The sequence below is a fragment of the Clytia hemisphaerica genome, unplaced genomic scaffold (genome assembly GCF_902728285.1).
Source record: "Clytia hemisphaerica strain Z4C2 unplaced genomic scaffold, Clytia hemisphaerica genome assembly, whole genome shotgun sequence".
NCBI classification, from domain to species: Eukaryota; Metazoa; Cnidaria; class Hydrozoa; order Leptothecata; family Clytiidae; genus Clytia; species Clytia hemisphaerica.
In genome coordinates, this window is record NW_027103262.1 from 1,924,412 (window position 1) to 2,068,590 (window position 144,179).

Consider the following 144,179-nt stretch of genomic DNA (forward strand, 5'->3'; position numbering starts at 1 on the left):
GCATAGAGCTTACCAAATCAAAAGAAAAGAGATTCATGAATTCTTATGTTGTCATCTTACCTTTTTACCACTGAGAATTGCCTTTTTTGCATCATTATAGCAACCATCATTTGTACGTGATATTGCTTTCTTTGACTCGTTATATGGATACACATGAACATTGTTCAAATGTTCCCCTTCTATAAGGCATTTATTGCATCCAAAATATCCATTATGTTGGTTCATGTTCAAAATAGGAGCTTTAGCAATGAGATCTAATGAGCCAAGCAGTGTATACATCTTGATTGTTTGTTTATTTTCCAATGTTAAGCCTGAGATAAATGAATGAATGAAGCTATTTATCTGACCCCTTTTATCAATATGTCGCTTACTGTAGTAAATTATACCATAACGAGTATGTACTGTGAACTAGATGATAAATTTGAAAACTCGCTCAGTGAGAGAAAAAAAGTCTTTACCTTCTTGACATAAGTTCACTAATTCTTGAGTGAATGGTTTTAAGAATGGGTAGACCGGAGGTTTTCCTTTTCCTTGCCAGAGTCCCCAAAGAGCCACGTTTTTGCACTGAAACCTGGAAAGAACAAAAAGAACGAAATAGAGAAGAATCACATAGTCGCAATATATGTTTAATGATAAAAATGAGATTGCAATCATCAATTGGCTCTGCAGTGACACTACAAACTGTTAGAAGCTTTTACAGAAAATAAGTACAATCCAAAGTTGCGCTTTTTATGACTTATTCTTTACAAAAATTGACTGCAATTTTAAGTTCTTCTTTCATTAACGCATCATTTTATTATCATTTACAGGAGTACTCTTCAATCATCAGCCAGAACTAAAAGCTCTTGGGGCCAAAAAGTCAAAAACTACTGTCAATTTAAAGCTGACTGATAAATTGAAGTCTTTCCGCAAAGAAGAGGATAATTCTTGATTTTATTTATTAATTAATTTTATATTTTTTTTATATTTTTTTTATTTTCAAGTGTAAATAGTAGCATGTATACATATTTTAGTGGAGAATTATATTTCTCATATTGACGAATGATTTTGCCTTTTTTAATTTCTAATATCCCCTATTATATAAAACTTTGTGATTGTATCTAAGGCTTATATTTTACAACGAAGCTCAAAATTATCAAAATTGAGCCGATTAAGCTGGAAGCTTGTTAGCTGTTGCTTATTTGAATTGGTTACCATAATGTGTTGCTTCATTTCATTGCTAAACTACTTAACCTATGTCATAATGATATAAAACATACTAATTTTGAATTACAATGTATTTCAATACCCCTGTAACCATTGAAACTGATTGTTTTAAGCAAAGCATTCTAAATTCTTTTTCTTTTTTTCAGTGTTAAATAATAATTAAAAAATGGAAATGTAAAGATTTTGTATATATGGTATAAAGATGGTAACAACTATTTCCTCAAATGAAGAAGCAATTCAACAACTAAGTTTTAATTAAGCAAATAACAAGCTGTAAAAGGTTTGTTTATTAATTTTTGTTTGTCGGCATTCTAGAACTTCAGTTTTTCAAAAGATTATCTTTATCCAATCTTCATCTTTGAATCATTTTTTGGAAAGTAGATTTTTTTACACAAAAAGTTTTCTCATAATATCATCTTAATATAAGCACTTTTTATAATAGAATTTGATATTCTTAACACACAATGCTTATAAATAAAATAAAACAAACTGGCTTTTCCTAGTTAAACCTAGTTTTTTGCTTCTAATGCCCTGCCTTTTTCCTAGGTTCTTTGTCTATTTATCCTCTGCAGCAAATCCTAGGAATTTCCAGCTTTTCCTAGGATTTTTGTTCATAATATTCTTAAAACCCAAAGCCAGGATTTCCTGGCTTTTCCTAGGATAGTAATCTGCCTTTTCCTAGGAAATTTACTCCCTGGCTTTTGCTTCAAATCCTGGGAAATGTTCCTGCCTTTTTCCTAGAAAATTCCTAGGTTTTTCCAAGTTTTTTTTTCCAGGGTAAATATAGCAACGAGACATTCTTAGTCCCGATTTTCCTTATTTCAAAATTTCTAAAGAAGGCGAAATACTATATTGGAACAAAAAATACATTTTTGAATGTTTCTTTAAAGAAGACGGAATACACTACTATGGACTTCCCTAACATAGTATTCCACCTTCTTTAAAAAATACCCTTTCAAATGTTTCTAAAGAAGGCGGAATACACTTCTTTGGACTTACTGCACTGCCCTAAGATAGTATTCCGCCTTCTTTAAAAAGAATAGGCTATCAAATGTTTCTAAAGAAAGCAGAATACACTACCTGGCCTTATTGCCGACCCAAAAAAATATCAGCGTTTTGATTGGTCGAGAGCATCGAGATATTTGCGAAATTTCATATTTCTTTAGTCTGGAAATATGACCGCGTTGACTTTTGGGGGACTGGGTAAGCGGCGGGAGAAAAATCAAAACAAAACAGCCGAAAAGAACTGACTTTCGGAGAAACTGGCTTGGGAATCAAAGGGAAAAACGCAACAAAAATATGTTCAGATTAACTTTTACTTTGGAGTTCTTCCATGACACTAAAATCAAATCTGATAAACTAAGAAATTGTAAAACTACTTGACACGACCCAAATATTTTCAGCTTTTGGTATAAAATTTGTCCGTATGTAACCAAACAGTTTTTTATCAATGCATACAAAAAACTTGAGATTCTTGAATGTTTGCCAGTAAGATTTCTCATAACATAGCAAGGGAAGTGGTGATTTTTGAAAAAGTTCTCTCCTAATTCTCCTTCTTGACGAGGTACGTCCTTGAATTGTAAACTCAACAATCATTTATACATCTTCCTTCTAAAATTCGAAACAATTAAAGCTTGACGATAATCAAGAAAGTATCCAAATTGTTTTGCTCTTGAAAAAAATGTTGCTCTTTAACCATTATTACAAGCATACATTTCCATCATGGAAATCCTTTCCTCTGCTATTCTTTTCCATGCATCAAAGCAAAAACATAGAAAAAGACTGAATGTTATCAATCTGATTAATCCAACGATGAAGGGTTCCTTCTCTATCGAAACAATACTCTACACCATCTGCATTTTGAATTATCAATCTAGAAACTTTCAAATACATCTCTGAAAAATCTGCAGCTCTTCAAAACAAAACTTCTCAATCGTAAAATGATCGAAAATGCTCCTCTGTTTTGTTTTTGTGTGAATATTGTCGGCGGGAACATATCGAATGTTTTATTGTTCGAATCTAACGTTCGAATTAGATTTTCGAATAAAAACATTCGAAACTACACAGAAGAAAGAATCAAGGCGGAAGTAAGTTTTAAAACAAAAACAAAAAGAAATTTATATCAGGACAATTTTTTTGAGTCGACAATAAATTAGTTATCACATGACTTCTCGTGCAATACTCGATATTTTACTCGTTCCGAGATTTTTCCGTAATATTTTTCCGAGCCTTTAGGCGTAAAATATTCGTAAAATATTTCTCGTATTGCACTCGAAGTCATGCGATAACTAGTACATATTTTAGAAAAATTTAGAAATTTCAGGAGGGGCAGCGTCCGATGACCGGACGCTAAAAGGACATGAAAAATGGCCAGACTACTATGGAAAAATACGTTTTCGAGTGTTTCTAAAGAAGGCGGAATACACTATAGTACTTTTCCGGGCGTGTTACAATGGCGATGAAATTGGTTTCCAGCAAATTAGAATGGACTTATTTTAAAGGGACATAACAATACTTGCGAAATTTGTAAACAAACTGTATGCAGCGGATACAAAATCAAAACAAATGTCACATGTTAAAATAAAAAATCAAACCAAGTATGGCTAATTTTGATTGTTCAATTGTTTTACAAGTTTGTTTCGGACACGTGATTTTAATTGTTCTCTTTAAAAATGACACGTGGTTTGCGCAATGTTTACATTTTACTACTTTTATGTCCCTTTTTAAACGCATAGTGACGGAGAGAAGAGGAAGAGAATCGATTCCAAAGAAAACCCAAAAAGGTATAGACATGAATGATTTATGGTTAAGTATAAAATTGACGAAAATCCTTTGTCTGAAAAGTCGAATCCCACTCGGGACTCAAGTCCAATTAGGCCGCTTGTTTGAGTTTTTTTCTTGGTGCTTTCTATAGCGCAATTAATTTCAAATTTTACATCATTTATAGCTTCATATTATTGTCATCCGTCCATTTGTATATTCTTTCAAGACTTTTGACTTCTTTTGTAATTGTAGCACGAATGTCATCAGCGAAAAACTTAACAAAGCTGTGCACCACTTCCTTGTCAATATCCCCAATTAGCACGAGGAAAATCAGAGGCCCCAACACACACTACCTTGAGGGACTCATGAAACAACATGCTGTGATTCAGAAGTCAGAATCAATATTATCGACCGTATATATACTGTACAGAGGTTTTTCCAAGCACTGAGCAATGCCCCCGTTTGGAGTGCCAAATTGAGTTTCCAATTAAAGGCGTAAGCGGATATATCTAGCCAAAGGCTGGAAATTTGAGGCTCAAAGTCATCAAGGGGGCGCCTTAAATCTCCCCCCAGTATTTCAAACAGCTTTCTTAGAAGTTTATCTATTTTACAGTAAAAACAAATTTAAAACAAGACCAGATATGTTGAGAATTAGACATGGTATGACAGCATCACACAAAGTTTTCTTATCGATAAAAATTGATTATCAATGAGTAATCCATAATAACGGATACACCGCAAAGTTGATGTCAATCGAACTGTTTGATTATCGAACTAATCAAACCTAATTGGACAGTAATCGAACGATGGGTGTTTGATTACAGAACCAAATCAATCAAGAACAACAATCTAACCAAGAAATTTCAGTTAAAGTTTGATGACTGTTGATCTGTTACCTTTGATTGCGATTTGATTATAGTTCGATAGGTTCACTTGTAGTTTGATAGGTTTGATCTTACTGTAGTTAGACATTCATTCAATAAGTGTCTGGTTTTTTTCTGGGCCATTTTCGCAACAGTATACCCAAGAAAAATAGAGGAATGATTCCGGAAAAGTACCAAGATACTACTCAATCAAACACTCGTTGAACAGCAACTCAAACATACTGTTAGTTGGTCGACATCCCTCTTCTGATTTTGACATCCTTCTTTAGAGACAATAGGAAAGTCGATATCACTGATGGACTCCTCAACTTATAATTGCCAAGCAAAGAAAATAAGTTCCAATCAGCTATTTTAAATCAGCTATTAGTGTAAATTGAACAACACCAAACTGAGTTTTAATTAAACTAATCAAGACACCGTGTAATTTTTTAACGATGCGTAGTTTTGTTCTTGGGCTTCCTCTTATGCACCAGTTGAATCCTTTATTGTTATTGTTTTTATTGAGTTTCTTCGCTTGTTTGTGCATCTCCTTGATCTTTCTCCGTTCGTTGATTGTGAAATCTTCCGTTATACTTGTAACTTGAAAGAAACAAGTTTCTTTTAGCATGTGTAAATTCTTCATGACATGATAAGATCTTTATCATGTTGACTTTGCAGGGTGACTTTCAGAGGACGGCCATTCCTTGTTTTTCTGTCTCCTAATCTGTGGTGTGTAACATTTATTTCTGGAACATTGATGTCATCTAGGAGTTCTCAGAACCGAAATATGTCATATGTTTTCCCATTTTCTTCTTCTTCCTTTTCTGGGCCTGAATATTTGAGAAACCCGTGAACGATCATATTCAGTAGGTATCCTTTCCATTATATAAGTTCGATTGAGTTGGATCGATGGTTCAATTAAGAAAATGGGTTTGATTTCAATAGGGTTTGATTTCGATAGGATTTGGTTGACATCATCCCCTGGACCTTAGCTACCTTAATTCCAAGTTGAATTGAAATTACATCATCCGGGGTTCCAATTTATACCGTTAAGACAAGTTGCATCAGTGGAGGGAAACTTGCATAGCCGTCAAATGACTGAACTATCCTCTGTTCGACCGCATTCAAAAAACCTCTCATACCTTTCCCTTTCCCCATCCCCCCTATGATTTGTAGCTAATATAGCATCCATTGAAACATTTTGTAAATAAAATTATCACAAATTGAGATGCTTCTTTTAACTAATTTTGCTGTAAAGTTACTTATCCATTTCATTTGAAAGTTTTTCTACATTATACATTCTTTTTCTACTTTAGAATGTAAAGATCTGTCTTCATCTTTTTTTTCCATCTCATTAAAAAGCATTAGATATTAGCTATTCAGAAGTTTATAAATCCATTTGGCTGACTGTACTGTGTCAATCAGAGGTTCTTGTATCTTACCTGCATCTTTTGATTTGTTTTTTGATCCATTTCAAGACTAATTTCCTGTTGTGTTGATCCATTTCTAAGACTAATTTCCTGTTTATTTATTGTCATGTTTGTGTCTCTGTAGCACTGAAAATGCGAAAATGGAAGCATTGTGCTATAAGATCTCTCTCCAGCTTTTTGAAAACTTGTGACTTTCCTGGGGTTCGAACTCACACTTGTAAAAACAGTAATAAGCTTGTGCTAACTCTATATCCCCTGTGCCACCGACGCTGCAAACGATACGTAATTCGATAAGATTTATAATTCAATCTGCCGTGGACCTAACCTCGTCTATATAGATGTGGTTACGTCCACGGCAGTCTAAAAATAATCTGCCGTGGTAGTAGTCACTTCGTTTTTGAAATCAATGTTTACATTTTTAAGATGACGTAATGCTAGCCAATTGGATTGAAGTATTTCTGCAATGTCAGCGAATTTTTTTTTCAAACTGATGTAACCTTTTCGAAATCTCCAGAAGGATAAAGATGGCGAGGAAGTGGCGCAGTCACATGAAATGAAAACTTACAAAACTTAACCAGTTAACCATCTTCAAAGGGGCCATGCAAGCGAATTGATTGGTAGGTATGACTCTCTATCAGAACTTTTCCCTGTAATATAGACAAAAATTTTGGGCTAGCTGCTGTTAGTTTTGTTTTATCTAGCTTTTACACATTTTTTTTACTTTTTATTCAGTTAGCCACACTAGCGTCCCGCCAAAATGCCTATCAAAGATTAATGCAGCGAAAGCGCTATATCGTTTACTTGACTCTCAAGCAAAAAAATGCGCCGCATAACTTCTAAAGGGATTCATGAAAAAAAAACCCGGCGCTTTTTAATGAAATTAACATTTTTAAAAACTTTGAGAAATTACCTAAAATTTGTGCCATAGATGAAAAAATTTGAGCCAAGCCAACCTTGAAAACTAATTTGAAGATCAACTTCCCAAGAAAAAGATCTACGGGGGAGGCGGAACCCACCTAGATCCGCGCACTGCCGGATAGGCTATCTCCCGGAAATTTCGCCGGACCTCAAACAATGACCCATTTACATGTGCGTAATTGTTTTACTTTAGCGTATAAACAAGGCCTTAAAAATCGAAGCGCTGTCTCGGGAATTGAATGACAAATTTTAGTTGGTTGATTTTGGCTGCTGCACGTTTTATTTTGTTTCCAACTTTTAGTTTTAATTATTATTGTCTTGCGAACTTGATTCAGGTAACTCTCATCCATGTTGTTGAAATGTATCCTGTAGATGACTCATGCTGTTTTTTCTGAAAGCTAGATTTCCTAGTGTGACTAACTGTTATTCATGTCCATCATACCGTGAGATCGGGTAACTTGCATCAGTGGAGGCAAACATGCATAGCCCTCAAATGAAACCCATGTCTGGTCATTAAAATACAAAGTTAAATCAAAACAAAAATGGTAGAGTAGAGCTGCGAGAGGAGCTGCGTAGTTCCTTTGTTTTGAAATTTTGCTGCTTTGATTGGGCGGCAATCACAAATATCTTCGTTTCGCGTCACCCGACCGACTCTCAAAAATTGAGTACAATTGAGAAGGAGCAGTTTTTGCCTTTACTAACAGTTAGTCACACTAGGAAATCTAGCTTTCAGAAAAAAAAACATCAGTCATCTACAGGATACATTTCAACAACAAGGATGAGAGTTACCTGAATCAAGTTCGCAAGACAATATTAATTAAAACTTGAAAGTTGGAAACAAAATAAAACGTGCAGCAGCCAAAATCAACCAACCAAAATTTGTCATTCAATTCCCGAGACAGCGCTTCGATTTTTAAGGCCTTGTTTATACGCTAAAGTAAAAACAATTACGCACATGTAAATGGGTCATTGTTTGAGGTCCGGCAAAATTTCCGGGAGATAGCCTATCCGGTAGTGTGCGGATCTAGGTGGGTTCCGCCTCCCCCGTAGATCTTTTTCTTGGTAAGTTGATCTTCAAATTAGTTTTCAAGGTTGGTTTGGCTCAAATTTTTTCATCTATGGCTCAAATTTTAGGCAATTTCTCAAAGTTTTTGAAAATGTTAATTTCATTAAAAAGCGCCGGGTTATTTTTTCATGAATCCCTTTAGAAGTTTTGCGGTGCATTTTTTTGCTTGAGAGTCAAGTAAACGATATAGCGCTTCCGCAGCATTAATCTTTGATACGTATTTTGGCGGGACGCTAAGTGTGGCTAACTGACTAAGGAAAGTTTTTTACTATTTTTTACTACTTTAAACCCATTAGGAAAGGTGAAAGCTTCTTCGTAAAGACGAAAGACATGTATCTATTTTTCGGATCCGGTATGCGGGAATAGTGTCAGGACCTGCAGGCGACCTGGTAGGGTTGGGTTTGGGTGTGGTTTGGGTGTGGTTACGTATCAGATTAGCTAGGAATTGGGTTATTATCAGTTAGGGTTAGGGTTGGAGCTCGAAAAAAGCACTCTTTTGTGATTTTCTCTTAATACAGTCTGGTCTGCAGTTTGTACAATATAAATAGCCATCAGAAACGCTATCTCGGCATGAATCCGTGGCACAGTGGACTGAGTGGATAAGGTATTGGGTTTCAAAACATCGGAACTTTGCATTTAGTGGGTTCGAATCTCACCGGTGACGATCTGTCGGTAAGTCATTCAGTAAGTTAGAAAACATAGTAAATAACTCACACAGAACCAGGAAGTCAGAAAAACTACGATCAAGAGACTGGAAAGTACGAAATAAGTCCAGATCTGTCTTTCGTCTTTACGAAGAAGCCACGACCATTAGGAAAGTAAAACTATTTTCATAAATTTTGTAAAAAGTACAAAAAGTTGCATGTTCCACAAGTGTTACGCGTAAGCCAAATCGCGTATTACGAACAACCTCTAAATTGCCGAGTACAGGAGAAAAAAAATCGAAATTCAAAATGGCGGCCAAGGCCACGATGATAACTATCAAAAATCTTCGTTTTTCATTCAGCTATTGCAGCTCAATAGATCAATGAAATAATTGGAAATAAAAAGTAAACAAACCTTGAACCTTTCATGAATCCAAATAAATAAAAGTATTCATCTAAAGTGAAGATCAGTTAGGAACATTTGGCGAGTTCCTGTACGTGACCGCGATCTAAAAAATCATAACAACACTCATTAAAAAATGACGTTCGTGTCTTTTCGCACTTTTTTTAGCCTAGACGATGTAGCAAACATAGTAAATATAAGCACACTGTGCTTTTAATTGGCTGAAATTTTTTTTTGCGTCGGAAAAACTTTTTCAAACTTTCAGCAATGATTGACCAAACTGTTACAATGAAATTTATCCAGCGCATTTTTTATCTTCTTATCTTCTTAATCTTCAATGAAGCATTCAAAGTTTACTGAATTTAAGCACATAAGATGTTCTTATAATTATTGATATTTACTAAAACACCATTGGTTGTGCGCTACGGTGGAGTGTATGATGTAACTCGCGCGGTAACTAACTCGCGCGGTAACTAACTCGCGCGGTAACTAACTCGCCTTTTGTTGGAAGATCATATTGGGCGTTTTGGCGTTACCACCCTCGAAACTAGCGGGCGCCCCTGTCTTTCCGCAACTCTTTCCACCATTTTAGATGGCCATAACAATAGATCCAAAAGGGCGCCATAATCTTGGAAGATAATTTGTTTTGGTCTCCAGCTTTGGGAAGTAGCATTGTTTTTGGTTGTTTTTGATGGAAAATAGTAAGAAACTTAATTTTACAAGTGGCATTTAGTTTTTGCTGGCTTATAGGATGGCAGGATCCTGGATGGTTTCCCTAACTGAAGATTACATTTCAAAATAAAACGATTTCCAAACCAACCTAAAGTCAGTCTCTGCCAACTAAAAACTTCTCTGCGGGGTCACTGACAAGGAGTTACAACTTCAGACTTTAGATTCCAATTCTTGTATAGGCTGCAACTACACTGCCAAATGATATGTATTACAAAGACTTCCAATTGGGTCCATAAGTTAAGAAAATGAGATTATCTTATACCACGGGGTTTCTGTTTTTAAAAACAAACCTCAAAATAAAATTGTTAATGAGCTTGTTACTTAACATATCACTTACTTACATAATTCATTTATGGTATAACACCCCTTTCTTAAATAAATGGCCTTAAAGTCTTTTATGTTTGCCGCAAGAAGGAAGAAAAATTTAATTTGACCCCCGGTTTTTTCTCTCGTTTTCTAGCCATTTCGCGCGTGTTAGTGTAGACACAACTTTAATCCGGGGAAATGAAGCGTTTTCATTGGTCTAAAATCACAGATGGTCACGTGACCAAAATTTTTATCCAGGGAAATGCCGTGGCCGCAATGTTTTGCTTTAGTGAGATTGACCATTTTGTTGTTTAGATTTGAGCTGGCGAAATTTCTGTACAAACCAAAATATGGCTTCGTTGGAATACCGGTTGAAACACTTGTGGTTCTCACAACAGCATACCATCAATTGCTCTAACTTGGGACTAATCTGACAAAACATGGGACAGCAATTCGTCCACCATTTCACCGAACATCCAGTCATTTGATTTGAGTTAATGAACGGCGTATTTAAAATGATACACGATTTCTTTTTCGCACTGAGTAGGCTTTTAAATCGAAACATGAAAGAAATTCCGAAACTGAGTGCCAAAAAATTGTGGAATTTAGCAGGGGAGTCTTGTTACTGAAAGAGATGTCAAAGGCCGGTGTAAAATGAGAATCTTTTTACCACCGGACAATCTCTACACCGGAATTATAGGAAGTCTGATGTCCGGCAGTCAGGCACATCCTGGCAAATGAACGGGGTGAGCATTTGCATGGGGTATTCGTCACCCAGTGTAAATGAGATAGGACGTCTCAGGCTGAAAGCGTGAAAATGAATAAAAATGAACTTCAAACTGAAAAAGGGAAAAAAGGAAGAAAACTGGGAACTTTATTTTTTCGTTAAAAGTTTCTTCAATCTTCGAAGACAAAATTGACCCATGGAAAAAAAATTTCATCTATGCAGTTCTTTGAAATGAAGCAAAATATTTCCAACCCGGTTCAATTAAACTGGGTATTCGGCGCTATTACGTCACTTTCGTTTTCGACCCCTTTCATTTGCCAATGGTCGCAAGTGAAAAATACCCCGTTCATTTGCCAGGATGTGCCTGACTGTCCGGTGTCGGAGAAGGATATTTTTTTCCACCGGACAATCAAAACACCGGACATGACCAGTCCAGTGCGTCCGGTGTTGCTTAATTTTTTGTCAATGTTTACTTCAGGTTTACGGCATATAAAATGAACAGTTTTATTTTATAGACCTTTTCGCCTTTCCATACGCCATCTTGAATAGTATGCAAAAATACAGGAACGAAAAAGCCGTGGTTGGATTTAGTTGGAAAATATGCAAAACATATGCAAGTTTACACAAAGATTAAAAAGACAACAAAGCATCTTATAAATAAATTTTATAATCATTAGAACAATAAAAGATGGAATTTCTTAATCCAAAAAGAAATATTTACAGAACAACAAAAGCCTTTTAGAAATTTGTTCTTAAAGACATAGCATATTTTGTTTTCATGCCATTAAAAAATTCCACGAAGACGGAGTACACACATCAACTTTCAAAACACGCAAACTGAAAGCAGTAATTATGACGTCACGCATTCAGCAGGTTCAGATCGATGTTTTGATTTGATCGTTTGGCGGTTCTATTCCCAGGAGAATAATTTACCGTCAGCCGAATAAGGATTATTTTTGTACCTTCGCGGGTGATTTTTCAGCTTGAGTTTATGTTTAATGTTATGGTTTTTTGAAGTGCTTGTTCTAAGAGATGGGCGAATTTGACTATTTCTAGTTTTCAAAAGAAGCAAATTTAATCTTTCTTCTACAAGATTACACTTTAATATAATGCCAATTATGCATGTAAGTTTTATATTAATACTTTCTTTTTGCATATGTTTTGCATACTTTCTATAAGGGAATTTCACCACGGCAATTCGGCCACCATAATTTTTGCATACAATTCAATATGGCGGTTGGAAAGACGAAAAGGTCTATTGAAACAAGAGAAAAAGAGAAACTTTGCTATCTTTTGAACCTGTCCAAAACACATTCAATTTTATCATACATCTTTGCTATAATAAAATCTATATACTTTAATGGGATAAACTTTCACGGGGATAAGATTTCACAGATTTCACGGATTTGGGGGTCTTCCACGAAATTCTGTGAATTTAAGTGTCAAATAAATATTATTTGTGAATGAATACTTGCCTCAAAGAAGGGCAAATAATGTGTGATCGTGAAAATATTGCCACCCAATAGTGCCACCCGGGAAATCAAGTCCCCGCAAAATTTGATAGGCCCAACCGTGAAATTTAATCCCCGCAAAAATTTATCCCATTAAAGTATTATAAAGATTGAGCACGCAAATTTTCTTTAATCAAAATTAAATGTGATTTTTCTTCTCCATATCCAAATTATTACTATAAATTCTACGCCATATCGGCCAACAAAGCCAAAATTGTAGTAGTTCCTGATTGTTAAATAATTTTGTAGAATTTAAACACTTTTTGGACTTTTGAAGGTGAATTAAAAGAATTTCAAGTATTCAGAAATACAGAAAATTTTAAAATAACACCCAGTTGACAATGAAAAATGAGGGAAATGAGTAAATGTACATTTATGCACACTTTAAGGCAAATAGACTTTAAATTCCAATATTGTCCATAAGAGAAGAAGGAAAGTAAAGAGAAGATAATTTGTAGTTCTTAGTTGGATAGACTGCTGAGTTTTTTTCATTTTATTCTTCATTCTATTTTAATGCACAAGCAATATGAAAGAAAAGTCAATATTTCTCTTGGGATTGCTCAAGATTACCAGGTTTCATCAGAAATCATTCTGCGTGTATAGTCCTTCCCATTCAACATGCCTTTCCCGAAATATTCTCGGACATTGGAAGGAGATAATGATTGAGAAGGGTATTGAGTCTCCTGAGGTGTCAATCAAGGAGATCAACAAATATGTCCAGAAGTTTGACTGTAATCTTCAAGAACAAACAAAATTATTTGAAAAACTTTGTAAACAACGAATAGAAAGAACTCCACTCCAATATATCATAGGAGAATGGGATTTTCGTTATTTGAACTTACAAATGAAACCACCTGTTTTCATACCTAGACCTGAAACTGAGAGTTTGATTGAATACATTAATGAATACTTAATGAGACCAAATAATATATCAAATTTCATTGAAATTGGATGTGGCTCTGGTGCTATATCATTGTCTCTATTACACGAAAATCCCCAATTGTCTGCAGTAGCTATTGATAAATTGAAGGATGCAGTTGACTTGACTCAAACCAACGCCAAAAGGTTTGAGCTAAAAGATAGAATAAATGTCCAGTATACGGACATAAAAAACTTCAAACTTAACAATAAAGATATTGGAAAGTTTGATATGCTTGTCTCCAATCCACCTTATATCCCAACAAACGAAATTAAAACTTTACATTCTGAAGTAAAAGACCATGAAAGTATGTTTGCTCTAGATGGGGGTCAAGATGGACTGGACACTTTCCGTGAAATTCTTCACCATAGTCGATTCATTATGAACAATAATAGTAGTCTATGGTTTGAGTTGTCTGAACAACATCCAAAACAAATTCCAGATGTGTTAAAGGATTTTCCAATGTATAAGTTGATGGGAATTTATAAAGATTGTTATTATGTTGATCGTTTTGTTAATTTACGTTTTGTTCCAGAATAAAATTTTTGATTTATTTGCTAGCTTTTGATATCTGTCTGTTTCTGGGAATATGTTGTATATTCTGGAGCAGTCTTGATTGACCCATATTATACTAAAGTCTATTCCAAAAAAATTTGCAGTTTTGATACTTGAAAAGGTAAAAAAGAAAAGATGTAATTCAAAGTATTACCTCGTTGAAAAGATGATCCTAAGCGGATGCTTTTAGAATTTCAAAATCTTTTTAATTAAATTTTGAATATGAAGATGAAAAAATTGTAAAGATTTTTTCTACTTGATTGAAAATTTTGAATTTATACTTTTCTGAAACAAATTAAACTTTACTTATTTCATAATATGTTTTTATATTTTTTACATCTTTTTTGGATCAAAAATTAAAGCCCTTCAAATTAGGCTAAAATGGCCAAGAATGGGCATAATGGACCGACTTTGGAGGGCTGTAACTTTTGATCCAAGAAAGATATGAAAAATCTGAAAGCATGTTTGAAATAAGCGAAGCTCAAAGTTTCAGAAAGTGATAAATTGAAAATTTTCAATCAAGACGAAAAAATCTTCTTTTTTTCATCTTCATTTTTGAAATTTTTGAAAGATTTTGACATCCTAATGTAAAATTATCTGCCTAGGATTATCTTTTCAATTAGGTATCTCCGAGAGCAATGCATCAAAACGTACGGACTGCTAATTTTTTTGAAGCAGTCTTAACTTTGTAAAGGTTGAATGAAGCAAAATCAGAAAGAGGTGAAAGTTCTTAAGAATATGATGGGCATGTTTTTTGTTACGCCTACTGATCTGTAACTACCTTACTGGCCTGGGCTTCCCGTATAAAAGGAAGCGTGTCCAATTTTTCATCTGACTAGTCCACCATGATGTTTTCAATTTTTGTCTTCAACAGGGTGATTCGAATGTTATGAAATTTGAACGTTTGATTGAAATTCTAAGGTAAATTAGAAAACAACATGGTGGACTTCAAAACTGGACACTAAACACTAGCCTATATATATCTAATGTAGGAAATAATGTCTAGTGTATAAAGGAATATCATAACTGTGTTTATAGATAAAAAGATAATTATTGTTGAAATTCTCTCTTCAATTTAAAACATTTTCTTATAGCTTAGTAAACTAGAAATTAAAAAAATGCCACGAGGAAGTCGATCAAGTGGGGGACGATCATCTGGCTTTTCAAGGCCAGCTCCTGCCGCCCGGGCGCCACCACCACGGCCTGCACCAAGCAAAAATGTACCAGCTGCTGCTCCAGCCAGTTCGGTTGCACCACCCATGCAACAACCTAAACAACCAGGACTTATGGCAAATATGGCGTCCACGGCCGCTGGTGTCGCTATTGGATCCACTGTCGTAAGTTTGATAGATTACTTGGTGTGTACCTGTGGATTACTTTTCGCTTGGACTTTTTTCGTGAGTCGATAATCTAAAATTTTCTCGGGGACAAATATCGTGAATTGGCCTCTATTTACCCAATTTACTAAATTTTCTAGGGGTTTTCGCCAAAACTCGGATTTTAAATTTCTTACGAAGATTTTGAATCGTGTTGAATAGTAATTATCAATGGATCTTGTGCCCGATTTCTTTCTTTAGGGGCATACTTTGGGACATGCATTGACTGGAGCATTTTCTGGGGGAAACAGCGCCTCATCGGAGCAACAAGCTGTTGCTCAGCAACAACAACCAGAACGTAACCCACAAAACCCATGTGAAATGGAAATGAATCAATTCTTGGAATGTGCAAACCAACAATCTGACATCACGCTTTGTCAAGGATTCAATGAAGCTTTGAAACAGTGCAAAATGTATTACCAAGCAACCAGTAAGTACTGTGATGGAGATATTATACCTTGAAGGAACTAATTTTTGCAGAAATTTATTTTTTTTCGGTTCTAGGTGCCTATCGCAAAGCTAGGTTTTCAAATTACAACTTTTATCAAAAATCTTTAAAAATCCTTTGGAAAATGAAAGAATTTCGAAAAAAACACGAAAATTAGTTTTCTTAAGGTAAACAATAAGATAAAATACTTTCACTCTCAATAATTCCCCATGTAGACATTTTTGTGTCAGAAATTTCACGAGTATCTTCCCAACTTATACAAAACCTTCTTTCAACCTTCATAACTGTATTTGACCGTTATTTTTCCTGAACTTCAGAATTTGGTACGTCGGAAAAGATTTCTACATCATCAGGTTGTTATATATCTACTTGGACGCCTGTCCGTTACTTTTTTCATACTTTCACTTATTTTCCCTTTTTCCTTTTCTAGGCCAACAACCTCAACAACCGAAATTTTTATAATATTTTTTATGTCAAGACGTTCAAATTATAAAATGACCAGATTGTCAAATGTATTTTTATGTATTTAATATCACCCTCAAACAGATGAAAGAATATTAATATTGTGCAATTTTTGATAAATTTCATTTAAATTATATATTTTTTTGGTTTCCTTTACTTTTTGTTGATTTACTCCGTTCCTGTCTTGGTAGCCAACTTTTGACTATCAGTCAATTCTAGAATCATCCTTTATTTGAAGGGCTATATACACTACGCATCCATTACCAGTTGTTTACTTCGTGCATTTCGGTCCGCAAACCATATTGTCGAATATTGTTCGTAAATTAGCCCTTAAGCATTTTTTCTACCACCAGACTTATTTAGGGATGTGAAATTATCCCTACAAGAAGTTTGGAGCTGAAAAGGTTAGAGTTGGTACCTTAAGTGTATTCATTTTTGCGTGTACTTAATTTGGCGGATGGCAGAATTTGTAAAATTTGGTGGGGATTTAATTTGGCGAAGTGGGAAAATTTTAGGAACTTGTAAATAATACTTGGTATTTTAATTCAAAATTGCAGATTTTAGAATTTCTATCCTAAAAAGATTTTGTTAAATTTGGCGGACGATCATTGTTACTAGTAGATTTTGGCGGGTATTTAATTTGGCGGATTAATTACATCAGAGAAATGAGATGGAATAGAAAACCAGCTTCTCTGAAAATATTCTGATCGTTTCTATTGAAAAAGCTTTCGTTTTAGCTTCAATTAGCTTTGATTAGGTCGTTAGAAAAAGTTCAAGAATAGTCTGAATTGCAGACCTCTACAAAACCCCAGGTAGTATTCGTATATAAGGAGTAAGGAGCAAGAATCACAATCCAGCAGCATAGTTCAAGAAGAGATGATTCGTCCTAAAAATTAGCTGGTTTCTATATAAGTTATGATGATTATAAAAGCTGTAAGAAGATTAAATTTCGTGCATTCGGGCTTTATAGGTATCTTTTGTTCTGAGCGAGGTGTGATTAAAATAAAAGCCCCTAAAGTTTACGCATAATTAGATTCAGAACAAAAGAATTTCGTCAATCATTTTTTATCTTTATCAACAAAAAAATAAATCCATCAACCGAAACAAACTCCCTTGAGGACTTGGTAAATGACGAGCCGTATTTCTGTTCTTTTCAAGAAGCTGTTTTTCTCTTTACACTACTCTGATTACACCGATTTTGAGTGCGAAATATAACAATTGAATCGTCTCATTATCGACAGATTTCGACGTACAAAATCCGCCAAAATTTATTTTTCCACCATCCGCCGAGTTAAATTTCCATCAGCATTACAAATTTAAACCATACTTTCTTCGTGCCATATTTCAGGCCTTAAAGACATTACTTTTGCCTATTTGTATTTAATAACGTATCCTGGCCAATAATATTCTGGAACCGTAAAATAAAGTTTTCATCAAATTTATCCCTTCGAATCATTACCCAAATTAAATCTTCACTGAGAAAATTCATCGACCATTAGCCAAGTTTCTAGGTTGATTTCAGTTACTGAAAGGATTTTGAAGTACCAAAAAAAAACAAAATACCTAAAACGGCCGATTTCCGAATCACGCTCCCCACTTGCAGCAGAGCCTAAAGATGTTCTTAACATGTTCTTATTTTCACCATTTTGTGAGTATTTTTTGTCCATTTTACTAAGAAATTGGGTGTTTTAGGCTCCGCAAAGCCGTTAAATGTTCTTAACTTTAACGTTTTGGCCAACGAAGACTCATGTTCTTATATATTTTGTTCTTTAAAAAAAACAAACGTTTGAATAAAATTTGAATTCGATTGTGCTTGTCGAAAGGATATTCAAGAGTGGAAAATTATCAACAAAAAAAAATCCGTAGATAATCTTTTAGTTCTAGGCTTGAAAACGGTTAGAAAAAATCATTTTCTGGATTTATGATCACGTTACCAAATACTTCTCTCGCTTTTTTATAAGAATATAAGGGTGAAAATTGGCCAAATCGTAAGAATACCCTAAGAATACCCTCTAGGGTAAGCTTCACAGATTTCGATAAGAATACAGTCATTTTGTATTTGGTTAACAGAAAAACTGGGTTTTTTCGTTATAAAAGGTCATATCTAAAAAAAATTAAGAATACGTTAAGAATGTTTCGCTCACTATTTTGGCAGTTTCTGAAGATTACTTTGACCCTCGTCCAAAGTACACTATTCTTATAAAAAAGCGTGTGTCTAATCATACAAACAACTAGTCAGCAAATAAACCATTTAATATGCAAGTACGAAGTGTCAAAAATAGAAAGCAATAGAATACTTCCACACCATAGATTTTTATACGGTACTCTTAGATTCCAAATAAACGGGAGGGAAAACCCCAAAATAATCAGGATATTTAGAGCAAAATAAGGGACTTAAAAAAGTCTGTAATGAAAAAAATATGGGTACTCCTTTCGCAAATTGGTGCTATAATCGAGTCAAAAGAATAGTCGAGAGACAATTTTCTCCTGTAGTGCTATTTTACTACTTATTTACCAAGTAAATATATAAAGGGAAAAATTACAAGCTGATAACATGATGTGCTTACAATTAATAGCTAATTTTCGCTAAGTAATAAACAGAATTGTGTAGAAAAGTTGACAAAACGGAAGATTTACAGCTATTTCAGTTACTAATATAGTTAATCTGTAATATTTTGAGGTGCCTGCGATCATTGTTATTTTAAACTTCAAAATTTAACATTTTTATAATTTGATCACATATTACTAAGCTAGTGAAAACATAAGCTGCAAAATATCTACAGCAAAACCGATAAAATATGTACTGTACCAAAAACGTAAAAAGTAACAAAATTTGATGAAAAAAAATTCATAGAGCCACAAATTACAATTTTATATAGAAAGAAAAAAGCAAAATTTTAATCAAAAATTTTTATTGTACAAGGGCTACAGCATCCAATCTGTAAAATATGTTACAAAGTTTGTAACTATTTATTTCAAATTTTATCAATTTCAAATTATAAAAAAAACGTAAAAAAATATCAATAAATAAAAACCTTTTTAGACCGTGATTTCTTTATTTTCTCCAAAATCTTGCGTAAAAATGTCGGTTGATTAACCTACTAATTCAGATTAAACATCAATGACCCCGAGAAGTGCAGCAATCCTACAAAAATACTAAGAGCGAAAGTTGTGCTAGCTTGTTAGAATTTTTAAAATTTGATAAATTTAAACATTGTATTGCAGAATTTACTTCACATTTTCATTGGAATTGCCATCCCAGATCCTATAGGTCCCTGTTACATCCTTTGCTGCAACAGCCTGATCCACTATTTGTTGCTACCTTATCGGGGAAAAAATGTCGGAGTTTTATTCAATCGGGTTTTTTTCGTCGGGGAAAATTTCGTCACCTAGAGGCATTTTCGTCACTTTTCCCCGACCAAAATTTCAAATTCGTCACTTTAACCCGACTAAATTATCCAAAAGAAATGGTTTCCTTCACTAGCTCGAAAATGGATCTTGCAATTCGATGTTTAAAGCACTAATTTCGGCAAATAAAAAAATTAGATTTGAATTTTGGGTAAATGTTTTGGTCAAGGATAAAAAAATCGGGTACAAGTTTTGGTCGGGTGATAAAATGTCGGGGAAATATTTTCCCCCGATAAGGTATAACATAGGTCTCGGGAGTTAGCATAAAGTAGTGAACCCAGATTTAGTTTATTTTTATCTTGGACAAATTATATAAAACGCGTGTCAGATTTTCTTGAAACAAAAGCTGATTCTAGTGTAGATCGTGTAGTATAGTTCATATTTTCAGCTAAAAGAGGTGTTCATTTTTTCTTTATACCAGTAGATGTAATTATTTTGTTGATTCTGATGGAGTTTTTTCGCCAAGCAGCGCCAAGATCTTGTGCACCCTTCGTTTTGGTTTCTACTGCACATTTTTGTTTTGTTTTGTTTTTATCGAGTCTTCAAAAGTTCATATCTGTAATCAAATTGAGAGAAGTAAACATGACCAAATCACGAGAAAACTGGGCGAGAAAAATGGCTTGATTCTGTCAATCCACCTGCCAACCCTCAAAGCGTGAGAAGATGGATGATGTCAAAATGAAATTGATTCTCTATAACATATTCATGCATTTTTACGTGATTCTTTCTTTAATAAACTCTGCACAAGTCTCATCACGCATTAAGGGTTGAAACCATAATTATCTTACATAATACTCTGGTTGGAACTTCTTTGTTCCTAGCCGAAGCAAAATAATCCGCTATCTTTAATAGACCACACTATGGTACCGGCTATTTTATCGATTTAGTCCATTCTCTCGCCCCTCGCTTCGCACCATTCAGGTTTTTTTGTTTGATTGAACAAATTGCCGGTACCGAACTGGTCTATTACTATGGTCTACTCAGCAAAGATGGTGCATTAATTTTGCTTCAACTGCCGTGACTTGGGAAATACTGAGTAGCTTTATATAGTGTTTGTGTTTTACATAAGATATGTGGTTGAAACGTGCATTCACTTCAAATTTCGACTAAATATATTTAGTCGAGGCCGTTTTAAGATCGTGATCGTGACCAATCTTATGCTATAAACTTGAAAATGCAACCTAGACTGAACTGGTTTGATGATAAAAACGTGATAAAATCTAACAGCAGTAGATGAAAACTTACATTCACATAAGTACAAAAGCGAAGATCACGGGACTTCATCGTTATTGACCTGAACATGATAAGAGAGAATTTTTTAAAATCCATTTTCAATAAATTTTAATAAACCTTAATGGAAATAATATTTTAAGCGATGTTTGAGAGAAAAACATTTGAAAGTGTAACTCCCAGCAAGGATCCGAGAACTCAAATCAAATTTGTTTATCATTTTCACTCCGTGGTTCCAAAAAATATTTTAACAGATAAACGACGCCAGTAAACAAAGGCGTGGTAGAGTGGTTATCATCCTTGACTCCCGCCTGGGAGGCCCGAGTTCGATACCCACCGTGTCTCTACGATTCACTTGGCAAGTGAATATACCTTTGCCCGGGACAACCCATGCCATGTGAGGGGAATTGTGTACCATTACTCTGATACAAGAGTGTGGGTAGATTAGACAGACATTGTGACGTGCCGTGGCACTCATAAGGTTCGGCCTCGCGTGAGCATCGCTCTCCCAGTGTCGTTCGAGTGTCATGGTATACGCCATGGCTTGACAGCTCGCGTCTGTCAAGTCGCAGTGTCTGTCAGCGCCGTGATGCCTACTCCTTCGTGGGTAGGACCCATCCTGAATGCATTCGGAGGGCTCATATCTATCTATCTATCTATCTATCTATCTAGTAAACAAAGGGTTGTAAAGTGGATTTCACTTACTGTACATTGAAGTGGCTTCATATATCAGTTCTAAGATATAAGAAAAGAATGATAAGAAGTTTTCGCATCGCACTTCCCTCGAGGAATTAGGGCAGAATATTTCACTTCTATTCTTTTGTAGGAAAGCCTGTATAATAATGCCTCTAAGAACATGTTCGCACGTGACGGCTCCGTTTCGCTCCGGAAACGGAATGAAACCATTCTACTGGTTAGAAGTGACGTAACACTTCAATGTAACCAAAAGAATGGCTTCATTTTGTTTCGGAGCAAAACGGAACCGTCACGTGCGAACACGGTCTAAATAATTGGATTGGGATGGTAGTAGTTTCCGACTTGCGATTTCATACTGAACGAAATATTCTAATCATAGATAACAAAATTACTTTCAAAAGCAAAATAAGAATATCACCTTTGAGTCTTTCTTTTGGCAAGTCATCAAGCTCTGTATCAAATGTGAACGGTTGCTCGGCAACAGGCTAAAAAGACAATATTAGAAAGTTCAAAAGGTTGAGGGGTGAATGTAGAAAAAAACATAACTGAATAATATTGATCTTTGTATATCAATTCAAACAAAATATTTGTCTGACAAGGTATTAAAGGATTTAGAGAGTAAATACGGCTAAGACAATTGCGTCAGCAATTTGACTGAATTATAATTTTCATCAGACAAGATGTCAATTTTTTTAATGATTTACGACATCATTTCTCTATATATTACCTGGGGGACCCAGACAGAGCAGTATTTTTAACTCTATTATGGCAGTAGAGTAAAAACATATCCCCTTATTTTTAAACTAAGCGGCAAACGAACTGTCAATGAAATGATTTCAATCTCAAAACCAAAACTGAAAAACCTATAATATGCAATTGTTTTTTCTCCAAAATCATAAGTTGTTCACAATGAAATACAATTTCTATGTTATTCAAGAAGCTTCTAGGAAAATTGTTTCGATGCACTATACGAACGTCAAAAGGAGTGTTAATTTTTTGGATTTTAGGTCTAAAAAAATTCTTATTCTCAATATTTGGGGAGTATTAATGAAGAACCTATACATGAAAAACCAGGAAAAACCTGTTTTTTATGAAATCTCCTAAGAATTTGCATGTTTTGGAGGCTGATAAGCCTGAAAATATTCTCTGATTTTTCTCTAATGTTTGGCCTCGAAGCAATAATCTATTGTATAATTATGTTCATATGAAAATACGTATCATAGAATTTACAGCTTTATATGAATATTTTTAACTTGAAATTAAAATGCCGTATAAATGATTTCGAGTTTTTTTTCCTTGATTTAACTCGAGAGGAAAATTGTCAATAACAGAACTGAGTTAAAAAATTCGCGTTACGGGCCTTAACTCAAAGATTTCATAACTCGATCATATAACTCGATCATATAACTCGAAGATTATGTGTCTCAATAATGAGCAGACCTGGAAAAGATCATCATGTTACAAAAAAAGAACAAACCTCATCTTGAGGGTCATAATATTGTTCCAAGTATGGATGAGCGAGAGCTTGTTCAACAGTTACTCGATGGTCTGGGTTGAATGTCAACAACTTGTCCAACAGATCCAAAGCTGAAATAGGATAAAAATGTTCCTTATTCACCACTTATCATCGTTTGGATTTAAAATATATTTTTCTCCACTAAAATTTCCACACAGTTTTAATTTTTCAACGACCACAAAATTGCTTGATTAAATTCAATTCAAACTCTTTTAGTTAAAATTTATTAATTTATAAAGATAAAATAGTGATTCAACTATTTGTAGCTTGTGAGAATTTTTTGCCTAAATCTGTGCCTATTTGAACAAATCATTCCTACCGTTTGGTGATGCATCTGGGAAAAGAGTGGGCCATTGCTTCCTTTTTTTGACTGGTAATCCCATCAAGTAACTTCTCGCCTGCAACAAAAACAATGGAGATTGTGCAATGGAAGCTAACGTTGCACTCAATTCACTATTTTCTGTAGAATGCTTTTTTAAAGGCACTTAATTCTCATTGTTTTTAATAGTGGAGTCAAAAGGTTTTCACTGAAAAGTCATTAAAACTAAAAATCCAAATGAAAATGGATGGACTATTATACAAGACAAAACTCATTTATCACCTAAGCATTTCGGGGGTCAAAATAGCATAACCTAAACCTGCCTAAACTGCATGAAATTTGCCACATCTTCACTTAAAAATATATGCAATTAAGAAATATCATTTAGCCAGTTTTGTCAAATAGTCTAATAGCAAAATCTAATTTATAGCTAATAGCTCGACTCAACTCCAGTATGTGTGTGGTTGAATAAAAGCTCAGATTCAATTGAATAAAAAATGAATATAAATAGTGATGATTGATCGCACCTTCTCATTTTTGATGAATTGAAGGGCGTTATTATCTGGGGATCCAAGAACGTCCAAAATCAGATTTAATTGATCCAAATCTAGAGAGAGAGAGAGAATAAAATGGCTTTTCATCAAAATGATGTTCTGAAATAGAATTATTTCAAATCAATTTTGAGCTTCCACAAGACAGAAACTAATAATTTAGCAGGTATTGTCAAAATGCTAAATCAAAGTGTGTCCCATAAAAAATCCTCTTCTTTAAAAGAGTAAATTCTATAGTATTGTTCTTAGCTGGACACCATGTCTAAAAAGAAAACAAATTAGCACTTACAATGTTTTCCAGGGAAAAGCGGTTTGTTCATTAGCATCTCAGCTAAAATACAGCCCACGCTCCAAATATCAATGGATTTTGTATATCCTTTAGAATTCAACATGATTTCAGGTGCCCGATACCACCTTGTGGCAACATATTCTGTAAGGATCCCTGTGTGATCATGGTCTGGATCAGCAACTCTAGCCAAACCAAAGTCACAAATCTTAAAAGAATAAGCATTTTATATAAATAAATATATTATATGAATAAAGCAATTACAAAATAGAGTTTATTATTGTTATAAAAAATATGATTTAATAATTTTGTAATACTTTCAAAATCTGTGTTTGACTTTAAAGTTATTATGAAGTCATCACCTAGGATGATATAATGTCAATAATGTCAATATGACAAGAACAAATAATTGATACTATAAAAGAATAAGTAAGTAAAGTAAGCCTGCGACCGCATTCGGAGGCGACCCGAAGGCTCCTCTTTTGATAGCTATCTACCGGAAGGTAGGGGAGGGCAGTGCTGCAAATAGGGAAATTTCAGTTGGCCGGTAATTTTTCGAGTGTAACGAGCAGGGGGTCTGGCGGAACCATCTTTGTAGTCTGTTATTACAGATTGACTTATTGCATTATTAGATTGGCTAAACACCTATTTTAATGAAGCGCTATTAAGTGTTAATCTAAGCCTCTAATCTTCAAATTTTAACAGGACAAAATGAAAAACTGAGCTTCAGAATGGCCGGTAGAAACTATGAAATGACCGTTAATTACCGGTCACCGGCCGTTATTTGCAGCACTGGGAGGGTGCCACTCTTTTCCCTGGATTTCTCCACTAGAAGAATGATCCCAATCAAAAATAGTGTGACATTTTGAAAAATGCCCAAAAACAACTTTTTGTCATAGCTGATGAAGTCTTAATCGATAAGTCGTGAAATTTTACAATGTTGTGGGAAATACTAAGACATTATGAATAAAATTTTTTTTCTTCGTTAATTGAGCTAAAAATGTGGCTTCAACTCAAAATTTGTATCTTTTTTAGAAATGTAAGCCACACAAATTAGATAAGAGATCTTAAAATGGGACTTTCTTAACTTGACAGAGAAAAGTTTGAATTTTTCAAAAAATGTTAAATGTACATACTTTCTAGCTATTAAAAATGTAGTTTTTTGTGGCTTACTTTTCGATAATTTTTAATGTGACTTTGTAAGCCACAAAATTGTTCTTACAACAAAATTTTTGTAATTTTTTACACTTACAGGTGTTATACTTTAATGATTGAGTGCCAAAAACTTAAAAAATGTGAGACATAAAATTTCACCTATATTTCAACTATTCACCTATATTCACCTATTCACCTAATTTCCCTTGTGTAAGCCACATTTTTGCCCACTTAACAAACTGTAAGCCACAAATCAGTGCAGCTAATGAAAAATGTAGCCCTTTGCTGTCAATGCTGAAAAGAAAGTATATTTCTGACTGTTTCCATTATTGAGAACTCAGCCTTCAAAATTTCTTGACTAGGGTAAGCCACATGACCAGTAAGCCACATTTTTCCCCCACACTTCATTTGCTTGTAACTCCCCTTTAAGTAAGCAACAAAAATTCGCCCTTTATGTTATGGATAGCTAATTTCCTCAGCTTAATAACCATCAAAGCAATCCTAAGTGTAAGCCATAATTTTCCCAAGTTATGGTCAACTTAGTGGCTGACAGTAAAAATGTCACAAAACAGGGGTCTATTTTTTATTGGGATCGAATAGCAGTCTAAGATACCAAAATAGTCAAATGCAAGGCAAAATTTATGGATACTATTAAGTGGGTTAATGAAAAAGAAAAAAATTACCTTTAAATCACATGTTGTGTTCAGTAATAAATTACTTGGTTTCAAATCCCTGTGTAACACGTTTGCAGAATGGATATATTTCAACCCTCGAAGAATTTGGTATAAAAAGTAGCAAATGTGGTCATTGCTTAACTTTTGAGTTTTAAGTAGTTTATACAAATCTGTTTCCATTAAAGTTTGAACAATATATCTAAAGGAGTTATGATAGGTAGTCAAGGAATAAAAACTGTAGAACATTTTCTCGAGAAATTTAGTTTCTAGTTAACGCATGTAAATTAGTGTTAGTGTTAGCATTATCTTTCAGACTGATGGATGCCTTCATGAACAGATCTACTTTGCTTTTTTAAGTAACTGAAATCTACTCATAATTGCATCTTCTTTAAATCATGCCAAACAGAGGGAATACACATTTAAACAAAGATCAGACTCATGCATGCAATAGTTGAAAAGGGGGGGGGGGACAAAACAGCTTCAGGATTTCAAATCTGAATCTCAGGAAGAATGTTGCATGAAGAATACTTATCATAAATTTTCATCAAAAGAAAAAAGGCACTCTTTGAAATTTATATAACAACAAGAATATTTCAACATGTTCAATGTTTTGAGGAAAAGATACACATCTTTCATTTCATCTATGGTTGGTGCCCTTCGGATATCCATGATGTTGATAATCTATAGGAGAATAGACAAATAAACACATTCTTATACAAGGATACTATAGAAAACTTTATGTCTTTTAAATTTTCTTTACTTTAAAGTTTTAATTATGTCCAGAGACACTGTATAATATCATAGAATATAAAAAGCTATTAGCCTTCTTTATCGACAAAAATCATAGATATTGAAATTTCTACAACTAAAAAGTCTTACATTTTCATGATTAAATCTGAAAAGAATCTTGATTTCTCGGAGAGTTCTCTGACAGTACGTTTGATGTTCGAAAGGACTTATTTTCTTTATGGCAACTTTTATTTTCAAATTGTGATCCATTGCAGAACTAAAAGTAGAAAAAGAAAAAGGAATTTTTTTATTTTTAAATGCATAGTTGAAAGACTTTAAAAGGACTGAATTTAAACTGAAAATCCCATATCCCCGGAAGAAGTTAAGTAATCTTGTTGTTGGTAAGATTTTGATTTAATAATTAAAAAAAATCAGATTTCTATCTTATATTATAGATTTTCCTCAAACTCAAGACATTAACCTATACAACTTAGGTAAACCATCATGGTCATTTGATCAGGTTATCTCCTTTCAAACTGGGAGTTGCTCGTCTAACCATTGATCTTAATTAACAGTCGTAATGCCGTAAAAGACTGCTAAAAAAGTGATAGGATGCATAACTTGATACCATATTTTCAAAGGGGCCTGAGTCTAGGTACTTCCCAATTCTAAAGGGCCTTACTCCATTTTAATGAAAACTGAGATTTTTTGCTTTCCCAAACTTCTGGCTCATTCACTCATTCAGGGGGGTCAAGCAGTTAGTACAAGACACTATGCGGGTTAGTACCGTGGTGGTGTGTGTGCCATGTGAATGGGATGAAATCACTTAGTACTCAGGGTGTACACACAAAAAAGGGTGGTCCCTTGCTAAAAAAGTTTTGGTATTAACTGTGTAAAAAAGTGATTTTAGTTACAACTTGAAATATTTTTGCTCAACAGAGTTTTACACTTGGTCGGCAATCATAAATATATTCATTTTGCGTCCTTGTTGGGTCTAAAAAGTGAGTCGGTCGATCAGTCGGTCGATCAGTTGGTTGTAAAAATGAATGAATTTCTTCTTCTTGGGCTGGAAATTTATTTTATTTTGACGATTCATGAAATTTTCGTACATGGAAGGGTTAAAACAGTTTGTTTACATTTAGGTAATTTTGAATGGAAAACAGAAGAACGCTAGCAGGGAATTCGCGATTCTTATGCTTGAGACAGACAATATACGAGTTTTGATTTGATTGTTTGAAGTTTTTGAAGAAAAAAAAATCCTTCTTTAAAATGGCAATAAAATTTTTTGGGTTGGCAGGTTTTAAGGTAGGGTCGGTCGGGTGATGGCAAACCAACAATTTTTTAAAGTCCAGCCTTGTCCGTCCTCCATCATCCATTTTTGGAGAATATTCTTGAAGGAAAGTGCCAGCCAGCCAGCAGCCAAAACAACCGCGTGTTATGAGTGGTTTCAAATTATGACCTTTGAACACTGTGACCTCCAACCCAAAATAGCACATGTATTGATAAACAAAGTCAAAATGCCATAGATTTCGGTGCACTTCCGGTGTTCCGGAGCACGATTTTCGGCGATTGGTCTGCATCGGAACTCCGGAACGTTTCGGTGTACTTCCGCTAACTGTGCACGCACGTATTTCTAAAAAAATCAGCCGTCTCATGGTAGTTTCGATATTTCTACCAGTGATTCTTTCGAATATAGTTAATGTGACAAATTCAATTTCATTAATGGCTGAACCATCATCCTCAATAACTGTAAGTATTTTATTTGACCAAAGTGTCGTCCATCACTTAAGGACAAATATTTTTTTGTAACCATGTTTAAACAATTTTTTAGATTTTTTAGAACGTGATAAAAATCACTTGCTCTGGAAGCATGGGAAGAGCTCCGGAACTTTCCAGAGGGAAAAATAGTGTTTTTTAGCTGCCTGGAAAACTCCGGAAGTTTCCGGAGCCGGGAGGGTCCTGGTAAAATGTATATCTCCTAATAGACCTTTTCGCCTTTCCATCCGCCATCTTGAATTGTATGCAAAAATAGAGGAACGAAAAAGCCGTGGTTGGATTTAGTTGGAAAATATGCAAAACATATGCAAGTTTACACAAAGATTAAAAAGACAAAAAAGCATATCATAAAGAAATATTATAATCATTAGAACAATAAAAGATGGAATTTCTTAATCCAAAAAGAAATATTTACAGAACAACAAAAGCCTTTTAGAAATTTGTTCTTACAGACATTGCATATTCTGTTTTCATGCCATTAAAGAATTCCACCAAGACGGAGTACACACATCAAACTTTCAAAACATGCAAACTGAAAGCAGTAATTATGAGGTCACACATTCAGTGGGTTCAAATCAATGTTTTGATTTGATTGTCTTACGGTTCTATTCCCAGGAGAATAATTTACCGTCAGCCGAATAAGGAATATTTCTGTCCTTCGCGGGTGATTTTTAAGCTTGAGTTTATGTCTAATGTTATGGTTTTTTGAAGTGCTTGTTCTAAGAGATGGGCGAATTTGATTATTTCTAGTTTTCAAAAGAAGCAAATTTAATCTTTCTTCTACAAGATTACACTTTAATATAATGCCAATTATGCATGTAAGTTTTACATTAATACTTTCTTTTTGTATATGTTTTGCATACTTTCTAAGGTAACTTCACCACGGCAATTCGGCCACCATAATTTTTGCATACAATTCAATATGGCGGATGGAAAGGCGAAAAGGTCTATCATAAGTGATGTCTTGCAACTATAGCTGAACTTTCTCGGGCCCCTTGAGGATTCTAATTGATAAAGTCCTGAACATCACTGCCCAAACCAGAGTCAGAACCGCGCGCATGTTTGGGCCAGGTTTTTGGAGAAAAAAATCTCAAGTTTTGTGGCCCAATCATAATGTTTGGACCAAAAGAATGTTTTCATTTTTTGTCCTGAACATGACCAAAAATGTTTGGGATATGTTTGGGCCATACTGTGGCATTGAGTTTCAAGCCCGAAGGGCTAGAGGTCAATCTCTAACCTTTCTCAGGCAAGAAAAATTGAAGCCTTAAAATATGCGCCGTATTTTTGATGACGGATTGAATCTAGCAATTCCTGCCTTTGTTTTTGAGTGATATATTTTTCGAAATTAAGCGGTAAATTTTAGTTTCGTCGATCTGTCATTTGTGTAAAAACCAGGCGGGTCGCTCAAGGCCGCGCAACTTTGGTAGGATTTGTTGGCTTCAAATCCTACCAAAGAGATTGACCTCTAGCCCTTCGGGCTTGAAACTCAATGTACTGTGGGTCATAAATGCCTAGCTAACCTAGCCTAGAAAGTAAAATCTTACCAAACCATTCCATAAGCCCCTTCACCAATGTAGCTTAAGTCGGTATATCTAGGTGCAACATCGAAAGCTTGACCACGAATTACAGGTGGAGCTGCCATAGTGTTTTCTTTTGTAAAGTTCTAAAGTTAAAATCACATAAAATTTATAAAAAAGTAAGAAAAGAAACAGTATCGATGTTTCTGCAGAGGATTTCTGCACCCACTTTGACGAATGTCGTAGTCCGTATTCCGCCGGGAGCAAAGAGGTGGGAACGAAGTTGATATAAAAAAATCGGATTTGTTTGCTCGCTTACTATTACCAATATAAATAATTTTCCAACGAATAAGCTGAAACATCGAGTAAAAATATTAATCCGAAGATGGATTCCGATAACAGATAACCTAGGTATCGCACTCTTTTACTCTAGAAAAAAACAAAATTAAAGCGGGAAGCTTTCAATTCGAGTCAACTCAACCACCCTCAGCCTGTCTGCCTCCTTCCTCAGTCTGTCAGGTATCAGCTCTCTGAATTTTGCTGTGGTTTGCTTCCAAGTATTCCAAGTATTATAACTGTACAATATGGTGGTATACTACAGTAGTGGTAAGATCATCATACTTTCAAATATTGATGGAATATAAATAGATTTGTTGAGATTTAGACCACAGCACTTGCTTGCTGGCAGACGACCCTGCCGGTGCACCTGACAGTCGGGTCGTGCTGGCAGCTGCTGGGTCCTGGGACCTGGCCAGTCTGGTCAGTGTGGAAACGATGAAAAGTCCACGTCAAATTGTAATTTGATTAAAGTGAGGTGCATGCCAAAAGAAGTTCAGCTTGCGGATGAAAGGCAGGCGAAATTAAGTAAGCCCCCCAACGGGTCCAGACGATCTCAATCGAACTGAATCGATGATCGAACCAGTCGAACTAAATCGAACGCAATCGACCGATTGAAATTCGATTGTCGAACGCAATCGAATCTCAATCGAATATTACCGCAATTTTCAGATTCGATTTCGATTGATATTATTATTCGATTGCGTTCGATTGATGTTCGATGCGTTCGATTGCCTTCGATCGTCAATTCATTGACCCCCGGATTGTTCATCGCATAATTTCTACGGGAAATCGAAAGTAATTTCATTCGGCTTGTGATGTTTGAGAGCTTGGATGTTGGAAAGCTGCAAGAATAAAGCCAGACGATCTCAATCGAACGGAATCGACGATCGAACCAGTCGAACAAACAATCGAACAAACAATCGAACCAATCGAATATTACCCAGAATTTTGACGTTCGATTGAGATTCGATTGCGTTCGACAATCAAATTTCAATCGGTCGATTGCGTTCGATTTGGTTCGACTGGTTCGATCGTCGATTCCATTCGTCTGGACGGGTCTAGGGCTGCTGAGCCCCGCCCCCGAAAGCCCTGAGATTTTGATATTCTCATGCCTAAAAGTTGCTCAAAATTTGTAGAAAAAGAGCTCGAATTGCTGGTACTAATAAGAAAGAAGTGTATAAAGTCAAATGAATCATGACCATGGAGCCATTTTTTAGGAATTAATGGGATTAGGGATTAATGAATTAAAAGCGCTTTATATTTTATTTACACTCTACGTCGTTATATGACGGTCAAGAGAGAGCGAGGTGGATGCGTTTAAACCTGGCGTAATGAAATGGGGCGTTAGAATGGCGCTGCTCCTTTCGTCTTGAAAAGCTTTGACTTACGCCAATATCTTACTTTATATTCACTCCTTACCTGCTTACGACCCTGGGTAACGCCCGCACATTTGCGGGGGAAATTTTGACTTAGGATTTGCATCGCCCGAACGCGCCCTGTCAACCGGGCGCAAAATAAACTCGCTGTGAAAAATAAATTACAGACTCAAAACAAAGCTCTTTCATGTGATTTTTAATGTCTATCATGTTTGAAATAAGACAAAACACAAAATAAAAAAGATTTCCAGAGTATAAAAAAACATTTTCAGGAACTCTACCGTAGGACGGCGTGAATGGGATACCCGGGGTGAATCGGATAATTTGTTTAATCGCCTCTCATACTTCACTGACGATGTCTTTTTCCATTCTGTTTTCAGATCACGTTCACTGATCGATCAAGCTATCGGAAAAATATGACTTCGAAGATTTGGAACATGTTCTTCGAAAATTGAAGAAGAAAACCTTCTGATTTTCGGACCCTTTTTTGAAATGCCGAATAAGAAATAATGAAGCGACCATGATTGGAGATTCCTTTGGCATTGTGTTCTAAGAAAGCCAGTTGTATACAATCTTTTGTTCACTAAACGAAAAACAATGTCTATTCTTCGTATTTTCATTCTAAAGTTAGGGCGGAAAATTGTTTGCGTTAAAACGCGAATCGCCCATTTGCGCCCCAAGTTGAAGGCGTTGTTAAGTGATACGGAGCCGAGAAATGGAAAGGAGTTAATTATTGAATAATTAAAAAATATCAAATACCGTCATCATGTCATTTTTAATTACTGCCACACTATCCCAAGAGGCTTGTTAGTGTTCAGAGTAGCTAGGAATAAATGTTCAAATGTTAATAGTCACTCATTGTTCATGTGAATACAATGTCTTTGTATATTTTGTATAGTGATAATTTAGGAGTTTATATGTTATTATTTTCCAGAAGAAAATAGTGGAACAGGTAAGGCTACAAACACTTTACAACAAGATAAGAACATTTATTAAAGTAACGGACGCCACGGTTTCTCGTCCTTCCTAAGAAATGTCTTTGACGAGAGGGATTATTTCTAAAGGCTTGATAATGAGACAGGGTACAGTATGAAGCAAGACATTATTTCCCGTTCGCTTATATGCTGTTCATTCTCTACAAATATTTCTGCAAACGGAAATTGGACAAAGGGGCAAGAAAGTATGACACGGTGGAGCCCCTTCCTAGTGGAACAATTGGCAATAAATAATCGGCCCGGTGAGAAAATATGCCCCAGATATTTAAGAACCTGAGAAATTTTTATTTTCTATATTCCTTACTTACTGTTCTTTTATCTTTCATTTTTCCAAAGAGTATAAAAGTTCTCACCGGGCACTGAGAGAGACAATGTTATGAAGTATTTTCTTTCGCTAAAAAAAGAATTAAAAAGTACATATTTTCCAAATAAGAGCTTAAAAAGTTTGCTGCCAACTACGAGTATACTAATGCATCTGAGCATTGACTACCATATAGAATTAATACTGTCTACCGTCTTTGTGTTCATGGCGAGTCCACGCTGGTTCTGAATTCTTTAAGTGCCACCATAATATACCCCTGTCTCAGTAACTCAGTGAAAATTTGAAATCGACCATCGCGGAGAAGTTATGAAACAAGTAAAACTTCACACACCGAGTCTGTATTTGTAATTGCCGGAGTACGGGAAAACTCACTTTTTTCCTAGAATTCACTAATATATTTTCTTCAATTTTGACTGGGTTGACCTAGTTGTGGTATAGGTGTCAAAATACCGACAGTACTCTAAAGGGCCATAACCTTTAAAGAAAATACTTTTTTTTGCTTCGTTTTTGCATTTTTAGAATCTTCCCCAAATTCTGCGTCGATCGGTAGGCAATTTGCAGGCACTTAAAGCAGAACCAAGGCCGCTGGAGCCTTTGAAATTCAAACTTTCGATGAAATTCAATGAGGTCAAAATTCTTAAAGTGGCTTGGCAGTGAACGTGTACCTGCGTGTACGTGTCAATTTGTACGTGCCGGTTTTTATCGGGACGGATCCTTGACCGGGTTACTGAAACAGGGGTGTATCGTACGTTTTCTTATCATTTTGTCAACAAATTTTAGAGGCAACCAGAGCGTTATTGATAATCTTCTCCCGTCTCTGAAGTATCTGAGATTGTTCAGTACCTGAAATAAGGAGAAAACAAAAAAATACGATGATCGGATTAATTTCTCTACTGTATTCTTTTTATCGACTCAGCTATCACACCCAGTATCGCTGCGAAAGTAGAAAAAGTTAGCTTTTCACGGGGCATTTGTAGCGGTGGAATGATACTTGAGACAGGGGTATTCAATGGACGCTAAACGTCAAAATAGTGTTCATTTAAAATGTGCATAAACAACGGGATATGAACACTGGGTTTTTTCCGAGCGCATTTTCTATTAACTTAACATGGCCTGTGAAACATGGGTGTGGGTGTGGGTGTGCTAGACTCTTCTGATCTGAGGTAAAAAAGAAATACGCACCTGCTGGGTGTGATAATTTTCTGCTTATAGATTCAACGCTATCTATCGTAACCGCGGAAAATAACGACCATATAACATGTGTTTGATGACTCTATCGATCGATGCTTCGATGAAAATTTGATATTTTCGTAAGTTGTCCAGTTTCTCTAATGCTCTTCTTTTTTAATCATTTATTTACTTCTCCCTTTTCATTTTCTACTCTGGTACGAAACGGAAGCGTTAGATAAAAGAAACAAACTTGGATTTAGCTAATGTAGTCAGACCTTTCAGAGACGTTTCATTTTCTTACATTGCACTTTCTATCGTGCATTCAACCAACGCTTTCCACAGCGCACACTAATCAAAATTTTATTATCAATGATACTAAACGTACTACCCAAATATATATCCCTTAGGTATTACATTTTTATGACGCTCCATCTAATGAATAATTATATTGTGAGAATTGCATAAATTCAAATTATAACTTCGGCAAAACGTAATTTTTGAAAAATGGTATTGCTCCACCACAAAATATAGAGAGTGTCTGTTTATGTTTCGAATGGCGCCCCGTCAAATTCTATCCACTTCACCCCGAAACGAGTGACTCGATTTTCTTGTATTCGATTGAAGATTGTTCCTCGTAGAAGAAACTTTTGAAAATGAAATTTTCTAAACTCGCGAATTAGACCCCACTCGTCAAGTTCTGCGGTATAATTGGGTGGTAGGTCTCGTCTGGAAGAGGCATTTTGCCCAAAACCTTCCAATTCTATCCGATTCACCCCGTCCTACGGTAAATATAAATTTAATGATGCAGTTTAAAATGTTTTTGGTCAGTAAAATGTTTCCTCAAGTAACTCATATCGCGCGTTCTGATTGGTCGGAGAAAACGAAAGTGGTTTTCGCGCGTTCTGATTGGTCGGAGAAAACGAAAGTGGTTTTCCTTTGTGAATTGTGCCCTTTTATTGAGTGAGATAAACTCTGTTCTAGTTTCCGACATGCTTCTAATTCTAAATTCAATGGCGGCGTATGAGGGAACATGACTTTGTGAAAGTTTAAACACGAAGGAAATATGATTAGATTTAAAGGTTAAAACTCTTCTTTTTCTCTTAGTTTGATAATCAAAAGATTCTACAATGTTTTGGGAGTCTAAATATCCAAAGGTTTTTTGTTTTCAATGGGAAAAAGTGGCAAAAAAGCAACTTTCTTTACACTTTCTTTACTCTCTCGCCCGCACACGCCCGCAAATGTGCGGGAATGTGCAAGCGTTACCCAGGGTCTTACCTGCTTACGCCAATACGCCAAAAGTAATTACTGCCTCACGCTGAATATATTCGGCGTGCTGTTCACTAGTTCCAGCCTGGCAGTCTGGAAAGGAGGGAAATTTTATACTGGAGCTGTACCAACTTAACTAGGAAATTTTGAAGGATCTGCCGCCTCAAACCTCAAATCTACGCCGGAGATATCGATATCGAGATAATAATTTTTCACGTATTGGCGTAAGGAGTGGATATTAAGATATCTGCGTAAGTAAAAGTTTTTTAATACGAGAGGGAGCACTGCTATTCTAACATCCGATTTCATTACGTCAGGTTTAAGCGCATGCATCCACCTCGCTCTCTGCCTGTCCCTTGACCGTCATATAACGACGTAGAGTGTAAATAGAATAGAAAGCTCAAGCCAGTCAGGTCCTCCTTTCACTTTATCAACATTACACGAACGGCAGTGTGCGCTAAATTACTTTGGTGTCACTTTCGATTTCAAGCAACAGGATGCGCGTACATAGCAACGGGGCTGGGTAGAAAAATCTAAACATAGAATTCAAAAAAAATACCGATCATCGTATAGAGCACTAAAAAATACCCCCTTTCTATGTTTAGTTTGTTCTACCTTGGATTATAACTGAAAATATCTTCAAATTACCTTTGTCCGCTATCAGCCCGCGCGGTAATCTTTGCCCGCTTCAATTCTTAGATACTGAATAAGAGAGGTGCGCTTAGCTAAGTCGTGCTCGCGGGCGATAAATTTATGTTCACTTATCTTGTATATTTTAGTGTATTTATCCAAAATGAAAAGGATGTTGACAAAATATGCACGGTGCTGACAAAATATACACGGCATTGATTATGACATCATTAAATATGTCAATGTCGATTCAACACCCGTTAAAGAAAATAATTTGTAAATAGTTCTTTTCATCGTGAAATTTAGAAATACGAACAAAAAAGAATCAAATTTAATATTTGTACTTCCTATCTAGATTACAGTATATTAGCGTTAGAATACGGTAAATTTTCACTTAAAATATTTCGCGATGGCGATGATACGCCCAATCGCGCCCACGGGAAAGTTCCAATTTTTAATTATCGGGAAATCGAGGAAACCGGTTCACCACGTGGATAAAAAACGTATGGAATGAAACCTGACAGAAGGTTTTCAACCAGATTTATTCAGATAAAGCTATAAGAGGTTCATTACTTGTGGATTTTGAAACCTACATAAGCAAAAACGAAAGTTGTTGGGAAGGAAAGAGTAAACGCAAGACAGAAGGTTTGGTTGTGTTGATCAGGTGTGTTTTTATTCTATCCGAACTAATGTTATAAAAGACCAAGGAGGCCCTGACTGTTTTGAGCTACTTTTAGGCGTGAGAAGTTTAAATATCCCAGGGCTTTATAGACCTAACTCTTCATACAAAAATTCCCGTACGAGAAACGCATATTTGGACTTTGTACCCTATGCTGCACGCAAGTATTTAAGCTAAAGTCCCGCAAAAGGGGGACAAAAATTAGTTTTTTTAAGTTTGCAAAAAAATTCCACATAGAAGATCTTTTAAATTCAGTATGTGAATAGAGCAGTAAAAAATACAACTTTTCTATTTTTCCTTTTTTTTGCAAAAGTTCTATAAATGAAAATAAAGCGATAATGATGATTGAATACTATTCACTAATGATCCCGACACTATCGTAAAGCTAGAATCGCTTTGCGTCTTTTCCCTTGAGAATATGATTGACAGATTAAAGTTTTTCACCCGCGTGGAGCTGGCAGGCATTTTGCGAGCGTTCTCGGCTCAATCCTCGGACCGTGTGCTAAAATGGTAGACATAGCTTTGGCAGATCATTTTGATGGAAGTTGTTGGAATGTTCTTGACAGAATATTATTTGATTGTCAATGATGACAGTGTCGTTATTAATTTTGTTAGATCTGACAAATTGATGTTTGTAGTGCACTTCATAGTTTTGATTCCCATTGAAAAACCATATTCTGGTTTTCGTGTTATTAGATGCTGTTTTAGAGCTTTAGAGCTAGCCTGCCGTTTGGAGGGCTTACTTGCCCCCCCCCCAAACCCCCATGCAAGAAAAGCTGTAAGTGGGGAAAAATGATTGTTTGCCAATCTTGGGGATTTCCAAACTCAAAGAGTTTTTCCTGTGGTATATAATATGAAGACTCCCCAGATTGGCGAACATGAAGAAATAGAAGAAAAACCAAAAATTCACCCCCTGGAGAATATTTCGATTGTTTTTTTGTTCAATTGCAAACGTTTGTGAAAGCGCCAAATATTTTATTATCCAATCACGGCGAAATTGATTGTTTTATTTTGTCCAATCAGAAAATTGCCGTACAATTGTTTAAAAAGAAGTATCCAATCAAACGAAGGTAGAGCGCTTTCATCCAATCAAAAAGGATTCTTTGAAAAAATAATGCTTGCATCAAATTCCCGCTTTAGTTTGATAACTAAAGATAAGAAAAAATTCATCAGACGCTTATAGGTACCCCCTGTGATTGATACCCCCTGTGACTTGAGTATATGTCAAGAAATGAAAAAATTGTATATTTTTGCAATTGAAAAGAATAATGATAGTTAGATAAAAGCAAGATAAAATATAGTTCCCAAGCCCCCATACCTTACTGCATAAAAGTTAGATACCCCCAGAGATCATAGGTACCCCCTGAAATTAAAAAAAAATCCAGCCCCCAGCCTTTTTCAGGAAGATTTTGGTTGTAGCCCCCCCCCCCTGCGGGCTGGGGTTCATGCCATGAACAGGTAATTCATACTCAAAATTTTGTCTATATTGTGTTGTTGCACTTTTTTTAACAAACTTATAGAGAATTATAATGTTAATGAAAAAGGCATAAAATAATGCTCTACCTCTACCTAAGGCAAGCAAAGTAATTGCTAACACCCACAAAAATTTGATTTTTTTTTGACCCACACCCTACTTTACCAAAGCACTCATTAAATTTCAATCAAAATGTGGCTAAGAAATTTATCGTAAAAAATCCTTTCTCATTTTGGCTTTTTCTCTTAGATAATATTATTTGAAAATGGCTTATAAAAGTAATTTTGGAAAGAATCCCTTTGAGGATGAAGATGAAGATAAGTTTCAAGATCTTTCTGATGATCCTGAATTGATGAATATTCGGCAACAACAAGACCTTTACAGACAAAAAATGGTGCAAAGCAGTAATAGATCAGTTCAAATGATCATTGAATCCCAAAGCACTGCAATGGAAACTTCAGAGGCATTACGTAAACAAAGAGAACAACTGGAAAGAACTTCCAAAAATCTTGACAAGATAAATGGGGATCTTGATGAAAGTGACCGCAATATAACATCTTTGAAAAGTATTTGGGGAACAATGAGTAATTGGTTCAAAAAACCTGTGAAGAAGGTTGACAATGTGACTGATCAACAGGGACCTTCGTCAGAAGAAGAAGACAAACAATTACAAGCTGAGACAAAACAGCTGCAACAAAATCTAAGAAACTTAGATAATTTTGATGTCCATTCTAGCTCATACACAGGATCAAGCAGCGGTGGTGCTAGGTATCAAACAGAAGAAGATGACATTGTGGATAAAAATCTTGATACAATGCTAGCTGGCTTGACCATGTTGAAGGGCCAAGGAATGGCACTTGGGAAAGAAATTGATGAGCATAATGATATGCTGGAGGATATTCAACGGAAAACAGACAAATCTGATGTGAGGATTGAAGATCAAAACAAGAGGATGAATAAGATTCTTAGACGATAATATTTGAAGAAAAGTTTTCTTTTCATTAAAATTTAATTTGTTGTTTTACGGGCCAAGCTACCAAAGGCAGCAAAAACTATTACATCTTTACAAAAATGCAAAATGGAAAATAAAAAGACACAAAAAGCTCAAATTCATGGATAAAATGAAAAATTGAACATAAAATTCACAAAACCTAGAGAAAACTACCAAAATTTAGGAAATTTGGCAGTCTGTAAACAATGAAGATAAAAATGTACTACCAGGATCAATTTTATTTTTATTTTGATTTTTGGAATTTTAGGGTTGGTTGGGCCTGTAAAACTATTAATCAAATTGGTCTCGTCTAACTTCACATTTTGTGCTCTTACACTGAAAAGGGAAATGTGTCTTTTTGTAATTGTTATTGAATTGTCATTAATTGAGTTGCTTTAAAAAACTTTTATCTTGTCTTTCGACTCTTTAACACCAGTATCTAAAAAATGATGACTTTTCAACTTTTCTTTTGATAACAAAAATACATAAAGTAGAAATTAATTTTAATAAATAAATAAAACGAAAAGCTTATCCTGAAAAATATTTGTTGAAATTTTTTTTGAATAATAATTAATTTTCTGGCTATTTTATTACAACAATTTTAATTCTGTCCCAAGTATTTTTTCAATTAAATTATTTTGCATTATATTTTTAGTAATCTGTCTTCAAGTTTGATTGCAGTTTTTTATTATTTTAACTCCTTTCAGCTCCTTTCAGTATTTTTTTTGTTATACTACATTGATATGTTTCAATTCACTAGTGATAAAATGTCTTTAGGTCATTTCTGAGATCTATCAAATTTTGAGCATATTCCCCACTAACAGCGCTTGAGATCTTCCATAAAATACTTACTCAGATATAAGCATCTATATAATAATATTTATAATAACAACAATATTTTTATTTCAAGTTTCATACTCTTGTTTGTTTTTTATTCAATATACCTATAAATCTGAGATTGCTAACAAGTTCTTTAAATTATGTCAAGTTTCTCCTTGGACTTAAGAGGATTCACTTCACGAACATGTACATTAGCAAAGCACAGAGGTAATAAGACAGTAGATGGAGTTTCAACTTTTCTAAAATAGAGTAAGTGAAGTGGTTTTATAGCTTTTCTAAAAGCAAAAAAGCAAAAGTCTACTGACAACAATGCAATAAAATAAAAAAGTTGCTTAGTATCTTGTGTTTGAACTTGAAAGAATTTGATCTTAATGATGAACAAAATTGTAAATCTGAAAATACTGTATTTAACTGCAATCATAAAGCCCATAGAAATTGAGAAATTCTACTGAGAAACATGTGTTGAAGAAATGAGTGTTTTTTAAATTGTCTCCATGTTTTTGGCAGCAAAGTTATTTAACTACATTATTTCTACTTTTTTTATTCAGAAATAATTACTTTAACTTATAAAAAGTACTACAGAAAGAAAAATCAACAAAATATGACGCAAGATAAAATACCTGAACATTACCTTGGGGAGAGATGTTATTTAGATGATTATAAAGGCACTATACGTTTTATTGGTCAGGTACCACCCACCAAAGGTGAGGCTAAAACACAATAAATTTTCTTAAAAAAGTGTCTATTGTCTAACTATTTAGAATTCAAGTGGAAAATATCTAAAAGCATTTTGTCAAAGTTTTTTAAATCAATCTTTGTGATGAATCTCACTTATGGTGTAAGATGGTTATCCAATAATACAGCTCACAGACTGTTAAATAAATTAATTGACAACCACTGTAAGTAAAAGCAAGCTGCACTTGTTCTGACTTTTACTTTGTTTTTATTTAAAGGTGTATGGTATGGTGTGGAATGGGATGAAGCAAGAGGGAAACATGATGGATCAATGAATGGGATCTCTTACTTCAAGTGCAAGTACACATTATATTTTTATTTTGCAACTTTCAGTTTTATTATTGCTTTAGGCAAATACTTTATTATTTATTGGTTTACAGATCCGCCGACATTATTTTTGGCAAAATAAAAAAAAATTAAAATGGAGATTTCAAAAACTTTTATTTACTTTTTCTCCTCCGACCTTCAAAAAAGAAGAAAAAAATAAAAAAACCTTTACTTAAACAGGAAAACAAAAGAAAGGAAGAGAAAGAAAGAGGGGGTTAAATGATCTAACACAGCTGTGCCCTATGCTGCCAATGTAAAGATACTTTGATCCTTCCCTTAATGTCAGGGAACTTCCCCATGGAATTGCCCTATCCACAAAAACTCCAAGGGTACATTTTTCCAGAATAGTGGTGGGGGGGGGGGTTTGGTTTGATGTTTTGGGTCAGAAATTTCCAGGTGGGATTTGGAAATTTTCAGGTTTTAGGTGGGAGAAACAAGTTAAGGTGGGGATTAATTTCTTTAGGTGGAATTTTTGGTGTTTTGATAAAAGTTAATGTTAGTTTTTTTTTATTTCCAATTTCATTATAATTTTTTCTAAATTTCATATTCTATAAATAATTCTTTTACTATACTAAACTGTTCTCCTTTTTATTTTTAAACAGTAAGAATTTTTGTTTAGTTAATCGAATTAGTATAATATTTCGTGGGGATAGCATTTTTAGCTGGGATCTGGAAGTTTGGATTGAAGGTGGGAATTTTAGGGTTAGGTGGGACCTAAATCTTTAGGTGGACCTGGAACCCCCTTGCACACTATGGGCAAACCAAAAAAATTTTAAGTCCAGCCTTGGTTTCTGGAAGATCTTTTTTTGCAATCATGTCAGTCATTACTACATTTTGTTATGTCAAAGAAGTTTAATTTTTCTTTTTAATTTAGAGATGAGCATGGCTCTTTTGTGAGGCTATCAAAAATACAATTTGGTGCAGATGCAACAAGCATGCTAAAGAAGACTTATGGAAAAGGTTATTTTGATGAAGAAACTGTTGTTATCAATGCAAAATCAAAAGCAAACGAAAAAGTCATTGAGATGGTTGGGTTTGAAAAAGTAGCTTTGCAGCAAAGGTATGATGAATTTTTTTTTTTAGTGAATCAAGATCTATCTTTGTTCAATACAAGAAGTTTGGTACAAAAAAACAACAACATGCACTTTCTTTGAATGTTTACAGTCAAATAGGGAGCAGTAACAAAGTAAACTCATTAATTAATGTACTGTTATTTTATTGTTATTGTTTCAGTGACTTGTTTTCTCTCAAGGAAGTAGATCTATCAGAAACCATGGTCAGCCATGGCGTAAAAGAACACACCATTGCTTCCCTATGCCCCAGTAAGTATTGAAGTTTTTATATGCGACACAATGAAGAAACGCCAACTTATTTAGGTTAAACAATGAAAAAATCATGTTTTTTAATAGGAATTCTGTGCAATACTTTGATAAAAGTAAGAGAAGCAATTATTGAAGTCTAAGTCATTTTTGCCATCAAAGTCTTGCATTTTTCTACTGTTTTTAAGCACTAGTTTCCATATTTCATTCCCCTCTTTACAGTTTTATTTCATTCTCTTGATAGGACTCAAGTATTTGAGTTTAAGCAAAACCTTATTATCAACCTTCAAAGATGCTTTACAAATCATTCAAGATTTGGAAAACCTACAAGTTTGGAATATAAGTGAAAACAAAATATATGATTGGAACATAGAAGAGAAAGACATTTTTGGGAAACTTCCAAACAAGCTTTGTTCTTTATACATGAACGATGTAAACATCAACTGGGAACAGGTAACACCCGTTTATTACAACCATTTAACAAATTTTGAGCCAAGGTAATTTTCGAAAACTCTGCCTTTTGCGTTGATTGATTATCGCACTCATCTCCCCTGTGTTAGTTATTAGATTAGTTATGTAAGTGTAAAAAGGTAGACCAGATAGTGCCTGTTTACATAATGGCATCACCAAATGACCCAGATTAATAAAGTATTGAAAATTGGAGATATATTGTATTGATTTTTACCATTAAAAATGCTTTCTCTTTCGTTCTTTATTTTATTTAGCTTTTAAACATCCTACAACGTCTCCCAACCATCAAAGAAGTGTATGCATGCTTCAATCCCATAGCTACTCCCTTAAGGTAAGACTTTCTATAAACCTTATAGGTGCTTAAAATTGATTATAGCTAAGTGTTAATTTGAATGCATGTTTAAACATCTTGTCAAAGCATCTAGCATCTTGATCAAGCTTGAAGTCATATCTATTTGTTTGACTTCAATATTATGCTTTGTTTCAAGATTGTTTGATATGTTTTAAAGGCAACTTAAAACAATGAAAGGGTTAAAGATAAATTCTTTTTTGATAAGCACAATATGTGATCTGAATATTTCTTCTTCAATGTTACTTTTTAAAGCCAGCATGATAGAATAAAGGAATTGGAAATTTTGAACTTGGAAGGCTGTCACATAAATTCATGGGAAAACTTGAAGAAAGTGTTTTCTGGACAATCAAAATTAGAATGGCTCATCTTGAATGATAACCAATTGGAAATGATCACTTGTGAAAAAGGTATGACGTTTGTTAATTTTATTTCATCGACCTTTATGCCCTTTAAATTTCTTTTTAAAAGGTCTACTATATTTTGTGGGTACGAGTGTTGAGTCGGTACTTGTGTGAGTCTGTGCATTTGTTATTAATTTTTTTTGTTTAAGTCCATTTGAATATTGTTGCGAACATTTATGAACTTTTGGTGTTACTCTTTATTCCATTGTATTCTACTTTCTTGTAGATGCTGACATATTTTCAAATTTGAAGTCGTTATCGCTCAATTTCAATAAAATTGAAAAGGTTCAACTTACTTTTATTTTGAACCTGTCTGATTTGTTCTTATGATTTGAATTGAATTGTACCTTTTAAGTAAAAAGTGAAAAAATGATGGTACTGGAATTCTTGGCTCACTCAAAATGAATTTTTTTTCAAACTAATTCACAATGCTTCATTTTAAAGTACATTTTTTGTTTTTCATTTTCAGTGGGATTCTATAAATGAATTGCGTAATCTGAAGAATTTGAATGAAGTCAGATTTCGAGATAATCCAGTTTCTAAAGGTGAAAAAGATAGGCTTCATAATTTACATTTTACTGAAATGAAAATTGAAAGCAAAATTAGAAAATTATGGGACATAAAACAGTACTTGCGAAATTTGTAAACAAACTGTATGCAGCGGATACAAAATCAAAACAAATGTCACATGTCAAAATAAAAAATCAAACCAAATATGGCTAATTTTGATTGTTCAATTATTTTACAAGTTTGTTTTGGGCACGTGATTTTAATTGTTCTCTTTAATGACACATGGTTTGTGCAATGTTTACATTTTACTACTTTAATGTCCCTTTAAACAAATCAGTATTTGATTATGAAATTTCCTTTCGAACCTCTCGATTTTAAAATATTTGTATCAATTTAAACTGTCCTCTTATTTCAACAATTTACCACACTTAATCGATGACACCGGGACAATATTTATTTATCAATTTATAGATTTGACAACGTTTGAATTGAGGATGGAATTAGTTGCTAGACTTGATAATGTTGACATCATCAATGGAAGTAAAGTAATTAAATTTACATTTATCATCTACAGTGTGTCAAGTAAAAAACAAATTGATGTTAAAACCTCATCTTTGGTGACATAGTTACTTGGTTTATTTCTTCTAAGTTTGTGTTATTTCAAATCGATAAAATAAATGATTTTCCTCTCAGACCTGAATGAGACAAAAAGTATTGGGTAATTTGTATCTGTTCTACTTTTATCTGGTCACTCTGAATGTTATTTCTAATAATCTTGACCAGTGTTAAACTCTTGTCTTGTTCCCTGAGTTTGGTAGATTTTCGAAAGATTTTACTGAGAAGGTAGCGAGCACAAGAATTCTAAATTATTCATGACATCTTTCAAATTTTGATTTCTATCATTGGTTTAGGTTGAGCCGGGTGAAAGACGAGTTGCAGAAGTCACATACATCAAAAAATACTCTTCCGACTTTTTCTCATCACAAACGACTGAAGAAAATAAACTTGCATTTCATGAAAAACACCCATGCTATTCAAAAATGATAGAAGGTATTTATATAAACACTCAATAATATGAACAGAGTCAACGGTCGATTGAGCTTTTGACTAGAAACTGGTAATCAAAAAGTTCAGTTCATATTTATGAATAAAATTAGTCATTTTTTTAAGATTTGTACGTTTGTTTGATTTTGGAAAAATACATGCTCTTTATGATTAGTTTTGGTGATAATTGAATCCAAATGGGTTTTTTTTACATTTTATTTTGATTGTTGTTATTATATTTCAGTTCATGGTGCACCAGTTCAAGAAAAGACTGCAAACCAAAAACTCAAAGAGAATTTACTCAGTATCCTTTGACTAAATGTATTTTTTTGTTACTGAAAATCACTGAAGAAATTATATATTATAAGTTGAAAATTCATGAAGAAGGGCTGAATTTTAATATATCTTTAGGCGAGTTTACAATAACAGAGAAGTAATTTGATGCAGTGCTCTTTAAAGCTGGATAGTCTAGAAAATATTTTTAAGTTATAGTGTGAAGCCTCTATGTCTCTATGCTTTTTTAAACCTGGGCTGCAATTGAATCTATTGAATCCTTAATTCTTTAAAATTTCAAATAGGTATAACAATAAAGTGTCCTGATTGTGATTCAAAAGCACCTTTCACCAAGAAAGTACCAGGTATATTTCTAATAAGATTTCTAAACCAAGGTTACAATTGAATCTAATAGAGACTGTTAATCTGGTGTTTTTTTTGGTCAGAACTTTGTATGACATCTGGTTATATTAACACAGATGTCTTATACTATACAACGCCTCTCTGTCTGTTGAAAAAATGGTAGTCGAAGCAAAGTAATGCGACATCTTTGCTGAGTAGACCACGACAGTATAGGATAGTACAGTTCTGTCTGTTCGGTACTGGAAACTTTTTTAATCAGAACAAACAACTAACATTGCGGGAAATGAGGAGGAAAGATAATAGTCATGATTGATTGAATTGCCATGATTGATCAAATTGCTGGGACCAAACTATGGTCTACTTATAAAGATTTGCTTCAGCTAGGGACAGAGTATCTCTATCTAGTGTTTATATAAGTTTTATCGAGAGTCAAGATGACTTTTTCCATTTTGTATCATACTTTTTAGCAAACATGAAGATCCAACAATTAAAAGGAATCATTCAAAGGGCAATGAAAGTACCCAATATCAAACAAAAGCTCTCTTATCTGGACCAAAAGGTATGATTATAATTTCTGTTGCGTGCAAAGGTGTGTATAAAGAAAGATGAGAAAGATATTTGTGAATTTGTGTTTGGATGATGCTCTTGTTGAGAGAAATTCTGTATCTCTTACCTATTTAACATTCCAGATTCAGCATGGGCCTCTTCGAATCTTTGGAATATTATTTTTAATGAATAAGTTAAAGATTTTTAATAGACCGTTTTTGTAAAAGCTTTAAAATTAGGAAAGCTTTTCTACATAATGGGACATGTCATTGACTATGTGGGTGTAAATTTTATTTACTTTAATTTTGTATTTTCAAACCTTTCTTTAGAATTCAAGAGAAATCGAACTAGATGACAACATGAAAGAACTCTCATACTATTCTATGAAAACGGATGATGTTGTTTTCGTGCGTTGGTAAGTTATTAAAAAATGGATCGATTCCTTTATATGATATCAGTAATAATTATACTTTAAACGATTTAGGCTTTGTTGAGTAAAGCGATCTTCAACATTAAAAAATAATAAAGTAATAATCAAGATTGTGTCTTTGATTAATTCCTTATCTGAGTTCGAATGTATTCAATAACAAGATGAATGGTTTATATTTGGTGAAAGAAGGAACTAGAATCACCACTAATTTTTATTTTGCCGAATAATTTTTATCATTGAGAAAGAATGAACACAAAGCGATTATTACAAAGATTTTATTATTTGAAAATTATACGAAAATTTTTATTTATTGTTTATATACTGAATTATGTAATTTTCATAGTTTTCTGAGGCTCTAGCCTCTAGCTCTGACTTAATAAAAGAAAAGTGTCAGTAAATGTTTTTCGAATGTCATTTTTATTTATCTTTTTTGACACCACTATAAATGGAAACGATTTCTTTTTTAAACGTTAAACTATACTGAAAATTTGAATCCGAATTATTATTTTCAACTTTTTAAAAGAATTTGTCTCGAGTAAAATCATTTGCGAATCGCTCTGTTGAGAAGTTTGCAAAAAAAAATATTTTTGCGAATAAGGCTCAAAAGCTTGTACACGTAAATTACATTATTGCACTAACAAATCTTACTAACCATTCACTTTCGTTTTAGAATTAATAGAAATGTAAAAAGTATGAAAAAGATTGAAATATAAAAATAATATGATTTTGCATCATGGATAGTGTGACTAAAGGTATGGAATCAATTATGTTTTCAAATAAATCACCTTTCAAGTTGAGCTGTCGAAAACGTTATTAGGTTGAAATTTTGATATTCCCTCCAAAAACTTCAAAAATTAAGAAAATTTAGTGTCTTACGGTCAGCTTTCTAACTTTGGCTCGTAAACCTACTGACTATCTTTAATTGCATTAAAAAATGAAAACGATGTCGTGAGAATCCTTCAACAAAGGATGCCTTTTTTAAAAAATTAAATTTTATGATTTCTTTTAGTTGAATTCTCCAGTGAAGAGTTATTGGAACAAAACCGTGCGCTTTCAGAAGAACTTGCTCAATGCCAGGTTTGTTTGCTTATTCCTACCCCACCACGTGTTCTTAGTCACTTTGCTGGTCGGTTTTTGGTGGTGAAGTACTCGCTAAACTATCCGTTGCATAGCCTATCCCTATCTCACTACACGTTTTTTATAAGAACAAACTATATAAGAACATAAGGCTTCAATGGCCAAAATGTTAAAAACAAGTTAAGAACATTTTAAGGCTTTGTGGACTCTAAAACGGCCAATTTCTTAACAAATGGACAAAAGTTCTCACAAAATGGTGAAAATAAGAACATGTTAAGAAAGAACATGTTAAGAACATTTTTAGGCTTAAATTTCAAAAAGTTAAGAACATCTGAAGTCTTCAAAAATTTTGCATGCTCTTATAAAAAAACGTGTAAGCGTTCTCTTTATTACTTTGTTGATTAGTTTACTTGTTTTGTGTTTTATTTAAATTAAATCAGTTCTTTAAAACAGTGCTGCAATGACTAACAAGTATTAATAAGTATTAATTAATATTTGTGAAAAGTTAAAGACGGAACGGTGTTTGAAGACACTCTACTGTGGTTGTAAAAGAGTTACTACCTTAAAAATGCTTTTTTTCTTATATCTCTTACGATATCAAGTACCACGGATGATGATAACGTATTTCCTATTTCTTTACTTTTTAGAGTGACAAAGCGTTTGTGTGGAATCTATGGAAAAGCCTTCAGGTGGAAAAGCCGGAACTTACCAGTATCGTTGATTCCGTTATTGAAAGGTATGCTTTGATGGGATAAAATTTCGCGGGCATTAAATTTCGTGGATTTCCTGGGATTTCGCGGATTCGGGTGTTATCCACAAAATTAAGTCCAAATGGAAATTTGGAATGGCCTTATCCGCGAAATATTTTTAAACAAAACTCAAAATACCAAATGAACTACTTTACTAGCATCAAAAGAAGCACTAATAATGTATCTTCAACTATCACCATACATGGTTTGGCAGTTAAAGACACACAATCGTTAGAATATTGTCTCCCAATAGCGCCTTCCGCAAAATTAAGTGAACCCAGCCGATATAGGCTTCAAGTAAGAGAAAGTAATAATGCTACTGCTACTGGTAACGTAGAGCTTCGACGCCCTTCACTTAAAAGACATCAGTTAACGTTTCTCCTACCATTTGCTTACACAGCATTTTTAAATAAAAGATAGAACGACTTCTTTTTCAATTCCCGCTATAAGCACGAGCAAAGATTATGAAAAATTCTTTTGTGTATTCTGCATTGTCAGCATAGGAGATGCTCATCCATTCTATACCATGAACATAATATCTTTAACTTTTGACCAATAGTAAGTTTGTTATTTGCTTCACTGAGTTTCCTATACTATGTGACATTTGTAATTTCTTATTTTGTCTTTAGAGAGCAAGTAAAATCAGATGCGAAAGATTTGAAAGTATTGAATGTGCTACAACAGAAAGACCAACAAATCAAAACGTTACAAGAGGTACTCTTTTAAATAAATAATCAATGGCTTATAATAATAACAATCTCCACACAGAATGCACATTTTTCTAAAAAGTGGCTGAACGCATTTTCCCATTTTTTGCACGATGATGTAAAATAGTAATGTTTAAAGTCCTCATTATCTTTGCGACACACAATTTTAAAATATGATGCATATCGATGTTACCACTTGATCTATGCGGGAGAGCATAGTGCTTGTCGCAAGCGTAGAACTGGCGAGTGTCACTGCACATCACAATGTCCACAATATCACTTTACACTCTTGCATCAGAGTTATGGCACCCATGTCCTCTCACATGGTTTGAATTGACCCAGGCGAAGGTACATTCACTTGCCAAGTGAATCGTAGTACCACAGAGGGAATCGAGCTCGGGACTTCCTGCAAGGAGTACAAAGACGATTATCACTTTACCAATACACCTCGTTTTAAATAACATCACCAGAAACTAATTGTGGTATTTCCTTTCTCCAGTAAAGAATCTTTATTAATAAAATCATTTGCTTGGAATATGAAATTTATATAATTGGCTCATTTCGGAGACAAGCCTTATCATCACTATCCTAATACTGTGAGCGGGTGATAGTTATAGTTTCATCCAGGGAAACATCGAAGGCTTTTTGAAAACCCAAATATAACTAGTTTCAGTGACAGTCCAGATTTTTAAACTTCATAGTTTGTTTTTCAAATTTTTAACCTTAGTAAAAGCTTCTCAAATTAATAAAAGCTCCTCAAAAAAAAAAAAAAAAAAAAAGAATCTCGTAAATTTCCTGAAAATTGACTATTTTACGGACCAAAACTCGAATTTCACATACAAGTTATAGATGTGAAAGTGTGCTTTGTCATAATGCATGTTTTCAGTTTCATAACATTGACAGTTATCAAAAAATTGTGGTGATTTTTGATTCTGGTCTATAAAATACACCAGTGTCCAAAAAAGATATTGGCATAAAATTCGTACCTGTATTCGTATTTTTCAAAATTATAGAACAATTGCTTTGACTCAAAAATCGTGCGATATAAAAAAATTGAACAAAATTTCCGCTAGTTATTCGTTGTTGATAAACTTTTTATTTTTTTTAGATCGCCGCTGACTTGCAGTTACAGTTGAAGGAAGCAAATAGCAGGTTAGAATTTTGTATAATCTTTTAAATATAGTAGAGTCTCTTTAACTCAAACCTCTAACATGATTATCTCCATAACTTGAACAAGTTTTATGATCCCTTCAGCTTGCCTTATAAACCTTACTCCATAACTCGAAATTTCCTTGACTTGAACAAATTTGTGTTCCCCGTGCGTGTTCGAGTTATGGATACTCAACTTTATTATCATTTTCGAACTGACAAGGTTAAAAACATTAATTCAAGTTACATGCTTGTAGGGTCACTACTAATTCATGACACTCTATAACCGTTTACACATATTTATTCGAGTTAGGAATTTCAAGTTTTGGAGTAACATTTATAAGGCATTTTTAACTGAAGGGGCGAGAAACTAGTTCGAGTTAAGGAAACATTCGAGTTATAGAGTTATGACGGGTTTATGCAGAGTTTAGAGTGGCTACAAAGGCATGCTTCTTTACACGTTTTTTTATAAAACAATTTTATAAGAACACGAGGCTGAAAATTGTCCAAAACCTCAAAACCTCAAACCTAAAAAAAACTCAGCCTTAGATCTCAAAATTACTAAAAAAGTAGTGATTTGAACAGGTTTGAACAGATTTTTAGCCCATTTTTGAGAACATCGTAAGAGCATTTTTAAAAGCTCTGAGCCAAAATTTACTGGTTCTTTTATAAAAAAAACGTGTATTCCTTATCTTTCATAGGTTGTCAGATCTTCTGGTTGAAGAGAGCGAATACAAACAGAGAGTGGATCTCTTGGAAAAAGAAAAAGATGACGTTGAAGCACAACTCAAAACTATTGAAGATCTGGTAATTATGATCCAGTGGTATTTTTATTCTTGATCTGCGTGAGTCATAGATATCATATTTTCAAACGGACCCGAAAAAAAGCTTATAATGCGTAGGTCATTTTTCTACCAGAAACACCCGAAAAAAGCCGGATTTTGCCCACCGTGTTTCTATTTTTAGAAAAGGGTCAAATCCCGGCTTTTCGGGTATTTCTGGTAGAAAAATGACTTACGCATAATATCAAGAATTGTTAAATACAAGATAAATACAAGATAAAAAACGTGGTCAATGCCACTAAGCTCTTTCTAAGAAAGGGGGTCTTCATAAAATCATGCGGGAAGGCTTTGAAATGGTACAGAGTTCTGTCAAAAATTCTTCAGCTCGATCCTAAATTTTAATCAAAGAATTAGAAAATATGTGCTTTAGTTATGGATTATTAACCGAAAAGTCGGTCTCTCTGGCAAAATATCGACCGAGTTCGCGACGTATTGGAACGAGCGAAGCGAGGTCCAATACGAGCGAACGAGGTCGATATTTTGCAAGAGAGACAGGCTTCTGAGGTTAATAATCCATTTATAGCCCTGCAAAAATAAAGTAATAAAAGTAATTGACATTTTAATGATGTCAATTTCATAACTGGTCACTATGGGGAAATATTGACCGGCCACGTGACATTAATCATCCAATCAGTTTTCTTAAAAATGATTGACAGTTGTATTGCAGGGCTATAAGTAACATTATTAAAGATTGTATAGACCAAATGAGGCCAGGGAGCAGTGGTGTCATGTATGGCATTAGATTTGTTATTAAATATTATTATCTTTTTATAAAGCTTGGCGAAAAAACAGATGAACTTGAGTTGATCATCCCTGAAAATAAAGGTAAGTTACTTCATTGTCGAGAAAGTATAAATATCTTACTTTAATACACCCTTTCGACCGTAGTCGCGTGGTCAGGCAGGTGCCACTTTATTATTTAATTACCCCTCCCCCCTAAACTCGATCCAATCCTTTTTAACACCTTTTTCTATTGTCTATCGGTGCGAAAAAAAGACTGGGACTGTTTTAGGGTGGTAAAACTGACAAAAAAAATGCCCCCGCGGCGATTGGTGGCTACGGTCGAAAAGGTGTATTCAGTGGTATCGTTTGCTTACTCATCAATTTTACAAGCCTTTTCACATTGAATTGACATGGATGTGGAGCAAGATTGATCAAAAAGAGGAAAAGAAAAACAAATTTTGTTTATTCAACACAATACAACAATATAGAGGCACTGATATGAAACATGTGTCTGATAAGAAACGGGAACATTTTTATGTAAAAATAAAACCTTTAATTGTTTGTTTTTTAGAACTGCAAAGCGTGCACAAGGATTTGATCAAAAGATATGAGCAGTTATGCCGAGATAACGATCAACAGTATACCAATTTCCAAGAGCTGGAAGAAAAAGCAGCATCGCATGAAAATGAAATTTCTAAGCTCAAGAAAAATTTATCTGATGAAAAGAAAACAGGGAAAGAACTTAATAAAGATTTGGATTCGAACTTGAAGGTAAATTTTTTAGTAAATATCTTTGATAAACACTTTAGACGTTTGTTGACTCCCCTTCACCCAATAGATTTTTGATTGATCTTAAGCTAACCTTTTTAAGTCAAGTAATTGTCAAGATAGAAGATTTTGAGGTTAAAATTCTTTTTTAGAAAAATTGAAAAAAAAAAAACACGTGAAAAATATTTTTGTTTATTAATAGGATCTCCAGCAATATGTTGAACGGTTAAAAAGAATGCGGTTATTATATTTTGATATTTTGATATTTTTATAGGATCTCCAGCAAGAACTAAACCACAAAATTAAAGAGGTAAAGAATAAGCTCTATCTAACCTTGAAAACACTTTGATTTCGTCGATTACGACGAAACACTATGTTTATGAAGGATGTAATCTATTTTATCCGTCAAAATTTTGATAAATACCTGATCAGTTAAGATATTCTCTAATTTGACGTTCTACTTATCGATTCGCTCATTATTGGATGATATTGATGTCAACAAGAAACTTTCGAAACCAAGGGGGTTTCCTCTGTCGGAGAAGGAAAATTGGATAATTTTAGTGCAGAGAAACGGAATTTAGGAAAAAGTTTTGTGGAATTTCGGAATTGGCGACAAAATTCAATATTTCACGATTCCTCCTCGAATTAAAGAGCGTGAATTGTAAATTATCTTAAACAAACCTGGTGAAAAGAATCCAGCCGTAAATAGTTATCTTCTTTCTTTCCTTAGTTCGATGAATTACAAGAGACATTGGAGGTTCGCGATGAACAAATACGGGAATATTTGACGACAATACACGACCAAAATGAACAGTTACGACAAGCCGATGTTGAGCTATCGTCCTACAGGTTATTAAAGTGACAATCAGATGGTTTTTCCTTCTATTGTCCTCAGCAAAACTTTGAATATTTTTGAGTAGTTGAGATATTCAAGTTACAAGGTTTTGTCTTTTAGTGAGATTTCAATTGAATTTCAATTTAAGAACTGTGTGTACGAACCCATTTTAGGACTTTCAAATTGTGATATCTAGACTTTGGAAAACATTTAGATTAAAAAATTTGGAGGTTTTTCTCAAGACCACCATATGATTTCCGCAGACCAAATAAAGTTCGTATCTGGAGGTCCTGTTAATTACTTGGACCGTACTTACGCACCAACATACTCTTCTGTGCTTGTGTCTTTGTAATTGATACGAGCTAATGGGGCTGCCTGACAGTTACTTGTTAATAGTCATCGACTTAAGCCCAGTCCACCTGGATAGACAAAATATCGAGTTTCTGTATCCTTTCTTTCTTGCGGCGAAGACGGTTAGTTTTTTATCTGTCCAGATCCTTCGGTCCTTTTAACTTCGATTTTGCAGTTCAAAACTACAAGTTTTTCCAAATCAAGATCGTTCAACCGTTCTCAAAAGGGTAGTTCATTAATCTCGCTTATAGATAATTTGCTGTCAAATATGTTAACGAATTTTATCGATTTCAATTTTTTAGGAAAGAGTTGGAGGAGAAAGAGAGATTGTCGAAGCACGTGCAAGAACAAGGTGAATTGATAAAGAATCTTGAAGAACTACAAGATGAAACACAAAAAGGTATGTATGCTTTTTATTGCACCTTTCCTGCTACTTTATTAAAAGTCCTTTTGTAGGATATGAAATTCCTTCAATCGCCAAATTAAATTCCCGCCAAATTTAAATCATTTCACTTTCACTTATTTAATAGCGTTTTTGGCCAAAATTATCCTTCATCCGCAAAATTTAAGTTATTTAGCCATCCACCAAATTAAATCCCCTCTGGAAGAACTTTTTCGGCCATCCGCCAAATTTAATTCCCGCATAAATTTCTTCCTGTAAGGTAACTACTCCAATAAGATTACGTAACATTAGCGACCACTAAAGACAAAAATTTAAAAGCACTAAAGAAATTGATGTAATGTTTTCAATGTTTTCGACGCTAATTTTTAGAGTCAAAATAGTATCGCGTCCTACGAAAAGTCTATACACCACCTTTTTATCGATTGAACGATTTAATATTATGGTGGTCGAGGTACGGGCTATTGTAGATACACGTTTTTTTTTTATTAGAACCAAGTTCATAAGAACATTTTAGGCTGAAAATCGACAAAATTGACTAAAAACAGCAATATTTTCAATATTTCACTTTTTGAAAAAATTGTCTAAAAACAGCAAGACTTTCAATTTCTCACTTTTTAGAACATCATTTCATAAAGTTCACAAGTACTCTAGGGGCTGAGTTAGGTCCCGTATGCGCATCGGCGTATAGTCATTTTTTCTTTTGATCATGAAAGTATAGTCCTTGAGGAGTCAGAAAACTTGTGTGGCGTTATTTGGATCAGGCACAAATTTCCATGATGGCGGATTTTTTTAACTTTTTTTTAACTTGATTAAGAAAGAGGTCAGAACCATGGTCTGAAAATTTCGTTATCAAGAGATACGAAGTACTTACGTTTTCTAAGTTTTGAAAACGAAAGTACTTCATAGCTCGAGATAGCAAAATTTTCAGACCATGGTTCTGACCTTTTTCTTAATCACCATATAATTTCTGATCGATTGGTGTATAGTATGTAGGGTTTTAAGCTCAAAAAAATATTTTTCTTAGGCCTAACTCAGCCCCTAGAGTAAAGGGAGAAATTACCAAGAAAATAAGCACATCCAGCCTCAGCTACAATTACGGTGTTCTAATAAAAAAAACGTTTACGCTTTAAATCAAGTGGGGAAGGATTTTGTAAATTGTTTTATTAGCAAAGTGATGTCGTGTAGTTTTCGATATGTGCCTGACCTGAATTTCTTTATGAAACTTTTCCTTATGGTGTTTTTCCTGAAAACCTTATATAGAACTTGGTGAAATGTACGTTTTTTACAAGAACAAACTACAAAAGAAGAACAACTTAAGAACATTTTAAGGCTTTGCGGACGATTTCTTAGGAAAATGGACAAAAATACTCGAAATTGGTGAATGTAAGAACACGTTAAGAACATTTTCAGGCTTAAAAGTCAAAATGTTAAGAACATCCGAAAGCTTCAAAATTTTTTGATGTTCTCGTAGGAAATTTTTGTACTAGACCATTAATAGGGTTATTTTGGGGGTTATTTTTAAGTTTGAATCTGCACTTGATTTCAATCAGTACAACTAATTTGACTCAAAACGAAAATTAGTTTGACAAATAAATATTTCGTCTACAAGGTCCCATCATATTTCATTTCAAGTGTCCCTAAATATCTTAACACGAAAAGAAAAACTATTTAAAATAGCCCAAGCCTCTTTTTATGTTCTAGCATATTCTTGTTAAAAATATTTATATTAAAAATACTTTTAGACTTTTGTCGTACACTAGCTTTCGCAAGGGGAGACTAAAAACAGGTGCAAGCCCTCCTTTCTTGTTAGAGAAATTAATTAAACTGATAGTGTAGGCTTTAAAGACGAGCTTTCAAATTTGGTCAGTAATTTGTCTTTTGAAAAAAAAACATAACATTTTTGGGATCAATTTCACTTTGTGTCAATTTAAGTTTCACATTTTCACATTTCTTTTTCAATTTTCAAAAAAAGAAATAACAGTCCCATTCTCTAAAGAAATGATGCAAACATAAGATTTTGCGAATCCAATTTCGTTAGAGAAAAGTGTTTTTGAATTGTTTTTAAAGCATCTTGATACGGTTGGATGTAATTGTACGACTTTTAAGTCCACCAGGTTTTGAATGAATCTCTTACCATGTAAAAACTTCGTTGGACAATCAGGTTGAATTTATACGATTGCTCAAAATTGGCTGTATAAACGTCTTGGAACCAACAACAAAATTTATCGAACTCATATTGAACTCAGAGGGATCTGTTAAAAGTGTATTCGAAAAAAAGCTTCAGAACCTCATAACGTTTATTGCATATTATTATCGTATAACACTGATATTACTCTATTATAATATATTGTCTTAAAAATGACTGAAATGAGTACTACAATTCTGTATTACATTCTGGTAGTTGTATCAATCGTACCGTTGTCACTGCATATATTCGGCTTGGTGTTATTATGGAAAGCAAGACGTTCTTATCCAAATCGTAGCCAGTTTCTTTTCTTAGTCCACTTGAGTCTGTCGGAACTAATTTTTGTTATATTGGGACTGCTTATGTTCATATGTAGTATACTGGCGTGCGACAATATTTCTTTCGTTTTCATGGTCTTGCAATACATTGGTGCAACCTTGATGTATTTTTTCGTTATGATTTTCATGACTTTGGATCGCTTTTTCGAAGTGTATTTCAACATTAAATACCCTTTATATTGGAATAGTAAAAGTTGTCAACGACTGATGTTAGCATCTTGGGTCACGTGTTTTTTGCTTGCTGTCATTGGTCTTGTTCACCCAAATTTTGATAAGACCTTATTATACCATTTATGCTATAAATACATTTTCCCATCCGTCGAGTTGGCTTTCATACTCATTGCCATATATGTGTACAGTTACGTTTTCGCTAAAATACGTTGGAAATACCCGACTTCTCTCAACAGTAGCAATGCCCAACATCCAACATCATTGATAAACCAAAACAAGAAGACCTCACGAAAACATCAACAAACAAGTCGACACCTGAATCGATTTTATTTACCAACTCTTGTCATTATAACTTTCATCTTATTCGCTATTTCACCTGATTTTATACAATTCTACGCGCACGTCACACATCGCGAACTCTCACCCGACATGGAGTGCGTCATCTATCTAATGTACCTGCTCGCAATGACTACTGACGCGCTCATTTACGTAATGTTGTCACCACCTTTACGTATGATGTTACGTCGAAAAATAAAACGTAGACGTTCTATGCGATCTTTAAGGAAATCTACCGTCAGAATTCCGTCAATTACGTCTCTTAAGACTGATAGGACGGCTTCTTTGAGAATGAGCTCAATTGATCAGAACGAAAGCCATCTACTCAGTGTTGAATGACGAATTTATTTTTGCGATAGATTCCTTACGATAGAGTTTCTTTTATGGACTACTACTTTGAAAATACTTTCAACGAGCACTTTTGGCATAGAGAAGAAGTAGAATTGTATAAAATACTTTAAAAAAATATTCATCAAAAGGATCTCTTTTGCCTTTATTAAGTGTTATAAGAGAAATCTTTGTTAAAATATTGACTTCCATCTAATAGTTGTCAAAGATCTAACCAAGAAGTGATAACTAAAATATTACAACGTATCGCCCATTTTGATCCTTTAGCTGAGACACGTTGCTTTTTCATAAAATTTATCACCAAATAAAAGTAAATCACCAATAGTCTTGCACTTTTAACCAAAAGGTTGTGGTTTCCCGGTCCCCGCCAATTCCTCGATATTCATGGCATAATGTTTTATACCGACCACTAGTTTTATAGTTTAAATTCAAAATTAGTGGTAAACGCTCGGTAATCTTTGGGTGATATCTGTATAATACATCACATCATGAAAATCTCGAAGTCAGCGAATGGGTAGCTTAGTTTGGGTATTCTGATCTAAGTGGTAATTAGTAACGAGAGGCGGTGAGTGGGTGTTGCACTTTACCTCATATAACATATCTTAGGTTTTCGCACAAAAAGGTAAGATGACAGCCTTTCTCGCTTTCAGCTCCTTCGATAACCAACATATACAGGGTCAGACTCCCAGTTGCCTGGACAAACTTACAAAACTTGAAGGCCATTTCTAAGAACAAATTATGTAACTTTTGTAAAACTATTCCAAAAAATTAGGTTAAGCCTCTTTTCAGAAGACCTTGAATTGGTTTTTAGCCAGTTAAGACATCCCATTTTTAAAAGTTTTTTTCGCCATTGTGCAGGCTCTTCTAACTAATCACAATTAACAATAACAGGGAAAATTACCCCTTTCTCTGCTCTATTATTAGGGGGAAAAGGTAGATTTTTAACCCAAAGTCAAGGAACAGTATTTCGAGAAACTGCTGGGAACCCTGACATAATTACTCTCACTCTTACTTACACTGTTAAAAGTTCTTTCGTCTCAGCGAAATTTTTAAAAGAAGCCCTTCTGTCTTAAAAGTTCCCATAAAATTCAAATTTTGACGTAGTGCGTCCTATTTGTACTATAGACTTCAAATTTTGCACAGTAAATCTTTAACATTTTCTATGTCACAATGTTATATTTTTTTCAAAAGGTTTGTGCTAAAACTCTGCTTTGACCATTGTACTTACACTATTTGCTTTTCTATCCAGTCATCACCAAACAACAAGACAACCATCAAAATGAAATTGTCTCCTTTCAAAAGGTATTTTTAATCAATATTTCCAAAAAAATAAAATTTCCCTCCTGGGTATGACTTAGAGAAAGTCAACTGTAAAACACTAAACGAGCCATTCTAGAAATACCTACAGATTCAATGGTATTTTAGCATGATTTTCTCTTTTTACGATTTTATTTTTATTTTTAAGTTGACATTACTTGCAGAACTTTCTTTAGACTTTCCATAGACTCGGTTGTGAAGCAAACTTTGCTTCTCCGTCCACCCCAAAGCTCAACACTTGGGTTCCGAGCAACCAGTGTAGGCTATGCTCGCTTACCCGAGCCGCACTGATAAGTCCTGGAAAGGACGAAATACGTATATGCGTATAGATTTTTAAGTTGGCGTAAGATTTTCGGACGATCACAAATTAAAATTTCAAGCTTTATTTGACAACTTTTAATTTCAGACGATGGTTGAAGTGAAGAAGAAAAATGAACGTTTGCAGCGTACCTGCGATAAACTCATGAGTGAAAATAAGAAACTCAACAACGTAAGTGAATTCTACACATGAATATCAAAGGAGTGAGGGCCAACCAGTAGATAGAGGCGATATTTTACGTGAGTAGCCCACTGGTATCCACTAACGGATTCGTGCTCCTTATAGAGGATGCTTAATAAGCGATACTTCCTTTGTCTAAAGATTTGCTGTCTTTAGCCGTATATCGGCGGTTTTGTAGTTTTTGTTTGTTTTTTGCTTTCAATCGTTTGCTTTCAAGGGTTCCATGGCAAACCAGTTTGGATCTGGTAATATGATATTTTGGTGTTTTTTCAGCCGTTGTGCTCCATGGCCAGTCGGCTGAACAGAACATTCGAAAGAGCGGTGATTCGGAATGGGAACACACCGACGCTTCTGATGAACTTTAGTTGAATCTCACTATTCCATTTTTAGATGATGAGCACAAAGATTGAGGACATTGAAGAACTCAGCAATCAAATTCGATATTTCAAACAACAAAGCAATATGGAAAAAGAGGTTTTTATCTTCTCTACCTTTGTACTTCTTCCTTTTTTATATTGTAGAGTCGGTACTAGTTGGTGAAATTGCTTATGCTTAAATATTTTTTTACATTGTAAACCATCATTTCCCCTAAGTTAGTCGACATGTCTTTACAGCTTGGAAAATAGGAAGGTCTGAATCGCTGATTGAAACTAGATTTCTTTGCTTAGCAGCTAGAAGGGTGTCGATATTAGATGAGGGATGTCGATATTAGATGAGGGCTGTCGATATTAGATGAGGGATGTCGATATTAGATGAGGGATGTCGATATTAGATGAGGGATGTCGGCATTCGACCAACTTACGGTACGAGAATAACCCCCTCCTCATATCAGACATTGATAGTTCTTAACGACCTGATTATCACTTTTTTTTCTTTCAAGCATTGCGACAAATGTATGGAGCTGCAAGAGGAGTTGACAAAGAGCCGTCACCAGTTCAACGAACTTTTGACAAAGTTAGAACCAGTGTCAAACGAACTTTCCGCAAAAGTTGGTATCAAATATTATCATGGAGAGAATTAGTGAAAGTTTTAAAAAATCTCAAAATTTCTAGTCATGGAACCCCCCCTCCATCTAGCTAATAGTTCTACCCTACACAGACGGAGGGCAATGCAGGCCGTGAAATTAAAATTTCTCCAAAATACTAAACCCCAAACAGAAAGAAATTGGGAACAAATGTGACACTATTGTCTCATTTCTTTTACAGTAGAGTTTCCATAACTCGAACCCGCACGGAGAATACAAATTTGTTCGACTCTAGGAAATTTCGTTTTTTGGTGTAGGGTTTATAAGGCATTGGTAACTGAAAGGGCCATAAAACTAGTTCAAATTAAGAAGACATTCTACGTTCCAGGTTCGAGTTAAAGAGACTCCGCTGTATTTGTTGTTTTTGTCTTTGTTATAGAACGAGAAAGATAATGATTGGCGAAGAAAACAAAAAGAAATCATTCATCGTCAGTATGACGTCATCCAAAGCCTGGTAATTTCAACTAAGAGAAAAATTCATAAGGAATTTTTTGTTGTTCCCCTTGGTAAATATAACATGTGGCTTGGGGGCGGGTTGTTTAATACAGTTGTTATTACAGTAACTGTCCCCCAGAATGTAGGTCAAATTTGAAATCTTCATGGTGATTTGTGAAAAATATTAAATCTAAATGTTTTGTAAAACATCTTGAGCATCTCAAAAATCTTTCCAAAGTCATTTTTCGCGAAAACCACCATTCTAAGTAGCCTAGAAATCTAAGCTAGTTTGATTCAGTCACTTGGATAAATCTGATGGTTAAGTTGTGACTGAATAACTAGCTTAGGGACAGTAAACTCGGTAGCTTATCAACTGACAACAACGACAATTCAAATTTCGCGGCGAGGGATAACGTAAACTCACATAATTTGCATAATTATTCGTAGTTTACTTAATTCGTTTCATATCAAAAATATGAAATCACACCACACACAGATACTCTAGGGGCTGAGTTAGGTCCCGTATGCGCATCGGCGTATAGTTATTTTTTCTTTTGATCATGAAAGTATAGCCCTTGAAGAGTCAGAAAACGTGTGTGGCGTTATTTGGATCAGGCTCAAATTTCCATAATGGTGGATTTTAGATTTCAACCCTTTTTAGCCATCTTGCTTGAAAAAAATTTTATTTTCGACTTTAAACATAGACATATTATATACCAATCGATCACAAATTTTATGCTGATTAAGAAAAATGTCAGAATCATGGTCTGAAAATTTCGTTATCTGGAGATATGAAGCACTTTCGATTTCGATATTTTGAAATGACTACTTTTGGTTCCAGATTTGCGTGGCTGCAACATTTGATTGGCTTACTTAATTTACTTGAAATTTTCGGAGGGTCTTGCCTACCATTCAAATAATAAAATTCAGGAAAAGTTTTTTCTCTACATGAATTTTGAAATCCATAATGGCGGATTCAAAATTTTCTTTCGTCACATGGGCTCTTAGGCTCTGCTAGCCTAAGAAAAATATTTTTTGAGCTCAAAACCCTGCATATTATACACCAATCGATCAGAAATTTTATGTTGATTAAGAAAAAGGTCAGAACTATGGTCTGAAAAATTTCGTTATCAAGAGATGCGAAGTACTTACGTTTTCTAAGTTTTGAAAACGAAAGTACTTCATAGCTCGAGATAGAAAAATTTTCAGACCGTAGTTCTGACCTTTTCCTTAATCAGCATAAAATTTCTGATCGATTGGTATATAATATGCAGGGTTTTAAGCTCAAAAAATAATTTTCTTATGCTAGCAGAGCCTAAGAGCCCATGTGACGAAAGAAAATTTTGAATCCGCCATTATGGATTTCGAAATTCATGTAGAAAAAAAACTTTTCCTGAATTTTATTATTTGAACGGTAGGCAAGACCCTCCGAAAATTTCAAGTAAATTGATTAAGCCAATCAAATGTTACAGCCACGCAAATCTGGAACCAAAAGTAGTCATTTCAAAAAAATCGAAATCGAAAGTGCTTCATATCTCCAGATAACGAAATTTTCAGACCATGATTCTGACATTTTTCTTAATCAGCATAAAATTTGTGATCGATTGGTATATAATATGTCTATGTTTAAAGTCGAAAAAAATTTTTTTTTCAAGCAAGAGGGCTAAAAAGAGTTGAAATCTCAAATCCGCCATTATGGAAATTTGAGCCTGATCCAAATAACGCCACGCACGTTTTCTGACTCTTCAAGGACTATACTTTCATGATCAAAAGAAAAAATGACTATACGCCGATGCGCATACGGGACCTAACTCAGTCCCTAGAGTAAGAACATAATATCAAAACATCATTTAGAATTTTTTTATTTTGTCTTTTTTTCTATCTTCTGATTGGCTCTTATTGTAAGATTAGATAAACCAGCCGAGGCTGGAAGGTCAGCCAATAGTGCTTAGCTAGATAGCTTTAATAAGTGGGTTAACAAATGTAAGAGATGTACTGAAACAGAGTAGACTAAAAATGTTGAATAATGTACAAAATGTGAAACATTTGATAACTTGATTTAAAATTATTTAAAACAAGCCTGAGAGCTCCTCCAAAACCCCCTCCCCCCACGAGAAGATCAAAGTATACTTCTCTTTAGCATTGTAGCACTGTTTCTACGACATCAAACAATTAAGCTATAGTTCATTACTATAAAATAAAAGAGAAAGAGAAACATAGTGTAATTAAAACTTTTTCAAACAGTGTTAATTTCATTCCAGTCAGTTATGATACATTTTTTCTGTTGGATGTAGATAATATCCATATCTGACCAAAGTGTTATACTAGAAATAAATAAGAAAATTGCCAAAACGTCAGAACCAAAATAAAGATATCCATCAAATATACATAGAAACTGTACTTTTTGTTTTACTTGATAAAACTCCAATAACACTTTAAACTAACAAGCTACAAACTTTAAGTCACAAAGCGCAAACTCCAGAAAAACACAATTTGCATCAAAATCTTTGCAAAACGTAGTTCATATTTATAACATTTCAACAGGAACTGTATTTTGGTAGACTTGGTCAAATTACAGAAACCATTTGTCAGTTGTCTGCAAGGTCAATGAGGTACGTAAAAACTGACTGCTATTCAGTCAAAGCCAAAATTTGGCAAGGTCAGAAAAACATAATTTACATCCAGTCTTCGTAAATAAATTTTTTAGTTTAGTACCGTCAAGTTACACAACATGCACACAACCATCTTGAAGACTTTGCTTATTGCAAATGATAATCGAAAGCAAAACTTAAAATTTATAACTATGCAGGGAAGCTCATTTTTCCCCCATTTTGCTTTAAACTCCCTTTTGATTGGTCTATGGATTTGGGCGATCGCTTTACTGCCTTGGCGGAATAAACACACGACCATAATAAATAAATTCAACAGGGCAGCGGAGTAGCAATTAATTTCAAAATTGATCAAAATTCAAAGACCATAAATTTGTCATAATTTTGCAAGTCCAATAATAGGAGATGTGATGTCATCATTTGGTTCCCGTCATCTGACCGACCCTGATTTACAGTCAGCAGGTAGAGTTGGAGAGTCGGAAAGCTTTTCCACTGTCGACCTCTGCACGCTCTGTGTTTACAAGTTTTCAAATCGAAGTAGCGAGCCGCATGCTAATGGAGAGTAAACCGAAAACCAGTTTATCCACGGTTTCTCAATTTCTTAATTCGGATCAGTCCACACGAATTCCCTTTCAACAAGATGTAGCTGCTTCTTAAAAGAAAAATATTTTCGACCGACCGACCGACCGAATGACCCCCACTTTTTAAAGTAGAAATGACGGGAACCAAACAATTCTTTGCGATTCGCCTTATCAGTCTGGGAAATCCTCTCAATTGCACGCTTATGTTCCGAGGGCGTAAGCGCGTAATTGCATGGTTATAATTTACGCCCGCTCCCGCCCCGGTTGAAATTGCTTAGGGATTTCAAGGGGTTCAGAATTCTCTAATTCGGGCGAAGGCATGGTTTAAACGGGCAATCCATTTTTACGGAATCTTCTTCTACGATAAATTTTGAGTAAAACTGCCCTAGGCTTTTGAAATTCAACAGAGCTTTCGGAAGGAATTACGTGTCAAAAATAAAGGAAATTTTAAAGCGTGCAATTAATTACACGCTTACCGCAAAAGAAGCCGTCACCCATCAATCTTGCTTAACGCTTACGGCCCGTTTCAGAACAATTTCGATAAGCGTGTAATTACACGCTTAAAAATTCTGCCATTTTGATAACCGTGCAATTGCGCGCTTACGGCCTCGGAACATAAGCGTGCAATTGAGAGGATTTCCCAGACTGTTTATCAAACACGTCCAAACCAAGTCCAAAAAAGCACGATTGCATCCAGGCTTTATCAAATTTAGACAGTAGCTGTACTTTTGTAAACTTTATCAAATTCCAATAACATTATAACACCATCAATCCCACCTAGAGACAAAGAAGAAAAATATGTTTTTATTGCAAAAACTAATAAAAAGCAGCAATAAAAAGTATCAGAAAATTCAACATAAACAAAAACTTGAGCAAACGGCTTTAAACCTTCAAAAGATGTAGAAAAAGAATCCCCTTGATGAAAATCATGTGCTCGATTTGCCGGGTTAAAAAAATAAATGACAGAAATGGAAGCTTGCAACAGATTTACACTGGAAATACTTTGGTACAACACTGACTTATCACATCTGACTTATCGCTTGAGCCGCCATCTTGAAACACATTATGATCTGTAAAAACAACACACGCTAAAAGTACCCAAAAAGTTAACCCGATCGGAAGGAAGTTTAGAAATCAAAGTAAGATCGATCGGGAAATCGGATTTTTTTTTTGCCGTCTTATGATGGTGATGATGATGGAAGAAAATTTTACCTATTTGAATGCTCAGCTTAGGCTGACCAATAAACAAACTCTCCGTCTTACAGTTTATGCGCTCCTTTTGTAAAATATAAAATGAAATTCTATTGTAAAGTGTGCCGATGGAGAGTGAAGGAAAAATTTGTTAATTTTTTTCAAAAAGTTATGTTCGTGATTTATGGAACAGTCAACAAGAGACAAATTCGTTTCTTGAGTGATAATTTTGTGATTTGACATAAAAGTATTTTGTATGATTTTTACAAAGCACATCTTAAAAATAACCTTCAACAAAATAAATAAAAATTACTTTAGACTAGCAGGCTAAAATACCGTATACAAAACAATGTAATCAATCCCCCCCAAAAAAAACATTTTCTTTAGTCTTGAATTCGTATAGCTGTCACTGAAAATAAGCACCGACAGTTTTATGTTCTTCGAAAACGAAAGATGTCATTGTCTGTAAAATCGAGCATAAAGTCTCAAATTCATAAAACAACAAGAAACCACAACCAGTCAAAAACCAAGAGCTGTCTATCATCTATCCATTACAGTATAATACAATATCATGTCATGCAATCCAATCAGAATACAGAACTACATCATAGGATCTGTACAAGTACTCTCTCTTATTTATTGCCACATACGAATGTTCAATCACAAATCTTTACTTTATTATTTGCCATTCTGGAAACAAGCAACTTTTGCTGTCTTTACGACGAATAGCATTCTTTTTTCTTCATCAGTTCAATTCTTCCCAAAAACAAGAGAAGCACTATCAGGTCGGGATCAGGTCTTGAAAACTTTTTCTGATACAGTATTCCAAATATATCTCTCGGCTCTCTCATGGTAATAGTCTCACATCATAATATAATCGAAGAAAGATCTTGCATTCAATGAGTCCCATCCTCTTCTACTCGTTTTCTGATAAAATAATTATAAACTTCTATCGCTAACGAAAACTCCCGATTTTTTACCACGTGACCCACTCTGACCAATCAGAAGCTCACCGAATCCTGCGTTCATATTATGAACGCGCCCTTTCCCTAAGCCAGTATTCCAAGGCAAACTTAAAATCCGTAAATATAAAAAATCTTTAAAGCGCCGAAAAACGCTATATTGCCATAAGCCGTTTGTCCTAGCCTTGTGAATACGGGCTTAGTTAACTAGGCTACATTCTAAGTATATTTCACAAAATTCAAGTGGCCCCCAGAATGCTGTATGTGTCTGCGTAGCTTTAAATACTGAATTTGTTGATTCGTAGTTTTCGCTGTATTTTGAGACCGTTTTAATCCATTAATTGCCACTGGCATCATTTGAGATTGCTCAATTTTCTCGGTCCTATACTGGTAGATCTGAACCTGGGAGCGTTGCTGCCCTGTTTTATTTTATTACCTGACCCGAATAAAAAGCTAAGATTGGTTCCACCGGCTCTTATTAATAAAATATCTTCAATCTGGTTCACGTCTCAGAGCATTGAATTACAAACAACACGGAGTGCACACCAACAACGTCTTGATCGATTCAAAGAATTGAAAAAGAATCACGGCCTTGTTCTCCAACAACTCTCTACTTACGAAGAAGGCTCTATGTAAGTACACTAATTCGAACCTCTAATATTCGAGATTTTTTTGCAATTTCGAGAATTTTGATTTTTTTGACGTCATTACGTCACTTTCGAAGCTCTTAAGGCCGATCTCCACTTTCGCGCAAAATGAGCGAAAACTGTTTAACGTTTTTGTAAGGTCATCGGTTTGTTGAATATAAATGAAGCAATTCCATTGACGTAACGATTGAAAAAAGTTTTCCTTCAACTTTTTTTTTGTTCGCGCGAAACTTTCTTATGGCGTAATCTTTTCTTTAGGCAAAAAAGGTTGAGAAAAAAACTGTCGCCCATTTCGCGCGAAAGTGGATACCGGCCTTTTCAGTAGGGAAAAAATCGAAATTGCGTCAGAAGACTTGAAAGGCTTCTCTTTTCAGAAAATCATCAATGTGTAACTCACCAAGTAATGGAATGAAAAATTCCAGCTTTTGGATAAGATACTCGGTAACTAGACTTCTCTTTGAGTTCCCTGAAACTCCCACATTAATTAACAGTTTCATCTTTTCATCATCTGAAATGTTTTCAGAATGTCACCAAAACAAGAAGAAAAACCGATCCGCCGTGCATCACAACGTTCTTTGCAACACGAAGAAAGCAAAAACGTGTGGAATGAACTTGAATATTATAAACGAGAATATCAACAACTCAAGAAAGAAAGGTGATTGATTACACAGGACTCTCAGTCATTGGAACTTCTTCTGCTTTCCGAACCTTTCTTTGAAGGGTAATCCAATTGAATTTAAAGCCCGAAGAGCTAGAGTAGAATCTCTAACCTATCCCAGGCAAGAAAAAGTGCCTAGAACGTGCCGCAATCATGACGACGGATTGTATCTAGCGGTTCCTGTGTTTTTGATGACTGCATTCTTTGAAATCTAGCGATAGATTTTACTTTCAATCCGGCGTTTGTGTAAAAACCACGCGCGGGCCTTCTGGATGGGAAATAAGTTGCTTCATTCCCCATCCAGGAGTCTCGAGTCTAGCCCTTTAGGCTTGGAATTCAATGGGTAATCCCACCGATCCGGATGGAATTTGCCTTATTCCTGGAGAGTGATCTAATTCTATCATAGTGCTTTCCAGACACCTTTGACTCTGTGCTCGCGACATAACATAGTCGTAGCGTACCACATGACGTATCTGTTTTTCGAACAGACACATAGCGTATTCCTAAATACCTGTCGATTTCTGTCCTAGAAGTCTGACATACTTTATTTTAAATGGATTCAAACTTTTAGCAAGTGGCTCTACTTTAAGAAAGAGTATATAACAGAGTACCAAAACCGTTGTCTACAATCATGGTCGAAATCTATTGAGAATTAAGCTTATTTCCTCGTTTTTCGAAATTTGGAGTTCGGGCGAGAAAGTCGATTTTGGGCCATCTCTTAAATTTAATCGGATATTTCAATTTGGCTCGGGTTTATAGACCTCCAGGCTATATTATGAGCCTTATAGGACCAATTTTGAACTTTTGGATCCTCAGAGTTAAAATTCTACCCTTCCAACCTACTTTAGAGCACTTACAAATTGATTGTGGTTTCAAAATTTCCCGGTGAATTTCCCTTTTTTCTCTAATATTACGACCATGATTGTAACTCTGAAGCTTGAAGTTTGAAATGTACAAAATAATGTTTTAAAAAATTCAATCTTGAATTGCCCATTGCCACGCCTTTCTTTTGTTTTTTTTGCTACAGGCCTCACTTAACAGAGGAGTTGGATGAACTTCGAGTGCAAACAAAACATGATGTCACGAAGATGAACAATATGAAACTACGATTGGTCGAAATGAACACTGGTAAGATACCATTGTTTCTATTTTTTTATCTGGGAAATTATTTTGACAAAGATTCCTCTTAATTAAAAATGTTACTTCCCAAGCTAATAATCCCATGTTGTCATTTTTACCTTATCCGTAGGGAAATTAATTGTCTGTAAAGTCAAAAGCGGAGAGGGGGTAAATAACACTGAAAATTCGTTATCGCCAGTGCCCGAACTTTATCTGGAAAGCTGGCGAACGCCCTTTTTCATACATGTATTATGAAAAGCGGAAAGGCAGTAGTTTAGGCAACTAAACAAAGGGGTAAACTAATCTAATCAATCAACATGTTCATGAAATAAATAATTTTGTTGTTTCTGGTGATACCTTTAAAAACTCCTTGTTATCTACCATAATAGCACTGGAACAGAAAGAAAACGAGCTCAAAAACACAAAAGAAAGTATGAAATCTTCACGAGCAGAGGACATAGAAAGAGCTGTTGCAACGCAGACCATTACTCTGGAGAGTCAGATCGAAATATGGAAGGGTAAGGTTACACAGGTGAACATCGAACTCAACCAATTACAAGAGAAATACATGCAAGCTTTACAAGAACATGAAGATGATATGAAACGAACAGCTTTGAATGTACTGACTCTCGAAAATCGGTTAAATAAAACGAGAACAGATGAAATGACTCAAACAGGTATCAACTAAATTGACACGTTTTTTATAAGAATAAACTATATAAGAACATAGGGCTTCGATGGACAAAACGCAAAGCAGATTTTAAGGCTTCGAACTTTAAAACACCCAATTTCTTAGGAGATGACATACTCACAAAATGGTGAAAATATTAATATTTTAAGTACATTTTTAGGCTTAAAACTCAAAAAGTTAAGAACAAAAAATTTGGCTTCAAAAATGATGAGTTCTGCATGAAATACAATTTCCATTTTGACTTTGACTTTTAAATTATTTGTTTGACTAGTACGGAAGCTTGTTAGGGCCATCTACATGAAAAAGTGACGATGATAAATAAAAACCTTAACTACGTGTGGATAAAATGATTTCCTTAACTATCCATGGATAGTAAAACACATCGCTAATTATCCATGGATAGAAGTTGCTATCCGTGGATAGTAAGAAATATTGAAAGCTATCCATGGATAGAAAGGTTGCTATCCGTGGACTTAAGGTTTTTATTTATCATCGTCACTTTTTCATGTAGATGACCCTAACAAGCTTCCGTAGACTAGAAATGTTGGCTATGAACCTCAAAATGGCGGTGAAGATATGAGATTGTACGCTTTATCTGGCTTTATAATAATGATATGGATATTTCTTATTTACAATACTTTTACAGTGATAAAAGTTGTTCTGTCTCAGAGAAAAATATATAGAGGCTTTTCCGTCTCAAAGCTCTGCATAATTCACCAAAATATCTAGAATATGTACTCATTTGCTGTGTAAAATTCATTTTCCGTCTTGGACGAAAATCTTTCTGATTACCGTATATTGATTTATGTTTACGTTTCCTTTCAGATGAGTTGCCAAAGAACGTAGACTTGTTGAATAAAATGGATCAAGTGTTAGAGTTCGTCTCTAAGAAGCAAGAAGATACAACACAAGACCAGTCAACTGATCGTTTGACCATCAGCAAGTTGGAGAATTCTTTGACTGAGAAACATTCCTTGTCTTTTGCAACACAAACCACTCCAAGGCTTCATCATAACAAGACGAGGAAAAAAGACGTTCAACTTTATTATAATGAGCAGGCCAGCCAAACTGAGGTTATTTTTACTTTTGTTGGTAACAGTACATTATCGGCCCTTAATGGGCTTTTCCAGAAATATGTTAAGAGGATATCGGATATCCAGGGGTTAACGATTTTTGTTCAAAAGTGGATATCCAGGGGGTTAAATATCTAGAAGGGACCGGATATCCAGGGGGTAAAGTGTCTTTTCAAGTAGAAAATACGATATCCAGGGATAAGCATCATTATAAGAGAGGATATCCAGGGGGTTGAGCATATTTTTAAGAGTGGATATCCAGGGGGGTCTTTACTAATAAAGTAGGATACCCAAGGGATTCGATACTTCGAAAAATCAATATTCTCAACAGTGGGGGTAAAAATTTTTCTGGAAAAGCCCAATCTGCCACTGTTTAATTTTGAGCTGCCAAAATAAAGTAAAGCCGTACATTTCCATATACATTACAGTCGACTTTCTCTAATTCGGTTTTCTAGGGACAGGGAATATTCTCTTAATTAGAGAAAAGATTTGAATTACAGAGGGCAATTTATACTACTTTGCAGCTGAAGGGACCGATACTTTAGTTCAAATTACAGAAAAATTCGAATTACAGAGATATGAATTAGAGAGATTTGACTATACCTTTCATTCCTTCGTTATTTTAAGCCCAATGAAAAACTGAATTTGATGACAAGCAAACTTCATCCAACACGTTTTTTTCTTCTTTTTCAAATTTTTTCTTTTTTTTTGTTGAAAATTTTACATTTGTACAAACTCTGGTTTTTCTTGGCTTTAGACGACAGAAGCAACAGACCAAGAAACATACAACCAACAGCAACACCACCATTTGAAAAGTGAGAAGACAAAACGAAAAGAGAAGCTGAATAATGAATCACAACGCTTACTGTTGATGAGATCAGAACTGGCACACGAGAATCGTAGCTTGAAGAAACGTGTCTTCTCACTTGAATCTCAGGTATGTTTTGGATTCAATGGACCTTTTCATAAATTACGTCACGAACATCACTTGCCTCGTTTTGAAATTATTGTCATGGTGATTAACTCCCAGCGGATTTTATTGCAACTACTTTCTATTCATAAAAAAATCATTTAATGTCTCACGGGACATGACCACCATGGAAATTTTTTGAATACGAGGCAAGTGATGTTCGTGACGTAATTTATGAAAAGGTCGATTGATTTAGAAGAGCCTTGAATCTGAATTATTGTAAGAGCCGTAATAATTCGTTGTTTACTTTAAGTTTTTCGAAACATGGACATGTTTATGGCTATTTTTTTGCAAAGTTGAACCTCGTCCCCTGCCTAATATAGGCTTTTTGATGCTTAATGAAAGAGGCAGATAATATTCACTTATGTCCATCAGTAACGTAAACTAGCCATAACTGCCGTTAAAAGTGTCACCGCAACAGAACGAACACATATAGTGTTGAATTTGCTTTCAAAAGGAATGTATTATTAGCCCTAAAGTAATTTTTGCTAGAAGTGACCTCTCACAAAAACAAAGAAATTATGAACTGCAAAAAAAATATAGCACATTGACTTCCCTAATGATAGGTCTCTCAAAAAAAAAAGGGTCAAAGTCTATCAAAATCAAAAATTGTAAAATCAACAGTAAAGCCAACACCACAGAAAACAATTCAAACAACTAAATAGTTTTTAAAGTATATAGTAACCTTTTTTATGTTTTTCAAGTTGACGATAAAAGGCTATTAACCTCAGCTAGGTTAAAAAGACACTAAGACTAAAGAAAAAAATCTAATTTTTCAAAAACAATCTCTAAAAAGATTCTAAATGCACGTGTTTATATCCTCCTCTACATTTGTTATCAAATTTTCTAAAAAATTATATAATCATGGTCACAAATGATCGCAAGCTGTTCTCCAACAAATTTCATATTATTCTAGCCAGGAGGTGACATAAGATTTTCCAAGTACCGTCAACGGCTCTAACTTGGGACAGTCTGACAAAACATGGGACAGCAATACGGCCATTTTACTGAGCCTCCAAAGTCATTTAATTAACATAGTCACAAATAATAGATAGCAAATAATGTAAATACGCTACCCTCACCAGGTAGGCTTTCACAAGTTAGAGCTGTTGACGGTGTATACGCAATCTTGAGTTGAATTATTCAATAACAAGAGGTGACGGTGGTGTAAAATATTCCAAGTTATAATCTCAAATTATACCAGGACATTGTGTGAAATATAATCTAAAAATCATACCAGGACGCCACGTGAAATATCACAAGTCATAATATCAAAATCATACCAGGACGTCCTGTGAAATATTCCAAGTCATAATCTCAAAATCATACCAGGACGTCGCGTGAAATATCCAAAGTCATAATATCAAAATTATACCAGGACGTCGCATGGTGAAATATCCCAAGTAATAATCTCAAAATTATACCAGGACGTTGTGTGAAATATCTCAACACGTTAGCTCAAAATGATACCAGAACGTCGTGTGAAATATCCCAAGTCATAATCTCTAAATTATAACAAGTTCAAGTACCTTGAATTACAAAGCTCGTTTCAAAAATGTGTCTTTCCCCTTCTGATAGTGATAAGTTCTTGAAAATATTACTTCCAAAAATCTCTTGGAACTCTGCATCACTATTTCTTTTCGTAAAAGTAAGTACCACAATTTTCAATGATCCTTAACCATAATGGTTCTCTAATTTCATCCAGCAGTCGAAAAGCATTACTTTTCATGTTGTTAATTTGAAACGGAATTTCCATTGAGTCACTTATTTGAAGCAAATTAAAAAAAATCACTTGATTCTTCAAACAATACTTTAATTTTTATTTCTGGAAGAAGTAAGCGGTAACATATTTCGAGAAAACAATCAACAGCGCAAGAGTAAGTGCGACTACCAGACGTTCTGCTTGAATTTCGGAAATGTGCAACATTCAATGCTGTGTCTAAATCAATTAAAAAATCATCCTCTTCTATGATTATGAAAAATTGTCAGATGTCAGAAGCAATAAATACGTACAGTACCATATATTTCAAAATTTTATGAAACACAATGTTGCTTTTTTATCAAATTATTCCTTTTATCGGAGTTTCCCTCTTATCGGGTCTTGTCTTATTTTGTTGTTCAGCTTGTTCTTTTACTTTTCTTTTCTTGTCTTTTGTTTGAATTTACAAATTGTAGTCAAATTTTTGTATAAAGTAATGCTATTTGACTGATAGACTGTGCTAGAGAACTTTTAAACCCAGAACTGCAGAATGGCTGCTAGCAATCGAAAAAAAGGTGGCTTTCTTTGCTAATATTACCTGCGTTTCATCTACAATTATTAAACGTTGTCATAAAACCAAACAACAAACGTCCGCCGCGCATGCCAAAACAGACGAGTGATTGAAAATGAAATATAACCGGGCGTATGCATCAAAACATTACGGAATCTCATATCAACCGCCGGAACAAAAATACTGACAAAAAACAACGAAGCGCAAAAATTCGAGATTCCTGTCCAATATCCTTGCGTGAAACTATGCTGCCTCATCGCTCGCCCTGAGGCTCGCTCCGGTGGCAAAAGAGCCTGAGATACATGGGGTCGAGGTAGACTATGTTATAGTCTAAGACGAATCACTATCAAAGAAAAAAGCCCAAAGCCGAAGAAAATTCGCAAACGGGTTTTTTTGCCGAAAAGAGTTTACAGTCGGTAGAGTTGCTAGTCTCGTTTCTTCGAAACTCTCCCGCCGATTTTTTTCCGTATACCGCCATAACGCCATACCGCCATTTTTTCCCGCCTTTACTATCACTGTAACGGACGATAACATCGTCTAGGTCGAGGTTGAGAAGAGCCCTCGATATGAATTTCTGTAAAATCTGTAATGAATATTTTATTGCTTTAAATTTCTCGAAACAAGGACTTTTTTTAAAAAAGGGACATGTTTTTGGTTTAGGTACTGACGAGACAGAGACGATATTCTACTTGGGAAGTCTAGTAATCTAGGACTTTGGGACAGTCTTTTGATTGTTTTACGTGCTGATTGAACTGTAGCCGAGGATCGAGCCTGTAGCCTTTTTGGTTTTAAGGCCAATTATCTACCGACTGAGCTACCCGACGTTGGATTTTGTTTGGTGTATCCATAATGAATTAATGTTTTGTTCTCAACTTCAGTTGAGCTATAATCTGAGAATGTCTGTTCTCAACTTCAGTTGAGCTATAATCTGAGAATGTCTGTATGTCTGTATGTCCGTCCGAAAACTTTAGGGCAGGCTGGACACTTCAAAAAAGGTCGGATTTGGCTGAAATTTGGCACACTTGTTCCTTGGGTGAATATCTGGGGGTGTTTTTTTCATTTTTTGAAAATTTTGATTTTTGGGGCCTGGGGACGAGTTTTTCGCCAAAACGAGGCTAAAACTTTGGGGCAGCCTGGACACTTCAAAAAAGGTCGGATTTGGCTGAAATTTGGCACACTTGTTCCTTGGGTGAATATCTGGGGGTTGTTTTTTTCATTTTTTTGAAAATTTTTGATTTTTGGGGCCTGGGGGACGAGTATTTCGCCAAAACGAGGCTAAAACTTTGGGGCAGCCTGGACACTTCAAAAAAGGTCGAATTTGACTGAAATTTGGCACACTTGTTCCTTGGGTGAATATCTGGGGGTGTTTTTTTCATTTTCTGAAAATTCTGATTTTTGGGGCCTAGGGACGAGTTTTTCACCAAAACGAGGCTGGCAGCCTGGACACTTCAAAAAAGGTCGGATTTGGCTGAAATTTGGCACACTTGTTCCTTGGGTGAATATCTGGGGGTGTTTTTTTCATTTTTTGAAAATTTTGATTTTTGGGGCCTGGGGACGAGTTTTTCACCAAAACGAGGCTGGGCAGCCTGGACACTTCAAAAAAAGGTCGGATTTGGCTGAAATTTGGCACACTTTTCCTTGGGTGAATATCTGGGGGTGGTTTTTTTTTTTTTCATTTTTTGAAAATTTTGATTTTTGGGGCCTGGGGACGAGTTTTTCACCAAAACGAGGCTGGCAGCTTGGAGACTTTAAAAACGGTCCGATTTGGCTGAAATTTGGCACAGGTTTGAGGAACTTTCTCCTAAGTTATTTATTTTGAAAGGCTCTTAGGACGAGGACACTATTCTAACGCACATAAAAAAATGAAAAAATTAAGATAAAAACACCCCCAGGTATTCACCCAAGGAACAAGTGTACCAAATTTCAGCCAAAACGGACAAAGTATATTTGCTACCTAATACTAAATATTTGAAATGTTACAATTGAGCCTTCTAATAACGGGAAAATCTGAAGTTGAGCCCAGTGCGGTGCGCACGCTCGACTATCTCTTAGATTGAGTGTCTAAAATTCCAGTCTCTCTAAAGCCATTCAATTAAAAAGTTTTTTGTTTATTTAGGTATCCGAACTGAAAGAATCGAGACAGGCTTCAAATAAAAACGTACACCAACTGGAAATCGAACGAGAGAAGTTACAAAGCGAACTGGTTGGCACGCTACAGAAATTACAAGCAACGCGTGAAATTCTACGGGTAGGTAATTACTAACAACTAGAGTTCATCGCTCGGGATCTAGCTACGATGTATTTTAGAACCCTTCATTACAATCCTTTGATAGCACCCTATTCATACATCCATTTAACTGAATCGGAAATTTCATCGGCGTAATTTAGTATTGATGGTAACAATTTTCACAGCTGCGGTTACCAATTTTAGACAAGTTGCAACCTATTTCGATTGAACCGTTTTAAAGGCATTGTTTCGAGACACAGATGTTCAGTCTTTATTTAGAGTTCGTTTATTCGATCTTTTTTTTATACTCTTTTATTTGCAGGACCGATCACTGGAACTAGAAAACTGTACCAAAGAATTGCAAACGGTCATTAAATTACACACTGACGAAGATCAACTGGTGATAGAATTGAACGATCAAATCAAAACATTACGTCATAAGATGAAACAGATGACGATGGACAACTCACAGTCAACCATACGTTTGAACACTTTGGAACATGAAAATATTCTTTTCACACAGAAATTGAAAGAATCACAGGAAAGGTTTAACAAATAGTTAGTTTATGTGTAGGTGTGTAGGGTTAACCTTTCGAGTTTTAGGGGGGGGGGGCAAAGAAGTACAATCCCCCAAGAAATATCTCGAGACAGCAGCCTTTTTAAGCAATTTAAAACTCTTGAAGGATGACAATCCGTCCCCCTCGTACCACTGCCAGGGAAGGGGGCGACCCTCGGAATTCAATTGGGGGATTGTAGTTTATGTTGGTGTGTAGGGTTAATCATTCGAGCATCTCACTTAGGGGGAAGGGGCAAAGGGGCAAAGAGGCTCCCTAAAACGAAAAATATTTGATGATTTAAAAGAAAATTATTCAATCAACTTGAAATTTTGCAATTGTACACCGAATATGAACTGGTATCTTTGGTGTAAATTTTGATATTGAGATGACGTCATCGCAACCTGATGACGTCATCATTCTTTAGAAATGCCGAAAGTAGGACCCTCCTCCTGTACCTTTTTTCACATAATTTTTTTTGCTCAAAGTCCGTACTGTAAAATAATAACGAGGTACGTTACCAAACTAAAACTTTTTCCCACACATTGTCTTACATGAACTGCTTTCCATGTGGACAACTGATTGGTTTTCAGGCTGGGCCCCATGGGGACGGTTCCCTTGTGTTTTTGTTTTAAGGGAAATTAGTTTTTCAAACCAATTGATAGACAAAAGCTCCAGTATTTTTCCTGAGTTCTAGTAGGTGGACGAGGTGTATTTTTATACCGTTCTGCGAAGTAACAAATACTCATGGGACCAAATTTTTTCCTATTTGACCAATCAGCCTTCAGGAACGAATTTCAATCAAATCGAACGAGTCAATCGGTCAATATATGATTTTAGCCAAACTTACATTCTGGTCTGTAAAATACCAAACAGACAGGTGGTCGAACCAAAATTTTCCAAATCATCAATTATACACATCTACCACTGGTCAAAATTCTCAAAGAAAGAAAAATTGAGTTTAACCTAAATACCTGTCAGCCCTATCATGGCCCTACAAAAGTCAATACACCTTATCGTTATAGAGTTGTCAAATTGGAGAAATTATTGGATCAAAAGAAATCATTCATTGAAGAATTGAAAGAAAGATGCAGTGAATTGAAATTGAAAATTGAAAAAGATAAAGATCATAAAGTAAGACCCTCCTTTTATTTATTAGGGAGTTTTTTACCTTCGTTTTCATCCTATAAAGGTCTTTCAAAATTAGCATAAGTTAGCATAAATCTGCCATCATGGATGAAAACATTCGAATATGAAGAAGTAATTGCAATGAGACTAAGTGGACTGCTAAGCAAGGACTTTCGACCTTTCCCAGACAAGCAAAAGTGATGTCTTAAGATCTACGCCGCTTCTTCGGATGATGGATTGGATCTAACACTTCCTTTCTTTTTGCACTTGTACATTTTTCAGTTTCTGGCGCGTCTGAAAACCAAGCGGGCTACGCAACATATGCAGGAAATAATTGGCTTCAAATCCTACTAAAGATAACAACCACTTTTCGACGAATTCATGATATGCAACAATGCAATGTCTTCTGACATTACATCACGGACTCAACAGCTGATTGGTTGTAAGTGACGTAAAATCAATTAATACGTCACTTGCAACCAATCAGCTGTTGGGTCCTCGGAAGACATTGCAATGGTGCATATCATGGATATTCAAATCTTCATTCTTGCTATTGATTACCATGAATTCCTTATTGGAGTTTCTTTCAGCTTTGGATTCCCTGATCGTTCATGGAGACCATTCACTATATGCTTACCAAATTGATTTCTAAATTTTTCTGATCTCGTATTCCATTTCAGGAAGACATTGAAATGAAACTCAAGACAACACAGGACAGAGAACAAAAACACAAATCATTTGTGAGTACATTCTTGTGAACCCTTTAATAGATTAAAAATGTTGCATCGAAGCCGCAAATTTCGTCTTTGAAGCTTGACTGTGGTAGTCTGGTGGGTTTTAGTTTGATAAGGATTCAAATTTAATTTGAGGTTAATTTTTTGAGCACATCCCTACTTCTTAGACCCAACGTTTGTAAATTGTTCACCAAAAGCCTTCAATTATCAAACATAAGATATTATATGTTCTAAACATAAACTACTCTTTTCCACATCAAAGTTGGATCAGTTGAAGAAGAAATTCGAAAAGCTGAAGAAAGAGAATTTGGAAATGAAAGAAAATTTATCCACCCTTCAAGAAGAACTTGTCAAAAAGGTAATGATACAAATTATCAGAATATCTGATATCTTACTATATTGTTAACGAGTGGTTCTCCGTTAGAGTGTTGTGGTCATACACGCTTTTTTTTTATAAGAATACACTTTATAAGAATGCCCATGATGAAAATGGCCAAAAAATTAAGAATATGGTAAGAATATCACCATCATGGAATTTAGCAACTGAACCTAAGAATGCCATTTTTAATGCATTTTAACCTGTACATTGTCAATTAGGATCCTAACCTAAGAATGTTGTAAGAATATTTTTGGATGATTTTCCCAAAAAAGTTAAGAATATCCATGATGAAATGAAAAACACCATTCTTATAAAAAAAAGCGTGTGAGTTTATCTTGAATTGGAGAATTTTCTTGAAAAGGTTACGTCATGAAACGTTGCGTTTGTTTGACAGCAATGTTTTTAACACTTTTTTCAATCATTACATCAAATGATCCGATTGGTTCATGTTTCTTTTGACTGAAAGCTTAAATACATAAAAAACATCACTTCAATAGCGCATGCTTATGACCAACTTTTAGTAAAGTACTACGATATATTGAAACTTTTCATAATAATTATTTTCCCTATTTTAGTCTCGATTACTTGGTGAAAGTCAGAAGTTATGTAAAAATGCTGAATTAGCGATCACAGAAATGGAGGAGACTGCGTATCAGCAATTCAAACTACAACACGAGGCTCTAGAGAAGAAATCATTGGTCGTCAAAAATCGCTATGATAAAGTTGTTGTCAAATGCAATGAAATGAAACTATCGATTATTGTAAGTGTATTTTGAAGAGTGAGATATAGCCAAAGGCTAGATACTCTGTACCAGAGTGTATATCTCCTGTTTATCGTTTCGTAGTACACTCTGTGCGCATTATCTGTTTGATAAAAAAAAAATACCCGTACGGAAACATTTGCGATGAAGTATGATTTATAAAAAGCAACACTTCTCTCGTCGTCTCCCCTCTCTCGCCAACACTCTATTGCAGTGGTCGGTTTGAAAAATCTCAAAACAGAAAAGACAATGACAACAGACCCTCTAGGACAATTAATTTTGAAATCAGCCGCAGTTATCGGCTTATCTGTGTACAGACTAAAGGCTAGAAATGAATCTCACAACCTTTCCTAGGAAAGAGAAAGTGACGCCTTAAAATTTTCACTGCGTTTTCGATCACCGGCCAAAGGCGCAGGGATAGGTAGGTATTTTTTGTAAAAGTCGCGAGTGTCGACCGACAGACAAGTGTATGTCGCTGTGGTTAAGGAACTGGTCCCTTCGTAGTCGAAAGCAAAATTAGCAACAAAAAATGGAGAGACTAAGATACATCCTACCTTACACGCTATATTTTATACTTTACTTTATTTATTTTAGAACTTCTCAGATATCATATTATCGCAAATCGAAGGGAACCGTACGAAACTCATCGCCAAAAAACGTGAAGAAAACCATTCACACGAAAACATGCTTGTCAATGGTGAAGCTTTCGATATCGCTTGTTCTATTCTCAACATGACTAGCTCGGATCTGCAAGATTTCTTGAATGATGATTCAAACGTTTTTGCTGACGTAAGTAAATCTCTTCATTATGGTTAATCTATCAGTGCTGTAGCAACCGGGGGGAGCAGGGGGAGGTGCAAACATTAAGGAGAATATAAATTTTTGCTTGAATTTTTGTAGTGGCCTAATTTTTTTAAATTTTCCTTATCGCGTCAGGCAATTGTTGGGCCTTGTGATGTCAATAAACTTGATCCATTTTCTTAAAAAGAACTTTATTTGACGGTGACGGCTAGCCGGGGGATAGTTAGCAACTTTGTGGGGGCATGGTGCATGCCTGGTGTGAGGGTGCCTCACACATCCTTAAATTCTGTCTGAAGTTACCAAAACCAAGTCATTGGCTTGATCAGAAGATCTATCAAAATATGGGAAGTTTTTTTCAACTTTTGGCTTCGACAAACTTGCCACTACGCAAACCTAATCCCCGAAAGGTCTAACTACATTACCAGCTGAATTGAAAAGTCTCCTTCTGCATACATTTTATCTAGGGTATGAAGAATTTCAATATAAATGAGATCAAAGAAAAACTTATGATGATCCTTGAAAGTGAGGTAAGTGCTTCATTGTTATCTTTCTTAAAAGCCACGGGAGGGATCGCCAAACTGCTTCTTTGAAAAGTGTATTTACTGCGTGACTTCCTAAAAGCTTGTGACGTGAAAATATGGAAATTTGTAATAAAATATTAAATTACTTCCTAAGTTTGGTCAATTGATCATAGTTTACCGTTAGTTTTACTCAGAAAAGGGACTAGTGGTATTGTTTTGTTGCATGCTCGGACATTGGTAATTGGTTTTGGCCAATTTTGGGATTTTAATTTTTTTCACCAGGTCTAATTTTTGCGAAAACGGCCAAAATTCTCGAAAATCGTGAAATTTAATCCATATGAAATTTAATTTAATTTAAACTATTATTTTCAATCGAAGTAACGAAAGTGCCAAATGATTTTCAAATTTTCAAATTTAAAATGAAGTAAAAATTTTCAAATTTCAAAAATTTGAAAAATGAAAAATGGAAAATTTTTAGTATTGCTTAAAATTGGACAAAGCTCGTTGTAATAAAAGTGCCAATTAAAGGTTTAAATTTTAAAAATTATATTTGTCACACTTTTTTCATTTATCTGAAATTTAAGAAGCAAACTAATAGAATTATCTTTGAAAAAACATATTCGTGAAATTGAAGGGACAAAATATCCACCTGTTTTTTGCCTATTGTCTCAGATATTAGGCTATATTAGTCGAAAGTAAACATCGTTCTAAACCCCCATATCGTCGTTTCTTTGCCTTATATGGTAAAGTTGATTACCTAAACGTTCTTAAGGTCAAATTATGATGTTACAGTGTGTGCAAATCACACTTCTGTATACTAGGAACAAAAAGTCTATTGACGGGTCACGTGACGTTAATCAACCAATCAATTCTCTCAAAGATAGAATCACTCGAATTGCAGGGCTTTAGGTGATTATTGCACTTTTAGTGTACCTCCTGTTGACGTCAACACAGATTGCTAACCTTCTAATGGGCTATTCTAAAAAAATTATACAGGGGTATTGACGAACTTTTTTCACTAGCCCCCCTGGAAATATTGAATAGCAAATTATCCCCTGGAAATTGGGATACAAACCCTCTGGAAAACTAAATTTTGTGAAAAAGGGCTGGAAAAAAAACTGATGTCAGTTTATGAGGGGAGAACCCCCTATAAACCTTGAATAACCCCCTTGGAAAAGCTGAAAAAGGAACAAAAACCCCTTGGAAAATCAAGGCTTAGACCCCCCTTGAAAATTTCGTCAATACCCCTGTACAGTTTAAAAATGGAATAGCCCAATTTATTCATACTTAAAATTTAAAAACCTCTTTTGGCACTTTTGTTACGTCGATTGGGGTATAAACAATTTTTTTAATCTCAAAATTTGAAAATCAAAATTTTTTTGTATTTTTCATTTTTCAAATTTTGAAATTTGAAAATTTTTACTTCTTTTCAAATTTCAAAATTTGAAATTCATTTGGCACTTTCCATGCAGGCATGTTCCGTTCAATCAATTTTTGACAACATTTCTGGTCAAAAAATTGAATTTCGATGATAATATTCAATTTTCAATTTTCGAGTCAAAAAATGGGAAATTGAATTTTGATTGAAAGTTTCAATTTTATTTTTATTTCTGTCAGAAATGAACTGAAATTTCCAGTATCACCTTTGATTTTCTAATATAAACTTCTTGCATTGAAAATTGAAAATAATATTTTCAAATACTGAAATTGTGTCGTGAAAAATTGAATTTGACAAAACCAAACCAATTTGTAAAAAAGACGCCTCGGATAAAAAATTTGAAAGTTGAAAATGATTTACAATCAGTTACAAAGAAGACGAAGGAAACAATAGTTTTATTCAGTGGCTTCTTTGTTAGTCTAATTTATATCTCTGCCTCGAGGAGTTAGGTCATTCTCAACTTCAGTTGAGCTAGAATCTGAGAATGTCTGTGTGTCTGTCTGTGTGTCTGTGTGTCACCAAAACTTTGGGGCAGGCTGGAGACTTCAAAAATGGTCCGATTGGGCTGAAATTTTGCACACTTGATCCTTGGGCAAATCCCTGGGGGTAGTTTTTTCATTTTTTCAAAATTTTAATTTTTTGGGCCTGGGGACGAGTTTTTCGCCAAAACGAGGCTAAAACCCAAAATGCTTTAATTTTTCTTAAGCCATTAAGTTTACAATTGGGCCTACAGTCCTGTGTATCCTAAAGACTTAATCAAGCACTTTCTAAATAATTACAAGTTTTTTTATAAGAACTATTAAGTATACTTCGGCTCAGGCTGGGCTGTTCTTAATTTTTTGAATTTTTCAGGCTGAAATGTTCTTACGATATTTTTTACTTGAGAACATAAAATAGATTTAAATTCAGTACTTTTTTAGAAATCTGAGGCTCAGATTGTTCTTAATTTGTTCTAAGGTTTTGGCCTGAATTTCAGCCTCGTGTTCTTGTAAAATTGTTCTTATAAAAAAGGGCGTTGCTCAATAAAAAAGGCACACTGCAGGACTACGTTTGCAGACAAAGACCAAAGAGTATCCGAAGAGTATATATTACGTGAAGGAAAATTTTCCACGCGTAATTTATGGTCATAGTGTATTTACCCAGAAGGAAATTAAACTGCAAAAGACCTGGGAACTAGACAGCAACAAACAATAAAACATTCTACATTTTTGTTCTTTTTTGGTACCGATGAAACACTACTTGTTTTGAGCATCTGTTTTCATGGAAAAGAAAGCGTGATAAAAAATTGGTTTTGTTTTGTCAATTCAATTGTTCACGACACAATTTTCAGTATTTGAAAATATTATTTTCAATTTTCGATGCAAAAAGTTTATATTAGAAAATCAAAGATGATACTGGAAATTTCAGTTCATTTCTGGCAATAAACAAAACAAAAATTGAAATTTGCAATCAAAATTCAATTTTCAATTTTTTAACTCGAAAATTGAAAATTGAATATTGCCATCAAAATTTAATTTTTTGACCAAAAATGTCGTCAAAAATTGAATGAACGAAACATGCACACACGACTTTCGTTACTTCGATTATTTTCAAATGTTCAAATTGTATGTCATTTCGTTTCAGAACCACTTCACAAAACTTTTAACTCAATATTTATCAGATTTAGTAAATTATAATTGTAGAATATTTAAAGAAACGCTAGTGTAAGTAAACAATTTTTAACTTATTTAAAATGAAAGAGTCTATAGAAAAACAAGTTTAATTCGAAATTTCTTTTTCTAAAATATCATGTTTGGTAGGCATATTCTGTTCTGTTAACCCTGTCAACATTTTGTCAACTTGTGTGCATTGATTAACATGATAAGACTAAAAAATTTCGTCCAAAGAAACTTTTTGGGAAAAAATATTGGCCGTAAAATGCCATAAAATGAAACTTTCGGTTATTGTAAGTGTGTTTTGATCACAAACAAACTTATCTAGGCACTGAGGAGGATTTTTCATATGCGAGTTATGAGTTACAAGTTACGAGTTACGAGTTGCATTTAGAACCACGAGTTGCGAGTTACTTTTTACGAGTTACGAGTTACGAGTTGCATTTTAACAAAATAAAATCGCCAGTTGCGAGTTGCGAGTTGCATTTTAACACACAAAATTTGCGAGTTGCAAATTGAATGTGCGAGTTGCATATTAAAAGTGCGAGTTGTATATTAAAAGTGCGAGTTACAAATGAAAAGTTCGAGTTGTAAATTGAATGTGCGAGTTGCATATTAAAAGTGCGAGTTGCATATTAAAAGTGCGAGTTACAAATTAAAAGTTCGAGTTGTAAATTGAAATCAAGTCTGAGACTGTTATCTTAAATGATAACAGCACAAAAAAAGCTTAACCCAAAGCAAAGCATGGAAAACTGTTTACATTTTGTGACTAAAGTTCTGAAACCACTCAAATCACACATTTTTGAAAGGGAATGCGCGTGTTTCTTCCTATCGAGAAACAACTTTAATGTTGCGTTTAATAACGTGAACGTTACCTGTCATTTTCAAGACAAAGTCACACTTTTTGACAAAATTATTGACAGGCTACTTAAGTGTGATACCTGCAAGCTTTATTACACCAAATATTTTAATTGTACAGAATGAGATGCCTTTGATATAAATAGATAAATATTGTCAAGAGGCAAACTTTGGGAAGGGCAGTTTTAGAGATACAATTCTAATAGTGTTCTAATCAATTATTATATTGTCTTTATGTTGATAAAATCATAGTATAAGAAAGCCGCGGCTGGAATGATAACATCTGAATTTCTGTTATTTTATCTCTGTCGTATTTGATGACTATTTGTTGATCAAGAAATCAGTAATGTAGCATCTTTAATGGTAAATTTTATTGGTTTGTCGTTAATAATTACTTCTCAGTGCGTTTTAGACATTAATGATATGCTCTTGATAATACACTTGCATTATAAAATCATTGTAACGGAAAAATCAACACTAAGAAATTGAAACAAGCACAAAATGGCTGGGCTGAAAGAACTCAAAAATTAACGAGGTGCCTCGAAATGCCTTCGCAATATTTCAGTGAAATCTCTTTAGAAATCAATGAAAAACTACATCAAGATAACACTGTGAAAATTTCAAGCCAGCACATTCAAAGTTTATCATTTAAACTGACAGGAAAGTTGTCATCTTGAATATAGTTCTTATAATTTCAATTTTAGCGAAAAACTATGTTTCCACAAAATACCCCTAAAATATGTCTAAAATTAGTTCAAGTGTTCTATTGGGTACAGATTGAAAGATATCTAGCAACAAAAAAACTTTTTGTGAAGGAAAATAAGAGAAAAATTTCAAAAACTATCTACCAATAACAAACCATCATCATCTTGATGTTCTTGATGTTCTTATAAAGCTCGGAGACAGAGATGGAACAGCAATTAACTGAAAAGACATTGCGGTACATATTCCAGCCGCGGCTTTCTTATACTATGATAAAATCTTTTATTTTTATGAAATAATGATCTAATGGTCAAAGATAAAGCTTCTTTAATCAATTCCAGCAAAGGTTCTGTCCCGGGGGGGGGGGGTACTACCCTTTCCGACCGACGGGGATGCTCCACTGAGGTTCCAAAAGAAGACCCTACATGGGACTCATTTTTTCAAAAATTTTGCCGAAATTTGCGAGAAAAGTTACCCTGATTGGGACTTAAAATCCAAAATTTTCTAAAATTTTCTAAAATTTTCTACTTTTCCCCCAAATTTTTCAAAAAAGGCACGAGGGACTGATTTGCGGTTTTTTTGTCACTTATAAATTTGATGCTGATAACACAAAAGGATAGAAATCGACACCCTATTCAAGCTTCAATAGTTTTCAAATGGCTGTTCTTCAATCATGTTAAAAATCTATTGAGAATTTAGCTTATTTTCTTGTTTTTCAAAATTTGGAGTTCGGGCGAGATTTTGGACCATCTCTTGAATTTAATCGGATATTTCAATTTGGCACGGATTTATAGATTTCCAGGCTATATTCTAAGCCGTATTGGACCATTTTTGAACTTTTGGATCCTAAAGTCTTAAATCTAGCGTTAAAACTCAGAGTTAAAACTTTATCCTTCCAACGTAACTTAGAGCACGGGAATTTCCTTTTTTTCTAAAATATTACGACCATGATTGTACACGTTTTGCATGTGATCTTATAATTACTGTAGGTGAAACAACACCTCAGAGCCACCATTCTCAGCCTGTTACCTTGTAACCCCCTATTACCCCGTGTTACCCCATGTTACCTTTTTTAGTAACAACCTGTAACAACGCATCCAAACCTATTACCCCCGCCCGGGAGCACTTTTCTCTACAGTTCTTCACACTCGTGCAATGTAAATACATACTCTCTGTACATTTTTTTCTTTCCCCACCAAATATTTGCTCTTTTTATGTATAATAGTGAGCAGCAATAATCATTTAAAAGATATCTTTCCTTTTATCAATAGAAATTTTCACTCTTACTGACTTTTCGATTTGTAACACGCACTTTTAATTTGCAACTCGCACTTTTATTATGCAACTGGCACTTTTAATTCGCAACTCGCACTTTTAATTTGCAACGCGCACTTTTAATATGCAACTGGCACTTTTAATTTGCAACTGGCACTTTTAATTTGCAACTCGCACTTTTAATTTGCAACTCGCACTTTTAATTTGAAACTCGCACTTTTAATTTGCAACTCGTACTTTTAATTTGCAACTCGCACTTTTAATTTTCAACTCGCGAATTTTGTGTTTTAAAATGCAACTCGTAACTCGTAACTCGCGATTTTATTTTGTTAAAATGCAACTCGTAACTCGTAACTCGTAAAAAGTAACTCGCAACTCGTGGTTCTAAATGCAACTCGTAACTCGTAACTCGTAACTCGCAACTCGCAACTCGTATATTATCATATCACGCAATGAGTAAGTGAAACCCTAAAATTTCTGCATTTTGGATGAGGGGATTGAATCTAGCACCCTTTTTTTTCGTGGTTGATTTTCAACATCAGGTTTACCACCTGTTACTTTTAATACGATATTTTTGTAAGTATCATTCGTACCGCGCTACTTATCATACGAGCTTGATATACAAAATGGGCTTCTATTTTAAAGTCAACCAACCATCATACTAAAAGTTTTAAGATTTTAAAAAATTTCTCCCTTCGGGGTTAACTATGGTGGCTGATGATGATGTCATCACAAAACCTTCTTTCAAGCATACATAACTTTTTATAAGAACATTTTCGAGGTATGTTTATACCTCAATTTTCATCAGAATTTCATGCCCGTTCCGCTTGGACCATCAGATTTTGAATTTTTTCGAAAAACTAATTTTTTGCCCAGTCACCTGATGACGTCATCTGGCAGGTGGCCTGGTGACAAATTTGGTTGCTGTTATAAATTAAGTTTTAAACCCTCTCAGGATAATCTGTGTCAAATTTCATGCTTTTAACACCATACACTCCCTTCTCACAGACCCACTGGAAAAATTGACCAAGATATCGCCCTTCAATTTTTGTCTCCACTGAAAATAATCAAACTGGGTCTGTGAGAAGGGGGTATCCTGGGGTATCACCACAGATATCTGTAAAGCCCGAAGGGCTAGATAGGCAACTTTAGGCTTTCTCCAGCAAAAAAAAGTGAAGCAAAAATTTGACTTTTTAAATTTCGTGCCGATGGATAGGATCTAGCATTTTAATTGTTTTCGGAGCGCGAGATAAAAAAAAGTAAGGGGCAAACGCTATTTCACATCTCTCAAACCGGTGGAATTGCATATTTTAGTCACGTGACTTTGGTAGGAAATCCTTCCAAACCTAGGCTTCACTTTTCGATAAAAGCCGCAAATCTAGCCCTTCGGGCTTTACAGATCTGTGGGTATCACCATCTTACATTTTTATGTGCTAACAGACCTCGATACGAGAAAAGAAAATTCGCGGTTCACAGCTGAAAATCAAAAGTTTCCCGGGTTTGTTAAAAAAAACGGCGAAAGAATATTTGTAGGATATCTGTCATGTTTCATTTAACCCCCGGATTATTATTCTTCAAAAAGCTTTGAGCTAATAATATGGTTAGGAGGCTTTTAATACTCTAAATATTTTGAGAAAGTGTTCTCTAGCAGCCTAAGAATGGCCCTTCCTACCATTGTTAATTTCTTCATACCCACTTGGATTTACCATAGTATAAGAAAATCTTATAAGCTATCTTATTACCGTCAACATGAAAAATATTAGCAATCTGATTGGCTAAAGGCTCGGAAACATACTTTAATGGGATAAACTTTCGCGGGGATTAAATTTCGCGAAAATTAAGTCCCAATGGAAATTTGGAAGGGCCTCATCCGCGAAATATTTCTAAATAAAACTTAAAATGTGTCAAATAAATACTATTTGAATGGTTACTTGCATCAAAGAGGCGCAAATAATGTGTATTTCAACAACCAACATGCACGATTTGACAGTAAAAGGCACAAAATGGTGAAAATATTGCCACCCAATAGTGCCACCCGCAAAATTAAATCCCCCGAAATTTGGGAATTTTGCGGATAGGCCGAAATTTTATCCCATTAAAGTAGGAAAATAACAAAATCTGAACACGAATAGTAAAGCCTGTATGGCACTTGGTACATTGCAATAACTGTTACACATAGGATTCGCGAAAATGATACATCAACTAAAACATTTGGAAAAAAAATCAAAATATGATCTTGAACACGGAATTTAAAAAATAAACCTATCAATATTTACAAACATCATAAAAATAAGTAAAAAAAAACACAAAACTTTAATTTGAAAACACCTACTGTAGAAAATTAAAAAATACTTAAAAATGAAGTCCTACGATTAGCATGGTGATTTTTGGATGAAAATTAAGTACCTTTGAAAGTGCACAATTTTTAGTTTTAACCTCCGCGAATTAGCCCCTTTTTCACAGCTGCTTCGGGCTTGGCAAAAACTCTCATCCACCAACAGTAACTCTACTCACTTAAAAGATAGAAGCACAGAAATTCCCATTTGATTTTTTTTGAATTTGAATTTGATAAGTGCTGGTAATTTGAAAAGGAAAATCCTATTACACTGGGAACCAATTAATTTTTGCAGTGCTGGGTATATGAAATAGATGCTTTTGTGGACATAAAACTAAAATTCTAAAAATAAACACCATAAACTAACTAAACTACACTATAGAATTCATAGACTACAAATTAAATTCACCAACATTCGTTTGATATTTCTCTTGGCACGTCCAGATAGAAAAGTATGTAAAAATAAAGTCAATGTTTCCTTAGCTGTCTTTTCGCTTTGCATACTACCCACCCCTTTATTGAGGACATTCAACAATGTTTGTACGTTGGGTAGTGCTGAAGACTGGTGATACACAAAATCTAATATTTGTACTTTCTTCCAATGTTTTGCACTGAATTCCTTAGTATCGAAAACTTTACCGAAATCGATTTGCGACAAAAGAAAGTCTGGCTTCATGTCTTTCTCATCCAAACACATCAGCTCGTCTATAGAATGCTCTGGTAAGAAGTCGTCCCTGTAGTCCATCCTCTGTAAAGCTGAGATCAATTCGTGGACAAACGCATTCGACCGAAATTGAAAACAATTGTAACCTTGGTAACGGGCTAGCAAAGCAATCAGACGTAATACGTCCATGCTACCATTATGGACTTTCACGTTACCGTGCAATTTACCGGATGCAGTAAAAAACGGTTTCGGGTCGTAACACTTGACGTAGCGGCAACACATTTCGCATTGCGGCGGAACGAAGTCCAGTATGAGTTCGACATCTAATTGAATCTTATCACCGTTACGCGATTTTGACAGTTGCGTATGACGTGACCATTCGGCACCGTCGTAAAAGAACGGGATAGTATCGTGCTGTTTTTCATCCATTGGGTCGAAACGAACAAACAAATGGTCGTAATCTTTGGTCGTCAACAAAACGCGCACACCTACTTTACTCATGTAATCAACAAACTCGACATAGTAGAATTTCAATTTCTTTAATCTTGATAAATTTTTGAGGGAAAAGGCGACATTGCCGTACCGTATGGCAGTCGTAGTTTCTTGGTTGTCGGTAGCCATAAACAAAACAGGTGTTTTCATCAAAGGGTGTGGATTCCCTGAAAAAGAAAAAACTGTTGTGAAATGACAAAACTTTTGTGGGGAGACAACAAAAATTTATGACAGATTACAAAGCAACATTAGTGTGTTTCAGTATATCTGCAGCGGAGACAAAAAAAGGCTGTAACTTTTGAAAGAATTCGAAAAAGATGGCAGTTGGCAAATCAGGAGATTTGATGCCTTTTTCAATCATGTCAAAAATAGTTGTTAAGGTGGTCGTTAACAAACTTTTTGAAAATGTCAAAAAATATTCAAATTAAAATATCTCAAAATGTATAAATGATATATTGTTGAAATTTTGTATGATGATACTTCATTATTATCCTGATCTAAAAATAGAAAAAAATGTTAGAAATTTTAAAGACGGGGGTCATGATGTCATTTCTAAAAATAGATATCAAAATCTTGTGGCAGAAGAATCTCAACAACCAGATGGAGTTAGATTTTGATATTTGGCAGTTATGTTACAATATTGACCTACTGTGTTTTGAGTGAAAAATTAAAAAAAAAATAATCAAAAACCGGGGGTAAAAACGCAAAAAACTGTTTTTTTTAATTTTGAAATCAACAAAACATTTTTTGAAAAATCTGTTTCACTCAAAACACTCCTTGCGCTAAGAGAAAGCTGTGTACAAAATTCCAAGTAAATCGGAACAGCCAATCCTGAGATTCTTCCGCCACAAGATTGAAGACCCCCGGTTTTGCTGTTTTGCGTAAACTGGCCTTAAAACTATTTTTTGCTGTAGAAAGAGGAAAAAAAGCTTTCAATATGGGATTTTTGACAGATTTCAGTTGAACTTGATGCACTGATCCAATTTTCACCTTAAGAAAGAAAGTAAAGCCATTTTCTTTTGCATGTCTCAGCAAATTTATGGTGTCGCACAGAACCCTGAGATTACCGCAAACATACAAAAAGTTGCGTAAACCTTACTTTTGCTTGCGAAAAAGCTTAAATTTGGTGAAAAGTGATTGAAAAGTTGTCCCTAACCCTTTTATTGGTCAAAGTAACACATTTCACTGTAACAAAGCAAATTTTTAACCCTATTACTTGAAATACAAGCTGCGCTCAAGTCTAATAAAGAGCACTTTCACTTTCACTTTTGCGAAAACCCCGAAATACACCAAAATCAACTATATCACTATCAAAATCCAACTAAATGTGTATGGATAGCTTCAAGAAGAAGTTATGGACGTTTTAAACAATAAATTATCAATTAAATAATTAAAAAGAGAGAGAAAACAGAAGAAACATTACACGTACCTGTCACACATTGTGTGGCGCTGAAATTTGATCCCAATGGGAAGGAAATTAGAAAGTTTATCAAGTAAAAATGTTCCTTGGAGTTTTGAGAAGCTCTTTATATAAAAAGGAAGCATCAAACCATCACTTACTACAAGAAAATAAGCCATGAAACAGCCATTCCCTTTACCAAAAATCCACATTTGAAATTTAACAAGATTCAAGATGGCGGGTTTGTTTTGATTGTAATAAATCCGTAGCCCGGGGTCCACTTAGAGCTTTTTTATGGACTTTTTGGCGCTGATAAGTGGCCCGGTAGTATATGGTAATATGCTTTTGCCTAGGCGGACTGTAAAACAGTCCGCCAGATTTTAGTTGTTTTTGGAAGGTAAAAACAGTATGAAGCAATATTTTTATTTGAGAATAAGGGATTGCAAATCTGTTAATCGTGTTTGTTTCTAATTTTTGATTATATCCTTCAACTCTAAGTAGTTTTATTGTTATTTTGATTTTTAATTGTTTTTTTCAAAATGGCGACCTCGCCAAATGCTCCTAGTCTACTTCACTGGACTCAGCGTCATAAAAAATTATCAAAAAGCAAAGTTCAGCCGAAGTAGACTCTAGTCTAATAAATCCGGAACTTTTAACAGTACTGGTGTAAAATTTTCCGGGAATGTTCTTTGTGGCTCTACTTAGCGACAGTAAAAATTTGGAGTCGCTCCTAGAACCAGAAGGGCTAATATTGCGATTTTCGTGACGGGCGGCGTGGTGGGCGTTTGGGGCGGACCACAAAATCTGCTCAGGTACGTGTCTGAAGACCTAAAGTTTTCGACTTTCCTCTTCTTTATATGAAATAAAACTTCGGGATATTGTTTAGCAAGGTTCAAACTTTAATTTAAACAAAAAATTGAAAAATCGACCCGAAAAAGATGATCCTATCTCAGAAGTGTTAACGACCACCTTAAAAGAATATCAAACGACCACTTTTTTCAGCCTTAATAAAATTAGTTTGTCATCATTTGGAAGTCAATTTTGTAAAAATTAAATACGGTCGACACTCTCTGATTCGACAATATACACGCGTTTTTTATAAGAATAGTGTACTTTGGCTGTGGGTAAGCATTATTCATATTTTTCAATTATTCTAAACAAAAGGCCTATTGTCTTAACTCTGAAATCTCACCCTGATATTCTTTATAGAAGTTATTCTTATAAAAAAAGCGTGTATATTGTAAGTCACCGCCAACAAGAAACTCTCATAAACGACGCTATACTATTCGATAGGCTCCCGTTATTCGACGAAAATCCGATTCCGATCCGATGAATTTTAGATATACCTCTTTTGTCTTTAGCTTTAGTGATACAGGAATAGTTGACACCAACAGTATGCATCTTCAAGCCTTCTTGTAAGATCGCTTCTGCGTTTTCGAGAGATGTGACGTGAGTCAGAGTATTGAAATTGATTGGTTCGTGGTAATTTGCTTTATCAGTATCCATCCACGAATGGAAAGTGGACAAATTGTGTTTTAACTCCATTTTGATCGGGCCAAAGCGTTTCCAATGACTCTGTTGAAAAGAAAAAAGGGTTAAGATTGTCCATTTTTCGAGAATTTTTTGCATACCACCCTATTATAGAGAAGTGGTATCTCAGTACCCACGTACTAAAATGTTTGGGGACATTTTGGCACAGAGACACCCAATTTGGGTCTTCTCGGGGTAAATTTCGTCTTCTCGGGACCATTTTTCTCAAAAGTGATAATTTTAGCAACATATTCATTTTTGAAAAAATCGATACTTATAAAAAATTCGGAAAAAGGTTCAAAAATATGAAATCACTAGTTTTAGTACCAAAGCACTATAAAGTTTCTCAAATTTTAGTTTGGACACCACCTTTTTAGTATTTTAGTACTCTGTGGTACTAAAAGGATTAAGATTTTAGGGTATACCACCCCGTCACTGAACAGCATGATGTCCAAAATTTTAGTATTGACTCCCTCCCCTTGTACCAAATCTTCTCTGACGGATTTCGCATTCCCAAGACACAAAAAAATTAACAATTCACCGGTTTTAATTTCATTTGCTTATTCATGGTATCATAGTCATAATAAAGAGTTAGTCTGGAAGGACGGCCCGTATGTTTTTAACTCTATCAAAATAGACGGCCGTACAGAGGGTGCATAGAATTTTCAAAATGGCGGAAAGTGAAGGTGCTGACATAGGTACTGATGCCACTGATGACTACAATTTCTTCGACGATGAAGAAATGAATGCTATTCTCCTTAACTTTGAGGTACCAGAAACACCACCTGAGACCAACAAAGTAAAATGTCTTCACTGTGGCAAGGTTTGTGTCTCTCAACGTGGCTTGAAGAGGCACATGACGAACCAGCATTCTGAGACGTCTCAGACTACTGAACCAGCAGCATCAACAAAACCATCATCATCAAAACAAAAGCAACAGAAACCACCAGCTCAACAACTTTCTGCACCAAGTGAATTACTACCTGACACTTCTTTCATAAAGATCGTCAGGGGTATATTCCGAAGACTGGCTATAGATAAATGCTATCCAGAAACAACACGAAAACAATTTGAGACTCAGTATGATAAAATAACATACATATCCACGAGATCACTATATGATAATGTCCTAAACAATGTTGTTAAAAAGTTCAAAGGAGATACAGAAAAATTTTACCCAAACTTTATAGAACATTTTGAAACCTGTGTCATTTATGACTTTCTGGACGACACAGGTAACACTCTACTTATGTTTGAGTTGGCAAATGGTGTTTTGTCGTACCTTGCCAACTCAGAAATTGTGGATGACGACATAACTTTTGAAGATAAAAAGATAAATTTCGATCAAAAGGACAGAGAAATTATTTTCAACCTTAGTGGCGTTGTAGTTGGAAATGTTTTCCGAAAAGTATGTTATTCCAAACGTCCACGAATCAAAGGACGCTATGATGAACAATATTTGGCATTTTTGAAAGCTTGTAAATATCAAGAAGGTCAAGAAACCGATGTATCACATCATCGCCTTGTTAACCTTAACAATAGAGGTGGTTTGTGGAAAGTTAACAGGTCAATCTTCAACGTGTTCATGCTTGCAGAATCATATTTTGTGTCTGCAACAACTGATCGGAAAGTTACAAGAATCAATGTTGAATATATTGTATCGTCGTTAATGGCAAACCCTTTCCTCCTTGCCAATTTTAATTCAATCCGGCATAAAGCTGAAACTCCCGTGAAAAAGGAGATTGCAATGAACTTATTGGATGATCTTTTGACACTTTACGTACGAATTAGATCACATTCATTTGCAAAAGACAAAGTCCAGTCTCACAAAATGGCAAAAAATGTGACAAAATCAAAATCGTTGAGAGGGGAAATCAAAAGAAAATCTTCTTCTTTGGATAATGGACACTAATGTTTTGTTATTTTTTCACCTGTAGCCTGATTTCTAACACAGCAGACCTATTTTTTTCTACACTTATGTCTTTTTTGTTGTGATGCATTTGAAACTTTTTGCATTTGAAATTAACATCATACTTTCATCGCGATAAGAGGGGTTTTATGGTCACTTTTGATAAACAGTCTGTTTCTGCACAAGTTAAACATGTGTTAACTAAAATTAGCGAGCTGTGTAAGAAGGTCAAACATAGAAAATTTACAACCAACTTTGTCAAGTTTTTTTATATACTATACCCAGCTTACAGTTAAGGTATAACGAGATAACTGGTTTATTTATGAAAACTGTAAGAGACTAAATTTTAATGGTTCACGATTGGAAACAATTTCGGATTTTCTCAAAATGCTTATACAAATTGTTTTTTCAGTCTGAAATTTTATTTTGAATGCATCAAAATCACACATTTAAAAACCAAAAATTTACAAGACTTCAATCGATTATCTTTGTCATGGTAGATTAATGTTCTAGTCCAAAATTTTAATAATAAGAGGATCCAGGTTCGACCCCTGGCCATGACAGTTGCTCTTTGACGCACAACCTCATTATATATTGTAAAAATCCTATCGAATTTAATGACACTTCAATCGATTATCTTTGTCATGGTAGATTAATGTTCTAGTCCAAAATTTTAATAATAAGAGGATCCAGGTTCGACCCCTGGCCATGACAGTTGCTCTTTGACGCACAACCTCATTATATATTGTAAAAATCCTATCGAATTTAATGACACTGTCACCAAACTTCAAGCTCTACAACACTATTAAATAGCATTGAGAACGAGAACAATTTGGTGGTTTTCATTAAAAACTAGGAAAATATAAGCTCTAATATAGTTCTTACTTCCAGTTATCGTCAAAACTAAATACTTTACTCACTCACCAAAATTTTTTTTAATAAAGTACAAAATCAAAAACTTTGCGAAACCTATCATACCTTGAAAATACTGTATACCCAGACTTTGAACAAAAAATCCTTACTATTCAAAGATTCTGTTTTCTGTACAAAGCCCAAAAATTAGTTTGTATGAAGCAAAATTATATTAGTGCTACTGTTTATTACCAAACAAAATCCAACTATACATTTTAAAAACAAAAAATTTACAAGTATACACCTAAAAATATAGAAATTTCAACAATAAATAACAAGAAAAATAAACTGTTTGTCTTAACTTTGATTTCCTTTTTCGTTTATAAATAAGAATTTCATAGAGTGATATAAAATAGAATAATTTATCTAGCTTATTATCAAAGAAGTGTTATCTTTTGTTATTTTTTTTATTAAGGTATTGTTTGAATTCCTTAAAAAGTAAGAAAATACTATTTCTTCAAAAGTTCTCAGAAAACTACTCAGTCACTTTCTTTTTTCCCTAAGTGTTTTGAAGACTTTACTTCAAGATAATATTCGCAGAGTTTTGAGAGTTTGAGCCTAAATGAAATAAGGTGCATAAAAAAATGCTAACTTGAAATGCTCCTTTATAAAAAAGTAATTCGTTTCAATAAAAGGTGTTTTGTGTTTCGGTTTCTAATGTAATTGAAAAATTTAAATTATTTTGAGCTGATTTGAATAACAACCTTTCAAAGAACTCTTTAATCAAAACACTTTCATTTTCTCCAGACGACATTTCAGACAATATTATACTGCGCATCAAACTAGGGAGATAACCTTTAATTATTTCAAATGAAGATAATTTAAGCGGCTTTTATATTACCTCTTATTTTCTGAGCTCAAGCGATTATCAAGGCCTATTCTTTTTTTAAAAACAAAAATAGGCGCAAAAATCAAAACAAAACTAAAAACTTGGATAATTTAAAGTTATTATCATAACAAAAATACTATATCAATGCAACGATATTCATAAACAGTAAAAAGGTAATATTACTCAGTGACCCTTTGTTTCTTAAACATGGGCTCATTAGACATGTCTACAAAAGAATGATCAACACCACCACTATTTCCTCCTTCAATTGATCGACAAACATTCTGATTTCTTATACTGTTATCATTATAACCAGCATCAAACAAAGATGGATTCTCCTTTCGTGAGCCTAATGATCGTTGCCTCCCAAAATAATTTTCAAGTGGGTCTTGGTTAAAATGCTCAGTAAGAACAAATTTACACTTAACAGTATCCAAAAGATATTCAACACAATCAATAACTGATTTCACAGTGATTTGCAGTCCCTCGTAGGTTTGCCAAGAAATAAACATTTTAGCTTTGGCAGTTTTGTCAAACTTGCCTTCACGATTATTAATAGACTCAAGCCATTTTTTGAAATAACCAAGAAAATGATCCTTCAACCATTTAATACGACCATCGTTTGATTTGTAAATAGGCTTATTGTTTTCCTTCAATTTTTTCTTGGCCTCTTCAGGGTTTCTAATGTTCATGATATCAAAAAATGTATCCATCATCAAACAAAAATCAGATGTGGATTTTGCCTCAGGAACATATTCTTTCAAATGATTACCAACAGTTTGACTCAGAACTTGAGTTGCGAGTTTTACATTCATGACAGAATACGGTGTTAATTTGATATGCTCAGTGGTAAGCTTTGGTAGATAGTGTAATCCACTTTCCTGATCGTTGTAAAAAGCATCACTAATATGAGACCAAAGAATATTACCATTATTCCACATGTATCTACTATTTCTCCCTGCACCTGAGTTAGATAGACAATTTCGTGCAGTTTTCATTAAGTGGGGTGGATCTGAAATAAAATGGATGTACCTGTTGTCAGTACTAAATCGGTTTTTAGTTTTTTATATGTAACATCCTTATCCTCCGATCCTTCAAGTTTGGCATGCATCCTGAAAAACTTTCTGTTAGAAGACGCACCATCACAGGTGACAGCAAGGACTTTCAATTTACAACTCAACTCAAGGATGCCAGTGGCTTTCCAGAAAATTGCAAAAAGTTGACTCGAATTTGCTCCATCTGTGCCGAATGTAGCAAAACTAAATTTGATAGGGTTGATTATTCCTCTCACCATAACAACAAGGATGTGAGTAGCAATAGTTTCTATGTTCTCAAAAGATGCACTATTCAATACAATATCTCCCAAATCCACATAACCAATCAACTCTCCAGAGTGCTTGTCAAACACAAGGTTTTCTTGAATTTTCATCTCGTCAAGTAAAATGCAAATATATTTCTCATCATCAGTAAAATTAGCAATCTTTCCTTTTAACTCATCAATAATCTCACTATTAAATCCACGTTGTGGTCGAATATAGTTCTTATAATGGCGAAGTCTACGTTCACTTGGAAGGACGAGGATACCTGTTCCTGTTTTGGGGTCATGTCGTAAGTCTTTGTAAGCAGATGCTGACTTTGCATGTAGACTGAGACAGTATTTGATGATAGAAGGGTGGTAACGGACTCCTGATGGTGAACACTTGATATACTGTTGTTGTTGTTCCCAGAAAAATTTCATGAAAGGTGAAATCTCCTGAGAATCTGTACGAGACATAATTGACTTTAAATCGTTATCAAGAGTATCATCTACTGGGAGACTATTTTTGGCTAGTTCCTTTTGAAGCTTTTCAATTTCAGTTTTTAATTCCTTATTTTCAATACGTAGTCCTTGCACTGTAACCTTTAACCTAGAAGATGATGCTGAAGATAAGGGAGCATTTGGTTTTAACGGCTCCAGTGATTTTGCTTTCTTCCTCTCCTCATAACTTTCATGTTGCTTAGTTTTCAATAAACAGGTTTTGCAAATGTCACTTTGACTCAGAATTTGACAGTCTTTTGGTCGTAGAAACTCTGTCATCTGGAAGGGACCAGCATTTACATCATAAAGTTTCTTGGGCACAGGGTGTCGTAAAATAGCATCAGAAGAGTAGGAGACGCCACGACAAACAAACAAATGTTCTATTGAGCGTGTCAGAGGGCTCAGATATGTAGATTTCATAGAACTATAGCCAATATCAGTGTTTGATTGTGGCACAAGCCAATTAAAAACAAGTATGAAAAAGTCAAGATTTTCTTTCACTCTGATCTCAAATTTTGGAACTGAATGTATGGAATCGTGCAACAAGATTGACGTTTCACTAGCTGCCTCATTATTCTTGATTGTCCAATCAGGCAACTTTAATTTCTCAATACGGGTTGTGAAGTTTTCATAAGATGTATAGCAGTCAAGGTTTGCATTGGGTGGTGCAGTTGGGGCTGATGCTGTTGCAAGTTCTCGTTTAGATATGCTACTTGAACTTCTTGGGGACACTTCAACTTTTGGATGTGACTTGGATGGTAAACGTAGAGTTGGCAATGCACCAGGTTTCCTTGTTGTTTTTGTTTCATGCCTCAGTAGGTCTTCTTCTCTGTAATGAAGTTCACAAGTATGAAGTGTTCGATTCTTAATTTGCTTTCCAAGCTTTTCATCAATGACTCTGTCTTTAGTAATAATGTTCACAATTTTGTCTCTCCATTTTGTAGAGAATTCATCATCTCCAGTAGGAACACGAAAGTTTGAAAGTTCTTTATGATTTCTGTTAGTAGAGCATTCATATATGGAACAATTTGCACCAGGCATAATATTTTCTCTTCATTTTGAAAAGGTTACAACCTCTCAACACTGCTCACCACATTTTATTTTTTTGAAATCGAAAGTGGCTGATGCACTCAAAAATGGCCTGGGAACGATAAACAAACGCGGATCGAGTTTCTATCGTGAAAACAATAGAATACGGCCCGATACGGGCCGTCCTTCCAGACTAACTCTTTATTATGACTATGGTTGGAAGGGTAGAGTTTTAACTCTGAGTTTTAACATGAGACTTAAGACTTAGGACCTTAGGATCTTAGCATTCAAAAGTTCAAAAATAGTCCAATAAGGCTCAGAATATAGCCTGTAAGTCTGCCAACCCCTCCCGAATTGAAATATTCGATGAAATTAAAGAGATAGCCCAAAATCGACTTTCTCGCCGGAACTTTAAATCTTGAAAAACGTTAAAATAACCAAAATTATCAAAATATTATGACCTTGATTGTAGAAATTTTTTTACATCAATATCTATTTGTGGTCAAAATTTGACGTTTATATGACTTTTATTTCACGAGATATTAAAATCTTTAGCTTTAAGACGTAATGTTATGTAATGTTTATGACGTCATAATACAGGTTTTTGGGCTATAACTTCTTATAGCCTCAATTTGAATTTTTCATACACCTATCACGTTGATCTACATCACAAGGCGCTTCTTTCCAGCTATGTTTGACATTTTGAAAGTGAGTGGAACTGGTTCACTTTTTCTTTGGACATACCGTAACTCACTTGAGCATCATGAACACAACTTCAAAAGATCTTGATTTCTCGATAATATTGAAAAATTTTGAATTTAGAAGTGCAGGACTGCGTCCAAGGTCGGGATAGAACTCACACTAAGAGAGCGATGATATCATAATTGAAGGAAGGCACCTTCAGACTAAGAATGCACATCGTATAGACAACTTCAAAAGATGTTGATCTCTTGATAATACTGAATTAAAGTCAAAAGTACAGGACTGCGTCCAAGGTCCGGGTTGATCTCACACTCATAGAGCGATGATATCATATTTGAAGGAAGCAACCTTCAGACTAAGAATGCATATCGTGTAGATAACTTCAAAAGATGTTGATTTCTTTATAATATTAAATTAAATTTAAAAGTGAAGGACTGCATCCAAGTTTGGTGTTGAACTCACACTCAGGGAGCGATGCCATCATAACTGAACGAAAGAACGTTCAGACTAAGCCTTCACATCTTGTAGACAATTTCAAAAGATATTGATTTATAGATAATATTGAAATAAATTGAGGTCGGAATTGAACTTACACTTGGAAAGTACTAATATCATTTTTGGACGGAGGAACTTTCAGACTAAGCCTGTACATCTTGTTGATAAGTTCAAAAGATGTTGATCTCTTGATAATATTGAAATGAATTGAATTTACAAGTGTAGGACTGCATCCGTGGTCAGGGTTGAGTTCACATTCAGAGATCGATGATATCATATCTGAAAATAGGAACCTTCAAACTAAACCTACACATCGTGTAGACAACTTCAAAAGATGTTAATCTCTTGAGAATATTGAAATCAATTGAAATAAAAATAAAAGTACAGGACTGCATCCAAGGTCGAGATTGAACTCACACTCAGAGAACGATGATATCATATTTGAAGGAAAGAACCTTTGTACTATGCCTGCACATCGTGTAAATAACTTCCAAAGATGTTGCTCCTTGATAATATTGAATAAAAGTCAATAGTACAGGACTGTGTCCAAGGTCGGGGTTGAACTCAAACTCAGAGAACGATGATATCATAATTGAACGAAAGAACTTTCAGACTAAGCATGCACATCAGGTAGAGACTTCAAAACATGTTGATATCTTGATAAATTGAAATAAATTAAATTCAAAACCACGGGACTGTGTCCAAGCTCGGAATAAAACTTACACTCAGGGAGCAATAATATCATATTTGAACAAAGGAACATACAGACTAAGCCTGTACATCTTGTGGAGAACTTCAAAAAATTTTGATTTCTTGATAATATTAAATTAAAGTCAAGAGTACAGGAGTGCGTCCAAGGTCGGGGTTGAACTCACACTCAGAGAGCGATGATGTCATAATTGGACGAAGGAACCTTCAGACTAAGCCTGCATATCGTGTAGATAACTTCAAAAAATGTTGATTTCTTTATAATATTGAATTGAATTTAAAAGAGCAGGACTACATCCAAGGTTGGGGTTGAACTCAAACTCAGAGAGCGATGATATTATTATTAAAGGAAGTAACCTTTAAAATAAGCCTGCATATCATGTAGGCAACTTCAAAAGATATTGATCTCTTGATAATATTGCATTAAAGTCAAAACTACTGGACTGTGTTTAAGGTCGGAATTGATTTTACACTCAGGGAGCGATGATGTCATAATTGAACGAAGGAACCTTCAAACTAAGCCTGAACATCGTGTAGATAACTTCAGAAGATGGTGATTTCTTCACAATATTGAAATAAATTCAAAAGTGCAAAACTTCGTCCCAGGTCAGGGTTGAATTCACACTCAGAGAGCAATGAAATCATAATTTAACGAAGGCACCCTTAGACTAAACCAGCACATCTTTCGGACAACTTCAAAAGATGGTGATCTCTTGATACTTTTGAAATAAATAAAAGTCAAAACTACAGGACTGTGTCTAAAGTCAGAATTGAACTTACGCTCAGAGAGCTATGATATCATAATTGAAGGAAGGAACCTTCAAACTAAGCCTGCACATCGTGTAGATAACTTCAAAAGATGTTGATTTCTTTATAATATTAAAATGAATTTAAAAGTGCAAAACTTCGTCCCAGGTCAGGCTTGAATTCACACTCAGAGAGCAATGAAATCATAATTGAACGAAGGCACCCTTAGACTAAACCAGCGGATCATGAAGACAACTTCAAAAGTTGTTGATTTCTTGATAATATTAAAATGAATTGAATTCAAAAGTGCAGTACTGCATTCAAGGTCTGGGTTGCACTCATATTCAGAAAGCGATGATGTCATAATTGAACGAAGGCAACTTTAGACTAAAGCTGCACATCATGAAGACAACTTCAAAAGATATTAATTTCTTGATACTATCGAACTAATATCAAAAATACAGGACAGCGTCCAAGTTTGGGGTTGATCTCACACTCGGAGAGCTATGATATCATAATTGAAGGAAGGAACCTTCAGACTAAGCCTACACATTGTGTAAATAACTTCAAAAGATGTTGATTTCTCTATAATATTGAATATAATTTAAAAGTGCAAGACTGTGTCCAAGGCAGGGTTGAATTCCTAAATCAGAAAGCAATGACATTTAAATTGAAGAAAATAACTGAGCCTGCACATCTTATAGACAATTTCAGAAGATGTTGATTTCTTGATAATATTAAAATGAAGTGAATTCAAAAGTGCAGGACTGCATCCACGGTCAGTGTTGAACTCACACTTAGAAAGCAATGATGTCATAATTGAACGAACATAACATCTTGTACATAACTTCAAAAGATGTTGCTCTCTTGATAATATTGAAATAAGTCAAAAGTCCAGGACTGCGTCCAAAGTCTGGGTTGAACTCACAATCAGAAAGCGATGATGTCATAATTGAACGAAGGCACCTTTAGACTAAACCTGCACATCATGAAGACAACTTCAAAAGATGTTGATTTCTTGATGATTTTGAAATAATGTCAAAAATACAGGACTGCGTCAAAGGTCGGGGTCGAACTCACACTCAGAGAGTGGAAATATTTAAAAAGAACGAAGGAACCTTTAGACTAAGCCTGCACATCATGTCGACAACTTCAAAAGATTTTGATCTTTTGATAATATTGAAATAAAGTAAAGAGTGAAGGACTGCGTCCAAGGTCTGGTTTGAACTCACACTCAGAGAGCGATAATATCATAATAGAACGAAGAAACCTTTAGACTAAGCCTGCACATCGTGTAAACAACTTGAAAAGATGTCGATCTCTTGATAAAATTGAAATAAAGTTAAAAGTACAGGACTGCGTCCAAGGTCGGGGTTGATCTCACACTCAGAGAGCGATGATATCATAATAGAACGAAGGCACCTTTAGACTAAACCAGCGGATCATGAAGACAACTTCAAAAGATGTTGATTTCTCGATAATATTGAAATGAGTTGAATTTAAAACTGCAGGACTGCATTCAAGGTCTAGTTGCACTCACATTCAGAAAACGATAATGTCATAATTGATCGAAGGAAACGTTAGACTAAGCCTGTACATCATGTAAACAACTTGAAAAGATGTCGATCTCTTGATAAAATTGAATTAAAGTTAAAAGTACAGGACTGCATCCAAGGTCGGGGTTGAACACTCACTCAGAAAGCAATGGTGTCCTAATTGAACGAAAGATCCTTTAGACTAAGCCTGCACATCTTGTGGACAACTTCAAAAGATGGTGATGTCTTGATAAAATTGAAACAAACAAAAGTCAAAACTACAGGACTGTGTCTAAGGTCAGAATTGAACTTACACTCAGAGAGCTATGATATCATAATTTAAGGAAGAAACCTTTAGACTAAGCCTGCACATCGTGTAGATAATTTCAAAAGATGCTGATCTCTTGATAATATTGAAATAAAGTCAAGAGTGCAGGACTGCGTCCAAGGTCTGGGTTGAACTCACACTCAGAGAGCAATGATATCATAATAGAACGAAGGAACCTTTAGTCTAAGCCTGCACATCGTGTAGACAACTTGAAAAGATGTCGATCTCTTGATAAAATTGAAATAAAGTTAAAATTACAGGACTGCGTCTAAAGTCGGGGTTGATCTCACACTCAGAGAGCAATGATATCATAATTAAAGGAAGAAACCTTTAGACTAAGCCTGCACATCGTGTAGGTAACTTCAAAAGATGTTGATCTCTTGATAATATTGAAATAAAGTCAAGAGTGCAGGACTGCGTCCAAGGTCTGGGTTGAACTCACATTCAGAGAGTGATGATATCACAAAACAACGAAGGAACCTTTAGACTAAGCCTGCACATCGTGTAAACAACTTGAAAAGATGTCGATCTATTGATAAAATTGAAATAAAGTTAGAAGTACAGGACTGCGTCCAAGTTCGGGGTTGATCTCAAACTCAGAGAGCGATGATATATTGAAAGAAGAAACCTTCAGACTAAGCCTGCACATCGTGTAGTTAACTTCAAAAGTTGTTGATCTCTAGATAATATTGAAATAAAGTCAAGAGTGCAGGACAGCGTCTGAAGGTCTGAGTTGAACTCGCACTAAGATAGCGATTACATCATAATTGAACGAAGGCACCTTTAGACTGAGCCTGCACATCATGAAGACAACTTTAAAAGATGTTGATTTCTTGATAATATTGAAATAAGTTGAATTCAAAAGTGCCAGATTGCGTCCAATGTCGTGATTGAACTCACTCTCAAAGAGCGATGATATCATAATTAAACGAAGGAATCTTTAGACTAAGCCTGCACATTATGTAAACAACTTGAAAAGATGTCGATCTCTTAATAAAATTGAAATAAAGTTAAAAGTCCAGGCCTGCATCCACGGTCGGGGTTGAACTCACACTTAGAAAGCAATGATGTCATAATTGAACTAAGGCAACTTTAGACTAAGCCTGCACATCATGAAGACAACTTTAAAAGATGTTGATTTCTTGATAATATCGAACTAAAATCAAAAATACAGGACTGCGTCCAAGGTCGGGGTTGATCTCACACTCAGAGTGCGATGATATCATAATTGAAGGAAGGAACCTTCGGACCAAGCCTGCATATTGTGTAAATAACTTCAAAAGATGTTGATTTCTTTATAATATTGAATAGAATTTAAAAGTGCAGGACTGCGTTCAAGGCCGGGTTGAAATCCTAAATCAGAAAGCCATGACATCATAATTGAAAAAAAATAACCGTCAGACTGAGCCTGCACATCTTGTAGACAATTTCAAAAGATGTTGATTTCTTGATATTATTAAAATGAATTGAATTCAAAAGTGCAGGACTGCATCCACGGTCGGGGTTGAACTCACATTTAGAAAGCAATGATGTCACAATTGAACGAAGGCACCTTTAGACTAAACCTGCACATCATGAAGACAACTTCAAAAGATGTTGATTTCTTGATGATTTTGAAATAATGTCAAAAATACAGGACTGCGTCAAAGGTCGGGGTCGAACTCACACTCAGAGAGTGGAAATATTTAAAAAGAACGAAGGAACCTTTAGACTAAGCCTGCACATCATGTCGACAACTTCAAAAGATTTTGATCTTTTGATAATATTGAAATAAAGTAAAGAGTGAAGGACTGCGTCCAAGGTCTGGTTTGAACTCACACTCAGAGAGCGATAATATCATAATAGAACGAAGGAACCTTTAGACTAAGCCTGCACATCGTGTAAACAACTTGAAAAGATGTCGATCTCTTGATAAAATTGAAATAAAGTTAAAAGTACAGGACTGCGTCCAAGGTCGGGGTTGATCTCACACTCAGAGAGCGATGATATCATAATAGAACGAAGGCACCTTTAGACTAAACCAGCGGATCATGAAGACAACTTCAAAAGATGTTGATTTCTCGATAATATTGAAATGAGTTGAATTCAAAACTGCAGGACTGCATTCAAGGTCTAGTTGAACTCACATTCAGAAAACGATAATGTCATAATTGATCGAAGGAAACGTTAGACTAAGCCTGTACATCATGTAAACAACTTGAAAAGATGTCGATCTCTTGATAAAATTGAATTAAAGTTAAAAGTACAGGACTGCATCCAAGGTCGGGGTTGAACACTCACTCAGAAAGCAATGGTGTCCTAATTGAACGAAAGATCCTTTAGACTAAGCCTGCACATCTTGTGGACAACTTCAAAAGATGGTGATGTCTTGATAAAATTGAAACAAACAAAAGTCAAAACTACAGGACTGTGTCTAAGGTCAGAATTGAACTTACACTCAGAGAGCTATGATATCATAATTTAAGGAAGAAACATTTAGACTAAGCCTGCACATCGTGTAGATAATTTCAAAAGATGCTGATCTCTTGATAATATTGAAATAAAGTCAAGAGTGCAGGACTGCGTCCAAGGTCTGGGTTGAACTCACACTCAGAGAGCAATGATATCATAATAGAACGAAGGAACCTTTAGTCTAAGCCTGCACATCGTGTAAACAACTTGAAAAGATGTCGATCTCTTGATAAAATTGAAATAAAGTTAAAATTACAGGACTGCGTCTAAAGTCGGGGTTGATCTCACACTCAGAGAGCAATGATATCATAATTGAAGGAAGAAACCTTTAGACTAAGCCTGCACATCGTGTAGGTAACTTCAAAAGATGTTGATCTCTTGATAATATTGAAATAAAGTCAAGAGTGCAGGACTGTGTCCAAGGTCTGGGTTGAACTCACATTCAGAGAGTGATGATATCACAAAACAACGAAGGAACCTTTAGACTAAGCCTGCACATCGTGTAAACAACTTGAAAAGATGTCGATCTATTGATAAAATTGAAATAAAGTTAGAAGTACAGGACTGCGTCCAAGTTCGGGGTTGATCTCACACTCAGAGAGCGATGATATCATAATTGAAAGAAGAAACCTTCAGACTAAGCCTGCACATCGTGTAGTTAACTTCAAAAGTTGTTGATCTCTAGATAATATTGAAATAAAGTCAAGAGTGCAGGACAGCGTCTGAAGGTCTGAGTTGAACTCACACTAAGATAGCGATTACATCATAATTGAACGAAGGCACCTTTAGACTGAGCCTGCACATCATGAAGACAACTTTAAAAGATGTTGATTTCTTGATAATATTGAAATAAGTTGAATTCAAAAGTGCCAGATTGCGTCCAATGTCGGGATTGAACTCACTCTCAAAGACTCGGGTAACTTAATGCATGTCCCAGAATTGCATTAATTTTTCCGCCCCAGTTCCAGTCCCTAAACCATAACAAACTCTACATTTGTGGAAGCGTATTTGGATGTAGAATACCGTATTCGGTGTAACTTAAATTCTTTCTCAGTATAATTAGAGATATCTTAAGAAAACCTGATTATGACGTCATGATTGATGACGTCATAAATACAAAAAGTTGAATATCTCGAGAAATATAAATCAAAACTTTATGAAATTTGGACCAGTGATAAAGTACATTGAGATGTTTCAAAAAGTTTTGAAAGTATTTTCAAAAATTAATGACCTCAGCAGAAATTGCAAGAATTCGAATATTTGCGATAAAATGCTGACATCAGCAAATTTTCGAATTTTTTGAAAAGAATTCTCCTCCTCTTGATGAGTTCTATCATTGGTCCAAATTTCATAAAGCTTTGAGTATTAGTTCTTGAGATATTCAACTTTTTAAAATTATGACGTCATAAATAATGACGTCATAATCACGTTTTCTTAAAAAAACTCAAATTCTGCTGAGAAAGAATTTAAGTTACACCGAATACGGTATTCTACATCCAAATACGCTTCCAAAAATGTATAGTTTGTTATGGTTTAGGGACTGGAACTGGGGCGGAAAAATTAATGCATTTTCGGGACATGCATTAAGTTACCCGAGGAGCGATGATATCATAATTGAACGAAGGAACCTTTAGACTAAGCCTGCACATCATGTACACAACTTCAAAAGATGTCAATCTCTTGATAAAATTGAAATAAAGTTAAAAGTACAGGACTGCGTCCAAGGTCGGGGTTGAACTCGCACTCAGAGAGCGATGATATAATGATTGAAAGAAGAAACCTTTAGACTAGGCCTGCACATCGTGTAGATAACTTCAAAAGAGGTTGATTTCTTTATAATATTGAATTGAATTTAAAAGTGGAGGACTGCGTCTAAGGTCGGGATTGATCTCACACTCAGAGCAATGATATCATAATTGAAGGAAGAAACCTTTAGACTAAGCCTGCACATCGTTTAGACAACTTTAAAAGATGTTGATTTCTTGATAATATTGAAATGAGTTGAATTCAAATAAAGTGCCAGATTGCGTCCAATGTCAGCATTGAACTCACACTCAAAGAGCGTTGATATCATAATTGAACGAAGGAACCTTTAGACTAAGCCTGCACATCGTGTAGATAACTTCAAAAGATTTTGATCTCTTGATAATATTGAAATAAAGTCAAGAGTGCAACACTGCGTCCAAGGTCTGGGTTTAACTCACACTCAGAGAGTGATGATATCATAATAGAACGAATCAACCTTTAGACTAAGCCTGCACATCGTGTAAAAAACTTGAAAAGATGTCGATCTCTTGACAAAATTGAAATAACGTTAAAAGTACAGGACTGCGTCCAAGGTCGGGGTTGATCTCACACTCAGAGAGCGATGATATCATAATTGAAGGAAGAAACCTTTAGACTAAGCCTGCATATCGTGTAAATAACTTCAAAAGATGTTAATCTCTTGATAATATTGAAATAAAGTCAAGAGTGCAGGACTTCATCCAAGGTCTGGGTTAACTCACACTCAGAGAGCGATGATATCATAATAGAACGAAGGAACCTTTAGACAAAGCCTGCACATCGTGGAAACAACTTGAAAAAATTTCGATGTCTTGATAAAATTGAATTAAAGTTAAAAGTACAGGACTGCGTCCAAGGTCGGGGTTGATATAACTTAAAAAGATGTTGATCTCTTGATAATATTTAATTAAAGTCAAAAGTGCAGGACTGCGTCCAAGGTCTGGTTTGAACTCACACACAGAGAGCAATAATATCATAATAGAACGAAGGATTCTTTAGACTAAACCTGCACATCGTGTAAACAACTTGAAAAGATGTTGATCTCTTGCTAAAATTGAATTAAAGTTAAAAGTACAGGACTTCGTCTAAGGTCAGGGTTGATCTCACACTCAGAGAGCAATGATACCATAATTGAAGGAAGAAACCTTTAGACTAAGCCTGCACATCGTATACATAACTTCAAAAGATGTTGATCTCTTGATAATATTGAAATAAAGTCAAGAGTGCAGGACTGCGTCCAAGGTCTGGGTTGAACTCACATTCAGAGAGTGATGATATCATAAAACAACGAAGGAACCTTTAGACTAAGCCTGCACATCGTGTAAACAACTTGAAAAGATGTCGATCTATTGATAAAATTGAAATAAAGTTAGAAGTACAGGACTGCGTCCAAGTTCGGGGTTGATCTCACACTCAGAGAGCGATGATATCATAATAGAACGAAGGAACCTTTAGACAAAGCCTGCACATCGTGGAAACAACTTGAAAAAATTTCGATGTCTTGATAAAATTGAATTAAAGTTAAAAGTACAGGACTGCGTCCAAGTTCGGGGTTGATATAACTTTAAAAGATGTTGATCTCTTGATAATATTTAATTAAAGTCAAAAGTGCAGGACTGCGTCCAAGGTCTGGTTTGAACTCACACTCAGAGAGCAATAATATCATAATAGAACGAAGGAACCTTTAGACTAAACCTGCACATCGTGTAAACAACTTGAAAAGATGTTGATTTTAAAAGATGTTGATTTCTTGATAATATTGAAATGAGTTGAATTCAAATAAAGTGCCAGATTGCGTCCAATGTCAGGATTGAACTCACACTCAAAGAGCGTTGATATCATAAATGAACGAAGGAACCTTTAGACTAAGCCTGCACATCATGTAGACAACTTCAAAAGATTTTGGCCTCTTGTTAATATTGAAATAAAGTCAAGAGTGCAGGACTGCGTCTAAGGTCTGGGTTGAACTCATATTCAGAGAGTGATGATATCATACTAGAACGAATGAACCTTTAGACTAAGCCTGCACATCGTGTAAAAAACTTGAAAAGATGTCGATCTCTTGATAAAATTGAAATAACGTTAAAAGTACAGGACTGCGTCCAAGGTCGTGGTTGATCTCACACTCAGAGAGCGATGATATCATAATTGAAGGAAGAAACCTTTAGACTAAGCCTGCATATCGTGTAGATAACTTCAAAAGATGTTAATCTCTTGATAATATTGAAATAAAGTCAAGAGTGCAGGACTGCATCCAAGGTCTGGGTTAACTCACATTCAGAGAGCGATGATATCATAATAGAACGAAGGAACCTTTAGACTAAGCCTGCACATCGTGGAAACAACTTGAAAAGATGTCGATCTCTTGATAAAATTGAATTAAAGTTAAAAGTACAGGACTGCGTCCAAGGTTGGGGTTGATCTCACACTCAGAGAGCGATGATATCATAATTGAAGGAAGAAACCTTTAAACTAAGCCTGCATATCGTGTAGATAACTTCAAAAGATGTTAATCTCTTGATAATATTGAAATAAAGTCAAAAGTGCAGGACTGCGTCCAAGGTCTGGTTTTAACTCACACTCAGAGAGCAATAATATCATATTAGAACGAAGGAACCTTTAGACTAAACCTGCACATCGTGTAAACAACTTGAAAAGATGTTGATCTCTTGATAAAATTGAATTAAAGTTAAAAGTACAGGACTTCGTCTAAGGTCGGGGTTGATCTCACACTCAGAGAGCAATGATATCATAATTGAAGGAAGAAACCTTTAGACTAAGCCTGCACATCGTATAGATAACTTCAAAAGATGTTGATCTCTTGATAATATTGAAATAAAGTCAAGAGTGCAGGACTGCGTCCAAGGTCTGGGTTGAACTCACATTCAGAGAGTGATGATATCATAAAACAACGAAGGAACCTTTAGACTAAGCCTACACATCGTGTAAACAACTTGAAAAGATGTCGATCTATTGATAAAATTGAAATAAAGTTAGAAGTACAGGACTGCGTCCAAGTTCGGGGTTGATCTCACACTCAGAGAGCGATGATATCATAATTGAAAGAAGAAACCTTTAGACTAAGCCTGCACATCGTGTAGTTAACTTTAAAAGTTGTTGATCTCTAGATAATATTGAAATAAAGTCAAGAGTGCAGGACTGCGTCTGAAGGTCTGGGTTGAACTCACACTAAGATAGCGATTACATCATAATTGAACGAAGGCACCTTTAGACTAAGCCTGCACATCATGAAGACAACTTTAAAAGATGTTGATTTCTTGATAATATTGAAATAAGTTGAATTCAAAAGTGCCAGATTGCGTCCAATGTCGGGATTGAACTCACTCTCAAAGAGCGATGATGTCATAATTGAACGAAGGAACCTTTAAACTAAGCCTGCACATCATGTAGATAACTTCAAAAGATGTCGATCTCTTGATAAAATTGAAATAAAGTTAAAAGTACAGGACTGCGTCCAAGGTCGGGGTTGGACTCACACTCATAGAGCGATGATATAATAATTGAAAGAAGAAACCTTTAGACTAAGCCTGCACATCGTGTAGATAACTTCAAAAGAAGTTGATTTCTTTATAATATTGAATTGAATTTAAAAGTGCAGGACTGTGTCCCTTGACAGGGTTGAACTCACACTAAGATAGCGATTACATCATAATTGAACGAAGGCACCTTTAGACTAAACCTGCACATCATGAAAACAACTTTAAAAGATGTTGATTTCTTGATAATATTGAAATGAGTTGAATTCAAATAAAGTGACAGATTGCGTCCAATGTCAAGATTGAACTCACACTCAAAGAGCGTTGATATCATAATTGAACGAAGGAACCTTTAGACTAAGCCTGCACATCATGTAGCCAACTTCAAAAGATTTTGGCCTCTTGTTAATATTGAAATAAAGTCAAGAGTACAGGACTGCGTCCAAGGTCTGGGTTGAACTCACATTCAGAGAGTGATGATATCATAATAGAACGAAGGAACCTTTAGACTAAGCCTGCACATCGTGTAAAAAAATTGAAAACATGTTGATTTCTTTATAATATTGAATAGAATTTAAAAGTGCAGAACTGCATCCAAAGCCGGGTTGAACTCACAATTAGAAAGCGATGACATCATAACTGAACAAAATAACCTTCACACTAAGCCTGCTTATCATGTAACCTAATTCAAAAGATGTTGATTTCTTTATAATATTGAACTAATTTAAATTCAAAACTACAGGACTGCGTCCAATGTCGGAATTGAACTCACACTCAGAGAGCGATGGTATCATATTTGAACGAAGGAACATACAGACTAAGCCTGCACATCGTGTAAATAACTTCAAAAGATGTTGATTTCTTTATAATATTGAATAGAATTTAAAAGTGCAAAACTGCATCCAAAGCCGGGTTGAACTCACAATCAGAAAGCGATGACATCATAACTGAACAAAATAACCTTCAGACTAAGCCTGCACATCATGTAACCTAATTCAAAAGATGTTGATTTCTTTATAATATTGAACTAATTTAAATTCAAAACTACAGGACTGTGTCCAATGTCGGAATTGAACTCACACTCAGAGAGCGATGGTATCATATTTGAACGAAGGAACATACAGACTAAGCCTGAACATCTTGTGAACAACTTCAAAAGATTTTGATTTTTTCATATTATCTAAATAAATTGAATTTAAAATTGTACGACTGCGTACGAGGTCGGGATCGAACACACACTCGGAAAACGATGATGTCATAATTGAACAAAGGAACCTTCAGACTAAGCCTTCACATCGTGTAGATAACTTCAAAGGATGTTGATTTCTTTATAATATTGAATTGAATTTAAAAGTGTAGGACTGCGTCCAAGGTCAGGGTTAAACTCACATTCACAGAGCAATAATAGCATAATTAAACGAAGGAAACTTCAAACTAAGCCTGCACATCGTGTAAACAAATTCAAAAGATGTTGATCTCTTGATACTATTGAAATAAATAAAATTCAAAACTACAGAACTGTGTTTAAGGTCGGAATTTAAGTTACACTCAGAGAGCAATGATATCATAATTGAAGGAAGGAACCTTTAGACTAACGTTGTATATCATGTTGACAACTTAAAAAGATGTTGATCTCTTGATAATATTGAAATAAAGTCAAAAGTGTAGGACTGCGTCCAAAGTCGGGGTTGAACTCAAACTCACAGAGCGATGATATCATAATTGAAGAAGGAATGTTCATACTAAACCTGCACATCTTGTAGATAACTTCAAAAGACGTTTATTTCTTCATAATTTTGAATTGAATTTAAAAGTGCAGGACTGTGTCCCAGGTCAGGATTGAACTCACACTAAGATAGCCATGACATCATAAATGAACGAAAGCACCTTTAGACTAAACCAGCGGATCATGAACACAACTTCAAAAGATGTTGATTTCTCGATAATATTGAAATGAGTTGAATTCAAAACTGCAGTACTGCATTCAAGGTCTGGGTTGCACTCACATTCAGAAAGCAATGATGTCATAATTGAACGAAGGAAACTTTAGACTAAGCCTGCACATCATGTAAACAACTTGAAAAGATGTCGATCTCTTGATAAAATTGAATTAAAGTTAAAAGTACAGGACTGCGTCCAAGGTCGGGGTTGAACACTCACTTAGAAAGCAATGATATCATAATTGAAGGAAGAAACCTTTAGACTAAGCCTGCACATCGTGTAGATAACTTCAAAAGATGTTGATCTCTTGATAATATTGAAATAAAGTCAATAGTGCAGGACTGCGTCCAAGGTCTGGGTTGCACTCACATTCAGAAAACGATGATGTCATAATTGATCGAAGGAAACTTTAGACTAAGCCTGCACATCATGTAAACAACTTGAAAAGATGTCGATCTCTTGATAAAATTGAATTAAAGCTAAAAGTACAGTACTGCGTCCAAGGTCGGGGTTGAACACTCACTTAGAAAGCAATGATATCATAATTGAAGGAAGAAACCTTTAGACTAAGCCTGCACATCGTGTAGATAACTTCAAAAGATGTTGATCTCTTGATAATATTGAAATAAAGTCAATAGTGCAGGACTGCGTCCAAGGTCTGGGTTGAACTCACACTCAGAAAGCGATGACATCATAACTGGACAAAATAACCTTCAGACTGAGCCTGCACATCATGTAATCTAATTCAAAAGATGTTGATTTCTTTATAATATTGCAATGAATTGAATTCAAAAGTGCGATTTAGATTGAAGGGGAAACTTTACGAGTTTCTTTGGCTATGTTTCGGATTGGGACCAGTCCCTCGAATATTCACAAAATTGTTGAAGGTGCCAGTATCAAATTTACGCAGACTAAACATACGTCTGATAATTTACCTAGACGATATCCTACTGATGGCTCAGTCGATTTCAGAATTGCTTACGGCAAGGGACTCAGTGATCTTCCTCTTTCAACAGTTAGGACTGATTATAAACCCAAAGAAATCGGTTTTGACTCCATGCCAGAAAATGGAATTCTTAGGACTAGAAGTAGATGCATTGACAATGACCTTATTCCTTCCACTAGAAAAGGTAGAGAAATTGAAAGAGAGGTGCCAGAAATTGTTAGACAATCCTCAAGCAACGTTGGGGGAAATGGCAAGTCTGATAGGATACCTTGCTCGACTGCCCAGGCAGTGCTACCTGCATTTCTTCAGATGAGGTTTATTCAACGTCAGTACATCCAAGTTTCCCGGATGAGTCAGGATACCCAGTTCCTATTCTGTCTGAATCAGAACTCCATTCAGGAGCTGGAGTGGTGGTTGAACAACCTAGAACTAAACAATGGGATATCTTTGCTAAAATCTTCAATGGGAGTAGTAATTCAGACCGATGCCTCCAAAAAGGGTTGGGGAGCGTTCTGCCAGAATCAGAGGATAGGGGGCCGTTAGGACTCCCAAGAAAGTCAGATACACATCAATGTATTGGAATTGAAAGCAATACATCAATACATAGTAATACATGGCTTCTATATCTCCTCAAGTTTTCCGGAGAATATGTCACCAATTTGGAATCCCCTCAATAGATCTTTTCGCTTCCAGGGTTTGTCATCAACTACCACTCTATGTGTCATGGAAACCCGACCCGACAAGTCAAGCAGTGGATGCATTTCAAATAGGATGGAAATCCCGGGGTCTGACTTACGCTTTTCCCCCATTCTGTTTGATAGAGAAGGTTATCAGAAAACTGAGAGTAGAAGAAGCAACACAAATCTTAGTAACAGGCGCCGCGGCAGCGGTAGGGCCGGTCGGGCCATGGCCCGACCACTTTTTCTCAGAGTAAAGAATTTTTTTGAAGTAAAAAATTAATTTTTCAAATGTTTTGAAAAGTCAGTTAGAAAAATAAATTGAACTATGACATCCACACCTAAATCTAATCTAATTGTTTTTATTTCTCTTTTTGTTTGTATTTGAATTTTCTTTTTTTCCATTTTTTTGCTTTCTTGCAAGATAAAAACACCTTGCGCATGATATTCAAGCGCTTTATGAGCTTTATCTTCTTCAAGAAAAGGGGCTGTTTTAGCCAATCTAGAGGAGTGAAATTCACAAAATTTTCTAGCCCGTCGGCGCCAACCATGGTGGCGCCTCCTTAGACACTATATTATGTGGCCCGACCACTTAAAATGTCGAGCCGCGGCGCCTGAGTAACATTGGCCAGGTCAATCGTGGTACAACCAGGTTTTGGAACTATGCGTAGCGGATCCAATTCTGATGAAGCCAAGTCAAGGCTTGTTAACACATCCCCAAGGAAACTTACACCCACTTGTGGAAAATCACACCCTGGGGTTGGTGGCATGGAGGGTGTCAGGGAAAGGCTTCTTACAGAAGGCATATCAACAAAGGCTGCAAACCTTATCGTTAAATCCAGGAGAGAGGGTACTAGATCTAGTTACAAATTGGCCTGGGGCAAATGGGTTTGCTGGTGTAGTAAACAACAAGTTGATCCCCATGAATATGATTTGAGATTTGTTCTTGATTTTTTGGCTCATTTATTCCAACAGAAATATGAGTATAGCACGATTAATTTGTTTCGATCTGCAATCTCTGCCTATCATAAAAATATAGACAGTTTTGATGTGGGCAAGCACTCAAAGATTTGTTCTCTTCTAGGAGGAGTGTTTAATGAAATGCCGCCACAGCCCAAGTATGCTTTTATTTGGGATGTAGAACAAGTTTTGTCTTACATTGAAAGCTTACCAGATAACGAGGCTCTTTCAGATAGAGATCTGAATCTGAAATTGGTGCCCTCTTATTCTCAACATCTTCAGGTAGATGTTATGAGATATGCTTCTTAGATATCAGATATAAAGTTAAGACATCAGCTTCATTTAAGTTTTATTATTCAAAATTGACCAAAAGTTGGACTCGAGGGAAACCACCCCCAGTTCTTGAGTTCAGACATTTTCCATCAGATGGAAAGATACAGAGCGATGATATCTTAATTGGACGAAGGAACCGTTAAACTAAGCGTGCAATTTATCGCTCTGTGAGCGATATTCATTGAAATGAATTGAATTTAAAAGTGCAGGACTGCGTCGAAGGTCGGCGTGTAACTCACACTCAGAGAGCGATGATCATAATTGAACTAACCTTCAAACTAAGCCTAAGAATTGAATTAAATTGAAGTCAAAAGTACAGGACTGCTTCCAAGGTCGTGAATGAACCAACACTCAAAGAGTCTTGACACCATAATTGATCGAAAGGAACTTTCAGACTAAGCCTGTACATTTTGTATACGACTTGAAATGATGTTTGATCTCTTGATAATATTGAAAATAATTGAATAGAAAAGTGCAGGACTGGGTCCAAGGTCGGAACTGACACTCAGAGAACGATGATTTCATATTTAAACGGAGGAACCCCTAGAGTAAGCTTGCATGTCTTGTAAACAACTTCAAAAGCTGTTGGTCTCTTGATTGTCCCGCAGGGGCTTTTGTTGCTTCACGTAGCAGACTTGCTCGTCAGAAAAATGTTCATGTTCATAAGTTCAAATTAATGATGTTGATGATCTTGTTTCTTCCGATTCTGAGCGGGCTGCCCCCGGACTAGGGTTGCGAGATGACGGGGGGGGGTGCCGCCCGACTTTCGAACTTTGGACCCTTACCGGGACTAAAAAGGAGAAAACAAAGGAAAATTTTGCGAATTTTGCGACCCTTAGCGGGACAAATTTGACCAATTTTGACCAAATTTCGATCTTTCAGGGGGTAAAAAGTTGAAATTTTTCTATTTTTCCGACCCTTAGCGGGACTTTGGAAGTCCAAAAAAGGTACCCTTAAGGGCGGCACATACCGTACCCTCCATTTGCCTAAGTACCCCCCCCCCCCGGGGGGCTGCCGCGGTTAAAAAATGTTCGCGGGCGATATCTCTTTTGTTGCTACTTGTATTGATTTCTTAGCTATGCACGGTCAGAGAAGGTAAAGTCTGTCTAGATATAATTGGCAGTGGAAACAAGAATGCCTGTAACTTTTGACAGTCAAATATAATTATAAAAATTTTTTTTGCTTGTTTTAGAGAATCAAGAGCGCTATATTTCAATGTATTTTTTGTTGAAAAATTCGCGATTTTTAGCGGTTAAATTTGCGATTACAAAAATTGAGCTTTTTTCTACTTATGCTATAACGTTCATTTTTACACCAGTGGTAGTTCAACCTTAGGTTAAGAAGTTTATTAAATTTCAAGGCAAACTGAAAAGTCCTTCGGAAGATATGGGACCCGAAATACCCCTTGGTAGCACTTTTCTGTGAAATATCAAATCTCCAACTTATTACTAAAAACGAGGGTAGTGATATGATTGATAAAACAGTTTTTTGATCATAACACATTTTACGATCTCTTTAATGACCTCATAGCCAAACTGTGTGTAGTGTTTTGGGAATTAGCAAAGTTCTTTAATGACTTGAACATAAAAAAGCCAATATAAGTTCATGCTTATCTTTTCAATAAAAACAATTATAATGTGTCTTCGTTTCGAAATAATCAATGATACCAATAATACCAATGCACCAACACTTAACATTTTCCAACTTTTAATTGCACTGTTAAAAAAAGATAACATAACCCCCGTTTTTAGTAATAAGTTGGAGATTTGATATTTCACAGAAAAGTGCTACCAAGGGGTATTTCGGGTCCCATATCTTCCGAAGGACTTTTCAGTTTGCCTTGAAATTTAATAAACTTCTTAACCTAAGGTTGAACTAACACTGGTGTAAAAATGAACGTTATAGCATAAGTAGAAAAAAAGCTCAATTTTTGCAATCGCAAATTTAACCGCTAAAAATCGCGAATTTTTCAACCAAAAATACATTGAAATATAGCACTTTTGATTTTCTAAAACAAGCGAAAAAAGTTCCATAATTACATTTGACTATCAAAAGTTACAGGCATTCTTGTTTCCACTGCCAATTATATCTGGACAGACTTTAGTTTTCCTAACCATCCACGATATGGTTGAAATTTGACAATGACTTGCTTTTTGTAGCAAGCTGTGCTTTTTTTGCTGAACAAGAAAACAGAAAAAGGTATAAATATTCAAATATCTATGAAAATGTCTAAAAAAAATCGTGATGAGCCTTCTTCAGAAGGAATTTCTCAGAAATTTATTGAGCCTTCTTTAGTTTCTGATCAAGGAATTTCTTAGAAAATTATTGATGAGCTTTCTTTAGAGAAAGAACAGATAGATCAGAAGAGGTATTTTTCAGGAAGTATTGTTCTTAATTTTTCAGAGCGAGAGAAAGCTTTATTTAAGACACGTTACAGAATAGAGGGATCATGCTAACTGTGGTGAAGAATTAATTCGTCAATGTAGTCTATTTTTGAATTACATTTCAGAATTAAACTTAATTCTTTTAGATGACTTCCATAATTGGCAAAATCTTTAAACCCAGTTATGATTGATAAATCAATAATGTGCAGAAGTTGTGGGAATATTTCTCACGATTATATCGCTAGTGTCATTTGTTGCACCTACAATCTACCTTGTAGAATTTGGAGGTGATTATGATATAGAATTGGTTCTATGATTACCATAATATTAGTCTTGAATTTTCTCAATCCTGGTGTAAAGTTGAATCACCAATTTTGCCCTAGACTAGAGTCTACTTTTGGCTGAACTTTGCTTTTTTATGATTTTGATGGCGCTTGAGTTTAGTAAAGTAGACTAGAAGCAATCAGCACTTTCGATTTCTAACACAAAGAAAATTGTGAGTACACCGACATTGGTTCTAACTTCCAAAGCTGTTTCCTCAATCGCGGTGCCAAAACTTATTAAAGACTAACGTTTTCCAGCAAAAAGGGCCTGGGTCGATTGATAGATTTTTTTTACGCCGGGCCTTATTAGGGCGAATGTTTTTATTTTTAGCCCGGCTCTAATTTAATTCAGGCCCCTATATTATGCCAGCGACGAAAAAAATAACGCCAATAAGGGCCGATAAGGTATTCGAATCTTTTTATAATTCAAACTGATTCTCACTCCCTTTTATGGAAAAACCTTAGTAAAGCGCTTTCTTTATATGGGAATCACTAAAAGAGGATGTGAATGAAGAAAGCAGTCGTTAAATTACTCGCCATGATTTCTACTACTACGCTAATCCAGATGTTTAAGATAAAACGTTCAGATCTGACTTTTCGAATTCATAATAAAAGTAGATCATTCGAAAATAAACACAGATCATATAACAGATCATCAATGCGTTCGCGGGGCATTTCTAGCGACAGCTACTTGCTAGTAATATTGAATTGAATTGCACTCAAAAGTGCAGGACTGCGTCCAAGGTCGGAATTGAACTCACACTCAGAGAGCGATAACATCATAATTGAACAAAGAAACCTTCAGACTAAGCCTGCACATGTTGTCCAAAGCAAGAGGAAAAAACATCATGGAAATAGTTGTTTTTTGGGCGGTCCACCTTTGAAGTTTGAAAATTGTACAAATATGCGAATAAGAAGCTTGTATTAGCGAGTCCCTGTAGATATAGGGCAGTCATGATTGCATGTTTTTGTCAAATCAAGACTATTAAGTTTAGTGAGAAACGAAGTGTAGAGATAAGCGAGACAACTTTTTCATACAAAATGTTTATCAAAAATAAACAAAAGATAAAAAATTACAAAAAGAAATTTCGGACAAACATAACGTTCTTCTATGTACAGAAAAATATTTTATTGAAAAATATGTAATTGTTGTCCAAAAATAATTTGTTAATAAAAATAACCAAAATATAAATAAATAGAGTTCTCAAAAATAATAGCAAAATTAATGAATTGGAAAAATTATCTTTGCTGTTTGTAAACTAAAAATTTGTTATAACTTTTCATTGAATTATCTTTTGGCTCAGTTCACTTAAAAATATGCAACGAGCTGAAACACTTCCAAAGCTTTTTATTTCGCGTTTGGATTGTTTGATTTTCCTTTTTTCTTCTTAGCTTTAACGTCACGAACACCAACCAACACAGTTCAACTCAGCCTCGCCCAAGCTACACGATATCATTTTTAAAAAACAATGAGAATTTTCATTTTCGATAAGGGCTGATTTATACGATGATGCAATCTTTAGGTCCAGACAACACCTTTGAAAAGCACTGCTTTTGAACCAGTATCAATGAGTGTAGGCCAAACGTACATTTTGATCTTATTGGTTTTCTCTGAAGAGGCATGAAAACGAGTGTGGGTAGCATCATTGAATTTCTCTTGGCTATGCTCCAATTCTAAGGGTTGGATTTGATTAACCATATGCCAAGCCACACGACAACAATCTGCAGAATATTGAGAAATTCCAGGGAGTCTTGACAAACTTGGAAATTCAGGCAACAACTGAATCAATTGGTCTTGCACGTCCTGAATAATAAGGAAAGAGAACATTAGGATTGAGAAAGGCGACTAACTTTCACCAATAGTTACCGGGGCTATGTATCCTATTTTTGAATTGCTTCAATTAGCTTCCGTCAATCATACAAGGCTATACAATAAAGGTAAACCTAAAAAACACGAACCCCAAACAAATTGATAGTTCTACGACGAGCGAGCCCTTATCTTTACAAATGCACAAGCTTGTCGCAGAACAACTGAAAATTTATTTAGAACGGTGAAAAAAGGAAAAAGAACTTCACAAGGGTGTTTGGTTATGGCAAAAAAAGTTAACTTATCACAGTGTCAAACCAATCTTTGAAAATTTCACAATGCTTCTCAAATAAATACACTAACAGTCTCCACCTATCTTTCTAGAACCTCAGAAAGAGATGAAATCAAAGAATTGCCAAATATCAAAGGAGTTTACCTGGACGATTGGATCAAGAGCAAAGTTTTGTGTCGTGGATTGAAAGTAAGATGTCAAGAAGGTGAGAGCTTCTCCATGGACGTCCTTCTCGTTCGGTGAATGTTTCTCAGGTATATCCATCAATCGTTTGATGTTGTTCTTCAATTTGGTCAAATACTCATACGACACTTTGTAAGATGCCTGAATAGAAGAATGGAAAATCATCGATTGATTGGAATTATTGATTCTATCGGATCTATCGGAATTCATGATATGCACCATTGCAATGTCTTCCATTCCACCCAATAGCTGATTGGTTGAAAGTGACGTATTGAGTGATTTTACGTCACTTACAACCAATCAGCTGTTGGGTCCGTGATGTAATGTCAGAAGTAAGTTGAGGTCTATTTCATCAATTTTTCATAGGGAGCTAGGTTTTATTCAGTTAGACCCATTCGGTATCTCCCCAAAAAAGGCCAACCAACTAACGCTCGACTGAGAATATATGAAAGTTTTGTTTGAGAAAATGTTACGTGCTGGAAAAATTAATAAATGTGAGGAACTGGTTTTCAAGCCACCTGACAACGGAAGTAAGGGCTTAATTAGCGACAATTATTATGAAAATTGGTTTCTAATTAAGCACTTTGTTTATTTGTTTACTTTTGGAAACCCACTATTTGATGTTCCTTTTCCTTACGTCTCATCTGACGATCATCTACACCCAGTAATTTTTTTTCACATTAAAAATCAAACCATACTTTGAAGGGTTGAATCGAGAGTAATATCTACTTACAACCATAATTCCGTAGAGAATTTTTTGTTTCATTTCTGTGTGTTTTCCGTATTTCGAGAGTCCCGCAATCTGGTCTAAATCATCCATAGCATTTAAACGCCCTTGAGAATATAATTGTCCATATTGCTCAATAATTTGTGAAGGACGTGTTCCGCCTTGAGAAATATTTTCAAATTTTCCGCCCATTGCGACACCATTTTGAATGTCTTGACCACTTCGAAGTTTTATGATTGTGTTATCAGCGAGGGTGAGTTGTTCTTGTAGACCAACCATGGCCCTTTTCATTCTTTCCATTTCCATGAAAGGGTCTGCAGGCCCGGCTCTACGTTGGCCTCCGATGCCATTCCGAGGTACTGTAAAACAACAAAGTTGAGAATAATTTGAAATTCCTCAAACCTTTAAAGATTGATTTGCAAAGACAATCATGATAAAGTAAAGAGCTACCCTTGAACTTAGTTTCACAACGTTTTTGGAGTATTTATCAGAAAAAAATACAGTGGCAAAAGTAATTTTTATTATTCAAATGAGATAAATTTGGGTCTTATAGTGATAAAATGTATCTAAGCTTCTATAAGCTTCTAAGAAGTGCATATATAGATTCCTTTAACTGGATTTATATTTCTTAAACAAATTCTAATTCAAATTCTAGCTATCTTATAACATCACATTTCAAGACTAAGTTAATCTCGATCGAATCTAAAAGCACTAAAAAGCTGAGTCTTCTTGAATATCGGACCAAGAGAACTACCTAAATCATCAGCACTGACAGCTGTGTATCTCCTGGCTTCCATTCGAACTTGTTGCTGATGGTTGACTTGTCTCTCTTCATCCATTTGTCGTATGGTACGAACAGATGCAAGTCTTTTCCTCTGATTCGATGACATTGTAAAGTCTTAACAAACCCAATGCTCTCTACATAGAGCTTTTCCGGTGTATATCATAAATACCTTCTATTGACCTTTTCTGTCAATCTTTCCTAAGAATCAACATCTTTCAATGCTAAAAGATTCTTTTTTAGAAATCCTTTGGTATAGAAAATATGTAAATACGAACTCCACGCCCACTGTTTAAATGAGCCCAACGTTGTTTTCAATAAAGACAACAAAGTAAACAAGCCAACGTTCGACGAATGCACGATGTTCCAGTTGGATAATTCAAGAAAACTTTACCAGATGAAAAAACAGCAAATACCAGCGTTTTGTAGAATGCTATATTATCGTAAGTATAAATTAAAGTAATTTTAACAAGTTTTGTATGCTTTTGAGTTGAGTTGTGAAATATCCTCCTCCAATTTTTACAAGTTGGAAGCTTATTAAATGTATAGTTTGTGCGAATCAACAATATCCAAATACGAAAAGTTCACATAAGAAGTTTTCATCAAAGTTTCATAAAAAACATTTTGAAGTCAGAATCATACCATTAAAAACAGCTCAGATACCACTTCTTAAATACATCTTAAATACTGTAATAAATACACACAGTTATGTCTCTAATAGATTTATAGACTTTAAAAGCTTATAACCGTATGAAATGCTATAATATTAAAACTCTATTACAGAAGTACTGATTAACATCAGCTATCATGATATCAAAGTATCAAAGCTACTCGACATCAAAGTATGTTTATTTTGGCTTTCAATGAGCTATATCATGTATTCAATTATTTTATCAATTTGTTGCTAAAAGAGGTGACGATAAAAGGCTGACAAATTCAAAACAAAAACCTTGTTAGCTACAATGTATATTTTGTTTATAAGCATCATTCTAGCAGTATGCCATTGCTTAGAATGTATCTTCGTTTCAGGATTTTCTTTCGTAAAGAAACAGGACGGTATGGCTCTATATACTCTAACAGCCCTCCCATAACAAGGCTCTTCCAACAATGCCTGTTATTCAGGAGCTATTCAAAATTGCTGATTTATATATACTACTGGCTTCTGAAAACTAGATTTCTTACAACTTAACCGGCCCTTTAAAGAGTTGCAGTAACTTGAGAAGCCTTGTCAATGAAACACAAGAGGTCGTTCTATTAAAAAAACAAACACTCAGTCAAACTGCACGAAAGCTAGTTGACTCAGCTGGAAGACAGTTGCAAAGCTATTGATAAAAAGATAGAAACAGAATTTAAGTAGTTATAAAGTAAATCATTTATTGCATAGTATTAAACCATTATTCTATTAATCAAATCGATAAATGTGAGCTTGGATGGCTATCATTTAACTCTACCAACCTTAAATTCTCTACTACTGAGCATTTAGTGTGGTTTAAATGTATCTGACTAACTGACTGGTATGACGAGAACAAGGTAAAATTGATAAACACATGGCAAACTTACATGTTGATGACATGAAGGGTCTTGGACCTCCTGGTCCACCCATCATTGGCCCTCCTGGTCCACCCATCATTGGCCCTCCCATTGGTCCTCCAGGGCCACCAGGTCCACCTTGTCCTCCAGGTCCACCTGGTCCTCCAGGTCCCATTGCAAAGGGTGGCATGCCTGGATCACTGAATCCTCTTTGTCCAAGTCCTGGGGCTAATCCTGGTCCTCCATGGCCACCTCCACCAAAACGTCCTTGGCCCTGGTGGGGTGGGGGACCCATGCGACCCAAAGTTCGTGTACCGTCTGGATAGCTCATACTTGAATGTCGTTTATGCTTTTTCAAATCTCTGAAAAATAAGAAAAGAAGGAAGACATTAGTTGAGTTTATATATGTGTTAGATTCTAGACAAAATCTCAGACCATTCAGGATGTGAGCTTTTGACAGGTGCTATTAAAATTCATCTTCTGATGGAATTACTCATGTCATTGTCATTGAAAATATACATAGAGAAAGGTCTTTTAAAGGTTGAAGACAACATTAACAATGACAAACTATTCAATTTCTTGCTTCAGATTCAAGCTTAGCTTAGAAACTAATTTTGATTCTCAATTACAATTAACATAGAAACAGTTTCCTTTAAAAATGAAGATGTCAGCAGATTGAAAATTATTTTTACAATATTATACTCATTAAAAAGGCTTAATGAGTGATGTTTCTTTGTCGATGAATCACAAAGTGAGATAATCGGAGATAAGAATAACTTTCCCACACCCAAAAAGAGAAAATCTTCAAATCTTTCCAGTATAAATGAGTTTCAATGAGTAAAAAAGCTTATAGTGGAAAGGTCCCCTCCCTCCTTTTTTGAAAAAGAAAACAGACAATTTTCCATTCATTATGTTATACCTAATTTTCACTGGGTCATTGAGACAGGAGTCTATGAATATTGTGAATTTAAGGAGATTATTTTTGTAGTTCCACCTCTTCAATTCACGCAAAAGATTTTCCCAAGTTCTTATTTCTGTTTTTTTCTGGTCGGCCTTGAAATGAAACAAAGCATACAGTATCATCTTACAAACATAGTTAAGTTGTCAATTTGAAGGCTCAAAATATTGCTAAATATTTCCCCCAAAAAACACAAATGAAATAACTCTAGCTTTCAGTAATAGGTATTAAATCTTTCTTTTAACATATAAACACACAGCACAGAGAAAGACAGACAGGAGAATGTTATCATGAAAATATTCAAAAAACCAATGTTATGTGGTTTCTGCTTTTAATTAAAGCTAAAGTTGTCTATTGCATAAGCTGTTAAAGAGAATACTGCTCTAATTATCCTTATAGCACAGGTCAATTATAAAGAAGGCAATCAATCCACTTTTCGAAGATACATTGGGGTAGCAATTGTGAAGGTTATACGATTAAAAACTCTGTAAATGGGACATAGATGACCAAGGAGTTAGGCTTTTGAGAATAAGGAACTTTGATAACTTTGTTCGGATTTGAAAAATTTAATGTTAAAAAGAAATGAAGCATTCTATTTTTTCTCTTCTAGCGCTATGAGGAAATTACAAAACGTTTTAATACCATTGTTGCCATGACTACTGCTTCCTTTTGCTAATTACATTCTGTTGTTATTTTCCTCAAAAAAGAAAAAATTTCTTCAAGAGATGATTTGATTGTTTATATTTCATTGGGAAAAACAGCCTTTATCTAGAAAACTATCTTTATCCACCAATCGTACTTAATTCAACTGAACTTACTTTTAACGCATCCAAAAAAAGATAACTTGAATCTACAGACAATCCTTTAATTTCTTTGAGAATCTCAAATTTGGAAACAAAGCAAGCAAAACTAAATTTGAAATAAAAAGTTTCTGTATCTGATTGTGGGAGTGCTACTTTCGCAGTATATCGAATAGCAAATAACATTCAAATAAAACGTTCTAGACTAGAAGAACAATTAGTTGAACCATGAGGTCATCTAAATTGAGATGTTGAAACATTTTAAATTCCAAACAATGCAAGAACTAATTTAAAAGAACTAATTCAAAACTTTAATGATTCAAAACAGAACAAGCTACTTAGAGTAGTTTAAAATGTAACTTCTTCATAAACAAACAAACAGTACGAAATTCAGACGATGACATATCTCTCAAATTATTCAATCTTCTCTTACTGATTATGACAATCATCAAATGAACGAAAATGAAAAATCTTCCACAGGTAAGAGAAAAAATATTATTTAACATGATAATACAGATAAAGACTGACGTTTCGCTATTCAAAAACAATATTCGCCTCGCCTCAAAGAATTTCAATCCAAAAGTGAAGGCTAGTGTGTCTATTGTCCTTTGTTTTCGACGTCACAATAGAATTTCATTAAAGAGCTCATTAAAACTTATGTAATGAAAATTTAATATTACCATCGTGAGATGTGAGCTCATTTGTAACGCATACCACCTATTATTCTTAAAATGTTCTTAAAGTGTTCTAAAGATATTTGGACAGTAACAGTAAGAATAAGTTCTCGTAATCTGATTCTGAATAATCGCTCTCTTATTTAAGGTTCTTTAATGACGTAATCATATGAAAGAAGATCTAAGTATAAAGAAATCATCGAAGCCAAGCTTTACTACACGTTTTCTTATAAAAAATATTATGTTATTGTAATATTTTGTTACCCATGATCACATGTTCTAAGATAAATAGACAAGGACAAAAGAAGGAAGAGACTTTCAAAGCATTATGTAAATTTGAGAAATGAATTTGTTTAGAAACACATAAAGTAACACCACAATAATGCTATGGTAACAAGATTGGCTTAGAGTGGGTTTTCATTTTCCATGACATTTTAAGAAATATCTGGATAACTGATGAACAGGTTTTTTAAAAATAGAAATAATAATGAAAGTATCATATCTTTTCCAAGAAAATCCATCCCTTGTACTTTCTAAAAAAGCAATGATTTTATTGTTGAAATAAGACCATCCTGAGTATTTTCCATTGAAGAAGATCAATTTGTGTATTTCCCTTCATTGTATTTTGCAGGGAAAGTCGTTTGTCGTTCTTTGTATTTTACAAGGAAAATCATTCTTTGTATTTTCCAAGGACAACCATTCTTTGTATTTTCCAAGGAAAACCATTCTTTGCATTTTCAAAGGCTGTCCTCTTTCCTATCTCCATTCATTAAAGAAGATCATTCTGTGTATTTTCCAAGGAAAGTCCTGTATGTATTTTGTGAGGAAAGTCGTTTTTGTATTTTCAAATGAAAATATTTTTTTATGTTTTCCAAGGGAGGCCTTCTTTGTATTTTCAAAGGAAATCCATTCTCTGTTTTTTCCAAAGAATACCATTTTTGGTAATTTCCAAGAAAAGTCATTCTTTGTATTTTTCAAGGAAAATCATTCTTTGTATTTTCCAAGGAAAATCATTCTCAAGGAAAATCATTCTTTGTATTTTCCAAGGAAAATCTCTATTTTCCGAAGGAAATCGTACCTTATATTTTCAAAATAAAATAATTCTTTGAGTTTTATATAAAGAACTTTCTTTCACTTGGTGTCATAGTCCAGTGCTGGAGGTGATTGGAAAGATAGACGAGATCTCAATATGGTTCAAAACATGGTCAAGGACTTGAAGGAGCCAGTCAGTTTCTACAAATGAGGGACACTTTTCGGATTACCAAAAGAGAAGCTACTAGATCCTGATTGAAGATGGATGACATTGGACATTTTCAACAAAGACATTCTAACTCTGGCTGATAAAAAAGTAAAAGTTTGTACCATAAAAAACACCCTGAGAAATAATGCAGAAGACTTACGCGAGAGACAAAGCTGCTTTTATACGAGCACTAACATTATTTGAAATGGTGGGTCGTGGTGCTGATTGAGTTGGCGTAGCAACAGGTGGAGTTGAAGTAGCTGTTTGTGGTGAAGTGGTCAGGCTAGTTTCTTCCTGACGTGGTGCCATTGCAGATAAATCTCGATTGGATTAACAAGAAAATGTTCTTAGTAACTTCACAATAGCACTATAGTCTTCAAAATCAAGCAGTAAAGTACAAACGATCGTAAAACTGTAAACTCCGGTAGAAAACAAAAAAACTTGGTGGAGACTTTGAATCTTCCAGACCACCTTTTATAGTGCTGTGTTTGAAGAATGTAAAAGAATCTTGAAGAGATAATGATTAAGATAAACTTTATGGAGAGTAGATGTAACAGAATAATTTGAGATTAAATGGATGGCTTAAAACACGAGGAAGATGAAAAATTGAAGAAGCTGCCATTTGATTGGTTTATTTTGATTGGTATCTCAAAAGAACGCCTTACTTTGTTTTCGAATTTTTAATAATTCCAGCTGTAACAATTTTAAGCGAGATGTCTATGATGTATTTAAAAGATTTTACAAGGCCTTCAATGATTGGTTCAGATTGAAAAAACAACCAATCAGCATTCGAGTTGTAAAAAGAGCCAGTCGTTAGGTAATGAGGTACAAATTTTGTAATCGGTCGAAAACTAATCTTTTCTGTCATTGAAAAGGATGTTACATATCCGCGTCCAAATAAGCTTGACAATTATGTTGGATTTAAATGGAATTTCTACATATCAAATAGGGGAAAATCGAATAAATTGATGACAATTTGTTTACCTGTTCCAATTTAATATGATATATAATTAAGATATGTTAAGAGTAAGACAGTGGGAGGTTGGATTAAAGTCTGTCGCAATATAGTTTGCAGTGAGGACAAAAAAGGCTGTAAATTTTGATAGAATTCGAAGTAGAAAGCGGTTCTATGCTTGTTGAAAAGATCATTTGGAGTGGAATATTATCAACAACAAAAAAATTCAAAAAAGGGAAAAACAAAGACTAAAAATGAAGAAGAAAATCAACTTCTTGTAGAATTACGATAAGGTCTTCATTTTTATATCATAAATTCTTCAAGTAATATTCTCTTTCTAATGGTAAGTTTCAGCTGAATTTAAAAAACTGGGCAGGATATAATTAAAATCTTAAGAATTTTAACCTTACCTACTTTAAAGAAGTTAAAGTCACCCATAGCTTTTGAGTTTTGAAAAAATAATTTCGATACTATGTTCCCAATAGATCGAACTAAAAAAGTGTCTTGGGATTTTTTTGGAATTGACTTTAACTCTTTAAATCCTAAATTCTTTAAAAATATCGATAAAAAAGTAAATTTAAATGTGATTTTTTCAGTTATCTGTAAATTGAGGAAAAACAACTCGGTTTTGAGAATCTCATAAAAAAAGAATGAAGTCGATATCTAAGGCTATGGGTGACTTTAACTTCGTTAAAAGTAGTATGGTGTGGTAAAATTTCGTTCTTTTCTACATCAATTTGAAATTTTTAACGAGATGACTGCTGTTTATTTGAGTAATCAGTGAAATGTGTCAAAAATATTACTATTCAATAGAGGTGAGAATAAACATCAGCTGAATTCTCTCTTTTGTCTTTGTTGTTTCCGAAAGAGACAATTATTTGAGTAAATAATCCATCATAAGACGAACTTTGTTTTGAAATTCAAATGGTTATAACTCTGGATCAAAAAAAGATTTTAAGATCGCGATTTTACTAAAATGAAATCTTTTCTTCCACTTTGACTGAAAAAATTTTTTTGACAAAAAATCGGGGAAGTCTGCAATCTATGGTGGACTGAAAAACACTTCGAAAAATACTTCACTAATACACGTATTCAAGTAATGTTACATTTGTCACGAATGATGACATGTGGCTTTCCCTATCTACTTCGTGCTATACAAAGCGTAACAAGCGACGACTTACACATTTCATACTACACTTCCATGACTATTTGAAACATAACCTCACTTTATTATGAATGCATGTCATACTATCATACTAAACTTACACATCATCCTCTACCATGATAACATAATACAAAGTGAATTACAATGTACCCCTCAGGCAATGGTAATTGCAGTAACTTCGGTAATCACGGTAATCACGCCCTTACGCCACAATACATCGCCCTTTATAGCGCCACACCATAATAAGACAATGTATACAATATACCCCTCAGGTAATGGTAATTGCAGTAATTTCGGTAATCACGGTAATCACGCCCTTACGCCACAATATATCGCCCTTTATAACGCCACACGATAATAAGACAATGTATACAATATACCCCTCAGGTAATGGTAATTGCTGTAATTTCGGTAATCACGGTAATCACGCCCTTACGCCACAACATATCGCCCTTTATAACGCCACACGATGATATAAGACAATGTATACACTATACCCCTCAGGTAATGGTAATTGCAGTAATTTTGGTAATCACGGTAAAATCACACCCTTATGCCACAATACATCGCCCTTTATAACGCCACACCATAATAAGACAATGTATACAATATACCCCTCGGGTAATGGTAATTGCAGTAATTTCGGTAATCACGGTAATCACGCCCTTACGCCACAATATATCGCCCTTTATAGCGCCACACCATAATAAGACAATGTATACAATATACCCCTCAGGTAATGGTAATTGCAGTAATTTCGGTAATCACGGTAATCACGCCCTTACGCCACAATATATCGCACTTTAAAGCGCCACACCATAATAAGACAATGTATACAATAAATATACCCCTCAGGTAATGGTAATTGCAGTAATTTCGGTAATCACGGTAATCACGCCCTTACGCCACAACATATCGCCCTTTATAACGCCACACCATAATAAGACAATGTATACAATATACCCCTCAGGTGTGTAATGGTAATTGCAGTAATTTCGGTTATCACGGTAATCACACCCTTACGCCACAACATATCGCCCTTTAAAGCGCCACACCATTTAATAAGAAAATGTATACAATATACCCCTCAGGTAATGGTAATTGCAGTAATTTCGGTAATCACGGTAATCACGCCCTTACGCCGCAACATATCGCCCTTTATAGCGCCACACCATAATAAGACAATGTATACAATATACCCCTCAGGCAATGGTAATTACAGTAATCACGGAAATCACGGTAATCACACCCTTACGCCACAACATATCACCCTTTATAACGCCACAATAAGAGAAAATATACAATGTACCCCTCAGGCAATGGTAATTGCAGTAATTTCGGTAATCACGGTAATCACACCCTTACGCCACAACATATCGCCCTTTATAACGCCACAATAAGAGAATGTATACAATGTACCCCTCAGGTAATGGTAATTGCAGTAATTTCGGTAATCACGGTAATCACACCCTTCTTACGCCACAATATATCGCCCTTTATAGCGCCACACCATAATAAGACAATGTATACAATATACCCCTCAGGCAATGGTAATTACAGTAATCACGGTAATCACGGTAATCATACCCTTACGCCACAACATATCGCCCTTTATAACGCCACAATAAGAGAAAATATACAATGTACCCCTCAGGCAATGGTAATTGCAGTAATTTCGGTAATCACGGTAATCACACCCTTACGCCACAACATATCGCCCTTTATAACGCCACATTAAGAGAATGTATACAATGTACCCCTCAGGCAATGGTAATTGCAGTAATTTCGGTAATCACGGTAATCACACCATTCTTACGCCACAACATATCGCCCTTATAGCGCTCCCAAAAGCCATTTCTGCCGTTAGAGTCCTTTAATTTACAGAGCTTTTTTTTCTTGGAAGCTTCATAACAAATTATCGTTCCTCGTTTTACACAAATTCAAGCCTGCATTTCTTCAAACATGGTACCAATCCTCTTCAGATCAAGTACAACACGGCTTGGCTTATGGTTTCTGATGGTTTTTGATGGAATTCCGGCCGGCTAGTTCGAAACGCAGGTTCAGGTTTCAGGTTACAGGTCCAGGTTTCAGGATACAGGTTAAATCTTTTTGATGGAAATTTCAAAAGTAAAATATCCCAACGTGTAGAGTGGAGCTTTGCGGTTTCGACAATATATAAATTATTCTATAATTGTTTAGTAGTCATTGAATTATCATACAAAGTAAAATGTCTGTTTTTATCTTGAAACGCGTTCAATTTACTGACTTTATAATAATTTTAGAGTTTTGTTTTCTTGTTTCTATTCAAAACTAATAGCGAGAAAAGATTACATAATCTAATTACATAACTTTTGAATATGAAAATGAAATAGCCACGTGAGCCATAGTGGTAGTCCAATCTTAGGTTAAGAAGTTTGTTAAATTTCAAGGCAAACAGAAAAGTCCTTCGGAAGATATGGGACCCGAAATACCCCTTAGTAGCACTTTTCTGTGAAATATCAAATCCAGTGGTAGCACTGGTGTAAAAATGAACGTTATAGCATAAGTAGAAAAAAAGCTCAATTTTTGCAATCGCAAATTAAACCGCTAAAAATCGCGAATTTTTCAACCAAAAATACATTCAAATATAGCGCTTTTGATTCTCTAAAACAAGCAAAAAAAATTCCATAATTATATTTGGCTATAAAAGGTTACAAGCATTCTTGTTTCCACTGCCAATTATATCTGGACAGACTTTAATTGATTGTGTTTTAAGCCGTGTAAGAACCACTGACCTTTATATATCCCTAGACCAAGCTATATCCGCCATCTTTGATCGAAGTTTTTTTGAAGTTGGTATCCGCAAAGAAGTCATTGTAGTGTTTGAAACTTTGCCTGACGACAAATGGCGCTACATCATTAGTGTACAAGCGAAACTAAATCTAGTGCTCTCTCCGCGGGTACTTATTTCAAAAAATCTCCGATCATAATATTTTGCTTGGCCGACATTGAGTAACTTGGTCCAGGGATATATAAAGGTCAGTGGTAAGAAACGATTTTGCCTGACCACAAGAAATCTTTAAAAATTCTAAATTTCGTGGGAAATAAAAAAAATCTTGACGCCAAGGTGCTGAAGGTGGGGGGTTTTAACGGGAGGTTCCATTAACTCTGTGCAAAATTTCAGCTTTATATGTATTTTTTTCCGGTTAGGGCGTTTATTCACCTAATTCCCTTCTACTAAAAGCGCGAACAAGGTGACGTGGAGGAGTTAAAAGATCAAGGCAACGAAATTCTTTGCAACTCAGCAACATATTATAGCTTTTAACGATCGTAATTACATTAAGTTTGTCAAGAAGGAAAAATTCTTTAATAGCTAATAAAAATGATAAAGAGCAAAGAGTGGGCGTATAATTTTTCACCCCTAATTATTTAAAACTACCCTTTTTGTCAGTTAAGATAAGATTATTCTAAACCGATTTGTCATGGAAACAATTATGAGTTTCAGATCGAAAAGGAAATCGAAGTGATAGCGTGTAAAGGAAACACAAAAATCGACAAAACTAAACATCTTCGAGAAATCTAAAATCTGAAAGATATTTCTTTCTTTTAATCCATGGACCAGGTTTCCAGGTCTATATATCGTTGAAAATAATACTCCTTTTCAATTCTTTCAAACAAGTCATTGATACAATAAGTAAAAAAAAAATACAATGGGCTTTTCCAGAAAAAAACCGTGCACCCCCTGTTGAGGAGTCCATTTCCATTCCAAGGGGGGCAGGTTTGAAATGCAGTGGAATTCCATAGCAGTAGACAAAAATCCGTCAAAAATAAGTGGAATTCCATGGAGGTAATGAATGAAAATCTGTAAAAACTCGGAATTCTAGAGGGTTGTGATCCTAAAATTGCCTGGAATTCCAAAGGGGTAGTTCACAAAAGATTGGAGCTCCTCAAAAGGGGGTGTACGGTTTTTTCTGGAAAAGGCCAATAAGAGTTTCCCAACATTATATAAGAGTTGTTTACGTAGTAACGTCTATTCCACTTGGCGACTTTTTTGAATGTTTGGAGCCCAGGTTAACAGACTCTAAACATATTCATATTTCGAATTGTCACTTGAAAACTTGATATAAGATTGAGCTAAATCTTATATAACAACGACAACAACAAAGTCTTTGGAACAATTCGGATGGAATAGCACATTCTGCTAGAAGCATGGAATTTCGCACAGCCCTAGTATATCACAATCAAGGAGATACTTCACACTTAACACTAACACAGAGTACCTAAGTACAGATCCATATTTATCGATCGCAATTACATTAAATTTGCCAAGAAGGAAAAGTCTTTAATAGCTAATAAAAATGATAAAGAGCAAAGCGTGGGCGTATAATTTTTCACCACTAATTATTTAAAACCACCCTCTTTGTCAGTTAAGATAAGATCATTCCAAACTGATTTGACTCGGAAACAATTATGAATTTCATATCGAAAAGGAAATGGTAGGAAGTGGTAACGTGTAAAGGAAATACAAAAACTCGAGTGACTTAGGGCAAGTCTCAAAAACCTAACAGTTTACCCTAAGTTTTCGCTACCAATAGCAGCCAGATTCAGAGATCCACTTAGGGCTCTAAAGTACCTCTATACCTTAAGGTTTCAGGGCCCGGTTGTTACGTAATTAAATATTAACCTAAAAATTAATTATTAAAGAAATTGTAATCATGACGTCATAATTTGATCGAAATTGGTGACGTCATGAATCGTATAATCGCTTATAATATAAAAAATACATGTCAAATCTTTCCCAAATTTGAACCAAAGATGCATCTAACTGAAATGTAACTTTTTGTAAAAAAATTTTTGGAAAAATCTGATGACGTCAGCAAAAAATTGCATTTTTCGATTTTTTTGCGTTTTTTGCTGACGTCATCAAAATCTTCAAAAAATTTAGCATCGAAAAGTTTGGCACTATTAAGATGCGTCTTTGGTCCAAATTTGACAAAGATTTGACATGTACTTATAGAGTTAGAGCTAATTTACGATTTATGACGTCATAATTTGATGACGTCACAATTCACACTTTCTTTAATAATAATTTTCAGGTTAATATTTAATTACGTAACACCGGGTCCTGAAACTTTAAGGTATAGGTCATCTAAAAATCCATAAGTGAATCCCTGAGAATGGGTGCTATTGGTAGCGGATTCGGGATTTGTGATTTTTTCAAATCTAGACATGCCCTAACTCACCCGAGAATGGACATCTTCGAGAAATCTAAAATCTGAAAGATATTTCTTTCTTTTAATTCATAACGGAACAGGACCAGGTTTCCAGGTCTATATATCGTTGAAAATAATACTCCTTTTCAATCCATGAAACATGTCATGGATACAATAAGTAAAAAAGGTACAGAATACAATAAGAGTTTCCCAACATTATATTAGATTTGTTTACGTAGTAACGTCTACTCCACTTGGCGACTTTTTTGAATGTTTGGAGCCCAGGTTAACATATTCAATTTTTTTTCGAATTGTCACTTGAAAACTTGACATAAGATTGAGCTAAATCGTATATAACAACGACAACAACAAATTTGGAACAATTCGGATGGAATAGCACATTCTGCTAAAAGCATGGAATTTCGCACATCCCTAGTATATCACAATCAAGGAGATACTTCACACTTGACACTAACACAGAGTACCTAAGTACAGATCCATATTTATCGATGGCGAAATATGATGAGACTGAGTGAGCCTGAGATAATTCACCAAGGTTTTTTTAGAATTTCCTGCTTTGATCTCATTGTAACAACAATGGGCGATGAGTTGTTCAAATTCAATTTTCCCATCAGGTAATCTAAATTACATTCAAAAGCAAAATCAATGTGTCCAACATAGTCCAAAATGCAAATAGAATCTCAATCGACAAAAAAAGTTTATTTTTAGCTCTAGGCTCAAAAGATTTTCTAGTCATTAATCAAATGAACAGATCAAGACAATTAAAAGATACATTAGCCAGGGATTAGAAAAACTGTCTTAAGATGATAAGATCAATTATATACAATAGCTTTCATTTTACATAATCGTGTTAGATTGTAACTTTATTTTCGTGTCAGACCAAAAGCTCATGTAAAACCAAAGGAAAGGAAAAACTTGAATGCGATATGCTCTTTATAAATTCTGTGCATAACGACTAGTCCTACTTGCATTGCTAAAAAAATAAGAGACAAACGAAAAAATAGTTAATTTGCTGTGCACAAATATTGACTGGTAGGATTTTAGTCCCATTTAAAATAAATTTTTTTCGCAGTAAGGGTATTTTGAAAACCCCAGCGGCGTCGCATCGCGACAAGTGAAGTCTTAGTTAAGTTTTCCCCAATATGCAATTGATATTTGGCTATTTGGAATATTGAGCCACTGGTACTAAATAATTGATGTAGCTAATAGCTATCCACCTTTGCAATGTATTCTTCGCAAACTATGAAGTATAAAAAAAATAAAATGCCTTAGTCGTGAGTATGGGCTACATCAAATGCATCGGTTTCCATAGCTCTCTCTCTTTCTTTTCAATTTAGAGCCAATATTTTTGGTTTAGTAATTAATTCTTTATTAGGCTGTGAGTCAAAAGACCTTCCTTATTAGAAAAAGAGAAAATTAATTCCTTGCAGTCAGCAAGCTATTAGAAGATTATTGATTGGAATGACTCGCTGTAAGATGTCACCTGTTATCATGCAACTTAAGCTTACCCAATCACAACAAATCTTGCAATGTGAAGACGAATGACTGGCATGAAAAATCTATGAAGGTATTTTCGTAAGACAAATCATTCAGTTCTTTAAATGAACACAGAATTTAAGACAAACCTTAAAATACATCCCATCAAGAAAACATCAACTGCTACTAATAGTTTATACTACAACTATCCTATATCCCACTACAAAACATTTGTCCCCGAACGGCACCTGAGGTGTTCACAAGGTACATGGGTGGGTGTGATTGAGTGTTTAACTTACTCATTATTCAATGTAATCCCGTTGATATCAATCTTATTGGAAAATGAAATCTTCTTATTGATTGGACGGTGCACCATGGCTGCGGTTGTGTGGCGGCGAAGCGGCGGGTTGGTTGATGTAAGGAAAGGTTAATGTGAAAATGCAGCAACACTTGACAACAAAATTCAATAAGTTAACTCCGAATTCGAAATCTCTTAATTTGTCACTGCAGAATATTACGTCCAAGTGCACTATCTAAACATCTTAATTTGGTGTAATAATGTCTCAATGAAGTGTCAATTCTAATAAATCTGGTGGTGTAGGTGTGATTGGTGTAAGCTCTAGGTGGAAGGTGGTTGTGGAGCCGATGATTGCTGGTAGTGCCACACAAACAAATTGAACACAAGCAATGCAAAGTCGAAATGTAACAAAAATTTCCACTAAACCACCATACACCACAGAATTTAAAAAGCTATCTCAAATAATATAAAAAAGACTATAAAAAGCCTTTGAAAACCTCATACCCCTTTATAAGTAAAAGAAAAAAAAATCTATATTGCATAAGAACAATGAGTGAATCAATTTCGAACAATAGAAGACAATTATTTCTAATCATAGTGTCTTGTAAGAGTGACTCCTTAAATCTCTCAAACAATGAGACATTCACTTTGGTTTTATTTTGTAAGAACATTTCCTAAGACTTCGATTTGCTCGCCTTAGTGGGAATGTAACAAGAAGCTCCAATAGATCTCATCTGAAAATATTGTAGAATTCAACAACGTTTTGAAAGTATTTTCAATCCTTTCCAATAAGGTTTTTTTTAAGACATTTCAATTTTCAATTTCTCCACGAAATATAAACGAGTAATGATAAGTTTTTGTTAAGCATCAAACTGATAGCATCGGTTCGAATTATGCTAATCAATTAAAGCAATAGTTACAAGGAGCATTTAGTATTAAATACCGACTTCACACTAATCATTAAATTAAATTGAATTGGACACCCAACTTCCTGTGTTTCATGCCTTCTTATTTATTTATTTATTTGTTATATTTCGATTTAACAGTTTTGTTTATTTAAAAGTGGTAGTAATGAAATATCAATTATTTTGATACCTTTGTCTAATTCATAAAGATCGGCAATCTAATTTGGCTCATTGAGTAATGCATCAATTTGAGGATTTTTTGTCTCATTATATCTTCAATTAATTTCAAAAGGTATTTATTTTTCATAAAGAAATAAAATGTCAAAAATACAGATGGAGCAGTATTATAACATATTAACGAAAGCTTCGAAGTTTTTTGGGAAAAGGGGTGGCTTACAACCATAAATATATCGAAATACATGGAAAAGAACTCAAATAGTTAAATACAGTTAATTTCCCTTTAATTGGATCTCCAATGGAAGTTTATATTGAAAAGCAAACAAATCTAAGAAAAAATGACGGAATTTTTACCAACAAATATTATGAATTTCGAAGATATCTCTCTGCGACTAAAATGGGCTGGTTTAAAGGGACATTACAGTAGTAAAATGTAAACATTGCACAAACCACGTGTCATTAAAGAGAACAATTAAAATCACGTGTCCAAAACAAACTTGTAAAACAATTGAACAATCAAAATTAGCCATATTTGGTTTGATTTTTTATTTTGACATGTGACATTTGTTTTGATTTTGTATCTGCTGCATACAGTTTGTTTACAAATTTCGCAAGTACTGTTATGTCCCTTTAAAGCAAAGTCACGCCAAGAATGTTACATAAAATCAGATCAAGAAATGAAATGAATCAACTACCTAATTCGTGACTTTTTCAATCATGCACAAGAAAAATAGTTCACGACCTTTCTAATACCACAGTGCCGTGCACATTCCAAAGGATTCGAAATTTACAAATACTGAATTGCAATCAAGCGTAGTTGAAAGAATGCAGGATATACTCTCTCTAGGGTGGAGTCGTTTATAATGCGTGTAAATACGATTATTGTTACGGGATTTAGTTTGCATAAACGACTGGAAGAATCCGGTGTTCCGGCCTCCGGCTAGCTACGCAGAAACTTGCGTAGCGAAAAACAATTTATCAAGCAACAACAAACTCTCGAAACATAATCAACTCAAATGAAAAACTTTTAACACACAAATTCACACACTTTTTTTCAAGAATTCTTTTAAGCGGGAAAAAAAAAGGTTTCTAGACGACTAAAATTGTTCCCTCCATTACTTTTTGCTTTATTTCTACTATGTCGGAATTAGTCGCCTACCTTGCTAGACTATACTCTCTCATTCTCGGGAACAAAAATTGTGGGCTATCAATTACATTCAAAAATGTACCACAGAGTCTGAAGCGATATACAGTTGACTCTCGCTAATTCGAACTAACAGGGAATGTTCGAATTAGAGAGGATTATTTTACTCTCCTAGCTTTAAACGTTTAAGGTCCAACTAACTTTTGCACCAATATGAACATAAGGGGATCGTGTCCGAGTGTATCAGACAGGATCCAGCTCAATCGAGCCCAATAATGTTAGGATCTGGGCAAGCAATTAATCGGGGAAGGGACCTACCAAGTGCGGCCTTCATGGGCAAGTTTTTCAATCTTCCTAAAAATGCACTATAAAGAATCAATTTTTTGCTCAAAGTTTGCTAAACCTTCTCAGCACTATAAAACTCCGAAATCTTTGTCCGCATATACAGCCCTTTTCCAATCAAGTGCCTCACCCTCCCGGGGGGGGGCACTCATATGATCTAGCCTACGTCATGTGCCGCGCTTAAGGGTAGGGTTTTTCAGCATCCCAAAATGCACTGTAAGGGTGTGTTTCTGTGAGATTGCACTGCAAGGGTCGAATTTTGAAACAAATTCAAAGTAATTGTTAAAAAGAAAGGTTATTACTTCTCGTTTATTTGAAAAGGTTTCTATTTACTGATAATTACAGCTGACAAGAATAGTTTTCTCAGTTTTTCTTTGAAACAGAAAATTTCCCAAGCTTCTTCTTTCACGCAGATTTACAGCTGAGAAATATAGTGCACTATAAGGGTTGGTTAAATCAAGAGAAATGCACTGAAAGGGTACCTTTTCAGCGATATTGAACTGCACTGTAAGGGTACGATTTTGAAAAGCAGATTTTGCGCGGCACATACCGTCATTTCGAGATCGAGTGGCCCCCCCGGGCTCACCCTCTCGGGGTCATGATCGATAGTTGTTAAGATTTACCAAAAGAATCGAGGTGAATCTTCTATCAGACACACGCACAATAAACACATCGTGCAATTCGAAAATTGCACTTGTGATTTATTTGTCTCGAGTTTTCCTCTTCCTTTCGGAATTACAAAACAAAAAAATTCACTCGTTATTCTCGAATTTCACTCGTCATCACGTGATAACATATACTAATACGCTAATACAAGCCTATACTTAAATTTTCCTAAGAATATTGCGATTGGAGTATGTCATTTCTAAATCCAAAATTGCTACTCTGCACTTCTTACATGTATAACTAATTTAGTAAAATACTGAGCTCCCGGGTACTGATGCATTTGTAATTTATTAGGTAGACGTCTTCTAAGCAAAGTTGATTCCGATACTGGCAGCCTAGTAGACTAGTAAACTAGTCGTTGAAAACAGAGCCATATAAAAAAAATTCAAGCTCCAAATAAAAAGAATCGAAAAGATGAGGTTGCGTGTCTTTTCTGAATTTCAACGACTAGAAGCTTCTTCTCTCAAAAAACGTTGTTTAATTTTACAACCTTTTTTAGGTTTTTGAGAATCCATCCAACTTTTTTGACTAAATGATATTTCATAGTAACATTAAACATGGGAACATATAAATAAATGACTATTTCCAAAAACACAATAAACAGAAAGAAAAATAAATGCAATCCCGCACGGGTCGGACATACAGAAATCTGTATGTCTCTCCTTACGATTTTAGGTGAAGAAAAAAAGGCGTCGGAAGTAGCTTCTAGTCGGTTATTTTCCTTTTCTCTCAAGCGCGCTGAATATTTAATTAGTGTTTACATTATTTGATTGACAGTTTTATTATAAGGTTATAAGTAATAACCGACTAGTTTACTAGTCTAGCAGCCTAGCAACTTGAAAAATTGCGACATTGAAATGTTCTGAGAAAACTATTCTGAAGAAAGGATTCTTGAAGTCAGAAATGCCGGATCATGTTTAATCAAGGTGATTAATGAACTTTACAAGACACCTCCCTTGAGATTGAAATTAAATTGAGACACTTGATGGTTCTTAGGAAATATCTTAAAACAAGTTTTGGCAGTTTAGAGAATGGAAGTAGTGATTATTGAATAACTTTAGTTACCACATACAAAAAAGGAATTGCCTACGAAGCATATAACTAGACCGTGTGACCAAGGATATAATTCAAAATAAAACTTGACGATACCACAATAAAAATGTAATTATAATAAACTGTAATTACCTTCATCTTTGATAAGGCTCTATTCAGACGATGGCTTTGGAAGTCCCCAATTACACTCAACCAATCTCCAAGCGATGAGCTTCGTCAAGATACCAAATTACAAGACGAAGTATCAATCAATGAAAAGTTTTGCATTTCTACATTTTTAATTTTTTTGTTGATTTTCTACTTTTTTACACTAAAAGAAGATAGTACAAAGTTAATACAAGACAAGCGTTCAAACAGACAAGTCTGTTAAAAGATTCACTAGGTCAACATAAACAAATTCTGAAATATATTTTTCAAAAATCAAAAACATAACGAAACCTCAAACATCAAGACTTAGCAACGCAAACAAGTGGTTGTTAAAAAGACATGGTTTCACGTATGGACTCGTAACACTTATATAGGGTTTCTAAGTTTTACTGATAAGTTGTAAAAATACAAACTCAGGACTGAGTGGAAGATGAGGTGGACTAATGCCTACTAAAGTATATCTAAAGGGAAGCCCCGTTAGATTAAGTCCCAATCTCCGTTCAACTTTACCACAGAGATTTGAAAAAGCAACAGAAGCCTCCTTAAAAAATTTGTCCATGTATTTGTTTATCTTTAAGCAATTAATCCCCATCTAATCCTTTTTAATTTACTTCGTTTAAAAGGGAGAGAAACTATGACTGATATTTGTCCTTGCAATTACAATTTTTTGCATACAAACTATGGCGGGAGGTGAAAGAGTTACCTCGTTCAATCGACTTGTGGAAGTCTTAATCTGGAGTACAAAATTGTAAAAAATAATTTAACGAATCCAAACAAATTTATTTTGTCAAGTATTAACCAAACATGTTCCATTATTTGATTTTTTTATATTTCCTATAATCTTTAAATAAAGATTATACAGTCAACTCTCTCTAATTCGATTTTCTTCGAGTAAGAGAAATATTCGAATTACAGAGAGTAAATGAAACCACTTTCCAGCTGAGGGCACCAATATTTTAGTTCGTATTACAGAAAGATGATACAGAGTTGACTGTATAATTTTTTCACCATAAATATCTTATTTATCTATCTAATACATTAGTGTGTTTAAAAGTATTGTTTGTCAGTGTTCGTTGTGAAGGTTCGCTTGAAAGCAAAAAAAACAAGACTTTGTCCGAGAAGATTGTCAAGGGGGTGGTTTTCTAAGCATTTGGTAGAGTTCATTATTCACCATCACAGTTCAGGTCATAAGGTCGTTTCCCCATCACTTTCATTCTTGCTGGTCATGTAGTCTGTCAATCAACGTCCTCAACGCAATCTCTTTCTTAAATCAGCGTCCAGCTCTTTAACGCGCGTCCACAGCGCGGCCGATAGTGTTGATTGCCCATGACTTATTGCAAGATATCTGAAACAAAGATTGAAAACTACAGTGTCTATAATTAACTTTAGTCTTAAGAAAACGATTCTAAATTCTACGAAATTCTTTCTACGCTAAGTGAATTTTGGTTGAGTCAAATATTTACTCTTTTGAGACACAGATTTGGCTTAAATTTAAAACGACTTTAACTTTCGATGCCAGTTTTACAATCTTAGCTCAAACACCATACTCACCTAGCTGTGGTCAATAAAACGTAAAAAGCATCCGCGTTCATTGCTTTTGAATCCTCTTTTCTCATCTCTACAAAATCATCCTCTAACGCCTATAATGAAATTAATGAAAAACATGTCATTAGTTGTTCTATACTAATTTCAACGGGATACATAGGTATTAAATTGGATACTTTGTACTGTTGCGTTTTGCATGAAAGATGCAAAACATTATCCTGTTTCAGCTAATGGACGCTTTAAGAATATATAGACGACTGAGGAAAATGCCCACTTAATACACATTTTAAAGAAA

The 144,179-nt window shown here is 34.9% G+C and overlaps 10 protein-coding genes across 11 annotated transcripts in view; 5 read left to right on the plus strand and 5 right to left on the minus strand.

Moving 5' to 3' along the window:
- LOC136799531 (uncharacterized) overlaps nucleotides 1–6,336 on the minus strand; it is a 9,008-nt gene extending 2,672 nt beyond the window's left edge. The window contains exons 1-3 of the mRNA XM_067056253.1: nucleotides 6,275–6,336; nucleotides 459–571; nucleotides 61–311 (exon numbers count right to left, since the gene is read on the minus strand). Coding sequence (XP_066912354.1) covers nucleotides 61–311; nucleotides 459–571; nucleotides 6,275–6,336 — 426 coding nt within the window. The remainder of the gene's footprint in view (nucleotides 1–60; nucleotides 312–458; nucleotides 572–6,274) is intronic.
- Nucleotides 6,337–13,227: 6,891 nt separating this feature from the next.
- On the plus strand, nucleotides 13,228–14,028 carry LOC136799542 (MTRF1L release factor glutamine methyltransferase-like). The gene has a single exon (XM_067056264.1). The coding sequence runs from the start codon at nucleotides 13,228–13,230 to the stop codon at nucleotides 14,026–14,028; it is 801 nt and encodes a 266-aa protein (XP_066912365.1).
- Nucleotides 14,029–15,161: 1,133 nt separating this feature from the next.
- LOC136799553 (coiled-coil-helix-coiled-coil-helix domain-containing protein 2-like) lies at nucleotides 15,162–16,329 on the plus strand. The gene is made up of 3 exons (XM_067056274.1): nucleotides 15,162–15,380; nucleotides 15,621–15,849; nucleotides 16,298–16,329. The coding sequence occupies exons 1-3, from the start codon at nucleotides 15,162–15,164 to the stop codon at nucleotides 16,327–16,329; spliced, it is 480 nt and encodes a 159-aa protein (XP_066912375.1).
- Nucleotides 16,330–20,019: 3,690 nt separating this feature from the next.
- Nucleotides 20,020–30,400, minus strand: LOC136800574 (mitogen-activated protein kinase 1-like). Its single transcript, XM_067057236.1, has 12 exons — nucleotides 30,214–30,400; nucleotides 27,044–27,170; nucleotides 26,790–26,845; nucleotides 26,174–26,363; nucleotides 24,339–24,543; nucleotides 24,026–24,105; nucleotides 23,499–23,577; nucleotides 23,141–23,250; nucleotides 22,082–22,148; nucleotides 21,673–21,702; nucleotides 20,983–21,031; nucleotides 20,020–20,293 (listed from the first exon to the last, which is right to left on the minus strand). Exons 1-11 carry the CDS (start codon nucleotides 30,309–30,311, stop codon nucleotides 21,024–21,026), a joined length of 1,050 nt encoding a protein of 349 aa, XP_066913337.1. The 5' UTR covers nucleotides 30,312–30,400; the 3' UTR covers nucleotides 20,020–20,293; nucleotides 20,983–21,023.
- Nucleotides 30,401–38,702: 8,302 nt separating this feature from the next.
- LOC136799561 (synaptosomal-associated protein 29-like) lies at nucleotides 38,703–39,413 on the plus strand. The gene has a single exon (XM_067056286.1). The coding sequence runs from the start codon at nucleotides 38,703–38,705 to the stop codon at nucleotides 39,411–39,413; it is 711 nt and encodes a 236-aa protein (XP_066912387.1).
- Nucleotides 39,414–41,217: 1,804 nt separating this feature from the next.
- LOC136800555 (tubulin-specific chaperone E-like) lies at nucleotides 41,218–47,112 on the plus strand. Its single transcript, XM_067057218.1, has 14 exons — nucleotides 41,218–41,299; nucleotides 42,205–42,390; nucleotides 42,564–42,652; nucleotides 42,894–43,102; nucleotides 43,375–43,451; nucleotides 43,725–43,879; nucleotides 44,100–44,158; nucleotides 44,343–44,418; nucleotides 44,855–44,928; nucleotides 45,295–45,433; nucleotides 45,672–45,731; nucleotides 46,006–46,065; nucleotides 46,531–46,622; nucleotides 46,939–47,112. Exons 2-14 carry the CDS (start codon nucleotides 42,266–42,268, stop codon nucleotides 47,026–47,028), a joined length of 1,305 nt encoding a protein of 434 aa, XP_066913319.1. The 5' UTR covers nucleotides 41,218–41,299; nucleotides 42,205–42,265; the 3' UTR covers nucleotides 47,029–47,112.
- Nucleotides 47,113–47,708: 596 nt separating this feature from the next.
- LOC136800507 (centlein-like) lies at nucleotides 47,709–84,366 on the plus strand. Its single transcript, XM_067057170.1, has 31 exons — nucleotides 47,709–47,791; nucleotides 48,049–48,116; nucleotides 48,764–48,852; nucleotides 49,495–49,579; nucleotides 50,681–50,724; nucleotides 51,423–51,528; nucleotides 52,340–52,388; nucleotides 52,858–53,057; nucleotides 53,329–53,364; nucleotides 53,785–53,903; nucleotides 54,543–54,640; nucleotides 59,271–59,323; nucleotides 59,745–59,828; nucleotides 60,228–60,311; nucleotides 60,718–60,825; nucleotides 61,241–61,315; nucleotides 67,153–67,271; nucleotides 67,810–67,941; nucleotides 68,972–69,072; nucleotides 69,453–69,740; nucleotides 70,580–70,827; nucleotides 71,585–71,764; nucleotides 76,184–76,315; nucleotides 76,617–76,840; nucleotides 77,874–77,982; nucleotides 78,657–78,716; nucleotides 78,973–79,068; nucleotides 79,665–79,850; nucleotides 80,445–80,639; nucleotides 81,116–81,178; nucleotides 84,234–84,366. Exons 1-31 carry the CDS (start codon nucleotides 47,773–47,775, stop codon nucleotides 84,315–84,317), a joined length of 3,534 nt encoding a protein of 1,177 aa, XP_066913271.1. The 5' UTR covers nucleotides 47,709–47,772; the 3' UTR covers nucleotides 84,318–84,366.
- A 5,132-nt stretch (nucleotides 84,367–89,498) lies between these two features.
- LOC136800489 (uncharacterized) lies at nucleotides 89,499–93,546 on the minus strand. The gene is made up of 2 exons (XM_067057150.1): nucleotides 93,334–93,546; nucleotides 89,499–90,755 (listed from the first exon to the last, which is right to left on the minus strand). Exons 1-2 carry the CDS (start codon nucleotides 93,530–93,532, stop codon nucleotides 89,818–89,820), a joined length of 1,137 nt encoding a protein of 378 aa, XP_066913251.1. The 5' UTR covers nucleotides 93,533–93,546; the 3' UTR covers nucleotides 89,499–89,817.
- Nucleotides 93,547–121,271: 27,725 nt separating this feature from the next.
- LOC136800631 (uncharacterized) lies at nucleotides 121,272–142,504 on the minus strand. Of its 2 annotated transcripts, none has more exons than XM_067057288.1 (5): nucleotides 142,325–142,504; nucleotides 125,157–125,488; nucleotides 122,822–123,174; nucleotides 122,050–122,229; nucleotides 121,272–121,610 (listed from the first exon to the last, which is right to left on the minus strand). In XM_067057288.1, the coding sequence occupies exons 2-5, from the start codon at nucleotides 125,455–125,457 to the stop codon at nucleotides 121,326–121,328; spliced, it is 1,119 nt and encodes a 372-aa protein (XP_066913389.1). In that variant the 5' UTR covers nucleotides 125,458–125,488; nucleotides 142,325–142,504; the 3' UTR covers nucleotides 121,272–121,325. The 2 variants fall into 2 exon arrangements, with proteins under 2 accessions (XP_066913389.1, XP_066913382.1); XM_067057281.1 differs by lacking the exon at nucleotides 142,325–142,504 and adding an exon at nucleotides 137,907–138,389.
- Nucleotides 142,505–143,098: 594 nt separating this feature from the next.
- Nucleotides 143,099–144,179, minus strand: part of LOC136800657 (mini-chromosome maintenance complex-binding protein-like) — a 3,759-nt gene continuing 2,678 nt past the window's right edge. The window contains exons 7-8 of the mRNA XM_067057310.1: nucleotides 143,891–143,979; nucleotides 143,099–143,684 (exon numbers count right to left, since the gene is read on the minus strand). Coding sequence (XP_066913411.1) covers nucleotides 143,588–143,684; nucleotides 143,891–143,979 — 186 coding nt within the window. The 3' untranslated portion in view covers nucleotides 143,099–143,587. The remainder of the gene's footprint in view (nucleotides 143,685–143,890; nucleotides 143,980–144,179) is intronic.

Bases quoted from the DNA above. Each gene is read 5' to 3' on its own strand.
- LOC136799542 (XM_067056264.1), top strand. From the start codon at position 13,228: ATGATTGAGAAGGGTATTGAGTCTCCTGAGGTGTCAATCAAGGAGATC.
- LOC136799553 (XM_067056274.1), top strand. From the start codon at position 15,162: ATGCCACGAGGAAGTCGATCAAGTGGGGGACGATCATCTGGCTTTTCA. The intron at 15,381-15,620 runs GTAAGTTTGATA...TTCTTTCTTTAG, and splicing joins TCGCTATTGGATCCACTGTC to GGGCATACTTTGGGACATGC. The intron at 15,850-16,297 runs GTAAGTACTGTG...TTCCTTTTCTAG, and splicing joins AATGTATTACCAAGCAACCA to GCCAACAACCTCAACAACCG.
- LOC136800574 (XM_067057236.1), bottom strand. From the start codon at position 30,311: ATGGCAGCTCCACCTGTAATTCGTGGTCAAGCTTTCGATGTTGCACCT. The intron at 27,171-30,213 runs GTAAGATTTTAC...TTCTACTTTTAG, and splicing joins GGGGCTTATGGAATGGTTTG to TTCTGCAATGGATCACAATT. The intron at 24,106-24,338 runs GTAAGTGCTAAT...CTCTCTCTCTAG, and splicing joins GCTTTTCCCTGGAAAACATT to ATTTGGATCAATTAAATCTG.
- LOC136799561 (XM_067056286.1), top strand. From the start codon at position 38,703: ATGGCTTATAAAAGTAATTTTGGAAAGAATCCCTTTGAGGATGAAGAT.
- LOC136800555 (XM_067057218.1), top strand. From the start codon at position 42,266: ATGCTAAAGAAGACTTATGGAAAAGGTTATTTTGATGAAGAAACTGTT. The intron at 43,452-43,724 runs GTAAGACTTTCT...TACTTTTTAAAG, and splicing joins CCCATAGCTACTCCCTTAAG to CCAGCATGATAGAATAAAGG. The intron at 45,732-46,005 runs GTATCCTTTGAC...AATTTCAAATAG, and splicing joins ACTCAAAGAGAATTTACTCA to GTATAACAATAAAGTGTCCT.
- LOC136800507 (XM_067057170.1), top strand. The intron at 54,641-59,270 runs GTATGTATGCTT...TTTTCTATCCAG, and splicing joins ACAAGATGAAACACAAAAAG to TCATCACCAAACAACAAGAC. The intron at 76,316-76,616 runs GTAGGTAATTAC...TTTTATTTGCAG, and splicing joins CAACGCGTGAAATTCTACGG to GACCGATCACTGGAACTAGA.
- LOC136800489 (XM_067057150.1), bottom strand. From the start codon at position 93,532: ATGGAGTTAAAACACAATTTGTCCACTTTCCATTCGTGGATGGATACT. The intron at 90,756-93,333 runs GTATATCTAAAA...TTTCTTTTTCAG, and splicing joins TAAAGCTAAAGACAAAAGAG to GGAATCCACACCCTTTGATG.
- LOC136800631 (XM_067057281.1), bottom strand. From the start codon at position 137,983: ATGGTGCACCGTCCAATCAATAAGAAGATTTCATTTTCCAATAAGATT. The intron at 123,175-125,156 runs GTAAGTTTGCCA...GTTGTTTTACAG, and splicing joins ACCCTTCATGTCATCAACAT to TACCTCGGAATGGCATCGGA. The intron at 121,611-122,049 runs GTAAACTCCTTT...CTTATTATTCAG, and splicing joins CTCTTGATCCAATCGTCCAG to GACGTGCAAGACCAATTGAT.